Source organism: Manis pentadactyla, chromosome 14 (assembly GCF_030020395.1).
Source record: "Manis pentadactyla isolate mManPen7 chromosome 14, mManPen7.hap1, whole genome shotgun sequence".
NCBI classification, from domain to species: domain Eukaryota; kingdom Metazoa; phylum Chordata; class Mammalia; order Pholidota; family Manidae; genus Manis; species Manis pentadactyla.
In genome coordinates, this window is record NC_080032.1 from 64,431,706 (window position 1) to 64,558,575 (window position 126,870).

The window sequence follows — 126,870 nt, forward strand, 5'->3', positions numbered from 1 at the left end:
CATGAGGCTTTTTTCCTTTGATTTACCAATTGAAAAGAACTGAAGTTTTATAGAGGAAACCACCATCAGGCTCACAAGCATTTACCACCATGAAAATGTTTCCCTAGAGGAACTGAGTGACCCATTTGGCTGAGCCAGGTCAAGTGAGAGTGAGCATCTTCAGAAATTTGAGCGCCTCATGCCCTTCCAGTACTGCTCAGGTTCCAACTTAGTTTTCTCTGGTTGCCTTCCCTGAGCTCAATTTCTCAACAATGGGGTGGAGGGCTTGCAGAACGCTGCTGACCCCCAGCTCCTCCCCCTGAAGACCTGTGTAGGGTTATGCCCTTCTGGCTCCTCACATGTGTTCCCACTCACAGAGCAGGGAAGAAACTATGCCCAAGGGACCAGGGGCAGCAAATCCCTCAGGCCCCTATGATACATGCCCCACGTCCCCCAGTAAGTGAAGTTACAGCAGAGGTGAGGGTGGGCCAGCATACAGTGGCTCTTTACCCCCAACTGATCTCAACAGAGTCACACTGCTGCCCCGTGTCTGCCAGTGCTCTGCCAGCCCCACTGTCATGACCACCAAGGTACCAGGTGTGAATCCCAAGTAAGAAGGCCACCATGGAGACAGAGGCAAGGTAAGAAGGTGACTTGAAGGAGGTAAGAGGGTTGAAATTGAACAAGGAAAAGATCAAAAGGAAAACCAGAATTCTATTTGGTCTTTTTTCCATTCTCCTTTATTCCATAAACACCTAGTTACAAGTTGCACAAATCAAAAAATAAAGGCAGAGAAGGGTGTAGGGAGATTTTTGTGTGGGGGGGGGTGCCAGGAAGGAAAAAAGGGTTGGGAACCAGTCCTCTCCCTCCTACGCAGCCCTGCACAGGGGGGGCCCGAGGGGGAGGTGGGCAAAGACCCAGGGTAGCTGAGGGAGGGAGGAGGCCCCTAGACCCAGAACTCAATCCCAGAGCCCCTGGGATGCATGACAGGGGTATTACGGGGAAGGTGAGGTCAAAGATGGAGCAGCAAAAATGGAAAATCAAGTTAGCGGATACAGGAGACGTGGAGTCATCATGGTAAAGGGACTAAAGAAGGAGAAAGTAGGTAAACGGGGCAGTGACAGGCTCCCCCTGAGGCCCCCAGGGAGAGGTGGGGACCAGCTTGCCTGTTAATTTAATATTAAATCGGGAGTGGGAGTTGGAGAGGGAAAGTCATTTCAGGGGATGATTTCCCAGCCTCTCAGCCTGTACCTGGAGAAGAAAGACGAGCACAAGTCAGAGAGAAGACACAACATAAAAGTCAGGAGCTGGGGCTCAATCCCCTATTCCCGTGACAGCATTCCTCTGACACTCCCACCACCAAGGCAGTGCTGGCCGGGCACCCGGACGGCTGCCGCCTCATGGCAGGGCAATGCGCACCGTGCGCCCCATCCCCTCCCACGCTCCACGCCCGCCCAGTCCTCCCCCTCAGACACTTACAAGAGAGGCTGAGGGCCCAGGGCCCTCACCAGTCATAGCGGCGGGACTGTCGGGAGGGGGAGTCCTCAGGCCCCTGTATAGCAAGGCGGGGAGGCCCCTCAGCCCTCCGGCCCCCACCCCCTGAGGCCTCATGCCGTCGGAATTCCAGAGGGCGCTGCTGCCGGAACCGGGATGTCTCCCTCCGCCACTCGTCGTCAAATGCTGCGGCCTCACCTGAAGAGGACAGAGACCAGACTGATCACCTGTGTGCAGCCTGGCTTCTGCAGGCAGATGCAAAAGTGAGCCTCAGCCTTCTCAGACCAAAATCAGGGCAAAGGCTTCAACATGTGTGGGAAGTGTTGGGGAGAGCAGCTACTTCTTTATTTAGCAATTTTGGGTTTAGCATTGGTTCCTGGAAGCTTCTAACAGGCCTAAGGCTACTGGAGAAAAATAGCAGAATTGGGATAATCAGTTAAGGCGCACAGTTCATATACACAGTAAGTATTTAGTATTTTTTGATTTGAAAAATGAGGAGAAAGAAAAAAAGCTGACCCAGATGGCGAAGGAGGGAATACCATCAATATTTGACTTTGGTGACAAAAGTTTGCTCCTCCTCAGTGAGGACGCTGCCAGCACCTGACTCAGCCCTAAGCTGATAAGGCTCAAGTGAGGTAAGACTACGGGGCTCAGGCTCAACGCTGCCCAAGAAACATCTACAGAGGCAGGGAGAGAAAGCTGTTCTCTCCTAGCTCACAGGAACTGAACGAGGCACTAGTGGCCAGGAAGCAGGAAGGGCGCTGAGCTGGAAGGCTGGCTCACTCTCATCCAGGTTGATGTAGTCCTGCCGCTCCTCCTGGTCCCCTGTGCGGTGGTTGCGGGAACGCTGGAGGATGTGGGCCCGGTCCCGGATGTGATGCCCAATGGACATCTGCTCCAGTCCACTGTCCGAGTCCCGCACGGTCCTCCGAGTTTCCCGGATCTGAAAGAGACAACACAGCGCACTCAGCCGCTCCTTGCAAAGCCCTGGCTGTACCGGCCCAGGACAGACAGTCCACAGCCCAGCCCTGATAAAGCTAAGGTTTCTGCGCATGCCATTCAATCCTGACTCCGCTGGGAAGGAGGGACCCTCCACTCACCCCGCCTGGTGCTGAGCGCATCTCCGATGTCTCCTGGTAGACCTTGGGTGCCCCATCACCCGTGTTGGAGTAGGAGATGACAGTGGAAGATGAAAAGGTCTGGCAATTGCCTCCAGCTGTCATGTGTTCCTGAGGTGGGAAGGGGACAGCAGGACTGAGGGGGCCAGGTCACTTCTGCGGAAGGGACCCCACACTTCAGCTGCCCATTCTTGACCCTATCTTTCTGACAAAATGTGAGAACTGGGAAAACATCAGGACTCATCAATTCCCCCCCATTCCTCTGAGTCCAACAATAAACAGGAAGGACCTTAAGAGGCTGAGCCTCAACTGCGTATTTACTAGTGCTGCCGCTCCTTTGGGCACAAGGGTGGACACAGGAAGCCAGGGCTCTCTGGGTCCGCTCACTTCTCCAGCTTGAGCCCTTCCCCACACTCTCCCCCACTCCTGCCTCAGACTCAAGGTGTTGCCAGCTACCACCAAGAACAAGGCCACAAGAGGGGACGGGGCAAGAGTCTCACCATGTTCCCGATCATGTCGTTCATCATCCCAAACATGTCCATGAAGCCACCCGACTGGAGCAAAGAGATGGAAAATGGAGTCAGGGAAGCAAAGATGATCTTGCTTAGGTATCCAGCAGACACATGGCTACATATCCCCTTTCTTCTCTTCCTTCACACCCAGAAGCTGCTCTTTCTTGTTCGTCACCAGCATGATCAGAACATTGACTGTTCCTCTTTCTGTATACTGCTGCCTCTTCCTTGGGCTCTTTGACTGTCTGACCCAATGTTCCTTCCCCAGACTTCCCTATTTCCTCCTGTCTTTAGGAAGCATACCAAAGTTAGTGGACTCTAACCTATAAATGGTTTGGGCACAAAAATGTAAAAAAAACCCTAAAACCATCTCTGTGCCCCTTCCAGCTGCACCTCCCTCCTCAAAAGGACAAACTTTGCTAGGTAATTAATTATGTTTTCCTAATGGGGATGGCTTCTGGAAGTACAGGAGTCAGTAAATTAGCATCTTTAACGCACAGCACGCAATGGGCTTTGTAAACACTATAAAAAGATTCCAGGGTTACCATTAAGCTACTCAGAGAGGCACATCTGGTAATAAAATCTAAAGGTATGAAGTCCGCCTGAGAGGGAAGACACAAGGAAATGAGGACTCACCATTCCCAGCATCCCGAAGGGGGAGACGGCCCCAGCCTATATAAGGAACAGAAATCAGAGACCACATCCTATCTAGTTACAATCCCAAACCAAGCCAGCGGCCTCAGCTTTTTTTCCATCCTCCTCTCAAAAGGGGATCACAAAGCCCCTTTTCCAGATACCTTCAGCCCCCTAGATCATTCCACTTGCTCAGTTGGCTGTACTACAAGAAAACCCAAAGGCTCTAATAAACACCTTCCAACCTTTGGTTCTCAGGTACTTGCAGCAACATTACCTGCATCCTGCGGCTGGCAGGCCTGGTCCCTGGCATGTTGCCATCTGTGATGCTAAGGAAGGGGCTATATCCAAAGCCACCTGACAACATTCGGTTCATGTGCTGACGGTGAATAGCAAAGGGGTCCCTGTCGAGTGAGCATACAGTACAGATGTCAGAAGGACCAAGCAGTCAACAGCCCCCTCCCCACCAAAAAGAAAACTGAGAGGGAAACAGTGACACAGATGCTTGAATTCCCCTCTAAGTCCCAGCTGGAGCTGAGCACCCAACTAGTTCTATCCAGTGCCAGCAAGGGGAACCCAGATGAGTACCTCAAGCACTCAGGGGCCTGAAGTGGAGTGAGAGGGGTGCTCTAGAGCACGAGGAGGAGGGGATACTCACATCAGGAACATGGGATCCTCAGGCTCCACGTCCCTCATGAAGCGGAACATCCTGATTCTAGCTCCAGGGGGCTCCACACTGTAAAGATGTAGAGACTCAGATACTTAGAGGTGGCTAGGCTTTTGCACATCAAGCGCAGTGGAAATCTCGGAGCACTGTCTCTTCCAAATAATGTAACTGACCCCCCACCCCGAACTCCAGAGAGACCGACCCTTCTCCGGGCATTTCAACACCACCTTTTGGGGGAAAAAAAGACCTCATCGAACCTCTCTCTCAAGGTTGGCCAGGGAAAAATTTTCCAAGCCTCCCAGTTTTGTGCCTACCTCAACTCTGAGCCATCTTCTTCCCAAAGCCCTGGCCAGAAACATACTTCCCCTCCCCCCGGACGCCACTGTCCCGGATGCAAATCCCAAGTGCTGGTCCTCCGCCCCACTAATGACCCCAGCCACCCCGCCCCTCCTTACACCAGCCGCTGCCAGGCCTCCCCCAGGCGGGCCTCACTGTCCCCACCGCGCCGGTCGGCGGCTTCCCCGCCCCGGCCTCCCCGCCCGGAGACCAGGAGAGGCAAGCCCGACCCTCTCCCTTCCCTGCATCCCAGGCTCCCAGAACCTGCAGCTCGCGGGCCGCTCCCGCCCGGACCCGGCTGCCCGCTCTACTCTATCCTCACCGGTCCCCGATTCGGGCTCAGCGGCCCATCCGGCCGGTCTCGCCCCTCAAAGCGCTGCAGGATCAGCGATTGCGGTTCGGGACGCGAGATTGGTGCGAGCTTGAGCTCCTCGGCCTCCCGCGCCGCCTCCTCCCACAGCCGCCACCTCCGTACCCCCCCCGCGGCCCACGGAGCCAGATCCTCGGCCAGGCCTGGTCGGAAGTGACGTCACGGCGGGACGGCCCACTTCGGGAAGGGCCATCTTAGCCCCGCCCACTAGTGGGCGTGGGAGGACGGCTGGCTCGCGGGGCTTCGGGGCGCGGGGGCAGGGCGCGGGGCGGCCGAGCCTGGGCCCGCGGGGTCCCCTAGGGGCGAGGAGAGGGGGCCCTCATTCGTAACCTGGATTTGGGTTCTGTGGTCTGGAAGAGGCTCTCTGTAAGGCGCAGAGGGATACTTTCCTCGGGACGGACGGGGCGGAGGAGGTGGGAGAGACGGTAGCTCGCCTCGGGGGAAGGAAGAGGACTAGGGGCTGATTCCCCTCGGGGCGGGGCGGGCTCCCTGCAGGCGGCGAGGTGGGGCAGCTCCTTCGTGGGAGCATTATGCTGGTTTTCTGCTGAAGCCGCGTTCGGCCCGAGAGGGAGGAAGGGCGGCAGTTCTACGGGGGAGGTGCTAGTGCCAGGCGCTCCGAGAGGAGGCTCGTTCTAGGCAGGGGCGGGGTCCTCGGAGTGACGTAGAGGAGGAGGTGACAGTTCTCCAGTCCAGGTCTAGCTCTGGCTTCGAGAACTCAGGCTGGGGCAAGGAAAATGCAAATGAGGGGACAGGCCGGCAGATGGCGCCCTTTGGCCAAGCTGGAGCCCCTTAGAAGCTGGCGTTGGGGAGGCTCCTGGACCCCTCAGCCTGCTATGAAGGGTTGGACTGGGAAAAGGCTGTAGCTGTGAAGTCATTGAGTTTAGTGTCGTCTCCCCTTTCTTTTCTGTAACTCGAGAGCTCCCAGTCCTGCCCCGATCTTTCTTGTTAGGTAGGTGGGTCAAGGGTTTGCAGTTTGGGAGGAGAAAGAGGTAGAGAACTCCGTTAACCAGGATCGCCCGGAGGCGGAGCTGGAAACAGACCCAGGGGACGTGACTCCAAGGGCAAGACTGATCCTTTGACATATACAAAGTGTCTCACATAAAAGTCTGGCCCATCTCTCCAGATGGGCCCTCCCCCTGGATTTCAGGGGAATCTGGACTGTCTAGAATGGACTTTAAACCAGACCCATCCAAACTCCAGCTCTCCCTGGTTCCTTATTCTGGCTGCTAGCCACATTAGTGCTATGTAGAACCTGACAATGAGAAAGACTTGCTCCTAATACTTCCCTAGGGAAGAAGGAGGAGGTCCCTGGTGGCTCAGGAAAAGGTACTGGGAGCAGGGCTTCTCAGGTTTCTTAGGACTTGATCATTATTAAAAAGGAAAAAGAACAATAGTGGAGACAGAGGGGAACAGAGACAAATAATTCAGCAGCTGGTAGACTGGCAAAGCCAAAAGAGACAAAGACAAAAGAATTTGTTTTTCATTGATATTTCTGGGGAAGAGACTTAGTAAAATCTTCTAAATTTATCTTCCAGATGTTCTGTCTCTGGACATCCCACCATGCAACTGCCCCTTTTCCTCTTGCCCCAAACAAAAGCAGTTTGACATGTAATCAAGAGTCATCCCAGAGCTCTACAGCCCAGACTTAACTAATGTGGCCCCTCACCTTTCAGCTTCTCCTTTCTCATTCCATCATGTCCAACCTCCAACAGGATTGGGTACAACTTAGGAGATACAACTTGGGTTCAAGCCTTCTTTTTTCATTTTCCATTACCTGGTATCCTCTACCTACTGCCTTTAGGAGCCTACAGCCTTTCTCTTCTTCCTTCCCAAACTTAAGAATCTGATATAAGTCATTTTTACCTTTGCATTATTTTAAATCAATGTGTTACCTCTCCTAGGATTATTGACAGATGACAATTTAGTTTCTAATGTGGGACAAAGCTCCAACCCTGGGTTTTGTCTCAGGTTAAAAAGAAATCCTTGAACAAGTCAGGATGAAGGAGGAGATGCAAGAGCTCATTTTCAGAGTCCCCAGAGACATAATGCATAGGCAGCCGTCTACTCCAGGAACTGAGGGAATGTAATTTTAGGAGTAACTTTCCTGTCCCACACAACCAGAGTTTGTCTGTCTGCCTTCTCCATCATCCTCCCTTCCGTTTTCTTCCCATCCCTTCCCTGCCCTACCTACCTTCCTTCCTTCCTTCCCTCCCTCCATCTCTGTCCAATGAGCTCTAGTGAACACAGAAATTCTGCAGTGACTGGAGTGTCCTGTAGATGATACGACACAGGAGGGCCAGTGGGCCCTGCCAAGGGTGAGGCTTAACACAAGGAGGATAAGGGTTGTTGGGAAGGAAGAGAAACAAAGTGGTTCCTATATTCACTGCTCTATCTGATGGAGCCAAAGTCAGGAAGTTCTTGAGAGAGCAGAGCTGGGCCAGAGAAAGGGCCCTCATTAGATGTGAGGTCATGCATCTGGAGCAAGCCCAGGGCAGGTGGGTACTGTACTGAAACAGAGTGAGGACGGGGCAATGATGTGGGAGTTAGGGGAGACTGGGTTTCTTGCTTGAGCTGGAGTGAATGGGTGTAGCTGGGTGCATGTGTGTATGTATATATGAATTGTACTGGGGGAGGAGATACACCCTGAGAATTAGTATTAAAGTGCTCCAGGTAGAAAAAGTGAGTTGTATAGAAGACACCAGATCAGTGTGAGTTTAAAAAGTGATTCAGGGGCATTTTTAAAAAGTCAGCTTTTCAGTTTGTTTTTATATCCACATCCACTCAACAAATATTTATTGAATGCCTACTAGTGGCAGGTACTGTTCCTGACTCTCAGGATATAGTAATAATTTAGGGAAAAGCAAGGCAGAAGGGCAACAGAAGAACAGGCATGCAGCTGGGAGGTGGTGGGTTGCTTTTAAGGGTGACTAAGAAAGGCCTCAATGATAAGGTGATATTTAAGCAGAGACCTGAACAAGGTGAGGAATAGCTGAGGTGAGAGCATTCTGGACAGAGGAAATAGCATGTGCAAAGACCCTGAGGCAGTAGAAAGCTTAGTGTGTTCAAGGAACAACAGTGAAGCCAGTGTGCCTAGATGGATAAGAATGAAGGGAAGAGCAGCAGTAAGAGACAAAGTCACGAAGAGGGAAGCCAAATCACATGGGACTTTGTAAGACCTACAAAGGATCACTCTGGCTGTTATATGTACAATAGACTACTGCGGGGAGGAGGGAGCACACAGCAGAAACAGAAGGACCTATTAGCATGCTGTTGCCATAATCCAGATAAGATATGATGGTGGCTTAGAGTTGTTATAGGGAGGTGATGAGAAGTGGTCAGATTCTAGATATATTTTGAAGTTGGAGCAAAACAATTTGCTTTCAGTCTTTGGAAAGTGAAATGTGAAGGATCTGGCGGGAGAGGAAATGGTGGAGTCTCAGATGACCCCTTGGTGGGATGAATGGGTGAAGGACAGAATGGGTGAAGCTTTAACTGGTAACAAAATGGGGGAATTTCAGTTGGAACATGTGGGGTTTGAGAAGCTGTGGAGGATCCAGTGAGAGCTGAAGGGAGTTGGCTTCCTGACTCTGGAGCTCAGGAGTGAAAGGCAGCACTGGAGATACAGATTTGAGTGTCATCAGTGTTAGAGGTATGTGTTGGCAGTGGGACTTAAAACCACAGAAGTGCCTGATGGAGTGGCTTAGGGAACAGGACCCTCTGAGACTGGAGTCACCTGGAAGGTTTCAGTCAACACTGGCAATACTCTTCCTTGTTATTCAGTCCTCCCTCAATCTTTTACCTTCTGGTAAAAAGATTATTCTGGGCAGAATAAGTCTGGCTGTCACTCCTGGTCCCATTTTCCCTCGCCTTTTCAGTTCTATTCTCCTCTCCTCTGGTTCAGCCATAGTCTGTTTCATCTGTGAAAATGTGGAAACCCTGAACAAACATGCACCTCTGGTAATGTATTTGACAGCAGGGGCCCAGATAACCTTCAACACGGCAGCCAGACTTGCTCTTGACTTTCCCCATACGGAGCTCTGGGGATGGAGAAGGGAAAGCTGGAGAAAGAAGAGATGTTTTAGGGCCAAGGTCCAAAGTGGTACTGTCCAGTATGGCAGACACTAGCCACAAGTGGCTATTTAAATTTAATTACAATTAAATAAAAGATACAGTTCCTCAGCTGCACTAGCTACATTTCAAGAGTTCAGTAACCATAGGTGGTCAGCGGCCACCATATTGGAGAGTGCAGATCTAGAACATTTCCATTATCACAGAACATTTTATTGGAAAGAGCCACAAAGCATTTATAAATGTCATCTTTCTGGGCTTTTTTTGAAGGCCTGCAAAAGGCTTTCTGAAAAGAGCACACATGGCAGAGAAAATGAAAGGAGGGCAGTGGAGGGTTGGGCAATAGCAAACTATTCTAGGTGTAAAAGGACAGGTCATGAAGAGGGCATGGAAAATAAGAAAATCCAATCAGATAATACAAATGAGAGGTTTGGTAAAACCAAAGCTTCTTGCTGGGGACAGAGTTCACAGGCAAATTGGAAAGTCACAGTAACTTCATGATGTTGATTCCTCAAAAGACAGTGACCACCAGGACAGCAGTACTTAGTGAGATCCCAGGTGGGAGTGAGGCAAACCCGTGTTTTGGCAGCATGTCCTATGTTTTCCCAGCCTCCTCAAAGAAAGAAGCTCGAGAGGCTCTGAGATTCAGTCCAGAATGGTGTGTCAGGATTAGGCAGTCAGTGATTTATTGAGCTCTTCCTCTTTGGTGCCTCACACTGTGTGAGGTATTGTGCAAAAGAGGGAGATGGTAAGAGCAGAGGAACCAGGGAAGACTGATTGGAGTTGGGGACAGTGGATAAGGATTTGTGAAATCAGGAGACATCAGGGTTGTGGTCCTGAAAAGGGATACCCCTGGAGATGGGACAGGGTGCTGTCTATTCTGACTGGTAGAAATGTCCCCTTTCAAGTTGTACTTTGAGCTCTCTGCATCTACTTTGCAGGGCAGGGACCATGTTTCTTTCATTCACCTGTGGGTCTATCACATCGCACAATGCTTAACATTTAGTAGGTGGGCAATGAAAGTTTATTGAAGTGCAAGAGTTCAAGTGTAGTATAGAAGACATAAATAAAATGTAGGATTTTTTTGAGTGGAACTCTGCTTAAATGTGAGTGGGATATGATGATGGATACAGCCTAACTGGTAGCGTTCATGGTGAATAAGGTTAGTGGTGCTGTGAAGACTTCTTAAGTAACACTCCCGGGGGCAGTGTACTCAAAGCAAACAAAATCAGTTAGGCTTGTTTAGGTCTGTCTAGGAGTACATCTCATCTCCTTTCAACTGACTTGAGTTTTGAAAAGGTTAAGGAAAAGGAAAGAAAGAAAAATGAATTGGAAATGAGTCTACTGCAGTGGAATGGGGATGAAAAGTACAGTGAGGAGTGGGGAGGTCCCTCTTTCAGGTTGGGGTTCTCCAATACCTTGAGTGGTAACTAGGCCTGCCTCAGCACTTCACCTGTCAGATAAATAGGCAAACTGAAAAAAAACAGAAGCTGGAGGGGGAGAATAATTCCCCTAAGAAGGAGATAGAAATAATTAGAACTGAACACCTTCCCCATAGTAGTAAGGTGACTTCCTAGGACTTCAGGCCAGAAGTCTTAATTTTCAGGGGGTGCATGACTCCCTTGTTCTCACCTGGCCTCCTTTTTCCCACCTCCAGAAATGTGTTAAGAAGCACTGGCTTCCCCATTCAACTAATGGGAGAAATTCTCAGTTCTGTGGAGTTATAGAACTCGAGGAATAGGCAAGCCTCCACAAGGCCTCAGATACAAGAAAGAAAGAAAGAAAGTTGCTGGAAAGAAGCAAACTTAGGCTGTCATCTAACACGTGGCCCCGAAGGCCCAGAGAAAACCTCCGAGGACTATGGGGATAGGCTTTCAGCATCCCACCCCAAATTCATCCCAAGTCTCACTTCTAGCTTCTTTCGCATGAAGCCAAGACTAAAGGAAACTGGTCTGCTGTCCAACCAGACAGGGAAGATTAAGAGGTGCTTCTCTCCCAAAGGCAGGAATTAGATCCAGGCCTCCTGCTTCCTACATCTTTCTCCTGTGGTCCCTACGGACCCTAGTGTCCACACTCTTAGATTCTCAAGGCTCTCCCTTGGGCCTTGGGGCAGGATTCCCATTCTCTGCCTCTCCATCTCCCTGGAATTTTCCACTGCAGCTGCCTCTGCTCCCAGACACCCCTCCCTGGGCAAAATTCCCGGCTCCCTCCGCCTTCCTTCCCTAATCACACCTCATTCCCACCCCCGGCTATGAGGCCCAGCCCATAGTCCGGCCCACAACCCACCCTAACCCCGGTGGTCCCAGTTAGAGAAAAGGGAGTCCGAGCCCTCATAGAAGGGTGAGAGGGAGGGTCCCAGGCTCTCTCCTGGGCGGGGAGAAAGGACAGTGGAGGGGCTAGTCCCCAGTGGGGCTGGAGTGGGGGGAGTGGCCCGCCTCAAATCCCCATATAAGGCAGGGCAAGCATTTAGAGTCCTGGATTGGCTGATTCAAATGAGCATTCCACCTGGCAACAGGGTTTCTATTGGCTCTCAGGAAAAAATAGGAGGAAGGTGGATGGAGGTTGTTGGTGGCGGTGATTGGAGGGGGGAAGGGAGTGGAGGTGACCGGAGTGGGGGGTGGTTACCAGGGTAACAGGGTAAGAGCCCAGCAGGGTGTCCGGGACTGCGGGAGGGGCTGGGAGGTGGAGACGGGGGAAGAGGAATGGAGGGTGGGAGAGAGGGGAAAGAGACAGACGGGGAGGGAGCGAGACTTTGGGGGGGAGAGGTAAAAGAGAGGGGAGAGGGAGAGAAATTAAGCAAGAGAGTGCAGAGATGGAGAGGGTCAGAGATCGCTAAAGATATCAGAGAGTGAGTCAGAGAAACAGATTGAGATGGAAAGATCTCAGGGAAAAGATGGACAGAGTCCGGCAAGGAAAAACCTGGGTGGGGCTCCAGGATTTTGAGAAGGAAACTGAGAAACTGATAGAAAAGTCGGGAAGAGAAATTGGGAGATGTGTACACCAAAGAAGCAAAAGATGGTATATTTACACACTCAAATACCAAATGATGATGCTTGATTAGTGTGTCTTAAAAAGATTAAAGTGATAAAAAAAAATGAGTAATGGTAAAATAGACATATGGGAGTGCACACACAGCCAAGGTATAAACCCTAGCCTTCCACTCCATCCACCTTCCCGACCTTTCTGACATTCTTTAATACACACACCACAACTCCAGTCCCCTCCTCAAATCCCAAGCTTCCCCAAATTACCCAGAGATACTGAGACTGAGGACCAGGAACTGAGGCGGTTTGGAAAAGGGTGGGGCTGGAACTACAGACCCGGACCCCTTGCAAAGGGGGCAAATACAATCCAGAAAGGCTGGGGGTGATGGCAGCACAGGAAAGAGAAAAGCAGAGAGGGAAAATGTGGAAAACAAGGACCTGAAAGAGTTGTGGAAAATCAGCCAAGGATGTAGGGCCAGGTGGCAGACTCGGATGGCACAGAACAGTGTTGCCTGGGAGAGCAAGGGACAGATCGGAGATGGAAGGGCAGAAGAGGACACAGGAGACATGGAGAAGGGGTACCGAGAGTAAGACCCGTGGGATATACATGGTTGTGAGGGAGGGGTCTGGGTACAGAGGCATGAGGCTTGAGAAGAAATAGGACCAAGAAAAGAAGAGTGACGTGAGATGGGCGAACAAGAAAGGCCAAAGCTGGAAGAGAAAAGGGAGGCCCGGAGCCTCGCACTCCCCTCGGATCACCAGAGCCAGGAAGGGAGGAACCCGACAGGGGTCACAAACGTCCGCCACGGGCATGACGGAGGGTGGGCTGCCCTTTCCGCCTTCCCATCCCCTCTCAAGGCCACCCAGAGAATGGAGATGCAGGATGAGAGGGGAAATCCAGCGCGAGGTGGAAGTAGCTCCCCCACCCTCTTCCTCTTCTTCAGGCTTTGGGTTTCTCGAATACCTGCCTGGCCTTTCCATTTGCTCCCCCGACCCCATCCCTTGGCAAAATCTCAAGGCTTTGGGGGGGGATCGGTAGGATTCTAGCCATCCCTCCAGCCCGCCCCCAAAAGACAGACTCCATATTCGCAGGCAGGAGGTCTGGATTCGGAGAGGCCCCTCCCCCAGGAACCCCACCCCTTCCCACCTCCTCGCCCCACTCCTTTCTCCGAGACCGTCAATCGCTCGGTCTCCCCCCTCCCGGTCCGGTCCTCCCGCCCGCCCCTCGCTTTCATCTTCCTATCCCCACCTCTCCAACCTCCGCGTTCATCCCCTCCCCTCTCCTCCCTCCCTGCTCCCGCCTGCCCCACCCCTGGGAAGCCCCTCCCGTCGGGCAGCACCGCCTTTATAAGCGGGTTCCCTTCCCGGGGGCGGCAGCGGCTGGTCGCAGCTCTGCTAGTGCTGGGGCGGCGAGCCGAGGGCCAAGCGACCGTGGCCGGAGCGCGCCGGCCTCCGCCCGCACCGTCCGCACCGCCTTCCCGCCCGCCCTCCGGACGGCCGCAGCCCTGCGGGTCTCGGTTCCAGACCCACCCCCGCCCCACCCCGCGCGCCTCTGCCGCCTCTTCCAGAGACCCAGCTTGCTGAGCGGCCGCCGCTGCCGCTGTCGCCGCCGCCGCCGCCACCGCGCCAGGTTCCGGCCGCGGCCACCCTCCGCCGTCCAGGGCCCCTCCGTCCCAGCTCCGGGACCCCGGCTCCCCGCCAGCCTCGGCCCCGGCCCCGGCACCATGTCGGAGAAGAGCGTGGAGGCAGCGGCCGAGTTGAGCGCCAAGGTACGAGCGGGGACACCGGCGGCCCGGACCCCGCGCGATCCCCGGGTTCCGCGCGGTCTTGTGCCCTAGGCCGCCGCCGACGGCCCCGCGCTGCCCTGGCGCCGGGTCCCGACGGACCCCACTCCACCCCCCCCCACCACCGCTCCGCGCCCGGCGCTGCCTACCCCGCTCCGCCCGCCAGCGCCCTCTAGCTTCCCCCGGCGCCGCGCGCCGCGGCTCGGGCCTCTGTTCCGGCCCGGCCCAGCCGGGCCCGCGCCGCCGTCCCCACCCCTCTCCGGCCGAGCCTCTGCCCTGTCCGGCTTCCCGTTGGAGCCCTCCACGTCTCACCTTGGTTGAGCCCTCCCCCTTTCCTCCTCACCCCCTCTCTCCCTTACCCCCTCTGCTCCCTCTCCTCTCTCGTCTCTCCTTCCAGTCTGACCTCACTTTTCCTCTGCTAAGCGGTTTGAGATCCTCAAGTGTAAACAGGACTCTCCCGGGAGGCTGCTCCCGGGGCCCTCCCCTTGAGACCTGGCCATCTTTTGCTTCTCTCTTCGGACAGCTCCTGCCTCGGCCTGTTTTAATTCCTCCGTTTCTGCCATCTATAGCCATTCGTCCCTCCACTGGCCTTCGGCTTTCTTTTCTCTACATAGCACCTCCGCTCCCTAGCCTCTCCCCCCACACTTAAGGAGTCTCGAATTCCTAAAAATCAGAAGTGGGGCGGGACTAGCCTTGGCAGCAGTTGGAGCTCAGCATCGCAGGGCACTGCTCTCGGCAGCTCCTTCCCTGGCCCCATCTCCTTGCTCTTGCCTCTCTTCCAGCCTTCCTCTAATTTCCCTGGGGAACCTGCTGAGAGTCGCTTTGGGAAATTAATTCGGCCAGGGTTTGGGGGCTGGGAGCCCGACCTTGGGGGGGTGGGGGGTGCAGTTGCTGAGGCTGTCAGAGGTCTGGAGGCCCTGGAAGTAAAAGGCTGGAGCCAATGGGGTAAAGGTAGCAGAGAGAGGGGTCCTGTGTGAGGTCTGACAAGGTATGCCGTGTGGCCCTCCGGTGGGCTGTGCAGTGGCATGTGACTTCACTGAGTAGGTGTCTTTGTATGTCTGAAATCCAGTGAGTGTGTGGGACTGCCCGTGTCAGTTACATGTGTGCATGTGGAGACGTAGATTTCTGGAGCCATGTTGTCCTTTGTGCCAAGTGGCTCCACTGTGCTCTTGTGCTGTCCCAAGAGAGTGTGTCAGAATGTCCGAACACCGGGCCATGTGTCTCTGGAGTGCGTGGGCGCTTGCTCCTCTCTGTAGCTGTGTGTTTGAATTGGTGTCAGCCTGTGTCAGTGTGTGTGCCTGTGTTGAGTAAATGAGGCCAGAGTGCTGCTTAATACAAGACCTAGGTCATATATCCTGCTAGAAAAGGGATCATGGAAGGACAGTGACCAGAAGGACAGGACAGGGGAGGGGAGGGCTGAGGGCCCGGCCCCTTGGACTTTGGTCTTGGGTAATCTCCCTCTCTCCAGCAGCCAAGATGGGGAGCGCAGGCCAGGGCCGCACAGACTGGTGCAAGGGCCCTCAGAGAGAAGCTGACTAGCCCCTGGCTCTCTAGACCCAGGATGTAGGAGAAAGCCCACCGGGGAGTAGAAAGGCCACACCGACCAGGTGGCTAAGAAATGAGGACAGCCGAGTAGCTTGAAGAAACCCAGCTGGGATATGAGGGACAAGCCACTCTATGCTCCCCTTGCAGGGGAAAGGGGATTGAGTGTCCCTCCAGGCCAACCATTCCACAGCAACCTCTCCCAGTCCCAGGCCTGTTCCAGAAGGATCACACCCTCCCAGGGTGATCTACTCAAGAAAACTTCCACATGGAATCAGATACACAAGAGTTGTACACCAACCATAGATCAGATCACAGGGACACCCAGTGTTGTTCAGTGCCTGCCAAGGGGTGGGGAGGAGAGAGGACTGGATCTAAACTGGAAGGGTCAGTGTGGTGCCCAGACAGAACAGGCCATCAGGGGTGTGCCTACTGGGATGTTGGGGTGGAGGAGGTAAACTCTAGACTGTTGTCTTCCCACCGACAGACCCAGCCCACCGGAGACTGGGTGGTAGATGTTTGACTCTCTTCATCTACCATATTCGGTCCTCTTTCCCATCCTTGTTTCTTTATTCCACTTTACCTCCATTTCCCATGGAAATGGTTACTTCTCCCCTTCCACCCCACCGGTGCATACATCACAGGCCATAGGGAGGAGGGAACTACTTGAAATATATTTGGGTATGAGTAGCAAGTGAGGGGGTGCCAGATTCCTGCTGGGGTGCTTTCCCGGTTCCTGTAGCATTTGGCCAAGTAGGAGCCTGAGGGTTAGGGGGACACAGACGGAGAAACAAAGGGTGTTGAAGCTGAGGGGCAGCTGGGAGAGACGCCCAGGAGAAAGTACTCGGGAAAAGGCCCCAGAGGTAGACAAAAGGCACAGTGGGGCTTGCAGTGGGAGGGGGCAGGCCTGGAAGGCGGAGGGGGTGGGGCATCAGGCTGCTAGCAGATGGAAGGGATTTGCTTTGCTGAGCTGAACTCCAGCCTATGAGGTGTGGAAGAACCCGGTGAGGTGGTGAGCGGCTACCTTGGCCGCCTGGACCCTTCTCCATCACCTTTCCTCCTCCCTTAAGTCTTGGGGAGGAGCGTGTCTGGCCTCGGCCCTTGTGTGGCCTTAAGGACCCTGGAACGTCTGTTCTAAGCTGCTGTGTCCACCTTCTCCATTTCACACTTCCGTCAGCTATGCAGAGGGACTTGGCTGCCGAGCATTTATGGTGAGAGAAAGGTGACTGACTTCTCTCTTGCAGGACCTGAAGGAGAAGAAAGAGAAGGTGGAGGAGAAGGCAGGCCGGAAAGAGCGAAAGAAAGAAGTGGTGGAGGTGCGGAGGGGTCGGGGTGCCCACCACCGACCCACCGGGCTCCAGTGACGGGTGGGGGCGGAGCCTGCCTTTCCATTAGCCCCTCCCGCTAGGCGCCACCCCCCCCGGGCCCGCCCAGTGCCCGTTGCCATTGGTGGGGAGGGTGGGTGGAGGCTCGCAGCCAGCCTGACGCAGCTCCCTGTCCGGGTCCCGGCAGGAGGAGGAGAACGGGGCTGAAGAGGAGGAAGAAGAAACCGCGGAGGACGGAGAAGAGGAGGATGAAGGGGAAGAGGAAGGTGGGGAGGGGCCGGGGAGTCTGGGCTCAAAGGCACAGAGTCAGGGTGGTTTTGAAGACCCGAAGCCGGGCTAAGGGCGACCACAGGGGGTCCCTGCCGGAGCTTCCTGCCCTTCCCCAATGACCCATTTCTGGCTCCTCAGATGAGGAAGAAGAAGATGACGACGACGAAGGGCCCGCGCTGAAGAGAGCTGCTGAAGAGGAGGTTTGGGCTGGGTTGTGGGCCTGAGGGGCTGTCAGGGATGCAGCAGAGGCTGGGAGCCCTGTGGAGGTGCACTCAGGTCCCCGCAGTGCCCGGGCGGGGGCTGGAGCAGGCCCGGTACAGGGGGAGGCCCCTCCCGTCTTTCAGTAGCCCCAACTCTTTCCCTCCCCACAGGATGAAGCGGATCCCAAAAGGCAGAAGACAGAAAATGGGGCGTCGGCATGAGCCCCCTGCCAGCGGGCTGGGGATGGGAGGTTCCTCTGGGTCTGGAGGTGGGGGTGGAACCGACAGCAGCCACTCTCCACCTGGCTCCCTGCTCTGGGTCCCGCACAGTTGCTGCCACCCCCTTTCTCCCCAGCCTTCTCTTGTCCACCTCCCCGGACACCGCCCCCTCCATCCTCACTCTGCCGTCGTCCACCCCCTGACCTGCTCCATCTGAGCTCCCCAGCTGGCCCCCAAGTGCTCCTCTCCTGTCCTTGCCGTCTTCCTCCCCCCAGCCAGTCCCAGCCCCTTCCAGTAGCCTGTTCTTCCTAACCCCTGCATCCCAGCCTCCTGTCCTTCCCGCCCCTACCCTGCCTGATCCTTGGGTCGCCCTCAGATCCCCTTCTCTCAGACAGACAGCGCCAGGCCAGGGCGGGGCCAGGGCTGGGGCCAAGCCCCACAGCTGCTCCTCTCCCCTCCCCCTTTTGTATAATTTAATAAAGAAATGGTCGCGCTTCTGTTTTTAACCTGTCTCTGCTTTTCCCAGGCCAGAGGGAGGAGGGTGGCTGATGTCATGTTCTGGGGGTCCCTTCCCTCCTCTGAAAAGGCAGACACTTTGCTGTCAGCCAGCACTCAACACAAACCCAGGGCCCCAGGGGTGGACAGAGGCTCAGCTGCTTTGAGCACTGACTATGGTACTGTTTTTGGATTCTTGGGGATGCTCCTCCGAGCAGTACACACTTCCCTGCTAGCCCACGCCAGGTCTAGACCCTGCTGAGCCCAGTGGAAAGCTACCAGCTCTGTTGTGCTGAACCAGGCAAAGAAACAGCCTCAGAAACAGGAAGTCCCACCCCTGAAGTGGGACAGTGCCCCAAGGCCTCAGTCTTAATCTTAGGACCTGGAGTGAGAGTTGCCCAGCACTGAGGAAATGAGCTGGTCAAGAGGGAGAATTCCAAGGCCTTTTGGTTCCCAGGCTTACTGGAAGTTCTTGACAGCTGCCTGCCACTTTTCTTGGCTGGGCTCCTCAGGCTGAGCTCCCTTCTTTCAGTCTCAGGCTTCCTTCCCTAGTTCGATGTCTTGCAAAATTTCTGCGTGTTTCCATGTGCCCCTTGCCCTCACTTAGTTCAGAACCTCTGGATCCGAAAGCTGCTGACTACTCAGGGATCAGCTGGAGGCAGGTGTGACTCACTGAGACCACCATTCTTCCCAAAAGATGAGAAGATAAAACACCCAGGGTCAGGACAATACATGCATGCACACAAATACACAGCTTTGTCTTCACCCTATTTGATCTTGGCAAATTTAATGACCGAGCCTGCCTCGGTTTTCTTATCTGTGCAATAATATTAAGAGTTCATGAGTTACTGTAATGGAAAGTGCCTGGCACATAGTAAAAGCACAATGCAGTGTAGCTACTCTCTTCCCTGGGCTAGGGGTGCTCTTCCCTAGACCTCCCATTGTTAGGGTACAGTAAAGCTTCCTGTTCATCTTACTTGGATGGGTGGGGAGGCAGGTCTACAGGGGTAACAAAAGTTCTGGGAGGTTAAGGGAACAGGGAAAGGGATGCCAATAAGAAAGTTAGTGTTGGGACTGGGAAGACAGCATAGTGATGGGCAAGTGGTAGTTCTGGGCAGAAATGGTTTGGAGAGAAGATGCCTAGGAAAGGGCAGAGACAGGAGGGGAGGAGGTGGCGGGGACACCCAGGACTGAGGAAATAAACAAGGGGAGTGCCACCACAGGGGTGGAGGGTAATGCTGCTGGGAATCAACCCCCTCAGACTTTCCACTGCGAAGTGAAACTGTGAGCCCTGGGGTGTGAGGGGGGTGTAGGGGGAGGTTAACGGGGAGGGGAAGTGGGGAAGGTGTAGGAAAGGCTGAAGGACAGGGGCGAGGGCCCTGGGAGCCACAGACCTACCTCCCAGCTCAAGACAGCCGCTTTGCCTGCACTCTGCTCTCTGCCACTACTCTGTCCCGTTCCCTGGGATCCCCACTCCCCCACTCCCCCTCCATCTGCCTGTTCCAGCCAGCTCTCCTCTGGATTCCAGCCTCTGGTTCTTGGTCTCTCCCTCTTTCCCCAGGCCTTGTCCTTGTCCCTCTTCCTCCACATTCTTTCTCCACCTTCCTCTTTGCAGAACCTCTCTTTTGTCCATCCATTCATCCATCCGCCTCCCTTTCTGACTTCCCTTTGGAGAGTTCAGCGTGGCCCAGGCCCGAGGGGAGATGTGGGAGGCTTGCTTCCTGATCTTGCTCCTGCAACAGCAGTGGGTGACTCCAGGTAAGGTGGGGAGGACTCTCTGGGAGGGCTGACATCCAGACCCACAGGAGGGGCTCAGCAGGGGTCTCTCAATGACCACACAGAAGCCAGGGTCCTTAGCTCGGGTGGACTCTGCTAAAGTCTTGCTTGGGGCAGCCCTTCAGTCCCCAAGGCCTCTTCAGTCTCCTGCTCAGCAGGCAAGGGCAGAAACCCAAGGTCTTCCTCCACCTCAGGAACCTGAGGCTCCTTGTTTGCTCCTAAGTCTCTTGGCTCATGGCCCCTCCCCTTGGCCTCTCTTTTCCTCCCCAGTGGAGGTTCCAGGGTCTGGGGCAGAGGTCCCGGTGGTTTGGGCCCAGGAGGGGGCTCCTGCCCAGCTCCCCTGCAGCCTCACAATCCCCCTCCAGGATCTCAGCCTTCTGCGAACAGGAGGGGTCACTTGGCACCATCTACCAGACAGGTAGGCACCCTGAATTTGGGTTACAGAACCCCCAAATCCAGCAGTAATGGCATCCAGACTCAACAACCAAGGCCCAGGCCAACCCCATCACCTCATCTGAGCTATCAGTCCCTCTGAAACCAGTGGCTCAGCGCCCCCCTTCCTCCGCAGACTGGTCCCCTCACACCTGCGGCCTATAGTGAATGGATGGTTGCTGGCCCAACCGAAGGGGGGACACGGAGGGGCTGGTTGGTGGTCAAAAGACCTTCCTTTTGGGTGGGTTTCATCCTTAGGGTGAAACCCTATCTGCCCCAGGGCTTCCTTCCCCTGGAATTTCACAAGCCCATCTCTCCCACGCAGTGACCCGCTGGCTCTCGCCCCCAGCCTCTCTCCAGCCCCCGGCCCCAGACCCGTGGCGCGTGCCCCGCGGGGGTCGGGGCCGCACCGCTACGTGGTGCTGAGGCTGACTCCGGGGGGCCTGCGCCTCGGGAGGCCGCCGCTGCAGCCCCGCGTGCAGCTGGAAGAGCGCGGCCTCCAGCGCGGGGACTTCTCGCTGTGGCTGCGCCCGGCCCGACTCGCGGACGCCGGCGAGTACAGCGCCGCGGTGCAGCTCCGGGACCGCGCTCTCGCCTGCCGCCTCCGTCTGCGCGTGGGCCAGGCCTCGAGTACGTGGGGAGGGGACGCGGGAGCGGGGCTGGGAGCAGGGCGCCCGCCCGGAGGCAGGAAGGGCTGGGGCCGAGCCTGTGCTTCTAAGGATGCGCCCTAGGCCTTGCCACAGAGCTCCCAGAAGGGTGGTGGAAGCGGGTGGAAAGCCCAAAGGCAAGTGGAAGGTACCCCCAAAGAAGAGCGTGTGGGGGAGGAGGACCCTATGGAGAGATTGTATCATCCCTCAAGCTCCCCTTCCCCCGCCCACAGTGGGAGCGTCAGGGTGGAGGAGGGGAGGCACGTCTGGGAGGGAGAGAGTGCGGGGCTACAGTGACTCATTTCAGACTTCTGCAGCTCTTGGGGTGGGCTTAGTGGGGATCCTCAGACAAGGCCTGGAGAAAGGGGCAGGTAGACCAAGCCAAGTAAACTGGAGGCAGGAGGCAGGGAAGTAGGCAAGAGACTCCTGGGCATCAGTTTTAAGTACCACCAGGTGCCAGGCACTGTGCTACGGGGGATCAGGAGGAGGGCACGGGGGAGAAGACAGGCATCTACACCACGGTGCCTGTTCCTAGGAGCTGCCAGCCTCTTTGGCCTGCTGTGCTGGGGAAGTGTTTCTGGTTGGGCTGATCAAGCCTTCTCTCTCCTTGCCTAGTGATTGCCAGCCCCCCAGGGTCTCTCAGGACCTCCGACTGGCTCATCTTGAACTGCTCCTTCAGCCGCCCTGATCTCCCAGCCTCCGTGCACTGGTTCCGGGGCAGAGTCCCTGTCCAGGAGTCCCCCCATCACCACTTAGCCGGAAGCTTCCTCTTCCTGCCCCAAGTCAGCCCCTCTGATTCTGGGCCATGGGGCTGCATCCTCACCTACAGAGATGGCTTCAATGTCTCCATCACGTACAACCTCACTGTTCTGGGTAACTCCTCCAGTCTGCCTTTACTCTTGACACAACCCCTTCCTGCCCTCCTGTCACCTCCCCACGACTTAAGGGTCCTCAAACCAGGTCTTCAGCAGCTAACACCACCTTTGCTTGTTCTAGGCCTCCGTGCCTGATCCCTTTCTCCCCTCCTGTTGCAGCCTTTCAGCTGCCTTCTCGTCTTCTAGTTTTCCCCTGGCCATCTAGCCCAGCTTGCCAGGCTTTGGTCTTCTGCTGGCCCAGCCCACATCCTGGGTTTCTGAGCATCCTCAGTTCATCCATCTTATTCTGTTCCTTTGCACTCTTCAGAGCCAGGCCACCCCTGTCACTCTTCTGCTTCTCAAGTTCCAGTGCTCCAGCCCCTCTGTACCTTTCTCTCTATCTCAGCTTTGACTGTGGGTTCTCTTCTCTCTCCAGGTCTGGAACCCCCAGTCCCTCTGACTGTATATGCTGGAGCAGGTTCCACGGTGGAGCTACCCTGCCGCCTACCTCCTGGTGTGGGGACCCAGTCTCCCCTTACTGCCAAGTGGTCCCTTCCTGGGGGAGGCCCTGACCTCCTGGTGGCTGGAGACAATGGCAACTTTGTCCTTCAGCTAGAGTCTGTGAGCCAGGCCCAGGCAGGGACCTACACCTGCCACATCCATCTGCAGGGGCATCAGCTCATTGCCACTGTCACTTTGGCAGTCATCACAGGTCAGCCCCAGGTGGGAAAGGAGTAGCTCCCATACCAGGGGAGCTGGGACAGGGGGCGAAGGCTGGTTGCACAAAGACTGGGCAAATGCACCTCATGATGCCAGGCCACTAGGCCCAATGACAAAGGCATACCTGTGGCCTCTTCTTCTCACCCCCATATAAGGAAGTGAAACTGAAAACCTCCCCTGAGTCACTAGGTGAACATTCCACTCTCTTTTCTAAGGGACTCCCCTTTTCTGAGCTGGTGGGGAGGGTTTGAGAAATGAAAAGGAGAGGTGGCAAAAGTTTGAATGGTTCAAAAGAAGTAGAATATGTTTCTAGAATCCTTGTCCACTTTGGGGCCAGAGTTTGGGTTAAAGTTGCAGAAAGTGGCCTGAATTTGGGAGGAGTTAATGAATCAGCCCCTTGGTCAGGGGTCAGCAAATCTTTACTGAGCAAGGGCTTTTCAAGACAGTATAAAACAAATATACACACAAAAAAACCCCCAAACTCAGAAAGTACCTGTTGATTGATTGGTAGCTATCAGCCACTACAACTTGGCTGTGTGTGCAGTACTTACCTGTGGCCACGAACTAGTAGCACCGCGTATAGGTGCTTAATAATGGATACTGGTTGAATGAATAAAGGGATATGCTAATAAACAATACATCTCCTGAGGGCCAGTGTTAACTTTCCACCTGCTCCCTCTGACTTACCTCTAGCTGACTTAGTCTTTCTGTCAGTTGCTCCACTCTATCCCACTTACTCTGAAACCCGGCCTTTTCCCTCCCCTACATCCTGTCAGTTGCCCACCAGACTTTTCTGTCCAAGGTCTTCTCGAGGGTCAACTGACTTGTGTTAGTTTTTCACACTATCTGCATGATAACTCAATGGGAAAGATATTGTTACCTCTGTTTACAAAGTATATTGGGGGCCAGGGCACCTGACTGATATTGGAGTTCCGAGCATTTGAATAGAAAGTAATGTAAAAGAATCTAAATAGTATTTGTTATGTGAGCCTTCCAGGCCAGTTTGAGTTTGAACAGGACCCTGAAGGCAGTAGGGAGCCTGCAGAGTTTTTGAGCAGAGCTTTGTCTCGGGGAGATCAATTTGGCCATGACCCTGATTCCCCTCCCCTCAGCCTCACCCAGTCAGAGCCCAATGAGAGCAGGGTCATTGAGACTTGGGAGTTGAACCTATGGTTTCAAGTTAGGGAGTTCAGGCCCCAAAAGATCTCTTCCCTCTAATTTTTTAGTGACCTCCAAATCGTTTGGTTTACCTGGCAACCTGAGAAAACTGCTTTGTGAGGTGACTCCATCATCTGGACAGGAGCACTTTGTGTGGAGCTCTCTGGACAAGCGGTCTTCGAGGAGTTCCCCAGGACCCTGGCTGGAGATGCAGGAGGCCAGACTCCTTTCCCAACCCTGGCAGTGCCAGCTGTACCAGGGGGAAAGGCTTCTGGGAACAGCAGTATACCTCACTGAGCTGCCTGGCACAGGTTGGTCAGAGACCCCACAACACCGCAGCCCAAGTCCAGACCAATCACATCACTCCTGCTTCCAGACCCCCTCCTTGCCCCCTCCCAGCTCTTTCCTTTCCAACCAGAGATCTGACCTCCAGCTCTTGTCTACACCTGACCCAATTCTGCTACTAATTAGCTGAATGATCCTGGACAAGTCCCTTAATCTCTCTGGGACTCACTGTTGGCATTTGTAAACTGGAGGGTGTGGTAAGATGGTCTTTCAGCAGTGACCCTAGGCCTAATCCTCCACTTTCTCCACAGGTGCCCGACGCTCTGGGAGAGCCCCAGGTGCCCTGAAAATAGGTCATCTCCCTATCTTTCTCATCCTTGGCGTCCTCTTTCTGTTCCTTTCGGTGGCTGGAGCCTTTGGCTTTCACCTTTGGAGAAGACAGGTGAGCCTGGCACACCCCCAGCTTGCCACCAGCTTGCTCTCTGCCCAGATCTTGGGATGCCCATTCCTTGGTGAAGATGACCAAGGTCAACTCCTGAACTTGCATTCAGAGCCCCTTTTTCATAAGCATCTGCCCTCCAGGGACCCTTTGTGCCAGAAGGACCCAAGGGAGGCTTGAAGGGGCTGAGAAGAGGCCTGGACCAGCTGGGGAGGGCAGGGCCTGGAAAGGAATAAAAGGACTCAATATCCTTCCTGTCCCTTCACCCTTCTGCTCCTCCTACCCTTCGTGTCTTCCTGAAGTGGCGACCCAGAAGATTCTCGGCCTTAGAGCATGGGAGTCACCCACCTCAGGCTCAGAGCAAGATAGGGGAGCTGGTGCAAGAACTGGAACCGGAGCCGGATCCTGAAGTGGAGCCCGAGCCGGAGCTGGAGCCAGAGCAGCCCTGAACTGGAGCTGAGGCAGCCGGTGTGTCTCCACAGCTCAGTCCAAATAAACTCCCTGTCAGCAGCAAGCCCGAGTCCGGCTTTTTCTTGTCCAGAGAAGGTTCTTGTTTCTCCCCAGCCTCCGCAGGCTCCCTTCTCTGGCCTCCAGGCTTCCGACCTACTTTGCCAGCCAGGCGTTTTTCTCCCCTCTCTGTTCCTGGCCTCTGGGTGCTTCTTCCTTGGTCTCTCTCTTGCTCTCTCTCCTGGGAAGGCATTTTTCTGAAGCTGCCGAAAGCCTTCACCCCTTACCTCCACAGCCTCTCCTCTGTCTTCCCACTCAGATCACGCTGGCTGCCCTGGCCTCTGGCCCACCCCAACCGCGCGTGTGCGCGTGCACACACACCACACACACACACACACACACACACACACACACACACACACACACACACACACACACACACACACACACACACACACACACACACACACGAGCCCTGCCATACCCAGGCCTCCACGAGATAGGTCCTGCAGCCTCTCTGGGCAGCCAGCTGAGTCCTGCCCGTCTCCATCCCACCCTGACGTTCCTCAACTCCTAGTGACCTGTCTGGTCCCAGACATGAGAACACACTGCCACCCAGTGGTCACTGTGTGTCACACACCACCGAGGTCACCAAGCCGTCTGGGGCAGGCCTGCGAGTAACTGCAGAACAGGAGGCAGGCACCCAGCCTTGAGTGCAGGCACCGCCTTTGTGGGGTGCGCTCTTATGGTCTCACACCTGCTCTGGATACCCTCCAGGAGAGGGACTAAACAATATCTGCTTCAGGACACAGAGCCCTGGCCCTGCAAAGGTTATGGTTCCAGTCTGACAAAAAGGAGGACTATGCACAAAGGCCCTGTGTGGGGAGAACACCATAACAGCTGGCTGTTGCCAGAGCTTTGGGAGAAGCTCTGGCAGTCAGGAGACCCAGCTTCTGAATCTAGCTGTGCTGACATGACCAGCACTAACCTCCCTGAGCCTCGGTTTCCTCACTGTTAAGTGGGATTATGATAATTACCCACCAAAACGAGTTGTGACTATCAGATGATTAAAGGACTTTGGAAACTGTGTGCTCCATGCGTGTGATGCATTTGTCTATCCAGCTGTGCAGGAGGAAGCAGGCCTGCCCTGGTCATGACAATAGTGGCATAGAGGACCACAGGCCTGCAGCCCCCTTGCCCTGGCAGTATGTGCAGGCCCCAGGCAGCTCGATCAGGGAACTGTAACCTGGAAATAAAGTGTTGGAAGAGAGTGGGAGGGAGCCTGCAGGAGCCACATGGTGGCATATACACTTGCTGTGGCCAATGCCATACTGGTGTCCCCTTGAGCCTGTACACCATGTGCACAGTGACACAAAGACACAAACCATGAGGTTGAAGACCTGTCCCTATGGAGACACAATGGCCAGAGACTGGGAACAGAAGGACACCTTTGATCTGTGCAGAGCCTTAGGGGGAGGGGCACCCTCTGAAGCCTGAATAAAGAGCCATTTAAGGCAATGTGAGGTTTTGAGCCTTCGGATGATGGCAGCCCTTGCGCTGTCGCAGGTAGAGAGGCAGTGGCACAGAAAGAGGCTGTAGTGCTTATCAGAGACCCCATGCTGTAAGGCAAAGTCCTGAGGTTCCCGTGAGAAGCCTCCAAAGCATCATTCCCACCCTTTGCTGTGGGCTGGGGACCCCTGGGAGAAGACTCCCCAGCTCTGCCTCATGACCCTGCTCTCCACAATGAAAGCCCCACGTTTTAATGGAGCAGCGGTTTCCTGGAAAGTTCTGTGGGTGGCAAAGTTCCTTTCTACTGGGTAATAACATCCTATGCCCTCTGGGTTTATGAGAGTAGTCACTGAGGGTTCCCTGGTATCTGTTCAGGGACTTCCCCGAACTCCTGCACAAGCAGATGGGAGGGACAGAGGCCGAATGAAGAGATACCTTCTTCCTCCACCCACTATGAAAGAGAAGAGAAAAGGGTGGAAGGAAGAGGGAGCATGAAGATCAGGCCTATGGTGTTCCTTTTATTAATTCACCCCCTTCTCTCTGGGCCTGCTTCTCAAGGGTGACACAGTCCTACTCCTGCCCCTAAAGCCCCACTCTCCAGCCAGCAGGATAACCTCAGGTCCTTTTCAGGATAACCTCTTAGGGCCTTCCAGGGAGCTAGGCTAATTCCTCTTGCATGTCCAAGTTTAACTGCAAACCAGCGTCCTGCTGGGATCCTGGAGGGGAAGGGGATGGAGGACGCAGGGAGCTCAGAGACCTTCAGTAGGGCTTGGGGGTGACATTCATCTTAGGTCCTTGTTAAGAAGGAAGGAAGGTATATTAGTTACTTACTGCCACATAATAAGTCACCCTAAAACTTGGTAATTTAAAACAATAAACATTATCTCACAGGGGAAGGAATCCAGGAGCAGCTCAGCTGAGTTTCTGGTGCAGGGTCTCCAGCGAGGTCACTGCCAGGATGTGGGCCAGGGCCGGAGTCGTCTGAAGGAATGGCTGAGCTGGAGCATCTGCTTCCAGAAAGGCTCCCTCAGCTGGCTGCAGGCCAGAGGTTTTAGTTCCTCACTACAAAGCCTCTTCCTAGGGCCGCTGGTGACTTAGCAATTGGCTTTCCCCAGAGGGAAAGGGTGGCTAGACGAAGGCTATTAGAATCCAATCTGGAGAGTGACATACCATGACTTCTGCCCTATTCTACTGGTAACAGAGACCAAGGCTGATACAGTTTGGGACGGGACAACATAAGGGTTTGAATTGAAGGAGGGAGAAACCTCTGGGGGCCATCTCAGAGGCCCGCTATTACAGGGGGAACAGCTCCTGAGAGACAGAGATAGTCCAAGAGCACAGAAGGGGCATCTCAGAGCACCTCCACTGCCAGCCCTGCCATGGACCTGGCAGTCTCCTCCATCACCCACTTCAGAAGTGCTGGGAGCCAAATGAGAGCCAGGGCCTTGTCAAGTCACCTATGTTAGGCTAGAGGCCATTATGTGCTCATTCAGACCTGTGGTCACATTTGTCAGTGTGTCCCCACCCCTGACCTGTTCTTCTCATAGCCGTGGGGCCAGAAGGGCCCAGAAAGTTTCTTGCCCCATCTCTCCCACCAGGCAGAGGTATTAGGGTTCAAGCCTGCACCCCTCCACTAGCCCTCCTACAGGGAGGTGAGCAAGGGGCGTAGGTGTCCTGGCAGGGCTGCCCCAAGGTGGAGCTCACCCTTTGAAGGAATGGGGTCGTGGTGGGGATGGCCTCCATCTGTCCCACTTGTGGCTGACAGTTTCTCCAAGGGGCTGCAGGTGCCAGCTGGCTGAGGCCAGGCTGGGCTCTGAAATTTGCCTGCTGAAACCTCCCATGTGGCACAGGAGGCCCCGGAACCACCTTCTCAGAGTTGCAGAAAGTGGTCATGGAGCGAGGGAGAATGTGGCTGGGGTTGGGGGACTGGCAAGAGGCAGGTCAGCGCTCTAGGACTGCTTCCCAGAGAACAGCCTGTGTGACCCTTCCCCCACCTCCGGTACCTCCAGCCCTGCCCCCACCCCCTTTGCAGAGTGTGTCTGCACAGCTGCAGACGTTGCTGGTAAGAAGGCCACCACAGACTGCACCTGGGGCTTCTAACTTCCCTGCTCCACCGGATGCCCTTACTGCTTCCCAAACAGCCTGGCCTCCTAAATTGCTCTGTTGGCTGCCCAGGATGCTGGCCACCTTCTGCTTCCCATCTTTTTCCCTCTCCTTGGCCTCCTCCTCTCTTCCAGCCTGGAGATAGAAAACATGCAGCAAAAATAGCTGTCAGGAACCAGGAAACTTCTAGAAATCCTCATGCTCCCTGCTTACTATCATATGATGGGGCATTACCTTAACATCAGTTTCTTCTTGTGTAGAATAAGGATAATAGCATCTACCAAAAAGGTCTGGCATGTGCTAATGTATATGAAAGTGCTTTGAAAACAGAAAATCACTCTATAGATCATGGCGGTGCTAAGCCTCAGAAGCCCCAGGTGAAGATGTCAGCCCCATTACCCCCTCAGTCACCATGAGAGAGGCCTCTTGTTCATCAACCTGGCCTTGCTTGATGCAGAGGACTGGCAGTGTGGGAGGGAGACCACCCTGTGATAGATCCAAGCAGGTAAGTTCAAATCCCAGTTCCTCCAGTTACAGCTACTAGCTCTGTGACCACTGGCAATTTTCTTAAACCCTTTGAGCTTCAGTTTCTTCATCTGTGTGGTTTGGAGAGTAATATTTATGTCCTATCATTGTTGGGAGGACTAAATAAAATACACAACCACATATATAAAGCATACAGCAGTCCTAAATGTTCAAAATGAACATTCACTTCTCTTTCCTTTTTGTTTGGAAGCCCCAGAGGAGAACCAGGTTCTCGGGGCCTGCTGGGTCCTGGGAACCCAGTTTCACAGTAGTTGCAGGTCACAGACCTGAGAGTGGGATGGCATCACAGAGTTCATCTGGTCCATTGGTTGCAAACCATTGGGCCCTAAGCTAGATCCAGTCCGCAGAATGCTTTGTTTGGTTTATCCAGTGTTAGAGCAAAATAAACAATTAGTTGCCAACATTAAAATTAGGAGATATTAAATATATGTCTGCTCTTCCACCTTCTCTTGAAATTTTGACAGAACTGAGTTAACTTATGGATACAACCCCTACTGTAGGCCCATCTGGAGCTGTGTGGTTAGTGGCTGCCCTCATTATATGAGGCAGGTACCCCCTAGTTTACCTCAGTCCCCACCCCTCCTTATTGTTTACAGCTGGCCTGCTTTTCTCATTTGCATCACCTCGAAGGCTCCTGTAGGCATTTCAGTGTGTGACCCTTGCTCTAGCTCTCCATTCATTCTTCCAAAAATTATTCAGTAGCCAGGAGCCATAGGGAAGGGGGATGGGGAGTTAGTGTTTAACAGGTACAGAGTTTCCGTTGGAGGAGATGAGAAAGTTCTGGAAGTGGATACCGATGGTAGTTGCACAATAACATGAATGTACTTAGTGGCACAGAACAGTACACTTAAAAATGGTTAAAATGTTAAGTTTTGGGGTGTGTACACTTTACCACAGTAAAACATCAATATCAATAAAATTTAACATTTAAAAAAAGTATTCAAAATAAATATTAAAGGTCTACCAGGCCCAAGGCACCCTGCCAGATACTACGTAAGACAGACCCTAACAATAATTTCGTAATCGGACAAGTGCATCCAAGGCAGAAGAAGCCCATGGTATTTACCACAAGGGAACCATACGGAAGCCTTATTTCTACTGAGGAGTTTGAGAGTTTGAGTAGCTTTCTAACACTATGAGGAGGGGCCACGTGAGGAGGATGGTGGAACAGCAAGACAGAAACAACCAAGTCCTGCTGCAGAGTTCAGCGTGGCCCTCATCTCCCACACCTCCCTCAGCTCTCAGCCACCTGCCTCCAGACTTCTTTCAGGAGAGAAACCAAAGTCAGTTTCCTGTAAGCCTCTATTATGCTGACGATTCTTTCATTTGCAGCAGAGCCCAGTGCTTACTGATACACATTTCCCAGGGAAGCCTTTCTTGATCTCCCAGTTGCCATAAGGTTCCCTGTGATAAGATATCCCAGCCCTCTGTGCATCTCCCTTTGTAGCTTGTCCAACTGTAATGGCATTAACTGCTTAGTGTCTATGTCATAGGCTGGGGGAGTGACTGTGTCTAACATCACATCCCCAGCACCCAGCAGAGTGCCTTGGGCTTGGAAGACACTTAACACTTGAACATATGGATGAATGGAGAGGACTGGATTAGATCAGGGGTCATAAACTTAATTGCCTTCTGCAACCAGCTAGATAATGAAAATGAGAATAGCAGACTGGTTGTAAACAATTGGGAGGGTGTATTTGCGTGAGGAGGACACACACCCTCCCTGTAAGGACATTTCTTAGAGGTTGCACCTAACACTTTTACGTACATCCATTAACCAAAATTGAGTCCTTTGGCCACATCCAGGTGCAAGGGAGGCTGGAAAATATAACTTAAACCTGGGCACCATGAACTGAGGTAAAAATTGAGAGTTCTATTACTGAGAAAGAAAGAGAAAACAGATATGGGGGCCAACTAAAGGTCTGTGCAGAGATAGATAGCTAAGATCTAAAGAATGAAGAACACTTTTTCTAGATTAGTGGTTTTCAAAGTGTGGCCCACAGGGGTCCCTGTGACCCTTTCAGGGGATTTGAAAGATCAAGTATTTTCATAAAAATAGTAAGATGTCTTTTGCTTTTGCCACTATGTTGACTTTGCAATGATGTTGCAAAAGCAGTCTGGGTTGGACTGCTGCCTTAGCACAAATCAAGGCAGTGGTGTCATTGTATTCTTTACTGTCAGGCTCTTGCAGAAAAAAAAAAAAGAAAAAAATTAATGCCAGTTTCGCTTAAGAATACCCTTGATGAAGCAGAAAATATTAATTTTATTAAATCTCAAACCTTGAGTACACTGTGTTATGAAATGAGAAGTGGCATAAAGCACTCCTGCTAATGAAGCACAATGGTTGCCTCAAGTAAAAACACTTGTCTTAATTGTTGGAGTTGCAAGCTGAACTAGCCACTTTTTTCGTAGGAGGGAACAGCATGATCACACGGGCCCATTTAAATGATCCCTCAGGCTGTTGTGTGGAGGATGGCCTGAAGCAAGAGTGGGGAGACCAGGAACCCAGTGAGGAGGCAGGAGCTGTAGCCCAGACAAAGGACAGTGATGGCCCCTTGGGCTGGAAGGGTGGCCATGGGGCAGAAGGCAGTGGATAGACTCCAGGGCTATTAGCAAGTTAGATCCACAGGAATTGGCAAATAAATACATGGGAGAGGTTGGTCAAGGAGGGAGTCAGGGAGGACACATGCTTGATTTGGCTTGAGCAGCTGGTAGACGGCAAAGCCCTCATGAGTGGGAGATGTGGAAAAGAAGTAGGTTTGGAGGGTAGTCATATGCAAATGGAAAGTTTAGTTGTTAATGTGTTGCATTTGTATGTCTGTGAACATCCAGGTGGAGATGTCCAGTGGACAGATGGAGCTCCTGAGAGGCCTGGGCTAATATCTGAGGGTTGGCCAGAGATGAAGGCCCAGAGGAAAAGAGTCTGGCTGATGGTTGGTCTGGGTGTCTTAGGTATCTCCCTCTCAGCCCAGGGCCTTTCTGCCACACTGGACCACCCAAGATGCCTCTGGTGCCCACCCGCTGAGCAAATGCCCTCAGGGCCCTGGAGCCAGGCGCTGCTCTGCTGGGGCTTACCACAGCTGCTCTTGACACCTCCACTTTCCCAGAAGTCAGGACTGGGCTGCAGTGCCATCCAGGCAATCTTTGTTGCTTGAGAAAAAGCACAGGGGCGCCTTTTCTTGGTCACCCAAGAAGAAATTGCAGTGATGCTGGGCTTCAACCCGGTTCTGCTTAGCTTTTTTCCCTTGACTTGGGCATTTTCACTGTGACATCTTCCCTGAGAGGCAAGGGGTGGGGACCCCAGCCTCAGGTGGTGACGTTGGGGGCCAGCCCAGGCCCAGGGTGTGGAGGAGCCTATCTGGCTTCCTGTCTCTTCATTTAAGCACAAGTCACAAGCACTCTGTCCCGCGGGCTCCTGGTGGCATAGCTCCCAGCCCTCACACAGAAGCATCTGTGCCAGAAGCAGAGGGGAAGAAAGACACAGGCCCAGAGGTAAGGTGGGTAGACTCAGCTTCACTCCTTTCTGAGGGTCTGGGGAAGGGAGGAGAATGTGGCAACAGCTGTTCCAGAATGTGCTGGAATGTGCCGGGCTCCCAGTTCTCTGGCTACAGCTCTGGCCACCTTCCCTTGGCATTTCCCGAACAGCGATCACCCACTGGAGGCATGAGCTTCCAGTGGCTTGGGACTATGCCAAACTTCTCTCTGCTCCCCCCCAGCTAGTGCCCAGAGCAGAAGGTGCTCCTCAGAGGGGTGCTGACTCAGACTGCAGCATCAGAGAAGGAATGGGGGCTCAAGGCCCCGCCAGGCTGACAAAGGCAGTGGGAGGCAACTAGTCTTGGGGCAGCGGAGATGAAGCTAGTGAGAGCAGAAAGGAGGGAAAAGGAGGGAAGAATAGGTGGGAAAGAAATATAAAAATAAATGCCTATTAAGGATGAAGGAGGCCTATAAAAAGGGAATGAAAGGAAAAACAAAGTAAAATCAAGAAAAAGGGGAAGAGAAGCGGAATCTAGCCTAGAGGCGATTCTCCCACTATCCATTTTCCCAATGACACAATCAACCAAAAAGTCACACCAGAAATCATGTGTGCAGCATTTCCTAAGTTGGGTGACTGATGTAGCCTCCTTTAACTATCTTTCCTGTTTATGTGTATTTTGACATTTTTGTCTACTTTTGTGCCTTTTTAGGAATTTTGAACAATATGTCTGAAAGCACTTCAGCATTTATGAGCTTTAAAATGATTAATGAAATGGGAAAGGTAAATTTCTCAAAAAGGGTGGAAACCAAGCTCTTAGGTATGCAGTGCTATGAAAGGGGCAGATATGTATATTCAGGTCAACATGTCCTTAGAGAAACTGGTTCTAAGGAATTGGTTTTAGGTGTCTCAGCTGCTCTGGAAAAAAGGCTGGGAGGATAGAAAGGGATATGCAGACCCTCCCTGGGCTTACCCCGGGCGGGCGGAGGATGCAGGAGATGATAATGTTCAAGATGGGGTGCCCTGTACATCTCCACCTCCTGCCTCCACACCCTGGTCCTTCTCCTCTAAGACCTCCAAGTCCTCGCAGCTCTGTTCCCAGGCCCGGGCCTTTCCTTCTACGCAAGTTCTGCGAAAGGGGCCTCCTCCGTACAGCCAGATTCCTCAACACAGAAAGGCCCTGTTTCTGCTAATGCAGATTTCGCTTTGGGTGGGACAGTTTTTCCTGAATGTCTTGCTCTTGTGAGGCCGATTTTTAGGGAGCAAGGCTCAGAGTAGGACTGGGTGGGGAGATCACTGCATTTCATGTTTTGACAATAATTTCTTGTGCTTGTACAAAATGGCTGCCCTCTTAACCTCAGGTGGAAGAGCTCCCAGAGGACAGGCCAGAGATAACCCATGAAATGATTTCCCCTCTTCCAACCCAAGGCACCTACGGTTAGGAGGTCTCTAAAAACTCCCCCCACCCGCTGTGCCAGGCAGCAGCCTTGTAGCACCCAGACTGGACCCTGGCCATCCTGGTGGCGTAGCCACCCGTGCAGCTGGGTAGGCCGGGGGCCCTGGGCATTTTGAACTCTCAGTTTGTTGAATGGAGTAACTCTGATGAGGGCAGGTGCGGGGTCGGGGGAGCAGATGGAGGCCTGGGTTTGTGAGGCCCCAAGGTTGAGCTCTGTTTTGCATTTTTCAGGGAACAGGGAAAGGGGGGCCAGGCTCCCCTGACATGGGCGTCTGGGGCAAAGGAGAGGATGGTAGAGGTTGTAGCCACGGAACCACAAGGGTCCCTGAGAGCGGTCATGGTCTCTAGGAAGTTTACATGAAGCCAGTGAGCGGCGGAGAGGCTGTGCGTGTGGTGGGGGGCACATCCCACGGCGGGGCTTTGGGGGGCTGACGGGGGCTCTGGGGGAAGATAAAAGTGCCTGCGGGACCACAGATTGTTGCTGCGGTGGGGCTGTGCCCTCTTCCTCTCCCCAGCCTCAGCCCTCACCCCACCTCCGGGCCAGGGTGAGCAGCCGGACCCTCAGGGGCTCTGAGGGCGTGCAGGGTGTGCCCTTTCGGTCTCACACCCTCGTGGTCCTCCTGGTCTGTCTTCGGGGCCACGCTCTGTGCTTGCCTTGCCCTTCAGCTCTTTCCCTCCGCCTCTCCCTTGTCTGTACTGCCTTGGGCTTTCTCTGTGACCCTGGAGGCGTGAAGGTAGCTGTTGCTTTAACGAGCTGCTCTGGGTCTCCTCCTCCCTCCCGGCGCCCCCCCACCCCCACCCCGCTCCTCTGTGTGCTTCTAGGGGTCTGTCCTGCCCCTCCGTCCACCCGCGGCCATCTGCCTTGCAGCCATCCCTGGCTCCAGGCTGCACTCGGCAGGCTCCCTGATGTAAGGCTTGTTGAAAGCCTGCCTTCCTGCCAGAGGCCTGGACACCTGCTTACAGGCAAGAAAGGACCAGAGCTCAGTGGCAGCTGGAGAGTGGAGCGATGAAAATGGAGGAGAGGCAAGAACACCGCGGGCAGACCAGGAGAGCCAGGATTGCCTCCTGGCATGTGAGGCACAGAGAAAGACAGACAGACGCAGGGAGTTGAAGAATGAGTTACCAGCATGGGGAAGCAGACATGCAGAAACACACAGATGTGAGCAGAGAGAGTGGGAGGAGAGAGGAGAGAGGCGCCAGGACCTTGCGGGACCAGAGAACCCTCCCAGCCTCCCCAGGCAGCTGTGGTACACAGGATGCTACTGTACTGGGGCGCAGCGCCGCTGGGGAAGGCTGAGGATGTGGGGATCAAAGGCCAGCTCTCTGGGGCGGCAGCGGAAGCCCAAGTCACCAAAGCACGCAGCAGCTGGAAGCTCGGAGTCTGCTCTGCTGAGCTGAGCCAGGGCAGTGCTGGAAGCTGGAGGTGGGGAGGCGGCCCACACACAGACCGCAGGACCATGGAGTGGGGAAGAAAAGACGACCGCACAGCGGAAGGGTCAAGAATGTCCCTAGGCTTCCTCAGGCATCTAAGCTGAATTTGGAGCCCGGGGAAGGTGTATCCCCTATGGAGACTCCCTTAGTCTGCACACCAACGACCCAGCGAGCCCGGGAAGGGGCCTGTGGAGACCCCTCTCAACTGTAAGGGTGCACCTACCCGACTCTCAGTGAAGCCTTCCCTCAATGCTTTCCTGTCCCAGCTGTTAACAACTTCCCCACAGCAACCACCCTCCTCCTTTCCTGGAAACCTCCTTCCTTACCCCTTCTCTTCCTATTTCCCTGGTTACAAAAATTGTGCCAAGTCCCTACCCTGTGTTAGGCCCCAGGTAACTCTTCTTCCAGGCAGATGGGTGACTGCAGGGAACTTTCTTTTTTGTCTTTCCTAAAGGAGTACCAAGCTCCCAGCATCCATGATAGCGTTCCATCCCTGTCATGGATCAGTGCCCAGCAGCAAGCAGGCCCGCCTCAGGTGATTAAAGAGACTGTGGAAAAGGGGTTATCTCAGAGGTGTGGACAGCGAACCAGCCAGCCCTTTGAGGCACGCAGACACTAGAAACAGCAGGCAGAGGCCTGAGGGGCCAGGGCCGAGATGGTGTTTCTGGAAGCCATTGAGGCTTGAGCTATGGCTGAGGGGGCCACCTGACAGGAGCTGTGGTTGGCAAGAGAGAGGGGGAAATAAACCATTGCCAGAACACATGCCCAGAGAAGGGACAAAGGAAGGACAAATACCCAACCTCTCCTCTACCCCTGCTCATCTCTTGTAGGTACTTCCATTGGCCAACCCCAGTGAGTAGCTGCCTCCAGCAAGGGCACCTGGAGGTGTGGTCTGTCGCGCCAGCCTCCTGCGGAAAGCAGGGCAGAGAGGTTGGAGAGTGGCTGGTTGGGGAGGGAGCATAAGATGGGCAGCATGGATTGGCATGCCTTGGGCTTCTCCAGGCCAGTTTCGGCTGTGTGCTGACACTTACATGACCCATTTTTAGAAACAAAATTAATATGTTGAGTACAGAGAGAAGAAATCAGTGATTTCCCCTCCTCCGGTCAATTCAATTTGGTTTAAGTTTATCAAACATATTTTGGGTCCCTAGTCTATGCTCCTGCTGGTGCCAGGCCTGCAGTGGTGACAGCTGGCTAGACCATCCTCTCCATCCTGGAGGAGATCAAGCTGGTGGGGGAGAGGTGGGAACCCAAATCGTTGTACCCTAAAGTAGACATGCCCAAGACAGTGTCAACATGGGGTCACGGGAGTTCAGAGTGAGCAGATGGCTGCAGAGCTCAGACAGCAAAGGTGGCCTCTAGGGGAAAGAAAGACTGGGCTTAGGGGAGAGAAAACTAAGTCTGGATGCAGGATCTCCTGTTGCCAAGCTCTGGACCAGGTCCATGCTGACATCCCTCCCAAGGCAGTGCCTCTCTGAGGCCCACATAGTCTGGGTCTGGAGTTTAGACACTTGAGCCCTGCTCTCCCTCCCTCCAAGACACTGTGGGGTGGCCTTCCTCAGGTTTCTACTCCCTCCAAGTCTTCTGGTCCCCATTTACCATGTCAAGCTTCCTTAAACTTTACATAGACCATGTCACCTCTCTGCTGTGAAATCAGCAGTGGCTCCCAGTCACCTGCAGAGCAAAGCCTTAACTCACTAACCTGCCTGCCAAGAAGCACAGCCCCCAGCGCCTTTGCCTTCCTCCTGGCATTCCAGCTACTTCCCGCACTGCCTCTGGCCTCCCAGCCCTCCCCGCTGGGATGCCCCTGCCGTTTCCTTTGCATCTGATTGCATGGTTTTCAAATCTGAGCTAGCTCAGTCACCCCCAGGTATGAAGACACAGGCAGGTGGTCCCATCTCTAGTTTCTGAATTCAGCAGGTCTAGGGTGGGCCTGAGAATCTGCATTTCTAACAAGTTCCCAGGTGACTATGCTGCTGCTGTTTCGGGACCACACTTGGAGAACCAACTGCTCTAACCTAAGGTTGCCTGATCCCCTAGGTCCATCCTGAGCCTTCCTGCAACTGCCTCCCCCAGGCTCACAGAAACCACTCCTTCGTCTAACTCTGAAACAGTGCCTTTTTCTTATCCCCCTCAGAGGCTCATGGGGTTGGTATGATAGTGAGCAGGGAATTGCCCTCTGTTCTTCCTCTCTCTCACCCCTTACATTGCATCAGGCCCCGAGTCCTAGAAAACCACACAACTGTTCCTTAGGTCAGTCTCCTTTCCCACATCCCCACAGCTACTCTCTGAGTTCAGGCCTCCTCTTCTCTCACCACGATTGTCACAGTCCTGCCTCCTTTGATTGGCTTCCTCCAACCATCTTCCATGAGGCAGCTGACGGGATCCCTTTTGCAAATCAAAGCATGGCCAACATAAAATCCTTTACCCCTAGTGTCAGGGTCAGGTCCTAGCCTCCCAGCTTGGCATTCAAGGACCATCCTGACCTGGCCTGGATCCCTGGTCTCAATCCCCACCAGTTTACCACCTTCCCCATGAATTCTTTTCTGATTCCACCTGGCAGAAAACCCAGCCCTGGCCTGGACACAGCGTGGTGCAGCACCTGCCTGTGGGTGTCTGTACGTCTGGGTCCCTGGCCTGGCAGTACAGGTCATAAGGGAGAGATTGTATATCATCCTTGTATGTATGCCCCAGGCCCAGTCAATGCCTGCTGACTAATGGTTAATATCTTCCTCAGGCCCTGCCCTTTCTTGGGGGAAGGCTCAGGTCCCTGCCTGCCTCAGCAAGGTCACAATGAACAGGCGAACCTTGTTTAGGCACCTGTTCCTGGTGCTGCAACTAGGTGAGTGCTCAGACTTGCGGTCCAGGTGCAGAAGGCCTGGGAGGGGCTGATTGGGAAATGCAAAGGCCAGGGATGGGGCTGGGACAGCCTGGAGGCCTGACCCCCTTCTTTCGCACTTAGCGGTGCTCCCAGCCATCACTCAGGGAAAAGAATTGGTGCTGGCCAAGGCAGGGGACATCGTGGAGCTGCCCTGCAAAGCTTCCCTAAAGAAGATCATGCCCTTCCACTGGAAACACCCTTCCCAGGTCAAGATTCTGGGAAGTCAGGGCTCCTTCTGGGTTACAGGTAAGGTAGCCCAGTTTCCTGTCCAGGGAGAAAACACTAAAGATTGAACTTCCTGGGGTCAGAGCCCTGTTCCTAGCCAACTCTGGGATTCAGAAGGTTCAGGTTGACAGGGACTCAGCCACTCTCCAAGTTCAGAGTTTCCAACTGCTGGTAGCCTAAGGAATAGCTTTTGGTGATCTATTATAATTTCACTATTTTAATGTTCATGGATTTATTTTAATGAATATCAGGGAAATAACTACCATATAAAACCTATAATTTCATGAATACTATTGCTGCAGACCCATGATGATAGACCCACGATGATACTTTGTTTACTTTCATCAAAAGCAATAGAATGACTGTTTTCTAGCTCTTAAAGTGAAAAAAATTAAGATCTCAATACTTCTTAGGGACAAATTTTGCAATAAAGAAGATTTTTTTCCACATAAGATTCATCCTCATGTTCTTCTTTCAGTAACTCTTCTTTCTTCTGTGTGTGGCCTTTAATATTCAACACATTTTTGAATAGGAGCATCATATGAGTCAAAAGTACAAAAACCTTATCAGCATGAAATGTATTTTTATAAATATATTTTTTATTTTATAAGCTAATTAGATTTATCATTATTTGTAGTTCATTATTTTTAATATTTTCTTTTAGTTATAAAAAATTCAAACATACATAAAGTAGAACAATTGCATAATGAACTTCCATTTATCCCACACAGCTTCAATAATCATCTATTCATGGTCCATTTTGTTTCATCTGCATTCCCACCCTCATCCCCTATATTATTTTATAGCAAATACCAGATATTGTATCATATAATCTATAATTACTTCAGTATGTATCTCTAAAATGTAATGACCCTTTTAAAAAACATATCCACAGTATCATTATTACCCCTTAAAAATTAAAAATAATTCCTTAATGACAGTAAAAGTACAGTCAGTGTTCAAATTTTCCTAATCGCTTCATTATAGTAACATTTGGTTATCTGAATCAGAATCCAGATAAAAATTCATGTATGGTATTAATCAGTCCCTTATACCTCTCAGTTTATGCATTTATTCCCCTTTTTCCTTCCTCTTGCTGATTGAAGAAAGTAGGCAATTGTCATGTTAAGTTTTGCATGTTCTGAATAGGAGTTGGCTGCATTCCCATGGTGTCATATAACATGTTCCTCTGTCCCTTGGATCTTCTATAGATTGGTGGTTAAATCCAGAGACTGATCAAGTTCACATTCAAGTTTTTACAAGAACACCTCATAGGTGGTGTTTTGTACTACCAATTTAATTATATTAGGAGCTATGTGCTTGTTATCACTCTTTTTATGCTATTAAGATCTATCAGTGGGTTTGTTAGTTTTAAGTGATAATCGTAATAACATTAGTTTTAGTTTTTGTTTTTTTTATACAGTTGCCTTCTGTTTATGTCAAGTGATACTGGTTTTCTGTTTATTACAAGGATATAAAATTTCCTTTTAAAATAAATTTATTTAATTTTAAAAAGTGAATCCATTTAAATATGTTATATACATAGGACAGGTAGATTTGGCCCAAATCATGTATAAGGTATGCAAATGGTTAAAGTCTAGGAAATAAGGCTCTAGTCTAAGACTCTGATCTTACTAGTGAGGAAACTGAGTCCCAGGAAGAGAAGTCCCTTTCCTGAGCTTTTATGCCCAGTTACACAGAGCTGGGGCTAGAGCTCTGGTCTTCCAGTGTTCAGACCTAGGCTCTCCTGGGGAACTTATCCTCAGTGCAGCCAAGCCTGAATTGGCCACCGTGTATAGGAAACCACCTTTGTTGAAAATGGATGTCTCCCTTCCTGCCTCTGTCCAGTGGGCAAAAACTCCTTTATATTTGGTAAAGAAGTCCTTGCTTGCTCCCAGAGTCACAGCTAGGCACCCTTGTCCATTTTTCAGGTTTAGACATGAAGAAAAAGGGGACTTTCATTGATCCAAAGCCATTCCCTAAAATTAACAAAACCCCCAATTCTTGATCTCTTTCTGATAAAAATACAAAGCAGAAATCAGCAGATTAACTAGGATAAGTGCCCTTTACTTGTCTATGTTCTCACATCCTTCAAACAACTGTTTGAAGAAGGCCCTGTGATCAAACCAACCTGTATCCTCCCCTGGACTGGGGGCTCCTGGTTCCCATTCCATAACTTATGCTTTCTGGAAGAGCTCAGGTCAACTCCCACAAACTCTGCAAGTGATTTTCTTGTCCTAGAGTTTTATTCTGCTAAATTGCTTAAAATAGGTGGACTGTCAGATGGGATTTTATTATTTTTATTAATTTTAAATTTAAAATAACTCAAAAAAGTAATACAGGTACATGGTAAAAATGTAAAACCATACAAATGATATACAATGCTTTAAAAAATAAAATCCAAAAAAGTAAAAAACACAATTCAACTGATAAACTTGAAGATTTAGTTGGCTTTGTTCAACAATTCATGAATTGAGCAGCATCCCATTTAGCACACAGAAAGGAGCTCTGAAGAATAATAGAAAAGGAAAGGTTTTTTAAGGGCAGAAATGGGGTGTGAAAAAAGGAAGTTTATTAGCAAGCACTGTTTTAGGCAAGGTTGTTTTCCTAAGAGGAATGGAAGGAGTCTATTAGGCAGATTTCCTCACCAGTGCTGACCAGGTGATTCCAGATGGCGGGTTATAGGTTACATTCTTGGGAGAGGCTGAAACTGTGATTAGGTTAGCTATTAAGTCTTGGGTTGCTGACATGGGGCTTAGCATGAGTGACTCCACTTTGGGCCAGTTGTCTTTTTTTAACAACTCCCCTATTTTGATCAGACTCTCAGCTAAACAGAAAGATGGGATCAAAATTTAAGGAATTAGAACTGTTCCCAGCCAACGCTCTTAAGTTCTTGAAGTTTTGTTGATTTTTTGTGCGGTATTCTAAAGTCATGACGTTTTTTTTTCTTAATCCCTGAGATATTCACAGGCCATGACCTCAGGTTCACAATTTTTAAGTTGGTTATTTTCTTCATTCCTTTTCTGACATCTTAGTCTCAGGGAGATCATGCTTGGTGGTTAGTAGCTGTAAAGATGCATTTAAAACTATTGAGAGAATACAGTGCACAAGGGAGACTACTGTGATTATTATAAACAGGATAATTCCCAATGTCTGGAGTGCACTTCAGGGCCAAGGTCCCTAAGACCCAAACCAATCAAAATTAGGTAAGTCAAAGAAAGACCCCTGTTGAAGGAACTACCTTTTAAAGCCAAGTGGCTTGTTCAGTGATCTTATATAACTGAGTTTCAACTTCCCCAGGATTGCTAACCCAGGTATATCAGGTGGTATTAGCTACAATACAGACACCTCCTTGCTCAACTAGAAGATACTTAAGGACTGTCTTGTTATGAAGAAAAACTTTGTCCAGAGGGTCTAAGGACTTTTCTTGGGCTGCTATTGTTTTAGCAGTAGATTCCACAACAGTTTCAAGAGTTAAGGAGAGTTCCTGGGCATAGATTCACTTACATTTATTCCTAACCGGAGGAATGGTGCTCAACCAAGCTAATTTTGAATCATAGATGTCTCTTGGTAGTTCCTATTTGAGTCTGCAGGATACAAGGTTCCATGGGTTTGTGGTTGTTAACAGAGACAGGAAAATGGACTAGAGATCTCTAGAACTGTGGATAGATCAGAGCTTTTGATGACAAATCCTGTAGTCTGAAGGGTGACCCCCTTAGTAATGACCTGGAAGATACAGATAACAGCATTATCTTTCCAGGCCAGGGCCAAAGTAAAGGAAAGAAAGGGAAGAAGAAAGGGTTTCATGTTCAGTTAAAGTATGAAGTCCTGATCTGGCATCTTGGGTAGAAGCAATTTACCAATGCTGTCTACTTCCCTTCCTAGCCAATTTTATTTTGAAGTGTCCAGCTGGTGTATAGGACCAGATGTCAAGTCCTTCAGCAGCAAGATATGTACCTAAGGTTCAAGCCCCTGAAGTTTGACTGCCATCTGAGTAGTGAGGAGGACCTGGTACAGTCCCTTCCAAGGAGATTCAAGGACACTGTTCTTAGTGGTTCCAAATCAGAAAGGTGGGAGAACATTGGAAATGTTGGTATGGAGAGTTGTAGCAGATATTTGAGGAAACTAAGAGAATGCAGGACCCAGTCCAGTTTACAGGTATATGACAAAATCTCAAAGACAATTAACAAGATTAGAATCTAATATAGACAAAGATACAAACATAATTTTTCTCTGTCCAATCACCCTGACTTTTTTTTAACCAAAGATACAGTAAAACAAATTTGCATTAAACTTGGTCTGATTATTTATATAGGTGTAGTAAGAATAGTGATTGGCCATATGAGCATTCTTTTTAAAGACTGCTTTTTTTTTTTTTAAGCGAGGTACCAGGTCAATTTTTCCAAGGGTCTTTATTAGTTCTATAAAGTCATCCTTAGATCTTTAAAGCTGTCTGGTCATATCTGAGTCTATGCACATCTCTCAAATATGACATTCCAGTGAAAGCCTTGGTAATCTGTTAGGAGAATGGACTTTCACTGAACTTATGTAACAACTAACAATTTTGTCATAAAAAGAATAACCAAGAGTTTCCAAATTCTGAAGGGATCAGGTAGGGATGAAAAGTAAATGTTTCATCTTTGTTTACAAAGGTATACTTTACCAAACTATTGTCATAAATAGATTAAGACAAAAAGTTTGTTCAAATCTGAAAAAATAAAACATTAAAACAGCAATGTTTCAAATAAAAAGTCATAAAAATTATAATCCTCCTCCTCAGTTCATTCAGTCCTATGTTATTAATTCATTCAGTCCTATCTTGTTCTGCTTGAATCCAGTTCTTCCCATTTGTTCTGGAAATTCTTACGCAGGTCATCTTTACGATCTTGAAGTTAACAGAAGTCTGTGCTTGCCAGAGTACTTTCCATAAATCTCCTTGAAGATGAAGCACTTTTGTAGGAATACTTTTGCAAAAGCATCTGAGTAAAACATAAACTGTCTATAAATGACGAAGGCCTTTTAAAAATGCCCATTGTTAAATATCTGATGAAAGTTCATTATAATGGAATTGACGAGAAAATTCAGTATTTCTGAGAAACACAACATTTTCAAATAATAACTGGAGCTTCACTTTCAGAAAAAATTACTTTCTTTTCCCTCAACAAAAATACATACTTCCACTTCTCATACCTTCTTTTACCAAAACATATATCCTACTTTCCTTGCATACAAGGATGTTTCTCTTATTTCTAGTAATTTTAATTACATATGTTAGAATTTTTTAAACATTAGAAACCTGTAATTTCTAGTAAAACTAAGAGGTAAGCAGTTGTGAACTTTTACATTAGCATTTCGTTTCACAAATTTATAATGCGTTCTTATAATGTCTAGAAACATGTTTTCTCATAGTAAAATTTACACTGTAGTACAAAACATGTTTTACTAATCAATCCAAATATCTTTAGTTCCTCTGTGAGAGGGAGCTAAAAGTGGATAATTAACTAATCATTTATGTTTGATAATTAACATTTCAGTATTTTGTCTTATTTGAAAATGATTCAGATACTTAATGACCATCCATCACTTTACATAACTTAGCAAAATTTTAAGGTTTCAGGTTATCAGGAAAATTTGGGCAAACTTAAAATATTCACCTAAAAGCTTTTATCCTACTTACACCTGTTTAATTTACTTGTTCTCAACAATCATGTTTAGATTACTTATGAAAATTTCATCAAACCAAGTTATTTTTCTTGCTGAAAAGTTTTGTAACAGAGATAGCATCAACTTGTTTGATTAGTAAATCCAGGTAGAATAAAAACTGTATGTCTGCATTATTTTTAATATTGATAACTCTGAAGAAATGTCTATTTTAATTAAACCAATAAGCTTAAAGCAGCATTTAATTACTAAAAATTATCTGAGATCACATGAACCAGAGAAGCATTTGGGTTTGTTTTCATTATGTTTTTAAGAATTTCACATAAGCACTTAATTTTCTTTAGGTAAGTTAAATAAAGCTCTTCTACAAATTAATATTTTGTAATACTATCCAGGGATAGAAAATGGCACACATCTATGTAACACACATAAGCATGCAGACAGTTGTAAACAGGGACCTTATAGCTTCTGTTGTAAAATTATTACCATGAGACAGGTACAACATTGCAAAACTTACTAGCTCATAAAAGAAAAGTTGGAATAAGTTTACCTGCTTAGATGGCTAAACCTTTTTTCTTTTTTTATGGTATCATTGATATACAATCACATGAGCAACATTGTGGTTACTACATTGCCCTCGTTATCAAGTCCCCACCACATACCCCATTACAGTCACTGTACATCAGCGTAGTAAGATGCTATAGAGTCACTACTTGTCTTCTCTTTGCTATACTTCCTTCCCCGTGCCCCCCCTACATTATGTGTGCTAATCATAAATCCCCTTAATCCCCTTCTCCCTCCCTTTCCACTCATCCTCCCCAGTCCCTTTCCCTTTGGTAACTGTTAAGTCCATTCTTGGCTTCTGTGAGTCTGCTGCTATTTTGTTCCTTCAGTTTTTGCTTTGTTGTTATACTCCACAGATGAGTGAAATCATCTGGTATTTGTTTTTCTCCTTCTGGCTTATTTCACTGCTCATAATACCCTCTAGCTCCATTCATGTTGTTGCAAATGGTAGGATTTGTTTTCTCCTTATGGCTGAATAATATTCTATTGTGTGTATATACCACATTTTCTTTATCCATTCATCTACTGATGGACACTTAGGTTGCTTTCATTTCTTGGCTATTGTAAATAGTACTGTGATAAACATAAGGTGCATAATGTCTTTTTGAAACCGGGATATTGCATTCTTAGGGTAAATTCCTAGGAGTGGAATTCCTGGGTCAAGTGATATTTCTATTTTTAGGTTTTGAGGAACCTCCATACTGCTTTCCACAATGGTTGAACTACTTTACATTCCCACCAGCAGTGTATGAGGGCTGCCCTTCCTCCTCATCCTTGCCAGCATTTGTTGTTCCTAGTCTTTTCTATGTTGGCCATCCTAACTGGTGTGAGATGATATCTCATTGTGGTTTTAATTTGCAGTTCCCTGATAATTAGCAATGTGGAGCATTTTTTCATGTGCCTGTTGGCCATCTGAATTTCTTCTTTGGAGAAGTGTCTGTTCATATCCTCTGCCCACTTTTTAATAAGGTTATTTGCTTTTTGGGTGTTGAGGCATGTGAGTTATTTATATATTTTGGATGTTAACCCCTTGTTGGATATGTCATTTATAAATATATTCTCCCATACTTTAGGATGCTTTTTTGTTCTGCTGATGGTGTCCTTTGCTATACAGAAGCTTTTTAACATGATGTAGTTCCATTTGTTCATTTCTGATTTTGTTTCCCTTGTCCAAGGAGATGTAATCAGGAAAAAGTTGCTCATGTTTATATTCAAGAGATTTTTGCCTATGTTTTCTTCTAAGAGTTTTATGGTTTCATGACTTACATTCAGGTCTTTGATCCATTTTGAGTTTATTTTTGCATATGGGGTTAGACAATAATCCAGTTTCATTCTCTTGCATGTAGCTGTCCAGTTTTGCCAATACCGGTTGTTGAAGAGGCTGTCATTTTCCCATTGCATATCCATGGATCCTTTATCGTGTATTAATTGGCCATATATGCTTGGGTTTATATCTGGGCTCTCTAGTCTGTTCCATTGGTCCATGGGTCTGTTCTTGTGCCAGTACCAAATTGTCTTTGTAGTATAGCTTGAAGTTGGGGAATGTAATCCCTCCCACTTCATTCTTCCTTCTCAGGATTGTTTTGGCTATTCAGGGTCTTTTGTGGTTCCATGTGAATTTTAGAACTATTTGCTCTAGGTTGTTGAAGAAGGCTGTTGGTATTTTGATAGGAATTGCATTGAATCTATAGATTGCTTTAGGCAGGATGGCTATTTTGACAATATTAATTCTCCCTATCCATGAGCACAGGATGTGTTTCCATTTATTGGTATCTTCTTTAATTTCTCTCATGAGTGTCTTGTAGTTTCAGAGTATAGGTCTTTCACTTCCTTGCTTAGGTTTATTCCTAGGTATTTTATTCTTTTTGATGCAATTGTGGATAGAATTGTTTTTCCTGATTTCTTTTTCTGCTAGTTCATCATTAGTGTGTAAGAATGCAACAGATTTATGTGTATTAATTTTGTATCCTGAAACTTTGCTGAATTCAGATATTAGATCTAGTAGTTATGGAGTGGATTCCTTAGGGTTTTTTATGTACAATATCATGTCATCTGCAAACAGGGACAGTTTTAACTTCTTCCTTGCCAATAGGGATGCCTTTTATTTCTTTATGTTGTCTGATTGCCATGGCTAGGACCTCCAGAACTATGTTGAATAAAAGTGGGGAGAGTGGGCATCCTTGTCTTGTTCCCAATCTTAAAGAAAAAGCTTTCAGCTTCTCACTGTTAAGTATAGTGTTGGCTGTGGGTTTGTCTTATATGGCATTTATTATGCTGAGGTACTTGCCCTCTATACCCATTTTGTTGAGAGTTTTTATCATGAATGGATGTTGAATTTTGTCAAATGCTTTTTCAGCATCTATGGAAATGATCATGTGTTTTTTGTCCTTCTTCTTGCTGATGTGGTGGATGATGTTGATGGATTTTTGAATGTTGTACCATCCTTGCATTCCTGAAATAAATCCCACTTGATGATGATGGATGATCTTTTTGATGTATTTTTGAATTCAGTTTGCTAATATTTTGTTGAGTATTTTTGTATCTATATTCATCAGGGATATTGGTCTGTAATTTTCTTTTTTTGTGGTGTCTATGCCTGGTTTTGGTATTAGAGTGATGCTGGCCTCATAGAATGAGTTTGGAAGTATTACCTCCTCTTCTACTTTTTGGAAAACTTTAAGGAGGATGGGTATTAGGTTTTCACTAAATGTTTGATAAAATTCAGCAGTGAAACCATCTGGTACAGGGTTTTGTTCTTAGGTAGTTTTTTGATTACCAATTCAATTTCTTTTCTGGTATTCCTGGGTCAGCCTTGGAAGGTTGTATTTTTCTAGAAAGTTGTCCATTTCTTCTAGGTCATCCAGTTTATTAGCATATAATTTTTCATAGTATTATTTCATAATTATTTGTATTTCTGTGGTGTCCATAGTGATTTTTCCTTTCTCATTTCTGATTCTGTTCATATGTGTGGACTCTCTCTTTTTCTTGATAAGTCTGGCTACGGGTTTATCTATTTTGTTTATTTTCTCAAAGAACCAGCTCCTGCTTGCATTGATTCTTTCTATTGTTTTATTCTTCTCAATTTTATTTATTTCTGCTCTAATCTTTATTATGTCCCTCTTACTGAGTTGGGGCCTCATTTGTTCTTCTTTTTCTAGTTTCGTTAATTGTGAGTTTAGACTGTTCATTTGGGATTGTTCTTCTTTACTGAAGTAGGCCTGTATTGCAATATACTTCCCTCTTAGCACAGCCTTTGCTGCGTCCCAGAGATTTTATGGTGTTGAGTTATTGTTGGCATTTGGCTCCATATATTGCCTGATCTCTATTTTTATTTGATCATTGATCCATTGATTACTTAGGAGCATGTTATTAAGCCTCCATGTGTTTGTGGGCTTTTTTGTTTTCTTTGTGTAATTTATTTCTAGTTTCTTACCTTTGTGATCTGAGAAGCTGGTTGGCAAAATTTCTATCTTTTTGAATTTACTGAGGCTCTTTTTGTGGCCTTGTATATGATCTATTTTGAAAATGTTCCATGTGCACTTGAGAAGAATGTGTATCCTGTTACTATTGGATGCAGTGTTCTGTAGATGTCCTTTAGGGTCATCTGTTCTAATATGTTGTTCAGTGCCTCTGTCTCCTTACTTATTTTCTGTCTGGTTGATCTGTCCTTTGGAGTGACTGGTGTGTTGAAGTCTCCTAGAATGAATGCATTGCATTCTATTTCCCCCTTTAATTCTGTTAGTATTTGTTTCAATATGTAGGTGCTCCTGTGTTGGTTGCATAGATATTTATAATGGTTATATCCTCTTGTTGGACTGAGCCCTTTATCATTATGTAATGTTCTTCTTTGTCTCTTGTGACTTTCTTTGTTTTGAAGTTTATTTTGTCTGATACAAGTACTGCAACTACTGCTTTTTTCTCCCTATTAGTTGCATGAAATATCTTTTTCCATCCCTTTACTTTCAGTCTGTGTATGTCTTTGGGTTTGAAGTGAGTCTCTTGTAGGCAGAATATAGATGTCTTGTTTTGTTATCCATTCAGTGATTCTATGTCTTTTGATTGGTGCATTCAGACCATTTACATTTAGGGTGATTATCAATAAGTATGTACTTATTGCCATTGCAGGCTTTAGATTTGTGGTTACCAAAGGTTCAAGGGTAATTCCCTTACTATCTAACAGTTTAATTTAACTCACTTACTATGTTATTACAAACACAATCTAAAGGTTCTTTTTTTTTTCTCTTTTTTCTTCCTCCTCTATTCCTTATGTATTAGATATCATATTCTGTACTCTTTGTCTATCCCTTGATTGACTTTGGGGGTAGTTGACTTGATTTTGCACCCTCTTAGTAATTAATTGTTTTACTTTGCTGTGGTTTTATTTCCCCTGACAGCTATTTAGCCTTAGGAATACTTTAATCTATAGCACTCCCTCTAAAAGGCACTGTAGAGGTGGTTTCTGGGAGGTAAATTCTCTCAGCTTTTGCTTATCTGAAAATTGTTTAATCCCTCCTTCAAATTTAAATGATAATTTTGCCAGGTAGAGTATTCTTGGTTTGAGGCCCTTCTGCTTCACTGCATTAAATACATCGTGCCACTCCCTTCTGGCCTGTAAGGTTTCTGTTGAGAAGTCTGATGACAGCCTGATGGGTTTCCTTTGTATGTGACCTTTTATCTCTCTGTAGCTGCTTTTAAAAGTCTGTGCTTATCCATGATCTTTGCCATTTTAGTTATTATATGTCTTGGTGTTGTCTTCCTTGGGTCCCTTCTGTTGGGAGATCTGTACACCTTCATGACTTGAGAGACTATCTCCTTCCCCAGATTGGGGAAGTTTTCAGCAATTTTCTCCTCAAAGACACTTTCTATTTATTTTTCCTCTCTCTTCTTCTTCTATAATGTGAATATTGTTCCGTTTGGATTGGTCACACAGTTCTCTCAATATTCTTTCATTCTTAGAGATCCCTTTTTCTCTGTGTGCCTCAGCTTCTTTGTATTCCTCTTCTCTACTTGCTATTCCATTTACTGTCTCTCCTACTAATTGAATCTGCTTTTAAATTCCTCCATTGTATGTTTCATTTCCTGTATGAAATTTCTTAATGATTGAATTTTCATCCTAAATTTGTCCCTGAGTTCTCAAATATTTTTCTGTACCTCCATGAGCCTGTTTATGATTTTTATTTTGAACTCCCTTTCAGGAAGATTGGTGAGTTCAGTTTCATTTGACCCTTTTTCTAATGTTTGTGAGATTTTTGTTTGAACCAGATTCCTTTGACATTTCATATTTATATGTGGCTCCCTCTAGTGCCCAGAAGCTCTAGTCTCCAGAGCTGCTCAGCCCCTGGAGTGATGTCAGGGGTTTCAGGGGAGCAACGCTGGTGCCTGGGGTGAGGAAAGAGCTGTTTCCTGCTTCCCAGCTGCAGTGCCTGTCTCCATTGTCAGAACCAGTGAGCCAAGCACACAGGTATAAGCCTCTGTTCTTTGCGTCTGTAGCTGCTGTAAGCAGGGCCTCCCTCTGGATGGCCTGACGCCAGGGCAGGGACTGCCAGTTTGTGAGCCAGTGCCAGCAAGCCAGGAGGAAGGTGCAGCAGGCTGTGTATCATAGTGGGAGGTCTCGGAGCTGAGTAGCCAGCCAGGGGGATGGAGCACCTGAAGCTCCTGAAAGTTCCCAACCTGGTGGGCAGAGTGCACCCAGACAACCTTGTCCACTTATCTCTTCTCCCACACAGCAAGCTCAGTGCCAATCCATCCCTTCAGCAGCCCTCTCACTGCTAGGAAGCCTCTCAGACTGCCCGCCTTTCCTTTGTCCCAGAGCAGCCAGATGTGGATCCCTGTCCTCCACAGATGGCTGGAATCTGTCTTTCCAAGTATTCTGCCTGTCTTAGCTTTCCAACCCCACTAATCTCCAGAGCACCATGCAATGTAGGTTTGTGCTCTCGAAAGCAGATCTCCAGGCCTAGGTGTTCAGCAGTCCTAGGCTTCCACCCTCTCCCTGCTCTGTTTCTCTTCCTGCCGCTGGTGAGCTGGGGTGGGGGAAGGACTTGGGTCCTGCCAGATCAAGGCTTTGATACATTACCCTGTTTCATGAGGTCTGCTCTGTTCTTCAGGTGTATACAGTCTGTTGCAGCCTTCTTTCCTGTTGTTTTTTTAGGATTAGTTATATTAACTATATTTTCATAATATATGTGGTTTTAGGAGGAGTTCTCTGTCTCACCTCTCACACCGCCATCTTGAATTGCTTTCCCAGGTAGAGTATTCACATTTCAAAGACACAGGGAAAGAATGAAAGCTCCTCTAAGAAGGACTTTTGTTTCCTAAAGCCAAAAACTTTTACAATACTTATAAGTCTTTTCAGATAAATAGGGGAAGTTTGGGAACTGGTAAAAAGCCAGGCCAACTTTGAACTGTTTTCAGAGAAAATAAGGGCACTGCTTTCTGCAGCTAATTGTGTTGCAGCCTAAATATTACCAAGAAGCTGATCTGACCGTCTAACCATATAATTTTCACTTTGCTTCTCCCTTTTCCTAGTTTCATTTAGCTTAGGGGAGAAGGCCTAAAAACTTAAAAGTAATCCTATTAAATATCTCTTTATGGAAACTTCATGCAAAGAGAGCAGAGTTCAGAACTGACAGGAACTTAGCAATGGCCCTTGGAAATGGTGAGAAATAAAGAAAACTCAAAAGTGTTTGTGGATACCATGCCTGTGTTTCTAATTGTCCTGAATGCCATCAGAAGATTCTTTTGATCCCACCACTGCCAACAACTCTATTAAAAACAAAATTCAACAGTAAATTTGAAGATCTAATTGGCTTTATTCAATGACTCATGAATCAGGTAGCATTCTATCTAGCAAATGGAAAGAAACTCTGAAGACCTGTAGAAAGTAAAGGTTTTTAAAGGCAAAAATGGAGCAGGAAAAGGAAGTTAATTAGCAAGGAGAACATTATTTCAGGCAAGGCCTCCTTCAAGGTGGACAGTTTATAAAATGTGAGAAAGTATATGCAAAATACATATCCAAGAAAGGACCAGCATCTATAATATGCAAACAACAGTTGAAACTCAATACTGAAGAAACAAACAATCCCTTTAGAAAATGGGCAAAAGACATAAACAGGCAGTTCCCCAAAGAGGATAGAGAGATGGCAAATAAGTACATGAAAGGGTGTTCAACATCATTAGTCACTGGGGAAATATAAATTAAAATCACAATGCAATGTCCCTACACACCTACTAGAATGGCTAAAATAAAAAATGTGGAGAAAGGGGAACCCTCCTACACTGTTGGTGGGAATGTAAACTAGTTCAACTATTGTGAAAAGCAGTATGGAGGTTCCTCAAAAAAATCAAAATAGAAATACCATTTGACCCAGGAACTCCACTCCTAGGAATTTACCCTAAGAACACAGCAGCCCAGTTTGAAAAAGACAAATGCACCCCTATGTTTATCGCAGCACTATTCACAATAGCCAAGAAATGGAAGCAACCTAAGTGTCCATCAGTAGATGACTGGATAAAGAAGATGTGGTACATATACACAATCGAATATTATTCAGCCATAAAAAGAAAACAAATCCTACCATTTGCAACAACATAGATGGAGCTGGAGGGTATTATGCTCAGTGAAATAAGCTGGGCAGAGAAAGACAAGTATCAAATGATTTCACTCATCTGTGGAGTATAAAAACAAAGGAAAAACTGAAGGAACAAAACAGCAGCAGAATCACAGAACCCAAGATTGGTCTAACAGTTACCAAAGGGAAAAGGCCTGGGGAGGATGGGTGGGAAGGGAGGGAAAAGGGTGGGGGAAGAAAGGGGGCATTATAATTAGCATGTATAATGGGGGGGCACGGTGAAGCTGTACAACACAGAGAAGACAAGTAGTGATTCTACAACATCTTACTGATGGACAATGACTGCAATGACGAATGTGGGGGGAACTTGGTGATGGGGGGAGTCTAGTAACCATAATGTTCCTCATGTAATTGTAGAGTAATGACACCAAAAAAAAAAAATAGTGACAACGTCAAATGCTAGTGAGGATGCAGAGAAACAGGTTTACTCGTACACTGCTCGTGGGAGCATAAAATGGTACAGCCACTGTGGAAAATAGTTTGGCAATTTCTTAAATAACTAAATATGCAGCAATCCAGCAACTGCACTCCTAAGCATTTATCCCAGAGAAACGAAGATTTATGTTTACACAGAAATCTGTATGCAGTTTATAGCAGCTTTATTCATAATAACCAACAACTAGAAAAAAACCCACATCTTTCAATGGGGTGAATAGTTATATCCATTATCAATCTATCTATTTCTCTATATATGTATCTCCATGGAATACATTTCAGAAATAAATAAAATAAACTATAGATACATATAACAACCTGAATGAATCTCCAGAGGATTCTGCTGAGTGAAAGAGCCAATCCCAAAAGGTAACATGCTATATAATTCCATTCATAGAACATTCTTGAAATGACAAATTATAGAAATAGAGAACAGATTAGTGATTGCCAAGCGTTACATGGGGGAAGGGCCTTAGCTGGAAGTGGGTGTGGCTAGAAAAGGACAGTATCAATATGGTTCTGGAAATGTTCTGTATCTTGATGGCATCAATGCCAATATTCTGGTTGTGATATTGTACTATAGCTTCCCAGGTTGTTACCATTGGGATGTCCTGGGTAAAAGGTACTCAAGAACTCTCTGTATTATGTCTTACAATTATCTCAAAATAAAAGGTTTAATTTAAAAAATCACCAGAATAAAAATGTTAGCTTTCATAACCTCATAAAAAACAAACAAAAAGAATGAAGAAGCTCCGCATAAATATATGCCTAGAAGGATGTCAAAGCATATGTTGTTAGGTTGAAAGAGTAAGCTATATATGCAATCGAATCCAATTTTAATTTAAAAATTCAGTGTATGTGCATAGGTTTGCATGAGCAAAGAAAAAAGCATGGAGGAATCCACAACAAACTGTTTACAATGGTATTAGAAGGGTGAGCAAGGGAAAAGGGAGCTGCTGAATCTGTATAATTTTTGTGGTTCAAATAACACACTCAAAATGCAAAGAGTACCTTGACAAACTTTAAAAATGTATGTATACTTTCCATTTCATTAAAAAGTATTGGTAAATATCATTTTTGGCACCAACCTAATATTCCATCACATTAACATTACTCTACTACACGGCCATTAATTTTTTGTGTAACATTGTATCCTATTCACAACACTATTATTTTTATACCTACATCTTGGTTTGCATTTTTAAACTGCTGTTTTAAGGATAAAGTTTGAGAAATGCAGTGAAGGATATGAACTTTTAAAAATAGTTGGTATACACTGCGAGATTTCTTCCAGAAAGGTTTCATCCATTTACATTTAATCTAGTTCATGCAACCTTATGTGCCTTTTTCAATAGCACCCCTGCCAACACTGAGTAGTATTATTTTAAACTTTTTTTTTCTAATTTAATAGTCGAAAAACATATTATGGTTGTTTTAATTTGCATTTCTTTGATTCCCTGTGAGACTGAAACAATGTGCTCCTTTCTAAAAATTCTTGTCTTTTGTGTCAATGCTTTTGTTCTGTTTCTCTGATTTGATTTTCCTCCGGGAACAGCTCGCTGCCCAACATCTCAGTTCCTGACAGTGGCAGTGTCTCTCCCCTGACTCACCAGTTTTTGAACCACAGAGTCAATTATATTTCTCTACTTAATCCCTTGTTTCCCATTGGTCACCCAGTGTTTTTCTATTTCATAGTCTTTGTTCCCATGGAAATGCCACCACCATTAGCTAAGGCCACGTGCCTCTCACCTGGATTGTAGTGAAAGCTTGCTGGCATGTCTCTGCTTTGATTTCCCTTCCACCTGCTGCAGACTTTCAGAGCAATGCTGACTGCATGTCACTGCCTAGTCCATGAGACCATGAGACTAAGCCGAGAGGTCTCTGCTGGACATTCATCCCCTCGGCATCACTTCCCACAGCTTCCCAGCTGGAAAACCCTATGCCAGGTGGTTTCCATGCTGCTCAGATGTGATGGTTGTCTGTGCTGCTTTCCTGGAGCCTTCGCCCTTCCTGGATGTCCAAGCTGCTTCCCTTTCCTCTAGTCCACTGCCTATACCTCCTTTAGACTTGGTGCACTCCTGCTCTCCCCCCATGAATTTATCCCCCATACCCTTGGACCTTTCACACCACCTTGCAATTGCTTTTCCAAAGTATGGGCCAGCCTGGGCAAATGGGCCCAGAAAGGGAAAAGGGAAGCAAGGAGGAGGAATGATTCTAGGGAAACGTGGTACATTTCACTTTGAACCAATGAGTGTTGGGTGATGACAGGATATTCAGATAGAGTTTTCCCTTGGGCCACTGGGAATGTGGGTCCAGAAGTGAGGGGACAGGTTGGGGCTAGAAATATCAATTTGGGAGTCATCTGCAGAGCTGACAGGGGATGCGGAGGAATTTAGAATGTCTATAGAAATGGGGAAGAGGGTCCAAGGCAGAGTCCGGGGGAACACCTAAATGTGGATGTCAGAACAACAGCCCACGATGAAGAAAAGGGGATGGTGCTTAGAGACGGAGTGAATCAGAGGAGGTGAAAAAGGGCAGAAGCAGAGGAGGCTACTCTTTCAAGAAGTTTGATAAATTGTGTAAGGAATGTAGTAGGATTTCAGAAAAATGGGGAACTAAGCCAATGTGTAGATCCAGAGGAAAGAGCCAGTTGGGTAGGAACCAAAGGGACTGATAAAGGGGAGGTGGGTGAGTGCTGGCGTGCGGGGGTGGGGGGTGGACTACAGGATTTCCAGAAAGGTCCCTGAAGATGATGACAGTGAGCGGTGGGGGAGGGGACAGTGAGGTCTGGAAGGGGAGAGAAGGGGGAATGCCTGGCCAATGTGGCATCCAGTCTCCTGCACTGAGACGAAGATAGTGAGAGGACATACGGTAGCTCAGGAAGGCAGAGGTAGTGCCCAGGGGGTTGAGGGTAGGGGTTTTATCTCAGCCACCTTCACCCCATCCCTCATTCTAAGTAGAAAACTCTGTTTGCTAGCAATGTTAGCTTCTGAAGTCCTCCTCTTCAGGAATTCTGAAGCAGCTGCTACACCCAGAACACGGGTAGCTAAAGAGAACTTCTTCTTGGAGATGGTTGTAAGATAAATGAGAGGCTGGAGGGGACCACATGTCCATGTCTGAAGAACTTTCCAGAGGCAGTTCTCAGAGTGTACCCAACAGGCCTGAATTGAATTCTGGTTCCACCACTTAGGAGTCAAATTTCGAAAGGTAGACAAGGTTGTATAAGGAAAGCTCCCTCTCCCATACCTGTCTCATGGGTATTCATTTCCTCTCCCAGAGGCAAACGAGGTTACCATTTTCCTATGTTTACATCTAGAAATAATTGTTCATATTCAAGGCAAATAGACAGAAAAATAGATTTCCCTCTTCTTCTTAAAGAAATGGTAGCTGGTTAATATCTTGCTTTGTTCAGTTAATGGTGTTTCTTAGGCATTATTCCATCTCAGAATATAAAGGGTTTCCTCGTTCCACTGAACAGCACTGTAATTTACTTAACCTATCTTCTCGCAGTTAACCTGACATTTGGTTTTGTATGTGCATTTGTGATTCTAGTACCTATTACAAATTACTTTCCAAAGAAAGTGTACTGGTTTATGTTCCTGCCAACAATGTGTAAGTAAGAGTTTGGGCAACTAGTTAATCTCTCTGAGCTTCAGTTTCCTTATCTGCAAAATAAGCAAAGCAGTGCTGATTTATCGGAATTGTGAAGATGACTTGAGACGATGCGTATGAAGTATTTGGCATGTAGGAGTTGGTGATCTGTAAATAAGGATATTGTCTTATTTTGGATTAGTGAGGTAGGGTCCTAGCTAGGTACATGAATGCGATGGAATCTCATTACTGGTCTAGGTTCTCTGATCAGGGCGAGGAACAAATTCTGCAAGAGATTAGCAACTCAGATCAGAAGAGTGTGGGCACTGCTCTCGCTGGGGCTGCCATGTCTCCAGGGTACCCCAACTCCCCCATATGGCTTCTACTCCCAGGTCCCTCCAAGCTGAAAACTCGAGTTGACACAAAAAAAATCCTGTGGGACCAGGGATCATTTCCTCTGCTCATCAGGGACCTTGAAATAACAGACTCAGGGACTTACATCTGTGAAGTGGAAGACAGGAAGATCGAGGTGGAATTGCTGGTGTTCAGATGTGAGTGGGGTGGGCCTGGCATGAAGATACCGCCAGCGAACCTCCCTTTGTTCCAGCTCCCATCCCCACCCCAAAACCAGGGCCTGAGCTGGTCCAGACTCAGACCAGACTGGCCACCATGTCTCCTCACACCCTCCTCGGGCCCTGCAGGGGGAGGGGAAGGGCCAGAAGGAGGGAGGGAGACAGGGAGGAGAGGAGGGGGAGGAGGAGGGGAATGGGGCCCTGCCTGGGGCGGGGTCGGAGTAACGGAGAGATGCTCTTGGTTCCCAGCTTCCTCCCTTCTCCTTGGGGATGATGTGTGTGTGACATAGGTGACCTGGTCCCTCCACAGTGACCGCCAGCCCGAACACCGGCAGCAACATCCGCCTGCTGGCAGGGCAGAGCCTGACCCTGACCCTGGAGACCCCGTCTGGTAGTGACCCTTCAGTGCGATGGAAAGGTCCATGGAATAAAAGCAAAACGGGGATCAAGAGCCTCTCACTGTCCCAGCTGGGGCTGCAGGAGAGTGGCACCTGGACGTGCACCGTCTCCCAGAACCAGAAGACACTGGTGTTCAAAGTAAACATCTTGGTGCTGGGTAAGAGGAGCTCCTCCCCCTGCAGTATCCCCCAGCCTCAGTGGCCACAGACCTTCTCTGATGTCACTGCTCTGCCCCAGGGCTGGTGCTTGGGTTTGGGGGAGGCTTGGACCAGCCCCTGAGAGCTGAAGCCCATCCTGAGGGGTACACTGGGCCCTCTCTTCCTCAGGGTGCTGGGCATGGAGGAAGGAAGGGACAGGGGATGTAAGGATGTAGGGGGCCCCACAGGAGCAATGTCCAGGGCATCTATTTTCTTTGTTGCCTCAGTTCCCCACTCCCACCAAGCTGGCATCTCCACTGACTCAGGGAGTCTAACACCAGCAAGTCAGCCACAGTGAAATTCCCCATTGCACCTCTAGAAGCCTGAACTAGGACCTGGGAGGAACCAATAGCCTAGAATGCAGGACCTACTCCCACCCCCACCCCATCCTGTCCTCCAGTGCTTATGTGACACAAGGTAGGGTAGTGTGGTGGTTAGTACATGGACCAGATTTAAATCCTGGCTCTGACCTTGTGACCAGGCTCTGACCTGGCTCTGTGATTGTGACCACACAATCTTGAGCAAGTTACTGAACCTCTGTGCCTCGGTTTCTGCATCTGTAATATGGTGCTCATGGTGACAGTATCTACCTTGTAGGGTTTTAGTGAGAATTAATGCATATAACACATTAAGAATGGTGCCTGGCACATAGGGAGCCCAATGTAAGTATTTGCTCCTATCTTGGGAAGGGTGATAAATTATGCAACTAAATGGTGCTGGCCAAATGCCCGCTGCCCCCGGGACCCTGAGGAAGGTGAGGGCCCCTGTGACTGGGCTTTCCCAGGGGGATTTTCAGAGGAGCCATGAGAACATGTTGGAAAGACTACAGAGGTTTGGAGAAGATAGGAATTTAGGGGCCTGAGATGGCAGCCTAGGTGTTTTGACTCAGCTGGTCCCCCCACCTCTGCCACCCCCACTGCATGCCTACCCCACCCTGTACATCTTCTTCCCACCTTCTTCCGACCCAGGTTCTCCCCCTTCCCACATCCTTCCAACCGGGTTCTCTCCCTTCCCACCTTCAGCATTTTGGAAGCATTCTACTGCGGTCTATACAAAAGAGGGGGAGCCGGCAGCCTTCTCCTTCCCACTTACCTTCGAAGATGAGAGCCTGAGAGGGGAACTGAGGTGGCAGGCGGTGGGGGCTTCCACCCCTCAGTCCTGGGTCACCTTCTCCTTGGAGAACAAGAAGGTGTCTGTGAAAAAGGTTCGCCCAGACCTCAAGCTCCAGATCGGGGAGGCGCTCCCGCTCCGTCTCACTCTGCCCCAGGCTTCACATCACCATGCTGGTTCTGGAAACCTGACCCTGGTTCTCTCCGAGGGCCAGTTGCACCAGGAAGTGAACCTCGTGGTGATGAGAGGTGAGGAGCTGGGCTGGGGGGTACGCAGGGGCAAGTGGTGGAGGGGCCTGACCCAAGGCTCCCTGTAAGCAGGACAGGCCCCAAGAGGGATGCCTAGGCCCTGACTGCCTGCTGGGGCTGATTGAGGGCTCTCTGGTCTGGGGACTGATTTTGAACTGAGACTGGAATCCACTTGTCTTTCCCTAACATCCATGAGCCAGCCTAGGGCTCCTCTGAGAACCTCAGGAGGGCACCCACTGAGAATCAGAGTTCTGGTTCTGCCTGGGTCCACCCTTATGGGACCCAGCTAAGCCCCCATACTGTGGGTCTGCTTTCTCCTAATAGGATGACAAAATCCGCACTTCATAGGATGGTGATGATGGCATCAGGTGCTGCATTGAGTTCTTTACTTATCTCCTCAATCATCAGAGCAACTCCCCAAATAATAATGGCTAATTCTTGATGCTTACTTAGTACATGCCAGGCCCCATTCAAGAGCTTTTCATGTATTTGTGCATTTAGTTATTCTCTGGGGCTCAGGCTGTCAAGTAATTTACAGAACACGACATAAGCAGTGGGGCTGGGATTCAAATCCAAGACTGTCAGACCTCAAAAGCTGCACTTTCTGTATTATAACCACATGAAAATGTGCTCTGAAAGGCTCAAAGAGGGACATGCACGTAAAGCATCATTTTGATTGCCCTACTTAATGCCCTTAGAGCATTGAGTTGCAGGGAACCCAGAGGTCCAGGCTCCCAGCCTCAGGCTCTTGTCTCTCTGCAGTGACTAAGTCCCAGGACATTTTGGCCTGTGAGGTGCTGGGACCCACCTCCCCTGAGCTGACGCTTAGCTTGAGCCTGGAGAACCAGACTGCCAATGTAACCAATCAGCAGAAGCTGCTGCAGGTGTCCAACCCCGAGGTGGGGGCATGGCAGTGCGTACTGAGTGACAAGGACAAAGTCCTGCTGAAATCCCAGGTCGAGGGTGAGTGAGGATCCTGGTTCCATGGCCTAACCCCAAGCCCTGCCTCCTGAGCTCTCCCGGGGTTGGCAGAGAGCACCCAGAGTCCGCCCCCCTACACCACCACCATTCCTGAGATGGGAGGGTATCTGCATGGTGCCTCGACAGTCAGGGGTGATGAGGTGAGGTGGGAAGTGTTTCCCACCTACAGTCCCAGAAGTTTCCAGCTCCCTGAGGTCTACAACCCAGGAATTGGGTGGGTCTGGCCAAGAGACCCCGACCCCGGCCCCTCTCCAGACAGGTGTGCACGCATGCACACACACGGCACAGCAGCCTGGAGCACTGTCTCTAGCTCCCCAGAGTGCCCTGTGGACTCAAAACCTTAAAACCCCTTCCCTAGCCTTTCCCCTCCAGCCCCTGTGGTCTGTGAAGGCCCTGCCCACCCTGCCCCTCTCCCAGCCCACCGATCAGACCCAGATGTGGCTGGGCAGTGAGGCCTGAGCTGTCCCTGATGGAGGGTGGTGAGGCTGAACACACCTCTTTCTGTCAGTTTCATCCACAGCGCTCACCAGGGTCTCACTGAAGCTCCTGGCTACGGTGCTGGGTGGAATCACAGGCCTGCTTTTCACTGGGTTCTTCATCTTCTGCTGTGTTAAGTGCTGGCACCGCAGGGTGAGTGAGCCTCCCCAGACCCCCCTCCGCCCCCATAAGGCACTGGAGCACCCTGCATGGAGTCTGTACACCGGGGTGCCCTGTATATGTGACCTGCTCCTGTTGTGGCTCCTCTGCCCACCGTGGAGCTCCCTCACTGCAGGCTGGGCCCCGCCCCCGTCCCACATGGAAGGAGGGAGAGGAAGGAGCAGAGTTCATTCTGGGACCCATGGCTGCAGCCACAGGACTGCTTCTCCTCTCCCAGCCTTCCCCACTCCCCCCTCCAAGGGGAACTTCCCTTCTGGAGGCCTGGGACCCTCATGACTCCCTTCCTTCTTCCTGACAGCGCCAGGCAGAGCGGGTGTCTCAGATCAAGAGACTCCTCAGTGAGAAGAAGACCTGCCAGTGTCCCCAGTAAGGAACTGGGGGAGCCAGGGAAGGGGTGAGAGGAAGAGAGAGGAGGAAGTAGGCAAGGGGGGCAAGACAGGGAAGGGAGGAGGGGTGGCGGTGAGGAGATGGGGCTAAAGGAGGTGGGGAGGAGAGCAGGGCGAGAAGGAATGGCAGAGGAGGTGGGAAGCAGGAGAGAGCGGAGGCAGGAGGAAGAAGCAGCTGGCCTGTGATATTCCTGCATGTGGCACAGCAGCTGTGGCCCAGAGGCCATCACTGCACTGGAAGAGAAAAGTGGGGCGGCGGAGCCATGGAGAATGCACAGGAGCTGTGGAGGAACAGCTCCTCTTCTTTCTTTCTCCAGCCGCTTCCAGAAAACATGTAGTCTCATTTGAGGCACCGGGCAGGGAGCTTTCCACTTGCAGCCTCCCCAGCTGTCTTCCCTGCAGTTTCGTGTTGGGCTCCTGGGCGTGCGGACCAGATGAATGTAGCAGATCCCAGCGCCTCCGGTCATCTCCTGCTTTCCTGTCCACAGCTGGCTGTTGGTCCTCCTCTTCCAGAGGCTCACTCATACCACTTCCTCCCCATTTCTTTTTCACCCAAGCCCCAGCCCTTCTTTATTTCTTCTCAGCTTTTCCCCTTGCTGTCCTCTTGGCCCCAGGGGAGCCACAGGACCAGCCCCGCTTGGCCTGGGGGGTGAAGCTGGGTGTCTGAAGTACGGGACTGCCATTGTACGGGAGAGGAACTGGAGCCAGAGAGGGCAGGGACTACCCCAAGATCACACAGCCAGTCAAGGACAGATCCAGACCCAAAGCCTCCTGACTGCCAGTCCCCAGTGCTCCATTCTACCTGCTTCTCCTCCTGTTGGCAGGGCTGCAGGCTCACATCCTGACCTGTGCACACAGGCACCCCTGGACACACGCCCACATACACAGCCCACACTTGTGCAGACAGTTCCTTATCACTCCAGCAGCATGCCTCAATTTATAAACCAGTTTCACATCCTTTGTCTATTTTTTTGAACCTTATGAAAATCCTACAAGGCTGGTAGTAACAGGACCAAAATTAGAATCTCCACTTTATAGACCAGAAATGGAACTCAGGGAGGTCGGATGATTCCCAAAGCCATGCAGCTAGTAAATGCTGGAGTCAGGACTAGCCCAGGTCTCTTGACCCTTAGTTCCACTGTTGTTTCTGGAACACGGGGACAATGTCACACAGTCCTCTGTGGCTGGTTAGTCATAAATGCCCACTACATACCTCTGGATTCATAGAAGCACACCACCACAGGGAAGGCCTGCCTCAAAGAGCTCAGGAACATGAAGGGAGGCCTCCCTACCTGAAATCTTTCCTTCACCACCTGCTGGCAGCAGAATCCTGTTACCAGAGGACAGAGCCTTCAGTTCCCCTAATCAGAGCACAGGACCTGCGGGAGAGAGTGCCCAGGGACCAGCCACTCACCTTGTTGCAGAACCTTCTGGAAGGTGAGCTTTGCCAGGGGTGAACCCTCTGAGGGGACCTCCTGTGAAAGGTGATAGCCCTGGGCTTCAGTGTCCCTGCCCTGCCCCCTCCTTCATCCCGCACAAACCATTCAGGAACAGGAAGCTGGGGTTACAGTAGTCTTTTGCGTCTGGATCGACTTCTCTCAGATCCCCAGCCTCCTCTGCCTCTTCTTCCTGTGCTTTCTCACCACCTTCTTCAGTCCCTACCCCCTTTCCCTTTTCCTTTCCAGGGAGAACACCCAATTGCTGACAGGGCTCCCCATGGCTTGCTTTGTATTCCTGCCCATTCCCTACCCTGCCCCCTGAGGTGAAAGAAAAATACAATAAACTTACTATAAAGAAGATGCTCTTCCTCATTTGTGTGTGTGTGTGCGTGTGTGTGCGTGCGCTAAGAGAGAGAGGGAGAAGTGGACTCTTCTCTGGGGACCCGGAATCTTCTGGTCCTTGGGGTCTGACCCAGAGGAGAGGTTGCCAGCTAGTCCCTGGAAAGAAAGGAAGTTTCCCTGAGGAGGGAAAAAGTCTTTGGAGGCTGGTTACCCACCTACCCACCCCAAAGGGCCCTCCCTGTGTGTGCTTGTGGGAGGCTGACTAATCACAGGCGTTTGATCCACTGAGGGAGGGAGACTAGCGGCTGTGTGTGCTCTACACGTGTGTGTGTGTGTGTGTGTGTGTGTGTGTGTGTGTGTGTGTTGGGGAAAAGGGACTATGAGAAACTGCAGTGTGTGCGTGGCAGTTGTGTGCATCCCACAGAAGTGTGAGTTTGTGTTTCAGGGGGAGGTCGCCGTCTGTGAGGGGGGATTCTTTCAGACCCGAGTCCCCCAACCCCGAGACAGCCCCGGCTCCGGCACGACCGCCCCTCACTGGCAGCTCCAGCGCTGCCCCTCCGAGCTGCGCCCCAGGCTCTCACGGACACGCACAGTGACACATGCTTCCTCCTCCCCGAACAGCTCGCTCCTCGCTCCCGAAAACACCAGCTGCCTCTCGAAGCTTGTGTTCGTGGAGAGACACGGGGTGGGGTGGGGGCAGGACACGAATCTCTCGCAGTGAGCCGCCCCCCCCCCGCTCGCCCCCTCCGCCGCGGCGCCGGCCTCGCCCCTCCCCCTCCAAGGCGCCGCCGTCCCGCTGCCCGCCTCGCGCCCGTCCGCTCGCCCAGCCTGCGGTGCCCTCGCCCGGCTCCGGCGGGACTCCGCGACTGGGGAGCCTGAGCGCCCCGGGGGCAGGGCGGGGGGAGCCGCGGGCTGTGCCCGAGAGGCAGGGCCGAGGCGGGAGGGCGCTCGCGGGAGGAGGGGAGTAGGAGAGCGGGCGGGCGCCGGCGGCGGGCGGCGGGAGCCGCGGCGCGCGCGCCTCCCGGGCGGTGGTGGGCGCAGCCCGAGGTAAGACGACCCCCGCCCGGTCCCCTCCCTCTTGCCCCCGGCCGCCTCCTCTCCCCTCGGGCTGGCCCCTCCTCCCCAGCCACCTGCTGTTTCTGCCCCGGAGAACACGGTGGGAGGCAGGAGGGAGGAGCCGCCTGACCGTACCCCTTCGCCCCGAAGGCCCAGGGACCCCCATCTGCCACGGAGTCCCCCAGATCTCCTCCCACCTGCCTCCGATCTTTCTCTGTCCTTCACCTCCTTCCCTCTGTCCTTCACATCCTTCCAGCCTCCCTCCCTCTCAGAGTCCCGTTCTCTTCCCTCCGGAGCCCACCCGCTGAGCCTGGGGATCGGTGGGTGGGAAGTGGTCCAGGGTTGTCGGGAGGGTAGGGGGGGTGCTTCTGACCAATTCCCTCCACCTCCCTCTGGCCGGCCATTGCCATGGCAACTAGGGTGTACTGGGCTCCGGAGGGAAGACAAAGGTGGGGGGTGGACTAGCACCTCAGGAAGGGCAAGGGTCTGAGATTCTTCCACAGGAAATAGACCCTCAGACCGCTGTGCCCCATTTTTAACCCCGTTTACCCCAAAGCCATTATGCCCATCCTTCCTGCCTCTACTCTGTTCAGGGTTTCACCGGATTTCCTCTTAGCCCCCTCCACGGGCTCACTGAAGCTCAGCCACCCCAAATTCAGGACTACCCTCCTTCCCATCAGAGGGAAACTGAGGCTCAGTATAAGGGAAGAATCGAGGGCTACCAGTGGGAATCAGCGCCTTATTGAACACTGGGCTCTTCTTCTCAGCTTCCCTATTTCCAGCTTTCTCCGTGCAACCCCTCCTCCCTCTGAAACCTCCTCTCCAGGGGTCTCTGGGCTTCTCCTTCTATTTTCAGATACTATCACTTTGCCCCCTCTTTCTTTATCTTCTGCTCAAACTCTCCTCCTTCCCCCCAGTTCCCATCTTTCCATTTCTGGATGTTTCTGATGTCAGTGGTTTCCCTGCCTTCGGGTTCCCTAGCCCGCCCCCCACCTTGGTCCCAGTCTCCTTTCCCCCATCTTCCCAGATCCCTGGTGAGGTGGAGGGTGACCATGTATGCATGGGGCAATGCGGCTGAGCACCAAGACCACCAGACCCAGGAGCCTGGAAGGTTGGGGATGGGCTGCAATACCATATACCAGTCTACCAGAAACCCTCAAGAAGAAACTGATGCATCTGCCATCAGTAGCTCTGAAGAGAGATCCAGATAAGGGCCGAATAGCACTGAGCAGGAGACACCAGGAGGAGACCAGGAGCACCAGAGGGAGGAAAGAGGGCTAAAAAAGGAAGAGGGATAATCTCTTCTTTCCTGGAGATGTGGAAAGCAGGGTTCTTATCTGTGTGGGGTGTTTGAGTAGCCATCTGATTCAAGGCAAGAGAATGTTCTGAATGACCCCATGAACCCTAGTAATCAGTCATTTCTGTAGTTTCAGGAGAAAGGGGGCACAAGGAGCCAGTTGGAGAACAGCCTAGGCCCTCCCTTGGCCTTCTGCTTCCCATGGCTCATTTTTCCCTTGCAGTTTGTCCTGGTGGCTGAGCCTCACCCCCACACCTATTGGTGCATCCGGAAGATTCCCTGACTGGTCAAGAGCCGGAGGAAGAAGAGACCTGGAAGTCCCAACATGGGGACCAGAGCTCCCCAGCCAGCCTCATAGTGAGGAAAGCAGTCAGATCGCCTTCCCCATCAACCACAGGGATACTTCAGGCAGGGCCCCCACAGTATGGAGACTGAGGGCCTCTGCTGACCCTCAGTGCCCCCCGCTGCCCTCCACACCTGACCAAAGCTGGGTCAGTCATGCAATGCTGAGCAGTAGGATAGGCCTAGGGGCAGTTTGCCTCACTACAGGGCAAGGATTGTGGGCATCATGGAGGTGTGTGTGAGTGGAGCTCCTGGGTGAGACCTAGCCCCCACCCCCAGGAGCTCAAAGGGGGTGGGGGACCTAGGATAGCATGGCTCGGGGCGGAGTGGGGGCTGAGGAGGCCTCCCTGCGCTCAAACGCGCTGTCCTGGCTGGCCTGTGGGCTCCTGGCACTGCTGGCCAATGCCTGGATCATCCTCAGCATCTCGGCCAAGCAGCAGAAGCACAAGCCACTAGAGTTGCTGCTGTGCTTCCTGGCGGGCACACACATACTCATGGCGGCTGTGCCCCTCACCACCTTCGCTGTGGTGCAGCTACGGCGCCAGGCTTCCTCCGACTATGACTGGAACGAGAGCATCTGCAAGGTCTTTGTGTCCACCTACTACACACTGGCCCTAGCCACCTGTTTCACCGTCGCCTCACTCTCCTACCATCGCATGTGGATGGTGCGCTGGCCTGTCAACTACCGCCTCAGCAATGCCAAGAAGCAGGCGCTGCACGCTGTCATGGGCATCTGGATGGTCAGCTTCATCCTCTCCACGCTGCCCTCCATTGGCTGGCACAACAATGGCGAGCGTTACTACGCCCGTGGCTGCCAGTTCATAGTCTCCAAGATTGGCCTGGGCTTTGGTGTCTGCTTCAGCCTTTTGCTACTCGGGGGCATCGTCATGGGGCTGGTGTGTGTGGCCATCACCTTCTACCAGACACTGTGGGCCCGGCCCCGGAGGGCTCGGCAGGCCTGGAGAGCAGGGGGTGGAGTTGGGGCCAAGGGGGGTGGGCCAGGGGGCTTGGGTACTCGGCCAGCCTTTGAGGTGCCAGCCATTGTGGTGGAGGATGCCCGAGGGAAGCGGCGGTCCTCACTGGACGGCTCCGAGTCGGCCAAGACGTCCCTGCAGGTCACCAACTTGGTCAGCGCCATCGTCTTTCTCTATGACTCACTCACAGGGGTGCCTATCTTGGTGAGATTGGGGTCCCGCCAGCTGCTCTCCCCAGTGTGACCAGGCCCAAGCACAGTCACATGAACTCCAGCTGTATCAGCCCTACAGCAGTTTCATCCTTCTCCTTCCTCTCAACTACCCATTCCCACTCCACCTGTGAGCCTCATCTCTGTTGTCCAGCTCCTATTCCCATTACCCCCAACTCCATCATGTTTTCCAATTCCCACTACTCAACCCACTCATCCACCCTTAGCTACACTACGCACTCTCCAGCTCCATCATCTGTCCTGGGGCTCCATTATTCAGCCCCCTGGACCTATCATCCAGCTGTGGGGCTTCCCTCTCCCATTCCCTAATTCCCTTTGGATACCACAGGGTCTGTGATCACTCCTGGCTGGAACCCTCTGGAAAGCTCACCCTAACACCCCAGCTTTCTGCATCCCCATCTGGTCACTACCCTGGAATTTCTGTCTTCAAGTTTACTGCACCACCTCTGCTCCTCTTCCTCTGGGCCCCAGGGCTTTGTCTCCAGTACTCTTCCCTGACTTTCCTCCAAGTCGATCCCTTCCCCTCTGTTCATCTGTCTCCACCCCCAACCTTGCCTCCGTCATGATCCTGTGGGACCCTGGCCATCCGTTCCTGACTTCGTGCCCACCAGCTGTCCTAGGCTATCGGATCTGGGCTCAAGTGGGCCCTCTGACTCTGGCCCCTGACCCGGCGCCATTCCCCATCCTCCCGCCAGGTGGTGAGCTTTTTCTCCCTTAAGTCGGACTCGGCTCCCCCGTGGATGGTGCTGGCTGTGCTGTGGTGTTCGATGGCTCAGACACTGCTGCTGCCCTCCTTCATCTGGTCCTGTGAGCGCTACCGGGCTGATGTGCGCACCGTGTGGGAGCAGTGCGTGGCTATCATGTCCGAGGAGGATGGCGATGACGGTCAGAGGAGGGACTGGGCTTTTGCTTCCCTGGGCAGTGTGGCTCCCTTTCCTGCCGCTTTCTACCAGCCCTTCTCTGTGTGGGGACAGGCTTCCCTGGAGGGCCCCCTACTGGACAGAATCTGCGCCACCCCTGGTGGACTCTCAGGCTCCCCTTTCCCTGTCAGGCACCCTGATGCACACTCAGTGCTTCCTTCTGAACCGGGGGCTCCCTCCACTGTGAATCAGTTCCCCTCTGGAAACCCACACTGCCCAGCTCTGCTCTATCAGGCAGGGCGCTGGAGAAACAGCTGAGTCTTAAATATAAGGAAAGGCTGTGGAACTAAGAGGAGGCTAAGCTTCCTGAGAGATCCCCAGATACAGGGACAGCTCTTGGTGGGGGAGTAACTTCCAATAAATACGTCTGTCTGTACGTATGAGTACTAGGGAGTCAGCATTGAATGCAGCAGGCCCTAGACACTCTCACTTTCCTTTTGGAGCTTACAAACCAGTGAGAACAGAAGGATTTTTGGGGAGCTTAAAAAGGGGGCAGCAGCTTTTGAAGGGGGCTGGGAAGGGAAGTAGGTATTCCTTGCCTGTAACCACTCTGCCCCTGTTCTCTCCTAGATGGAGGCTATGATGATTATGCAGATGGCCGAGTGTGCAAAGTTCGCTTTGATGCTAATGGGGCCACAGGACCAGGGGCCAGGGACCCCACCCAGGTGAAGCTGCTACCTGGAAGGCACATGCTCTTTCCCCCTCTTGAGAGGGTCCACTACTTACAGGTATGGGAACCTCCTATTCTGGGTATCCCCTCACCACTTTCTCCAGTCTGTGATCCATCTGTACCCCCATTCCCTAGCCCTGACCTGCAGGGCACCCAAAGGGGAGGTGAAAGAAAGGTGTAGCAAGAGAGGCTCCTCTTCAGACCTCTCAAAACTAAGTTTGCCCATCAGAGGCTGTTCTGCGGAAGTTTAAGGGGATGGAATCATCTTGCTTAGTCCCCACTTTGGTTCCTGCCTCTACCCCCTTTGTCCCTGCAGCACCTCTGGGTCTACTTGCTCCTCTCCCCAGGTCCCTCTGTCCCGTCGTCTGTCCCATGACGATACCAACATCTTCTCTACTCCTCGGGCACCAGGCTCCTTCCTGCACAAGTGGTCATCTTCTGATGACATCCGGGTCCTCCCGGCCCAGAGCCGGGCCCTGGGAGGCCCTCCTGAGTACCTGGGACGAAGACAAAGGTTGGAGGATGAGGAGGACGAGGAGGAAGCTGAAGGTGGGGGGCTGGCCAGCCTTCGCCAGTTCCTTGAAGGTGGGATTCTGGGGTCAGCTGGGGGACCCCCAAGGGGTCCTGGCTTCTTCCGGGAGGAGATCACCACGTTCATTGATGAGACACCTCTGCCTTCTCCAACTGCCTCACCAGGGCCCTCTCCTCGCCGGCCCAGGCCGCTGGGCCCCTCACCCCGCCGACTCTCCCTTGGGTCCCCTGATAGCAGAGTCATTGGACTTTCTCTGGGGCTAAGTGCAGGGAGACGCTGCTCCCTGACTGGAGGTGAAGGGACTACAAGAGCTTGGGGAGGATCCTGGGGTCCAGGTAACCCCATCTTCCCCCAGATGACCCTGTGAGCCTAATCAGGCCTGTGGACTCAGACGGATGAGGGGGCCTGGGTGGGTAGCACCTTGCTCTGGCCCTGGGCCGAGGGCGCTGCCTCCAGACTCCGGGGAGATGGGCACTGGATCTGGGGCCCTGCAGCCTCTGCTGTCTCCCATCCAAGTGACCAGATGCCCTACTCACCTTCCATCATCCCTATCAAAATGTATTAAAATCTGAAGTGTTATCACTGAAACCTCTGTATCCAGTGTACTATGGTGGCAAAGGGTGTGGTCAGAGGCTTGGCGGGTGGAACGGCCCATAGAGGACAAAGTAGAGCAGGGGCAGACAATAGAGGCGTAGAAATACAGAGAAAGGCACTCAGATTCAGACGTGCAGACATATACAGAGATAGCTTCTAAGAACATGAGGGGCAGTCCCTGGAGACACCTGAGTTTGCTGGTTTGCTGTGCCAATGAGCTTTGTTCAGGTGTGTGGAGTGGTTTTAGAGTGTGACTATCTCACATGCCCAGCTCTCCTCCTCCCCTCAGGTCCATCTAGAGGCCCACTTTCCGGGCACGAAAGGATTTGGGCCTGACTTGGTGTCACAGGCCTGGAGTTTATCTCCTGTTTTCCAAAAGTGTGTGAGTGGTGGGGAGGGTGTGCAGGGAGGCATCCACACTCCTTTCCTGGGCCCGAGAGGGGAGGAGAACACAGCCGCAGTAGTCCCTCCCACCCCGTCGGCCTCGGCGGGGTGGGGTGGTGGGGGTTGGTCAAGGGTCCTTAGAGGCTCCTCACACTGTCGTCCAAAGCACCAGGCCCCCACCAGCTGCGGCCCTCCACCCTCCTCTCTCCACGGCCTGCTTCTTGTCCCTCAGCCCGCCTGTCTCAAAGAGCGCTTTCCCCACCTTCCGCCAGGCATCCTCCGACCTCTCGCTGCCGTCAGCCTCTGCCAGGGTTGGGTCTCTGGCCCGCTCGGCCGCGCTCACTCCTGTCCCTCTCCTCCCCCCCATCTCTCCTTCCTTTTCCCTCCCCCCCGGCTTCCCCCTTCTTCCGCTCCCGCATTCCCGTCGGCAGCCGGCCGGCGGCTGGGACACCATGCTCGGGCTTCTGCGACTGCTGCTACTGCTTCCGCACCCGGGGTCCCCCGAGCCCTCCGGCCTGGCCTCGCTGTCCCCGGGGGCGCCCCCCCAGGCCCCCGACTTGCTCTACGCCGACGGGCTGCGCGCCTACGCGGCCGGGGCTTGGGCGCCGGCCGTGGCGCTGTTGCGGGAGGCGCTGCGAAGCCAGGCGGCGCTGGGCCGCACGCGGCTGGACTGCGGGGAGCACTGTGCGGCCGAACCGGGGGCCGCGCTCCTGGACGCCCTGGCGCCTGACTCCGGGCCCGGAGGGGTACAGGGGGCCTGGGAGCGGCTGCTCCTCCGCGCCGCGCTCCGCCGCGCCGAGTGCCTGACCCAGTGCACCGCGCGGAGGCTGGGTCCCGGGGGCGCGGCGCGGCTGCGCGTAGGGAGCGCTCTCCGGGACACCTTCCGTCGCCGGGAGCCCTACAACTACCTGCAAAGGGCCTACTACCAGGTGCGGGAGCAGCCCGGCCGCTTCGTGGGTGCTACCTACCCGGCCCGCTTTGCTGTCCTACTCTGCGTTCGCCAGGAGAGGGCGGAATGCCAGCGCCCAGGACCCGGGGTGCGGCTGGGGTGGCGGGGTGGGGGACAACGACCTCTCCGTTTGAGTAGGTCTCATCGAAATCACGTCAACTACCCATGAGGTTGCAGAGGGACAGCCTAAGGGGGATTGTGGGAGCCAAGTTGGAAGGGGGTGGGTGTCACAAGGCGGAGATGGAGGGAAGGGGCCTGAAGTTTTAGTAGGTCTTACTGAGTCCTACGGGCGGCACCGCCTATCCCTAGGATGAAGCATAGGGGCTGTGGGCCAAACCCGCCGCTGGGCAGGAAGTCTTGGGAGCGGGGCGAGTGCAGGAAGGTCAGAGGAGGGGGCCCGAGGGCGCTTCGGGAAGGTTAGAGGAAGGGCAAGGCTGACGGCGGTGCCCAGGGGTGTCGAGGACCGCGGGCTCCGGGCAGCCTCTAGTTCGGTAGCTATTGCCTACGTGGCTGGGGTTTGTGGAGGTGCTGGTCACACACACCCCGCTCAGGGTCCTAGAGACCTGCGGGTTTTGCTGGTCGCTCAGGTCTCCCCACTTCCCCACCTCACTTAGCTATCACTTCCACCTCATCTCCAAAACTGAGCCCCTGAGGACTCTGCCCATATGTCAGCCACCCCAAACTCTTCAGAACCCCTTTCTTTGGCTACCAGACTTCTGGAAGTCCCAACATACTGGTTTCTTAGGGGATCTGGAGGTTGGGAGGTGGGCAGTTCTGACTGATAAGTCTTCCACAAGGCTCTCGGACAGTCCCAGGTGTGGGGGTGGGGCAGAGAGGGGGCAGAGTTCGGACACCCCCTATCGCAGGCAGTGACGCCCTCCTCCTTCCTGCTTCTCAGCTGAAGAAGCTGGACCTGGCAGCATCTGCAGCGCACACCTTCTTTGTAGCAAACCCCGCGCACCTGCAGATGCGGGAAGACATGGCTAAGTACAGACGGATGCCTGGGGTTCGGCCCCAGAGCTTCCGGGACCTGGAGACGCCCCCACACTGGGTGAGACCCCCAACATGACTCCTGTCCTGCCCCCAGCCTTTGACTGGCTGGACACACAGGCCTCCCCATGTAGCTTGGGCAACAGAATATCTGGGTACTGTCCTCAGTGACCCTGGATGGGGAGTCCCTCTCCGGGACTTAAGTTTTCTTCCCTGAAGATCACTGAAGGCCCATCTCCCAGCATTCTGATTCTGAGGACCACTTTTGTATTCCCCAAGTGAAATGGGACCTGGAGTCCATGGCCCAAATGTGACCAACACCCTTCCTCTTCTTCCTACCCCCAATCTTGTCTGGCAGCCTCTCCCCATGGATCTCAGGCTACTGACCACTCCCTCCCCAACAGGCAGCCTATGACACTGGCCTGGAGCTCCTGGCTCACCAGGAGGCAGGGCTGGCACTGCCCAGGCTAGAGGAGGCCCTGCAGGAGAGCCTGGCCCAGATGGAGAGCTGCCGGGCTGGCTGTGAGGGGCCTGAGGAGCAGCAGAGGGAGGGAGAAGAAGAGGGGCCGGGGAGCCAGGGCGGCCTCTATGAGGCCATTGCAGGTACGGAGCTGGGAGCCTGGGGTTCATGAGGCCTGGAGGACACCAGAAGCTGAATGACTCGAGTGTGTCCCCACAGGACACTGGATTCGGGTCTTGCAGTGCCGGCAGCGCTGTGTTGGGGACACGGCTACACGTCCTGGTCGCAGCTTCCCTGTCCCCGATTTTCTTCCTGGCCAGCTGAGACGGCTGTATGAGGCCCACGCTCAGGGTCAGTTGGGGAAGGTTGAGCGCTGGGGGTGACAGGTTGGAAAGGGAAAGTGAAGGTTTGTCCCTGGTGGTATCCTGAGCCCTCTCTCTCCATCCCTCCACAATGTCTCTGGATCTATAATTGGTCAGAGCTCCGTAGGGACCATCAGGACAACTCTAATTTGCTCTCCTTTGGTGCCATTGTGGAACACACACAAGGCTCTCTGCCCTTGCTGCTTCTCACGTTCCTTTCTTCTGTCCTCTTATTTCCCTTTGAACTCTGCCCATCCAGCTCAGGTAGGTCTGAGGAAGCTTAGAAAGCAGTGGCTGAGCATGGCTGCCAGGTGGGATGGAGGCTTTTGAGTTGGTTGGCCTTGGGACACCACGTTCTCCAGCTCTGCCTCTGTCCCTGTCTCCCTCTGCCTCTGCCTCTGCCCAAGATCCTTGCCATTCTTGGTCTCTGCCCCACCCACCCTATTGCTCTGTCTCCAGTGGGGAATCTGTCCCAGGCTGTGGAAAATATCCTGAGTGTCCTGCTCTTCTACCCGGAGGATGAGGCTGCCAAGAAGGCTCTGAATGAGTACCAGGTCCAGCTGGGAGAGCCAAGTTCTGGCCTTGGGCCAAGAGAGGTAACCCTCCCACCCAACTCACTTACCCTGTGAGGTAGCCCTGAAGCAAACAGATATCCCTGTGAAGTATATTTGAACTTGGCCCCCACCCCGCATGCTGGTGCTAGCACTCTGGTCACCAAAGGCAGCCAAGTCCAGCATCTGACTTGTCTGCCCTCCCTGCTCCCCACTTCGGACTCTACTTCTGAGCCAAGTGCCAACCTGCCCCTTTTCCCTTCCCTGCGCTCCTGCGTGCCTTACCGTATGTGCATGCAGGGCCCGTTAAGGACCACGCAGCCTATCCCCTAGAACCCGGGGATGCCCTGCTCTCCTCCAGCCTTAACTTCCCTGCCCCACTTACCTCTTTCTGGCTCACCCCTTCTCCCTGCTGTCTACGCACCTCAGGACATCCAGCGCTTCATCCTTCGGTCCCTGGGAGAGAAGAGACAGCTCTACTATGCCATGGAGCACCTGGGGGCCAGCTTCAAGGATCCTGTGAGTGACGCCCCTTCTCTCCACCTCACCCCTCAGCACTCCCTCAGGAGGGGAAGACAGCAATGCCCTGCATTTATGTGGCACTCCGGGCTGCAACAGGTTTCCCATTTTGCTGCAACCCTGACCAGCTTGGAGAGGAGCTGACCACCCCAGTGTCTCAGGGACAGAGCCAGGTGCCCGTAGGGCAGGGTGGCTTTGAGGTCACGCAAGCCAAAGTGTCGGTCTCTCCTCTGCCACAGACAAGCTCTGGACCTTCACTTGCCCAGTCTCAGTTTCCTCATACGTGAAATGGGAACAGCCACACCTCTCTTACAGAGCTAGTGAAGCCGTGTCATTTGCTGTGAAGTAGAGAAGGCTCTGTGCCTCTGCTTTTATTACTTTTTGTTGTAATTATGAGAGGAAACAAGAGGGCAGAAGTTATTCGTAGCTAGGACTGTAGCATAAAGCAGGATTGCTCAGCCTTCTTGGCACTATTGACGTTTTTGACTGGATAATTCTTTGCTGGGGAGAAGAAGGAGGATGTCTTAGGCCTGTAGGATGGTTAGTAGTTCCCTGACCTCTACCCAGTAGACGTCATAGCACTCTGTGCATCATGGCAATCAAAAATGTTTCTAGAAGTTGCCTGATTTCTCCTGGCAGGCAAAATAATCTCCTTGCTTGAGAACTGCTGCTTCAAAGTGTGGACTCTAAAGCTATCTTGAATCCCAACTCTATCATTTACTAGCTGTTTGGTCTCAGGCACATTACTTTGCCTCTCTAGTCTGGGTCCTTAATTGTAGAATGGGCACAGTAATACTATCTGTTTCATAAGATTATTGTGAATGTGAAATGATAAATCCCAATTCCATGTATAAAGCTCTTAGAATAGCACCTGGCAAATAGTCATTGTAGGTCGTTGTTGTGTTATTGTTATTATTATTATTACAGGGTTTGGCCTAGTACCCAGGGCTCCCTACAATGAGTCCAGGGCTCTTCACACCTCTACCTTCCCCTCCACTAATGTTGCTGTTCAGAGACTAACAGCAGGGATTAGACTGGGGCTGGACTGGGTGGGTGATGGTGCTTTTCCTGACTGTCCCAGGACCCTTGGACCCCAGCAGCTTTCATCCCTGAGGCACTTAGAGAAAAGCTCAGGTAGGTGGTGCCCTGTGATGGGAGGGGCCGGGCCTGAGCTGGCAGCGGGGAAAGGGTCCTGGAAGGCTGGGTCTGGGGAAAATGGGTTTGGACTAGCCTGCGCCTCCACTGAGCATGTCTCTCCCCCCTGAGAGAGGATCAAGAGAAGAGGCCTTGGGATCACGAGCCTCCACAGCCGAAGCCCTTAAGTCACTGGAAGGGTAAGTTCCTGGGAGAGCAAGAGGCAGGAGCCTGGAGGGTTTGGGGACTGCCAGCTGCTTCGGAACCTGCCCTCAGGCGAGCCTCGACCCCTCCTGCCCTGTCCCTCCCCTGCAGATGTCCTCCTACTGGAGGGAGTAACCCTGACCCAGGATGCAAGACAGCTGAATGGGTCGGAGCGCGCCGTGTTGGATGGGCTGCTCTCCCCAGCCGAGTGTGGCGCGCTGCTGCAGCTGGCCAGGGTAGGAAGTCCTGTTACTCGATGGTGCAGCTGGCCAGTCAGGGACCCTCAGGAATAGCCGTCTGCCCCCTTGCTCTTGGTCTGCCCCCTGCTCTGCCCACTCAGATTCTCCCACAGGGACTGTGCTTGCCATTGCCTCACTGCCATGGGCAAGGCCCTTTTCCTCCCAATGTAGCTGATGTTGGCTTTACGAGGGAATTTTGCTAGAGATTGATAGGAAGAACAGAACAAAAAACATAAAGGCATAAAAAGGGATGAGTATGCATGCAAGGGCAGACTGCTTGGTTAGACGAGAGTTTAGTGATTGGCTCAGGGGACACAGGCTTCTTTTCCCATTCATTATACCCCCTCCAGGCTTGGGCTGAATGACCCATGTTCACCAGGTTGAGCCTGCTGTTTTATGAAGCTTCAATCCTCATTCTAGGGTAGTGAGTCTTCAGTATACACTCATCGAGTACCTGCTGTGTACTTGAACTGACTAGGTTCCTGGGAGAGGTAGATGAACACAGACTGTGCATTCATATAGAGAAGGAATATACTGTATAGAGAAGGAATCAGATGCACAGACAAGTAATTAGAGTAGGTGGTTGAGTTTGATAAAAGAAGTATATGATCATCCAATTAGAAGTGCCAAAAAGCAAAGTCACAGAAGACTTCCCAGAGTAGGTGGCATCCGAGCTCCATCTTGAGGCTGAGCTGACCAGGCAGCTTAGAGGAGCAGAGTCAGGCTGCGAAGGAGAGGACCACGGGTATTCTGGGATGTGTAGTAAAGCCTAGGGGTTCGGAGAGCACGGGCCGGCCCCAACAACGGTTCCCTGTGTGACCTTGGGCAATGTATTTTAACATCTCTGAGTCTCGTCTCCCTGTGGATAAAATGGGGCTAAATACAGTGGTTTTGTCCTAGGGTTGTGAGTTAGCACATGGTAGAGCTTTGGAAGAATATAGAAAGTGCAGTCGTTATTATCTTCAGGCTATATGTTACCCAGAGGAGGTACAGGGGAGAGAATCCTGAAGTATAGGCACAGGGTTGATGGTGAAGGGCCTTCTGTACCCTGCCAGGTAGTTTGGACCTCATCTGCAGGTGGTAGACAGCATACTGAAGGATTTAAGAAGGCGCTGACTCACTTTCACGTAGAACCTCCAAGTGCAGGGTCTGGAGTTACCATCCTGTAGAGCTGGTACATCTGTCTACTGGCTGTGTGGAGAATGCACTGGGAGAGTACAGGAAGTGGGGGACTTCTGGGGTGATGTGGGAGTGCCACCACCTTAGGTTAGGGCCTCATTTCAAGGGAACAAAGAGGGGCAGATGACAAATATTTAGAAATCAAAAGTAGAAAAGATAAGGACTATATTTAAGTGGAAGATGATAGAATGGAGTCAAGGATAACACCCAAGTATTGGACCTTCTTTCTATTCCTTGATCAGTCTAAACTCATTCCAGCCTCAGGCCCTTTGCACTTGCTGTTTCTGCTGCCTGGAACATTTTCCTCTCTGACATTCAAATGGCTTCTTCATATCATTTGGTTTCAATTTAGATGTCACCTCATCATCAATTAGCTGTCTCCTGTCCACTGCCTAGGCACATTCAAGGTTGTAGCCCTGTTTTAATTTTTTTTTTTGGTATCATTAATCTACAATTACATGACGAACATTATGTTTACTAGGCTCCCCCCTTCACCAAGTCCCCACCACATACCCCTTCACAGTCACTGTCCATCAGCGTAGTAAGACGCTGTAAAATCACTGCTTGTCTTCTCTGTGTTGCACAGCCCTCCCCATGCCCCCACACACACTATACATGCCAATCGTAATGCCCCCTTTCTTTTTCCCCACCCTTGTCCCCTCCCTTCCCACCCATCCTCCCCAGTCCCTTGCCCTTTGGTAACTATTAGTCCATTCTTGGGTTCTGTGATTCTGCTGCTGTTTGTTCCTTCAGTTTTTCTTTGTTCTTATACTCCACATATGAGTGAAATCATTTGGTACTTGTCTTTCTCCGCCTGGCTTATTTCACTGAGCATAATACCCTCTAGCTCCATCCATGTTGTTGCGAATGGTAGGATCTGTTTTTTTCTTATGGCTGAGTAATATTCCATTGTGTATATGTCCCACATCTTCTTTATCCATTCATCTACTGATGGACATTTAGGTTGCTTCCATATCTTGGCTATTGTAAACAGTGCAGCGATAAACATAGGGGTGCATCTGTCTTTTTCAAACTGGGCTGCTGCATTCTTAGGGTAAATTCCTAGAAGTGGAATTCCTGGGTCAAATGGTATTTCTATTTTGAGCATTTTGAGGAACCTCCATACTGCTTTCCACAATGGTTGAACTAATTTACATTGCCACCAGCAGTGTAGGAGGGTTCCCCTTTCTCCACAAGCTCGCCAACATTTGTTGTTGTCTGTCTTTTCGATGATGGTGATCCTTACTGGTGTAAAGTGATATCTCATTGAGGTTTTAATTTGCATTTCTCTGATGACAAGCGATGTGGAGCATCTTTTCATGTGTCTGTTGGCCATCTGAATTTCTTCTTTAGAGAACTGTCTATTCAGCTCCTCTGCCCATTTTTTAATTGGATTATTGCTTTTTGTTTGTTGAGGTGTGTGAGCTCTTTATGTATTTTGGATGTCAACCCTTTATCGGATCTGTCATTTATGAATATATTCTCCCATACTGTAGGGTACCTTTTTGTTCTATTGATGGTGTCCTTTGCTGTACAGAAGCTTTTTAGCTTGATATAGTCCCACTTGTTCATTTTTGCTTTTGTTTCCCTTGCCCAGGGAGATATGTTCATGAAGAAGTCACTCATGTTTATGTCCATGAGATTTTTGCCTATGTTTTTTTCTAAGAGTTTTTTGCCTATGTTTTTTTCTAAGAGTTTTATGGTTTCATGACTTACATTCAGGTCTTTGATCCATTTCAAATTTACTTTTGTATATGGGGTTAGACAATGGTCCAGGTTCATTCTCCTACATGTAGCTGTCCAGTTTTGCCAGCACCATCTGTTGAAGAGACTGTCATTTCCCCATTCTATGTCCATGGCTCCTTTATCGTATATTAATTGGCCGTATATATTTGGGTTAATATCTGGGGTCTCTATTCTGTTCCACTGGTCTGTGGCTCTGTTCTTGTGCCAGTACCAAATTGTCTTGATTACTGTGGCTTTGTAGTAGAGCTTGAAGTTGGGGAGCGAGATCTCCCCCACTTTATTCTTCCTTCTCAGGATTGCTTTGGCTATTCGGGGTCTTTGGTGTTTCCATATGAATTTTTGAACTATTTGTTCCAGTTCATTGAAGAATGCTGTTGGTAATTTGATAGGGATTGCATCTAATCTGTATATTGCTTTGGGCAGGATGGCCATTTTGACGATATTAATTCTTCCTAGCCAGGAGCATGGGATGAGTTTCCATTTGTTAGTGTCCTCTTTAATTTCTCTTGAGAGTGTCTTGTAGTTTTCAGGGTATAGGTCTTTCACTTCCTTGGTTAGGTTTATTCCTAGGTATTTTATTCTTTTTGATGTTATTGTGAATGGAATTGTTTTCCTGATTTCTCTTTCTATTAGTTCATTGTTAGCCCTGTTTTAATTTTATCTGTAACACTTATCACCATCTGAATTGATCTGGCTAGTTGGCTAGTTTATTATCTCAAAAAATAGACCCCATGACTTTTTCGTGACAGTTGTGTTCCCAGTACCTTAGAACAGTGCCTGGCACATAGTAGGTGCTCAGTACAAATTCACTGAATGATTGAATACAAGAATAGAAGGTTAGATGGGTTGGATGACTAGGGGGCCTGTCAGAGATGAGGCTTCTCTATGGGGTAACTAGGTAGTGGTACTTCGAGTTTCAAAAAGCAGGCAAAAGAATAGGTATCAGGAAAGGAATGTCCAAATACTGGGAGATTCCCAGGTGATGAGAGTCATGTAGGTGGTCAGTTAATTGGGACCCAGCATCAAAGTGTCTCAGGTACTATAAGACCATGTCAAGTGGGGAGAGGTCAGAGGGGCTGTATCCTGGGGCTGGGGGTTGGTGCCATCTCCCCAGCTCTAGTCAGCCAGAACCTGGCCTGACTATTGGACTTGATTCCAGAGAGACTCCCCTGTTCTTGGCTCATCAGGAATGAGCCATGGGGACTTGCCTGCCCCCCTTCCCCAGCTGTCAGAGGCCCCCTCCCCACTCTGGGAAGCTCTCCAGCCATCTGTGCACAGTCACTCTGTGAGTGAGATCCCAGATCTTTACCAAACAGTGACTATACAGACATGAATCTGGCCATTCTCTGGGAAAGGGCAGCCACTCAGGAAAAGGGGCCACTGGAGAAGGCTGGGAGTTAATAGCTTCTCTCGGGGAGTGGGAGGGGCAGGGGGAAGGTCTTGTAGCCCCTTGGGAAGTGAGGTGGGTGATAGCTCAGGCCAAGGAGAGTGACCCCACAGTCAACCCCTCCCTATTCAGGACGCAGCTGAAGCTGGAGCCAGGTCTGGCTACCGTGGCCGCCGCTCCCCTCACACCCCCCATGAACGCTTCGAGGGGCTCACGGTACTTAAGGCCGCACAGGTGAGAGGAGGCACCCATGCCCTGGTGTGATGCCCGGAGGTGGAGAAGAGAGTGTGCAGGAGACCGGGCACCAGCTCCTCAGCCTCTCCTGAGGAGGGGCTCTCCCAGGACTGAGGGTGCCTGAGTGCCCTGCCAGGGATGAGGAGGGGGTGCCCTGAGACCTAGGGGCTGGGCTGCAGTCATGGAGTGGAAGGAGCCGTGGGGCCGATGGGCGGAGCTGGCTGATGAGACTCCGAACCCACAGTGGACAGCAGTGGAAGCAGGGCCGGGCCGCGGCTGGGCCACCCTTCCAATGCTCCTTCCTGTCCCGTCCCTGTTTTTACGGCCTGCAGCTGGCCCAGGCTGGGGCTGTGAGCCGGCAGAGCGCTAAGCTGCTTCTGGAGGTGAGCGAGCGTGTGCGGGCCTTGACGCAGGCCTACTTCTCCCCGGATCAGCCCCTTCATCTTTCCTTCACCCACTTGGTGTGCCGAAGTGCCATAGAAGGTAACCACCAGGGACCCCAGCTGCTTCTCCCCGACTTCAGGCCCCTGATGGGCACTGTACACTTCAATGTTCAAACTGTGTGGGTTTCAGTCTTCACTCCAGAAAGACTCTGACTCCCTGCCCATCTGTGGGCCCCCAGCTGCAGGGCGGATGTGGGTGGTAGATGGACACAGGAGTGCAAAGGCATTCACCAAGTCCCTTTGCTTCTTAGGAGAGCAAGGGCAGCGCATGGACTTGAGTCACCCGGTGCATGCAGACAACTGCGTCCTGGACCCCGACACCGGAGAGTGCTGGCGGGAGCCCCCCGCCTACACCTATCGAGACTACAGGTGGGTGGCCCCTCTCAGTGTCAGGCAGGCGGGCCTGGGCAGGGGTCTCACTGCCCCCTGTCTGCCTCCCTCCCCAGTGGACTTCTCTACCTCAACGATGACTTCCAGGGCGGGGACCTGTTCTTCACGGAGTCCAATGCCCTCACTGTCACGGTAAGTGGGGCCAGGTTGTAGGGGTGTGACAGGGAGCCCAGCTGTGGACTCCAGATTCAAAGCAGAAGGTTCCCAGAGGCAAATGCAGGGAAATGGCTGGGCCCACCTTAACCCTTTCCTTTCCTGGCCCCCAGCCCTCCCCACCACTTGTCTGTGTTCAGGGGTTCTCCTAGCAGAGGCTGACCACGCCTCCCTGGGGCATCTCAGAGTGGGCCCCCCCGGGTCCTGCCTTCAGTATCTGCCTTACCTCCTAAAGGAGGGTGGGTGAAGCACAGGACCTTGGGTCCCTATTCCAGGTAGACGCTAGGGGCTAGAACTGGCTGGAAGGAGAGGGGCAGGGGTTTTTCCTTGCCTACTGCTCCGTCTTACCAAATGACCTTCTCCATTTACCACCACCAGCTATCCAAGTCCTCCTGGGGTGGAAAAATGTCCCCAAGAGCCTTATCCTCAGTACCCAGAGTCTTTACTTCACTCGTGCCCTCAGACTGCTTCACGCCCTGGGTTCAAAGGGTCCAGCAGGAAAAGTCAGAGCACCAGGGGATGGCGGGCCCTTCTCTCTCTGGCTCCAACTCCTCTAGCTCCAGTCTGGCACTTGTGCTGGCCATGTTGACCCCCATATCCCATTTGCCCCAGGCAGTCCCTGAATGAAGGAGTAGAAGTGCTGGGCAAGATGGCCGACTTCTCTGTGCGTGCCCCATCCTGCTCTAGGGAGCTAGGGCCTAGGTCTCCGAGGGGACCTATCCCTGGGGCTGAACCTGCCCTCACCCCCCAAGGCTCAGGTCCGTCCTCGCTGTGGACGCCTCGTGGCCTTCAGCTCTGGGGTGGAGAATCCCCATGGCGTGTGGGCTGTCACATGGGGACGGCGCTGCACCCTGGCCCTGTGGCACACGTGGGCACCTGAGCACAGGGAGCAGGTGAGGAGGAGCTGGAGTAAGTAGGAAGGGCAGTCTGTCCTGGTGGGTAAAAGGTGGGCAGGCTGACTGGTGAGAGGCAGGGGCTGATATGACCCAGGGGGTGTCCTTGGGACAGGGTGGGTGCAGGGCATTGGGCCAGACTCTCCTTCCCATAACCAGGAGTGGACAGAAGCCAAAGAGCTGCTGCAGGAGCCAGAGGAAGAAAAAGAGGAGGAAATGCCCAGCAGAGACCCTTCCCCAGAACCTCCCAGCCTCAGGCTTCAGCGGGTCCAGGACAAGGCTGCAAAACCACCTCGGGTCCGAGAAGAGCTGTAAGGGGCTGAGGCAGCCCCTTGGGAATGTGCCCACTTGACCTGTGAAGAGCCTCTTTGATGCCAGGACCCATGGGAAGCCCCCAGGTGACAGGGGCAGAGCAGTGACCTTTCCATCCCTGCACCCCCACCACCTTGGGAATTGTAAGGGCCAGCCAGCCCTGGACTCAGAGGTCACTGCACAGACCAGCCTAGTGCTCCCCAGGCCTGCTCCCAGCTGATGGGCCTCCAGCCCTTGGACAGAGAGAGGACACCGTGCCTCCCTGGAAAGAAATGGTGGGGTTGGGCCTAGCTGCTTCAGATGAGGGGGGCCAAGGGGAGGAGAACCCCACTGCCCTTTCCCCAGCCTGTAATAAAGAACTTGAAGGTCCCTCAGCAAGGGCCCAGTCAAGTGTATTGCGGCTGTTTGTGTGGCTGCTGGAGGTGGGCATGGCCATGGCTGGCCTGGGAGGAGACAGGTGTCTTCAGGCCTCCCAGAGGCTGGGCCACTCAGGCCTGTATTTTGTCAGGGAAATCTCGTCCACCTGCTCCCCTCATGCAAATGGATACAAACCCCCGACAGCTGCTCCTTGGGCCTCTAACCCGAAGCCCTGTCTTCCCTCTGAGCTTCCGGGAGACTTAGGGCTGCCTGATCCCTCTGGCCTCTCCCCTTAGAGCCCCAGTGAGCCCCTGTGAGTCATGGGGGCAAGGGGTAGGCCAGACCCCACATGGGAGCAGGGACAGGGTTGCCCTCCCCTTGTAATCCTTTTCCACCCAAAGTAGGGGCAGGCCTGTCATCCTTCCTGGATCCCCTGTACCTCCCCAGCTCCCAGGATCAAACCCAGGGGCAGCTGGTTGGGTTTGTTGAGAAGAAGGATTATCCAGATCAGTCCTTCCTAATCGCAGCTCCTATCCACGCCCCCACATAGTTACTGTAACCCTCTTCCCCCACTACCCTGAGCTAAGGAACAAAATTGTGGGTGTTGACAGTGGGCCATCTCTCACCCTCATATTCTGGCTCCTGGAGTGGTTGCTAGGTAGGCCCTGACTGCCAAGGTCACCGCCAGGGGGGGGGGGGGTCACAGCCTGAGGGCCCCTGGAGCTGTGGTTGGTACTGCTCCTTTGCACCCCTCCCAAACCCCAACCTTTAAATCCTCACAGCTTTGTTCTAATCCCATGGGGCCTGATGCTCTTATCTCTGCCTGCAGAGACTGGTCAGGGAAGCACCCCTTCAACCCCTCCTCCCCCCAGGGCCTGTGGGGGTCTGCTCCTCTCTGCAGCCCCACACTCCCCCCTCCCTTCCCCTAGGCTGGGCCCAAAGAGGCAAGGAAGCTGCCGCCTCCCTGTCCTCTCCCCTCACCCCTGCCAGTGATTTCATTTGCCTGACATCGTTGGCCCTACCCTTCCCTACCAGTGCCCCCCCACACTCAGAGTCAGGGCCAGGCCAAGTGGGCTCCCCTGGCAGCAGAGCCCGGGGCAGGTGACGGGCAGGCGTGGCAGCCAAGGGAGTGAGGAGGCGCCTGGGAACTGGAGCTGGAAACCTGGGAGAGGTCCACGCAGAGCCCAAGTAAGAAGGAGGTAGCCTGGCTCTGCTCTCTGGGGCTGGGGGCCGCGGGGACTCCAGCAGGCTGCGGCCGGCTGCACAGGCCTCCAGACCTGGGGGGGCGAGCGGGGAGGTGGTGCAGGCCACCCAGTCATTTCCCTACTTCTTAGAGTGGGCTCTAGCTCTCATGAGGAGTCTGGTGTGGGGTGTGAGGGACCGAAACATGGCCTGGCGGGGATCCCCCTATGCCTACCCCATGTCCCTGGCAGGAGCCGGAGCTACCCCTCAACCTGTCAGCCATGGGGGAGATGGAGCAGCTGCGGCAGGAAGCGGAGCAGCTCAAGAAGCAGATAGCCGTAACCCCAGAACCCTCCCACTGGGGGACCCCAAAAAACATGGAACCAGGCTCATGAGGGAGTGTGGCCTGGGGGCAAGGGGGCTAGATTCACTCTTGGGTGACACCTTAGAGCCCCTTGACCTGGAAGTGACCAGAGCCTTTCTGAACTTGGATGACCTCCCAGCCCTAGGGCCCTGTAGCCCACCTACCTCAGAGGCCCATGCACCCACCAGCCCCACCCTGCCCTTACCCTCCCTTGACATCTGCTTCCTCCCGCCAGGATGCCAGGATAGCCTGTGCCGACATTACTCTGGCAGAGGTGAGACCTCCTGTGCGTATGGCAGGGCCCAAGGGGAGGGGTGGGGCTGGGAGCTCCCTGACCAGCAGCGCCCGGGTGCCCAAGCTTTAGAACAGCATGTCCTTGGAATGAGGAATGACATTAATGAATTCATTCAACAGCTGTATAGTGGCATCTGCTCTGGGCTAGGCACAGTATTGGAAACTAAGGATGCAGATGCTGTCTCCGTCTTTGTCCATAAAATGAGTGACTACACCCCTTTACATGGTGGTAAGGAGGAGGAGAGACAGCACCCTGTAAATCAAAAGCCCATGTAGGCCCTAGTTACTAGTTGTCTTACTGCTCTTCATCGATTCTAAGATGCACATTTTGACATCTCTGAAATCAAGATACATCCAGCAATAGATGATGCCTTCCAGTTATAACTGGCAGCATTTTTTCTTTCTTACATAAGAATAGTGCTTCTTAGAGTCAGTGGCATCTTAAATTGGGTTAAATGTTAATAATAAAATTTGCTGAACACTTACCATGAGCCAGACACTGGACTAAACTACTTAAATATATAATTTCATTGAATTTTCATGACAACGCTGTAAGGCAGATGCTATAGACCTCATTTTACAGATTAGGAAAAGGCTTAGAGAGGTTAAGTAATTTGCCTGAGATAATAAAGCAAGTAAATGGCAAGTCAAGTCTATTGATGCTGGAGCCCCAGTATAAGTCTAGACGCTGATAGAGTTTCATGGGCAGAGGACCACAGATTCCAGGAGGTGCAGTTCAGGGTCACAGTGATGCCCTGGGTACCCAGTTAGAGGTGGCTGTGCCACTGTGGTGTGAGAGCAGGCTGCTAGAGGCTTGGGTCAGTGGATGTGTACATCCCTTCCTAAGTTTGTATTCAGTGGCTTCATGTTGGCAGCTTGAATTTGGTCAAGGGGGGAGTATTTATGTGATGAGAATCACCCTCCCTCCTCCTGTCATTCTCCCCCATTCCACACTGAAGAGGCAGTAAACACTGGCCGTGCATCTTGTGGCTTGTCTAGATATCAGTCTACGCCACTCCAGGACAAGGGCTTCTTTCTCTAAGGCTGGGGGCCTGACCAAGAACCACCCACAAATGAACTTGGACAGATCAGCAGCTGTCCCTGCTCTGGGCATGTACCCTGCTCACCCTGGTTTCTCATGCCCCCTTTTCTGCAGCTGGTGTCTGGCCTAGAGGTTGTGGGACAAGTCCAGATGCGGACACGGCGCACATTAAGGGGACACCTGGCCAAGATCTATGCCATGCACTGGGCCACCGACTCCAAGTGAGGCTTGAGATGCACCCAAAGGGGAGCAGGAGGGGGAGGCAGGAGGGAGAGGCTTGGGTGACATGGTGGCCTCTCTCCAGACTGCTGGTCAGTGCCTCACAAGATGGGAAGCTGATTGTGTGGGACACCTACACCACCAACAAGGTACCAGCCCTGCCTCCCTGCCCTCCGTCACCCTGCCCTTCCTTGGGGATATTGTGCCTGCCCTCCTCTGCCCTCCCCATCTGGGAGCTCAGATGCTCTTGCCTCTGCCCACACCCGCCCTCCTGCAGGTACACGCCATCCCACTGCGCTCCTCCTGGGTCATGACCTGTGCCTATGCCCCATCGGGGAACTTTGTAGCATGTGGGGGACTGGACAACATGTGCTCCATCTACAACCTCAAGTCCCGTGAGGGCAATGTCAAGGTCAGCCGGGAACTCTCTGCACATACAGGTGAGCCAGAGTCCCTCTAGTCGCGCCAGAGAGGTCTAGGGAAGCCTGGCCCTGGCAGCTAGTGCCTCTGCAGCCAGGCATTGTCCTAACCACCTCCAGGTTATCTGTCCTGCTGCCGCTTCCTGGACGACAACAACATTGTGACCAGCTCAGGAGACACCACGTGGTGAGGACCAGGCGCTGTGTATGTTGGGCTTGGGAGGCAGTTCTGCTCTAGCCTTTCTCTGTGACAGCCTCCCTCCTCCCGGCAGTGCTCTGTGGGATATTGAGACTGGGCAGCAGAAGACCGTGTTTGTGGGACACACAGGGGACTGCATGAGCCTGGCTGTATCTCCCGACTTCAAGCTCTTCATTTCGGGTGCCTGTGATGCCAGTGCCAAGCTCTGGGACGTGCGGGAGGGGACCTGCCGGCAGACTTTCACTGGCCATGAGTCGGACATCAATGCTATCTGCGTGAGCCCCCACTTGCTCCGGCTCCAGGGTGCCTCATTCCCACCACACACAGCCTTCAGTGGCCCCAGAGCCCTCGGCCCCTCCTTTTTAACTTTCCTCTTTGAAGTAATTTCACCTTATAGACAAGTTGCAAGTAATAAAAAGAGCTCCCCTGTGCCTTTCACCCATATTCACTGTTAACATGTTACCACATCTTTATTATTCTCTCGATAGAGGGAGGATAGGTAGACAGAGAGACAGACAGACATATACACCCGGTTGTAGATACAGACATATTTTGTTGGGTCTTTGAGAGTTAAGTTACAGACATGTCTCTTATCCCTTAAATATCTTCCTAAAAACAAGGCTGTTCTTATACACCCACGGTATAATTCTTCAAATCAAGAAATTTAACAGTGACACAATACTATGGTCTATAGCCTATGCTCAAATTTCACCAGTTATCTAAAAAATGTCCTTAGTAGCAGTGTTCTTTTCTGTCCAGGAATCTGCATTGCATTTCCTTGCAATGCATCTTTTTAATTTCCTTTAAACTGGAACTGTTTTTCTGCCTTTGTCTTCCATGACACTGACGTTTTTGAAGAGTACAAACCAATTGTCTGTAGACTTCCCCTCCATGTGAGTTTATCTGACGTTTCGTCATGAGATTCAGGCCATGCATTTGTGCTTGGCCTGCTCCTGCATGCTCTGATCTGGCAGACCAGCCTGCGCACAGGAGCCTGGGGCAACCTCCACCCTTCGGGCCATGTGACCTTGGGCAAGTTGCCCACCCTCCCTCTGCCTCATGTTTGCACCTGCATTGGGGAAATAGCATCTTAATGAGGAGCAAGTGAAGGGTGTAGGGGAGCCACAGGTATGCAGCTTGCAAGGGATAAATGTTAGCAATGAAGAGCACAGGGGTAAGGACAGACAGAGGCTGAGGGAAACAGCTTGCCCTTGAGCCACCAGGGCAGAAGCCTGGGAGGGGGCAGGAGAGGCCGTGAGCTGCCAGGGTCTGAATCCTGACCTTCAGGCCATCTGTGCCCTCAGTTCTTCCCCAGTGGAGAAGCCATCTGCACAGGCTCGGATGACGCCTCCTGCCGCCTGTTTGACCTGCGGGCAGACCAGGAGCTGACTGCCTACTCCCACGAGAGCATCATCTGTGGTATCACGTCCGTGGCCTTCTCCCTCAGCGGCCGCCTGCTCTTGGCAGGCTACGATGACTTCAACTGCAACGTGTGGGACTCCATCAAGTGTGAGCGTGTGGGTAAGGGCCAGCCCCCTACTACAACCTTGGCCAAACACCTTCCCCAGCTCCCCTTGTTGGGACTCTCTTACTGCTGGCTCCGAATTGCTGGGTCACTGAGCTCTACCCGGGAATCCAGTCCCCTTGATTCCCAACCTAGGGCCATCTTCCCTCAAAAGTCACTCTGAGCAGCCCTTCTGCACTGCCCCATGCCAACAGCTGCTCCCTGAACGAGCTCCTCCGGTCACCCTGGACCTGTGGGCCTTCAATGTCTAGTCAGTTCTGGCTTCGGGAGGGTCCACTGAAAGAAAGAGCAATCTCAGGGAACTATGTAATGAGCAGAATCAAGAGCTAGGGTGGCCTGGGGGCCCTGACCCCAACCTAGGGGCTTATCTAGGCCCAGCCTGGTCTGAGGTTGAATCAGATAGTGTGGCCTCTTCCCTTGGGAGAGGCCAGGTACTGAATGAAAATAACACTGGCCAGAGAGTCAGGATCCAAATCTTCATTCTGTTGCTCACTTTCTGAGTGCCCTTGGGCAACTCACTTCTCTCAGCCTCAGTCTCTTCATTTGGAAACAAAGGAGGAAGATGAAAGGGTTATCTTCTCCATTGGTCTAGTGCCCATCAAGGTGCCCCTTGCTTTTCTCACAGTGCTGCCATGTCCAACCTTTCCCTGTCCCCGCCGACCCCTCCCTCAGAGAGAGTCAGGAGAGATTGCCTCTAGAGCAACCCTACCTCAGAGCTAATCCTCTTTTAGTCTGCCCCCATCCTAGGATTCCTGCATGTGCATACATTCCCCCTGCCAAATCAGCACAGCAAATGGGCTGACACCTCTCCCTTTTACTCAGGCATCCTCTCTGGCCATGACAACAGGGTCAGCTGCCTGGGAGTCACAGCCAATGGGATGGCTGTGGCAACCGGCTCCTGGGACAGCTTCCTCAAAATCTGGAACTGAGGAGGCTGGTGGAGGGAGGTAACAAGCCATGAAGATACTCAGCTGCCCCTCCCCTGCCCAGTTCCTTGAAGGTTTCTTTCAGGTTTTCTCTTCTATACCCCAGCTGCCATTCCCACGGGGCTGTCTCCTTTGAAGGCAGAGGGAGTATGGGGAGTGTGCCTCTGGGAGGCAGCATCAAGGACACAGGGACAAGGAACGGCCCCAGCACCTCCCATGGCCTCCCCTCTCCATGGTCCTGACAGCTTCTTCCTTGATGAACAAGGACAACTGGTCCTCCCTGGCCCTTGGAAGGCCGGGCAGGCTCCCAGTCTGAGTCCTCAGGCCCTAGGAGTCCTCCCCCAGGTCACTACCTCTGCCCAGACCCGGGAGGCACAGGGTGCTCAGTCCCGCGGCCATGGCTCTGGCCTCCTTCTCCTCCAGGCTTTCTCCTTCTTCTACCTTCTTTTTCTCTGCTAAAGCACCTATAATAAAGTGTAGCACCCTGGTATAGCTGTGATTTTTGGCTTCCACCCTACTTTTGTTCCAAAAAGATACAGGTCCCACTTAAGTAATAAAATATTACAGGTGCAGTGATAAAGGCTGGGTACAACAGTGTGTACACAGAAGGTAGGGTAGAGGCAGAAGCCCAAGCCTCATGGGGGAAGGCCTGAGATGGATCAGGAGAGGGTATTCACCAGGTGGCAGGGAGAGTGTGTGTACAACGCTTCACTATAGCCTGTGTATGGTGTGTATGTATGTGTTTATATGAGAGGCTTCTGTGGAGAAGGAATCAGATTATAAAAGGCTTTGAATGCCAGGCTAAGAGTACAGACTTTATCCTGAGGACAGTGGGAACCACCGTAGAGTTTGGGACAGTGTAGTAACATGATCTGTTTGCTCCTCAGGAAGGCAGCCCTAGCAGCAGTGAGGCTGCTCAAGGGAAGGCAGGGAAGACTGCGTGGAATGGAGGGAGACAAGATAGGAGGCTGGGGGCAAGAAATGCACAAATGATAGGTTGGGGGAGGGAAGGGATGCAGAAGAGATAAAAGACAAAGAATCACCCGGACTTAGGAACCAATAGCCAGGATATGGGACATTAAGAGAGAAGAATTCAAGATTCTTCTGGCCAAGGTTCAGGTTTGAGCAACTGGGTGGATAATGCTGTTAGTCACAGGCACAGAGAATAAAGATGAGCAATAGCTTTTAAAGGAAGATCACCATTTCAACTTTAGACTGCCTGACTCTGAAGTACCTGTGGGGAGCTGGATAAAGGTCAGGGTTAGAACAAGAGACCTGGAAGTTACCAGAATATAAGTTAAGTGATAGTTAAAACCCTAGAAGTGAACACCTAGCAAGAGGAAAAGGCCAAGGCTAGAGCCCTGGGGCACACCAGGATTTAAGGGAGGTGTGTAAACAAGGTGTGGAGTATCAGTGGGGGGACACTCAGGCCAGGGAACGCAAGCTCCCCAGGCCACCGTTCTACATCCAGAAGACCCGTCCAAGGTTTAGGTATAACATTTAAAAACATTATTTAAAATCACTTCCTTTAATATAAAAAAGAAAAAACACACAAAACACAAAGCCGAAGGAAGTTTTCAGTCCCAGATTTGGTAGTTTAGGGGAGTCAAGCAAGCGACCCTTTCCAGTCTCTTGGGGAAAGAAGTGGTGAGAGGGCACAGCATATCCTGTGTAACCCCTGGTGAGCCCCGCCAGGCCAGCCCAGCCTAGTTCTCTACCAAGCTGGGTAACTGCTGATTCTCCTTGTCATGGTCCTGGCCTGGCTCCCATGCCCATCCTCCAGTTCTCAGCAGTCGTCCAGTTCCCAGAGTGGCTCCTTCTTTTAGTTCCCTAACATTTTCACTCAGGGAAGAAGGCCACTTACCCTGCAAAAGGCAGTGTGTGATGTGGGGAAGGAGTTTCAGAGAGGGCCCCTCAGGTGGGAGGGCCTCCCACCCTTCACATTGGCTTTCCTAGCTTTCAGCTTCTCTCCTTTACCTGTCGTGGTGCCAGAGTCCCTGGAGAATTGTCATCCTGCAGGATGGTGAGGGGAGATCTCCCTGGTACCTTGCCATTTGGCTTCCGTCTATTATGCTTAGAACCTAGGGAGGGTAAGGGGTTAAAGCAAGGAGCCACAATTAGAGGATTACAGTTTATTATGTTCATCCATGGACATCATCCCAGAATATTATCACAATGTCTCTTCCCTATACCTTGCCCTTAAATTCTGTACCTGAAGATCGGGGAGTCTCAGGGTCTCTCAAGGACGTATCTGAGCCCTGGCTGGCCATGGGGTTTTCTGCGGGCTGTCCTGTTTCCTCCCTGGAAAATGCCTGATTGGTGGGGAGCTCAGTCTGGCTCCAAGGTGGCATCTGGTCCTCAAGGGAAAACTGGGTGCCCAGAGGCAAGTCCAATTCAGAAGATGAAGGTGCCTCTAGTGGCAGAACAGGCTCTGGGGGAAGATTCGATCTGGGGGCTTCGGTCTCAAGTACTTCACTCAGCTGTTTCACCAATGGGCTTGGGGGTTCTAGAGGGGAGAAGTGAGGTAAGACAGTGACCCTCTGAAACAAGGCATTCAGAAAGGAAGAAAAAATAGAGGAGCCTTAAGATTCATGCCCTCCTGGGTCTTTAAAGGATTGGGAAGAGAGAAATCAAGGTGAAAAGGAGCAAAATGTTGAGAAAAGAGTGAGATGGGTTCAAAGCAGGAGTGCGGAGGCCCCTTTAAGGAGCCCTGAAAGAATGGCTTCATTTGACCCACCCAAGGATGCTAGGTGACAGCCTGATCAGAATTCCCTGGGCCCAACACTTACCTCCACTGCTGGTCTTCATAGGTGTCCGTGCAATGCCAAGGGTAGGGGAGCGGGGATCTGAGTCCTGAGCCTGATTAGGACTCTCCAGCTGCTTCTCTGCTGGTAGGTTTGGCTGTGGAGAGCTCTCCACCTATCAGGACCAAAGGCTAGAACAAGTCTGGATCCTGACTCTACTACCCTCCCAGGTCTCTAGCCTCAGGCTGATATTCCAGGCAGGAATTACCAAGGCTCTCAGATACTGAGCCTACTCCACCCGGATTGAGAATGTGGACAACAAGGCCTCAACGTAGAAGAGGGAGGAGGGCGTGAGGGCTCTCCCACAATCAGGTTAGGCAGAGGCCCAAGAATTCAGACAGTTAGCTTCTCTGCCTCCTCCACCGTGGATCAGAGTACCTGGATAGGAGTGCGCAGGATACCAGCACTAGGTGAACGGGGGTCCGCCACTCGAGCCAGATGCTTGTTGTGCGGCGGAGGCCGCGCTGGAGTGACTGGGACGCTCTTGGCTGAGCCCATCTCAATCAGGAGGAATAGGGTGGGGCAGGGCCCGGCCCGGGTGAGGAAGGGATGCCTGTGAGAATCGACTCAGGTCTCAGACTCTCCCGCGACCGTGTCCGACCTTTGACGCCAGACCACCCGATCTTCCCAGCTCCCAGCTGAGAAACCTCCTGACCTCCGGGCCAGAGGCCTCTGCGGGGATAATGACTGATGCAGCTGGCAAGGTGGTTCATTCCGAGCCTGCCGGGCCTTCTAATCTATTCACTAGCTTATTCAAATCACTTACCGGGCCCCAATGCCGCCTTTGGGTGCACAGCCGCTCGAACCTCAACTCCCAAAGCTGAGTTTCAAACCTCCCGCCACGCCCCCGTCTTGATCCTATTGGTTGAGTCAACGCAGGCCCCTATAGGTCCGCTATGTGAGACCCGCCTCCATTGAAGGTAGCCATTGGGCTGGGAGGACGTCTATCATAGGGACTAAAGGGCAAGGGGCAGCGGTTTGGCTTGGCTTGTCCGGGAGTGACGCCGCCTTGGTGAAGGAACTTTTGTTCCGTATCGGGCTGCAAGTTGTCCATCGTGAGACTTTGAGGAGTGCCAGTCTTCGTTTTTGAGACCTTCAGTTTCCAAACCAAGTTATTTTATTTAAAAAAGAATCTTGAATTTTTACACTATTATGATCACGATCCAGCTGGAGACGGACAAGATTTTTCTGAGGCGAGAGGGATGGTGATCCTTATTGGTTGATAGAGTTATCAATCACTCGGCACCTTCTCAAGCTCCGCCTCACTGGATGGCCCTTTTCAAATACCAAGAATACAACTGCCCTTCTATTTTCCGATTGGACAGACCCAGGGTTTCTGGGATTGATTGGTTTAAACAACCGTCAGTTTCTGCTCTTCAATAGAAAGCACGCGAAGGGACTGTAGGGGTCCGAGAGTTTGAGCAACCAAAACTCCGGGGCCCACTTCGCGGCTCCACCTGCGCTCTGCCCTGGGAGAGTGGGATTGGTTCTTTCGACCGTCGACTGCATTTGGAGAGCTTTTCATTGGTGTTAACCAAGAGTAGGGCACAGGGCGGAGCGCTAGTAGGCAGGCTCGGTCCGACTGCCGTTCTCGCGCGTCTTCCCTTCGGCGCATGCCCCCAATGAGTAGTGCTCATTGGCCGGCAAGAGAAGAGGGGGGTGGGGGACTAGGACCGGTGTGAGCCGCTGTGTGTGGAGGAGCTGTTGCCGGTGTCATGGCGGAGCTGAGTGAGGAGGCGCTGCTCTCAGTGTTGCCGACGATCCGGGTCCCTAAGGCTGGAGACCGGGTCCACAAAGACGAGTGCGCCTTCTCCTTCGATACGCCGGTAAGCCCGTCCCCTACGCCCGCAGCGAGCACGACTTCCTTCCATCGCCCTGGTCATTCTGCCGGGGCCTGCAAGGCTTGGGCTACCGCCTCCCTGCGTTGCACCATGGGTCTTGTAGTCTCCCACGTTTACTCCCTGCCGTTGCTTTTAATTAGCTGGAACTGTAGTGTGACTACCGCCCCCGGAAGCCACCGCGACCGTCTTACTCGTTCCCCGTCTCAAGGAGCACTGTGGGGATTGTAGTCTCTTACCGCGCTCACTGCCGTTCTAATGTAGAGGCTCAACCCAGTTGCCAGACTACATCTCCCAAGTAGTCCCCTGCGAAAGCCTGGGAGTTGGCCTTGTCTGTAGCGCGTGGCTCTCCGGGTTTTGTAGTCTCGTGTGGGAGGGATGGGGCGACCCCCCACTGTTCTGGGCCGGGGCTGGTCTTGGAGGGTGGGGACTGCTGTATTTCCTAGGCTCCTAGTAGTCTCGAAGTGACCACGAAGAATGCCCGTTCTGAGACAGGCCGGGTTAGAGAGACTCCACCTATTGTCAGTATGGACTGGGGGCGAAGAGGTGGGTCATTCGTGGTGCGGGGTAGGGGGAGAAGGGGAGAGGAAAGCCCTAGTCTTCCCCTTTGAGTTAAACTATGGCTGAAGCACCCCCCTTTTATCGTGCCCATCACAGAGTGCTAAGGGGACCCTTTTTAAAGGGTTCCCAGAGGTGTGGTTTCTAAAGTGGAAGATGCTAAGGCCCTTTTCCCATCCCGCTCCCATTCTTGACTAGTTAGACAAAGCCTCCACTCACACCATGCTTCACGTTTTGCAGGCTCCACTAGGTACCTCCCTTCGTGCAGTTCTGCCTTCCTGTGTCAACTTCTTAGCAGAAACCAGCCTGCAGCCAGGCCAGAGCCTGAACGGAGAGGGCAGCAGCTTAGTTGGGATCCACCCCCTTCACCAGACCTCCCCTCCAGCCGCTACTGGGCCCTGCCCAGGGTGTTCAGCCAGACCAGCTCCTGGCTGGGAAAACTGCAAGTCAGAGTGGAAAGGCTTCACTAATGCATCGCTGGTGCTGAGGATATAAGCAGGATCTAAGACCTAGTTCAGGATCATCACTGTGATTTGTGGTTTGCTTCATTTGCTGAGCTTTGATCTGGGCCTCAGACGACATGCTGCTTCTCTGAAGCCTGGCTTCGGCAGAGCTCAAAGAGGACAGCCTGGAGCAGAGCTCCAGGTTCCCCATCCTTGGTGAAACCAGCATCTTTTATTTTCAACAGTGGATTTAATCACTGCAGAGCTCCCACCTGCCTCCCAGTTTATCAAGTGCATGGTTTGGTGAAGCACCATTTTTATCAGGAGGGAAGGTGTTTCTTAATTACCAACAGATGGTAGTCAGTGGCTCCCTCTTTACACTCCTGTCTCTCTCTTTAGTAACTGCTTTGAATAATCCAAAAGGGGTTTTTGTAATCTTTACACTTTCTGTCTCTCACCCCAAGTCAGGATCTCCAGTGTGGCCTAGTTGCTTGGCTGACCAACTTCTGGCATGTTTGGTTATCTCCAAATTGGGTCCATGGTAGAAAGAGAGCTTATTTGTCCTCCCTGATGAGAGATGCTCTTTGCTCATGAACATTGTAATTCATGCTGTTCTAGGGAGTGGTACAGAGCAATCTGTGGGATCAAGAACTGCCTTAGCTAGTGCCCTATTTTTAGTATCATTAGAGAATTTTTCAAGGCCACTGAGGCTTTTATTCCAGGAAGAAGATGCCTGTGGTTGCTTATATCTGAGTGAGGACTCTCTTGTTGTCTCCAGTTTCCTCCTCCACCTTCTCCATCACTCAGTTTACGAAGACACTGGTAGATTTGCTCAGTTTGGGAGAAGCCCATCCTCCCTCCCCAGCTGTGATTTAGGTGGACACTTGTCTTTCCCTGTTGTCTTCTTGGGGTATATGTGTCCCATCTATCTCCGCAGGGACTGCTAGATTGTTCTAGAAAGAGGATGGTATTGAGGTTCAAGGTTGATTGGCTTTATTGGAGCTTCCGTTATTCGTCAGAGGAGGTGGCAGGATAGGGGCTGGAGAACGCTGGACTTCATAACCCAGCCAGACTGGGTCTAGGTTTGGCTTTGAGTCCCAAACAAGGCATTGTTCCCCTGGGGCCAGAGTGCAGCAGGAGTGGCGGAAGAAGAGCCAGTGTGGACTAGTTTGACTACCTAGTGGAGTATGATAAAATCAAAATCAGGGTTAGATGTACTGTTCCAGTGCTGGAATCTCAGCTCCTTCAGTCTGGAAGGCTTTCTGAATCCTGGAGATCAGGTAGATTGTCATGGTGTCCTGGTTTAGGGTCAGTGTCTGGCACACAGGTCTTCCCTAGCGAAGGATCCTTTTTCCTTCTGAATGTAGTCTCTGGCACTGGAAGCCCTCGGTATTTGATCCCCGCTTACTTCTGGATCTCTTGGCTCCAGGAGAGAGGAAAAGGGAGTTCTATGCCATTGGTTGGAGGGCTCCAAAGCCCAGAGAAAGAATGAGAACAAAGAGGAATGGTGACCAATAGGTGTTGCCCAGCCCCTCGTGTCCTTATGGTTGACTAAAATCATAGGAGGTTGGGGAGAATCTTAGCCACAGACCAGGTCCCAAAAGGCTACATCTGTGACTTGCCAAGCAGCCGTGCAAAGGTAGAGAACAGAACCTTGCTTCTGGAAACTAGCAGTCTCCGACCCCAGGTACTGGTTTCCCCACTGGCCTGGCTTCATCCTCCCTGAGTTTCATCCCCTGCGTCCTGTCCTGCAGGAGTCTGAGGGTGGCCTCTACATCTGTATGAACACATTCCTGGGCTTCGGAAAACAGTACGTGGAGAGACATTTCAACAAGACGGGCCAGCGAGTCTACCTGCACCTCCGGCGAACCCGGCGCCCGGTAGGACTGGTCTGGGGACATTCAGGCACATCCCACAGGGCCCCCATATGAGTCTGTTTCATTCTGAACGTCTGTGGGCCTCAGTTCCCCTCTGTAACCTATTTCTGTTGGTGTCATTAAAACTTGGCACATGTTTTTTGGCTCCAGTCTCTTCCGAGGTTAACCCACTCCATCCTGCCCATTCTCTCCATGTGTCCCTTCCCTGGTGCTTATTGCTGACCCTGCCCATCTGGCCTTATTGAAGAAAGAGGAGGACACCACTTCAGGCACTGGAGACCCCCCGCGGAAGAAGCCCACCCGGCTGGCCATTGGTGAGCATTTCTGCAGCCCTCTTCTTCCTGAGTGGTCTTCTCATTTCCCCAAAGGGTCGGGCCTGACCAGTGGCCCCAGAGCCCTGCAGGGGACTAGGTGGAGTGCTATATCAGAGGAGGGACATTGACTGGTGGTGGTTGTCCTACTCTCCCTCTTATTCCCTGTCCCACCAGGTGTCGAGGGTGGCTTTGACCTCAGCGAGGAGAAGTTTGAATACGATGAGGATGTGAAGATTGTCATTTTGCCAGATTACTTGGAAATTGCCCGGGATGGGTTGGGGGGACTGCCGGACATTGTCAGAGATCGGGTATGAATACCTTCCCACCCCTGCCAAAGATTCTAGGCAGGTGGGGCCAGAGCAATGATGTATTGGGCAAGCACTGAGAAGGCTGAAGACCCAGAGGCCAGAGCGGCGTTTGGGGCTGGGCTTCGGGTACCATCTCTGACCCTCTGCTTCCCCCAGGTGACCTGTGTGGTGGAGGCGCTACTGTCGGCCGACTCGGCCTCCCGCAAGCTGGAGGTGCAGGCCTGGGATGGGGAAGTACGGCAGGTGTCTAAGCATGCCTTCAACCTCAAACAGCTGGACAGCCCTGCTCGAATCCCTCCCTGGTGAGGCCTGGCCCCTCCACCTCGAGGTGCAGCCCCCAAAGCAGGGGCAAAGAGGCCACACCCCCCTGGGGGATCTGGGGAGAGCAAGGTGGGAGCAGGCCCATGAGGGAGACTTGGGGGAAGTGAACTGAGCAAGGGGACGTCCAGAGGAGAGGAGATGAGATGAGAAAGGTCTTGGATGGCAGGGGACCCACAGAGGCCCCTCTCTCTGCCACTCCCATATACCCCTGACTCGTGTTTCAGCTAATTTCCTTCTTCCTGGGTTAGTGGCTGGAAGTGTTCCAAGTGTGACATGAGAGAGAACCTGTGGCTCAACCTGACAGATGGCTCCATCCTCTGTGGCCGGCGCTATTTTGACGGTAGTGGGGGCAACAACCATGCCGTGGAGCACTACAGGGAGACAGGCTACCCGCTGGCTGTCAAACTGGGCACCATCACCCCTGACGGAGCCGGTACGCCCCTCCTCCCACCCACCCCCCTGCCAGAGTGTGCCCTTGTTACGCATTTTATGTGACATGAATAACACGTGAATACGTTTTCTTGAGAAGCAATGAAAATGTTAGAAATTAGACTAAAGCCTTGCTAACCCCCCAAATCCCACTCCCTTTCCTAGAGTTTGCCATCCTTATCTGTGTAGTGAGTATCCTTCCTAACCCATCTGACTCTGGCACCTTATGCTGCTGGAGTCACAATTACTTCCAACCCCACCTTTCACCCATCTTCCCTGACAACCCCCAAAAGGCTTGTGACCTCACTGACACTCAAGGGAGCCAATATCAAGGTTCCCCATACAGGCTTGCCTTTCTGTCTGACCAAGGCCCCCCAGGGTAGGGGGTTAGATTGGTGGTCAGGCCAGTCCTGAGCTACCCCTTCTGACACTACTCCTGCCCTTGCCTAGATGTGTATTCATATGATGAGGACGACATGGTCCTGGACCCCAGCCTGGCCGAGCACCTGTCCCACTTTGGCATAGACATGCTGAAGATGCAGAAGGTGAGAATCCTCATTCCTGCCCCATCAGGCCCTTCTTCCTTGCAGAGGCAGCACATTTGAGAGGAAAGTTGCCACAATTATCCCAGTCTTCAAGACACATGGGCTCCCTTTGGAAAACTGCCTCGCATCATTCATTGGTCCACTGAATATTACTGAGTACCTTCCATGTGCTTGTCGCCATGTGAATAGACAGCTGTGGTCCTTGCTTCCGTAGACTTATGTTCTAGATGGAAAAGCAGGTGTTAATCATATGCTCACACAAATGGGCGCTGTGCGAAAGACAGGGTATGGTGGCAGTTTACAGCAGGGGCACCTGGCCCCATCCAGAAGCTTCGCTGGGGAAACTGCTTGAGTGGGGACCTAAGGGGTGAAAAGGGCTAACTTTGGAATAAGAAAAACCCTTCAGGAAGGGGGAATTGCATTCATTTCATTCTCTCATTCAGGCAGAGGCTGATGATATAACAGGCCTGTGGGGCAATTGCTTGTGGCCTTCTAGAACTTGAACTAGATGATGGCCTGTGTGCCTCCCATGTAGAGTCCATAATTCTACAAATACTGGGCTCCAGCTGGGTATCGTCTAGATGCTGTGAAGGATCAGTGTGAAAAATAGAGGGCTGAGTGTCTCACCCCGTCTGAAGTGCCCCTTCCCCGGCAGACGGACAAGACGATGACTGAGTTGGAGATAGACATGAACCAGCGGATTGGCGAGTGGGAGCTGATCCAGGAGTCGGGGGTGCCCCTGAAGCCCCTGTTCGGGCCTGGCTACACAGGCATCCGGAACTTGGGTAACAGCTGCTACCTCAACTCGGTGGTCCAGGTGCTCTTTAGCATCCCCGACTTTCAGAGGAAGTGAGTGGTGCCCTCTCCCCATGACCCTGTACCCCAGACACCCCAGCTCCCCCCTGGTTGCCAGCCTCTCGGCACAGCCCTCCTTCAGCCTCCCTCAGTGCCTCTGTTCTACCTCAGTCCTTGTTCCTGTTGCACCACAGCTGGCGTCCTGAGAGGGAACAAGTCAAAGAACTGCCCCACTGCCACCCGGCAGCCACACAAATCCCTCTGCTAGAGCAGAACCCCAAATCCCAGGGCTCTCCGTGGCCTCCTGCCTGACCCAAGGGCAAGCTGGTGGGCTTTATTTTAGGCCAGTGACATCAGATGGGCACCTCACATGGACGTGTAGAACTAGAGAGGGGAGGGCCTGGGACACCGGGACAGGCAAATTCTGAGCATCAAGGAGTTTCCGTTTCATTGGGAAGGAACCTGATGCATATGTGGAAACAGTGTATCAACAAGTTCTGCTCAGTAAAATGCCGCTGTATTTATCCTCCTCCCAGGCTGTCTTCTCCCTTCCCCTGGTTCTCCCAGCAAGCGGGGAAAGGAACCCTCACAGTACCCTGCACGCTGATAGAAATGAGACAGGGGGAAGGGCAGTTGCTGGAAAGAAAGGGACCCAAGGTTCAACTATGGAACTCCCCACGCCGGAGGGAGTCTGTTTCCTGAGCTAGTAGACAATTACTCCTCCCCTTTTCCTCCAAGCCTAGGCCAAAGCCCTGCGATGATCCTTCCCTTGACTTTTAGGTATGTGGATAAACTGGAGAAGATCTTCCAGAATGCCCCGGCGGACCCCACCCAGGACTTCAGCACGCAGGTGTATGTAGCCAGGGCCTGTGTACAGAGGCTGCTGACAGCCTTGCAGCCTGTATATGCCTTCCTCCTCCTCCATGACCACCTGGAGAGGGCAGCAGTGTCGTCTCTGGCCAGTTAGAAACTTTGAGATGGTTGCCTCTGGGCTTGCTGTCTGCCTTGAGTTGTATTCCTGTGGCATCTTAAGTTTTTTCACAGTTTAGAGAGTTGTCTAAGGAGGGCTATGAGGGGAGGAAAAGGTAGAGATAGATGTCTGATAATCATTAGCTGACTGAAGTCAAACGGTTCTCTCGGATGTTAACGCAGGGCCAAGCTGGGCCATGGCCTTCTCTCGGGGGAGTATTCCAAGCCAGCACCAGAGTCAGGCGATGGGGAGCAGGTGCCAGAACAAAAGGTGAGCCTGGGACTCTGTTCCTTTCAGGCTCTGGAATTAGGGGGAAACTGAGGTCTGGGAGATGTCTAAAAAAGGCCACTCGGTGGCCTCTTGAGCCCCGGCTGAGTCTCTGCCCTGGCTCTGCCTAGGAAGTTCAAGATGGCATTGCCCCTCGGATGTTCAAGGCCCTCATTGGCAAGGGCCACCCTGAGTTCTCCACCAACCGGCAGCAGGATGCCCAGGAGTTCTTCCTTCACCTTATCAACATGGTGGAGGTAAGGGCTGGAGGGTGGCAAGGAAGGGCCCTCTGCACAGCCCTTGCACCTGCCCGCAGTTCACCCCCTTCTCCCTCTTGCCCATTCCTCCCTTGTCAGCCCCACTCCTGTAGCCTGACATTTGCGTGCACTGAGCCTTTCCTGAGTAGCAGTTGCACGTGAGAAGAGTAAAGCCAGGCAGTGGTCCTGACCCTTGGCAGGCTTGCAGCCAGTGAAGGGTACACCCAGAGAAAGTGACATGAGGATACTCACTGCCTGCAAAGAAAAATACACGCCTATTCGAGCCCCGGCCCACAGCACTGAGATGGGGTGTTAACTAGGGAAGGCTTCTGCTCTGCTCTTGCATCCCATGCCTCTTAGCGGTAGTCTCCCTTGCACTCCCCTCTCCTTGGCTCTCAGTGAACTTTTTTGGCCCCTGCCTCATTTCCTGGCTGCCCAGATCTCCTCACTCTGCCTTTTTGCCCACAGAGGAATTGCCGGAGCTCTGAAAATCCTAATGAAGTGTTCCGCTTCTTGGTGGAGGAAAAGATCAAGTGCCTGGCCACAGAGAAGGTGAAGTACACTCAGCGAGTGGACTACATCATGCAGCTGCCTGTGCCCATGGATGCAGCCCTCAACAAAGGTCAGTTGTGCACTCAGCAGGGCCTGGGTGTGGTTGGAGTCTGAGGTTGAGGAGTGTGTGGGTACCATGTAGGGAGCAGAGCCCACAGTCTGCTCTGCCCCCCAGCCAGAGGTCTGATGCCAGGCCATCGGGGGCAGGTAGGGTTAGCCCTGCCCACAGCTTTTGGGCAGACCTGTGTTGAGAGAGGCAAGACCACATACAGACCTGTGTCAGGTGGTTGGGGAGCGCGGAGGAGCTGAAGTAGCGGAGGACACAGCCAGTAGGGCGAGGCTAAGTGGGGAAAGGGGCTGCACCCGCTCAAGGCTCCACCCGCCCCTTCTGTCTCCAGGCGAGCTTCTGGAGTATGAGGAGAAGAAGCGGCAGGCCGAAGAGGAGAAGCTGCCACTGCCAGAACTGGTCCGGGCCCAGGTGCCCTTCAGCTCCTGCCTGGAGGCCTACGGGGCCCCTGAGCAGGTGGATGATTTCTGGAGCACAGCCCTGCAAGCCAAGTCGGTTGCTGTCAAGTGAGTAGTCCTGTTGGCCGGGGCCTCCGCTTCTGGGGCTGGGACGGGGTGGCACCAGAGACACTCTGCCTCTCTCACTGGCTCGTCCCTCTGTGGTTGGCATCTTGGGGTTGCATCAGCTGGGGCTGGTAATCGGGCCCTGACGGTGCCAAGGGGCCCCAGCAGCAGTGGGTGCGGATGATTCTAGTTAGCTTGTCCTGCCCCCAGCTCCCTCGGCTTCCTTGTGGTCAGGGTCACTTTTTGGTACAGCTTCTCTCCACTCACTCCCTCAGTCCTGGCAGAGCACAGGTACCTAGTACCAGCTGTGGGCAGAATTTGGATTTCCAGCAAACAGCCCCACTTTTTGCCTAACTCTTCTGTTGGCATGTGCTTGAGATCTGAAAGGGTACTTTGGGGTCAAGGGATTTCAGCCCCTTTGCTCCTGCCCCCCGAGACAGCCTCCTGGCTTCTGCTCTTTGTCTGCAGATGCTCTGAGGCCTGCTCAGGGCAAGATAAGAATATGGAGTATCTTCTGGGTTATTAGATCTTCTGCCTGTGAGAGGCTGAACCCCAGGGTAGGGGTTTCAGGAGTGGAGAGCCTTGGGATTCTCTGGGTACCAGGACATTCTCTCTTCCATAGGACTACACGATTTGCCTCATTCCCTGACTACCTGGTCATCCAGATCAAGAAGTTCACGTTCGGCTTAGACTGGGTGCCCAAGAAACTGGGTATGGTGGCTGGGACAAGGGAGGCAGGTGAAGCAGGAAATGCTAGAAATATAAGGAGCCTGACAGGGAGTCAGATGCCAGAACGTAAACTAGTGTTTAGCTTTCCTCCGAAAGGGGAAAACATTACCTTAGATGTTTCAAAACGTGTCTAGTTTGGAAAGCACTTTATTTTATAGTTACGATTTACAACCAAAAATGATTTTCATAGTTTTATTTCTACAATTGGCAAGATTCTGTTGAGATCCACAGAGGTATAAAATCATTCTGTTGTGCAAGTTGGAAGCCCTCTTCCTTGTCCATGGCTCATTCGTGGTAGATCTAGGGCTGCAGGTCTCCTGGCCCCCAGGCCCACAGTTGCTCTTGTTACCTTGGGACCCCTAAGGTTGGTACTGCCCTGAGCAGCTCCTCCTCATGGAGCAGTGCCAAGACACGGGGCAGGGGCTTGGGGTTCCCAAAGTGCTCTCCCAGGAAGGGCCTCAGGGAGCTGCTAGGCGACCTTGCCATTCCGATTCCAGATGTGTCCATTGAGATGCCAGAGGAGCTAGACATCTCCCAGTTGAGGGGCACAGGGCTGCAGCCTGGGGAGGAGGAACTGCCTGACATTGCCCCACCCCTGGTCACTCCGGATGAGCCCAAAGGTAGCCTTGGTTTCTATGGCAACGAAGACGAAGACTCCTTCTGCTCCCCTCACTTCTCCTCTCCGACATGTTAGTGACTCTTCTTCCTGCCTGTCTCTCTCCTTGGCTGGTGGGGGTCCTCTCTGTCTGCTCCCTTTGCCCCTGTGCTTTTTATTTCTCCTGTCCTCCCTTTCAAATCCCTTCTGCCCCCTCTGTGAGGACCAGCTAAGTGCTCCCAGCCACCTCTCTGTGGGCATGGCAGCAGCACTGGCCGGTGGCCTCTCTGCCCTTGTTCTCTCATGGTTGGGGCAGGAGCAGGATTCACGCTCCAGAAATGGGGCCCGTCCTGTTGAGGATGGGCCAGGCAGGGGACCCATGGGGGACCTTTGGCTTCAGTCTGTATCTGTAGGATAACAGCTGGACCCACATTATGTTGTGCTTCACTTTAGTTCTGGAATAAGGTCTGCATGGTATGGGGGGTGGGGGCTGGACTTTGTGAGGGAGGAGCAGCAGATGGTGACCTAAGGACCCAAGTCACAGCACCCACCTGCTCCTACCGCAGCACCCATGTTGGATGAATCGGTCATCGTCCAGCTGGTGGAGATGGGCTTCCCTATGGACGCCTGCCGCAAAGCTGTCTACTACACGGGCAACAGTGGGGCCGAGGCTGCCATGAATTGGGTCATGTCACACATGGACGATCCAGGTAGGCAGCGGTGGTGAGCAGGGCGGGCAGGGCCACTGCCCTCCCCTAAACGCTTCAACCCCTTCACACCCACAGATTTTGCAAACCCCCTCATCCTGCCTGGCGCCAGTGGGCCTGGCTCCACAAGTGCAGCCACTGACCCCCCACCAGAGGACTGTGTGACCACCATCGTCTCCATGGGCTTCTCCCGGGACCAGGCTCTGAAAGCTCTGCGGGCCACGGTACGGGTTGCCCCCAGCTCAGGGCATGGGCCTGGGGGGGAAGAAGGGGGCGGGAGTGAGCACCATCCTTTGTGAGCAAGGCCAGAAACAGCCAGTGTGGTCTGGCCAAGGCTGGGGCACCACCATTTTGTGGCAGTGAAGAAGGAGTTGGGGCTTCCACTGTTGGTGTTCTTGCCCTTCAACTTGGAAAAAGTAACAATGCTTCCCTCCTCTCCAAGAACAATAGTTTAGAACGGGCTGTGGACTGGATCTTCAGTCATATTGATGACCTAGATGCAGAAGCTGCCATGGACATCTCAGAGGGCCGCTCAGCTGCTGACTCAATCTCTGAGTCTGTGCCAGTGGGACCTAAAGTCCGGGATGGCCCTGGAAGTGAGTGTCCCTGGGAAACAGAGCAGTCCACTACACTAGATCCTCACTCCGAGGCAGCTCTCTTTCCCTCAAGGGAGTGCATGGGCTTCTTTCCACTGATGTCACTTCTGAAGGGGGGGTTCTAGGAGCCTGAGACAAACTTTTGGCCCAATATGTGCCTGATTCCCTGAAACTCATGTCCTGACTTTGAGTTGTTAGGTCTGTCTCTGGGCTGTCACTCCAGGATTCCTCTCATCTTCTCCGCCCTCTCTCTCCTTCCCTAGAATATCAACTCTTTGCCTTCATTAGTCACATGGGCACCTCTACCATGTGTGGTCACTACGTCTGCCACATCAAGAAGGAAGGCAGGTGAGGGGCTGGCTGTGTGCATTTTAAATGGGGGAGTGGTGGGAATGAGCAGGGGCATCCTGGAAGTCCTCAATACTATGGAAGAAGGTGAAGGGGCTGCTGATGGCAGGGCACAGATACACCAGGAAGTGACAGAAAACCTGACAGCAGGGATCTGCAAACTGCAGCCCAAGGTCTTACTCTGGCTACCTGTTTTATAAACAAAAAATAAAGTGTTAATGAACATAACTACACTTAACTCATTTATGTATCATGTGTAGCTGTTTTTACCCTGTAATGGAAGTTGAGCAGTCAGAGACTAGATGGCCTGTAAAGCCTGCAATATTTACTGTCTGGCCCTTTACAGAAAAAGTTTGCTGATCCCTGCCTACCAGGAACAGGGTTGAGGGGTCGCTGTAGAGGTACCAGAGGATCTGGAGACACCAAGCAGGGGACATGATATTGGGAGGCTCCCGTCAGACATGTAGCAGTGGGACTGTAGGTTTGGGGGCTGAACCGAGAATGGAGGGAGCCTCTGCCCCAGAATCACTAGGACCAATCCCAGGAGCTGTCAGACTGGCTGCACTGTGCAGCACCCAGTTTGCTCATCCTTTTCCACTTTCCCCCCACTTCCCCAGGTGGGTGATCTACAATGACCAGAAAGTGTGTGCCTCTGAGAAGCCACCCAAGGACCTGGGCTACATCTACTTCTACCAGAGAGTGGCCAGCTAAGAGCCTGCCCTGACCCCTTACCACTGGGGGCAGGGGACAGACCACTTGGCATGAGGGATAGCGGCTGCAGGATGGATGTCAGCTCCCTGCTCTGTACCCTTTTTCTTTCTGTCTCCAGCAGCAGGGAAGAAGCTAGAGGCCACAGGAGAATGGCCAAGCAAAGCAGGGAACGGGGTGCACTCAGAGACTTTGGGGACAGGGCCGGAAGGGAGTGGGGGGGGCTGGCCACCTGTCTATGAGGAGACTTTGTTGCTTTCCCACCCACTGACCCCACAGTGCTCTGCTTCTCTGTAATCCTGCCAGCCCCTGGTGTGGAGGGGGCCCGTCTGTGTGTGTGTGTGTGGGCGCAGCTCCATGCAGCCTCTTCCCGAGGAGAGGCACCCATGCCTCCAGTCCCCCTTTGTGTTTGCTCCTTGCGTGTGTAGTCAGACAAGGAGGCATGTGAGGGATGGGGATCCCCGTCACCCTCCTGCCTCAGTCCTTCTCCCACCCCGTCTCTTCCCTGTTCTCTGGAAAATGCCAAAATACACGATGTGAATAAAAGTACAGTGGCTAGATTGTGTCTCGTTTAGTACCCTGGACTGACCTTCACTGGGGACAGCATGGGGACCAGCTTCTGAGGATGCCCAGCCCCGCCCCCATTTTCCCTCCCTGCCAGCCTCCCATTCCTCCACCTGGCAGTTCCTTACTTTTCCCGAGTTCTAGAGCTCTTGGGAAATTAAGTGGAGATGAGTCAAAGAGCACTGGGGCAGTAGAGGAAAGTTGAGGGCTGGGGGATGTCAGGTCAGGGTGGGTAGAGTGGATGACAGCTGGGGGTGAAGAGCCCTTCCAAACAGCAGTCACCAAAAAGGGGCCCAGTGGGTCCTTGCCAAATTTCCGTAAGACTAGAGAGCCCGAGCCCCAGGCCCTGCACGCAGCCTGTCATTTGGCCAGCTGGGGCGAAGTGTAGGGTACTTCGGGCTTTCTTAGCTCCCCATTTCCAGGCCAATGTGGGCTGTCCCTTCTGCTCAGCGATCAAGATGCAGCTACTCCAGTGGGGGCCGGGGGCTCCTTTTCCCAGAGTTAGAGAGAAGTCCCCCAGAGTTCCCTCAGCCCAGGCGAGCAATGTGGGGTTAAGGCCGAGCAGTGGGAGTGGCCAGGCCTGGCAGCGAGCTCCCCCGGGACCACCTCTGGCCTCGTGGGGGCTGGATCGTGACGTGGGGGTTCGTCTAAGCGAGGGGGGGCACAGTTTTCGCCTCCCGAAAGTCAGGCAGGCAACTGAGGCTGGAACGTTGCTAAGAGAAAGGGGGAAACGTCAGAGCGCGGCAGCGCGGCGGGCGGGCGGGGCCGGGGGCAGGACTTGCCGGCAGGGGCCGGGCTAACGGTGGTCGACGACGAGCGGGAGGCGGAGTTCCGCCTCACCGCGCTCTATATAAGCGGGCAGTGGCAGCGACTGCGCGGCGGTTCTGACCTTCAGTGTGTCGGCGGCAGCGCCATGGCGCCCTCCAGGAAGTTCTTCGTCGGGGGCAACTGGAAGATGAACGGGCGGAAGAAGGGTCTGGGGGAGCTCATCAGCACCCTGAACGCGGCCAAGGTTCCGGCCGACACGGGTGAGCCCTCGCCGGGGAGGGACCGAGGTGGGGTGGTCGGGCGTGGCTGCGCCCTCCCCCGAGCTCTCGCGGCGGGTGTCCGCGTGCACCTGGATGCCGGGCTCCGGACGAGGGCAATTGGGGTCCGCATGATGGCCCTGGGCACCGTGGCTCCGCAGCCGCAGTGCCGGGGGTGTGTCGAGGGAGAAAGGCGGAGCCTTCTGACTCTGGGGCGGGAAAAGACTCCATGGGTCACTCGGAGGAAGTGAGCTGCGCCCGCCGGGAGCCGAGATGGGAGCGGAGCAGAATCCCCGGGGGCGATCGGGAGGCCGGCGACAGCCCGGGAGTGTGGGGGAGGAAGCCGAGCGTGCGGACTCCAGCTGCCTACCCCCCTCGGTCCCCGGCTCCGTGAGCAGCCGCACGTAGCACGAGACTCCTCCCTGCGTCCTGCCCGCCCGCCGAGCGCCCCGCTTGGGCCTGGAGCTACCCGCCCTGATCCTTTCCCCTCCTCAGGCTGCGTGGCTCCTGCCTTCCCCTGAAGGGGCTGAGCAGGTGCCAAACAGGCTGAGCCATTTGAGAATGAGGAGCAATCCCGCAGCTTCTCCACCTGGAAACCGAAAAGACCAAGGCCTCCAGGAGCTAACTAGTCCACCCCTGCCACCCACGGGCAGAGGGCAGTTCTTACCCTCCCGCCCACCTAAATCACGGAACCACAGGCCTGGTCGAAAGAGGCATTCCCTTCTTGTTTACTCCTCAGAGCCCCCAAAACAAACCCCGGGAGTCGGCCCCTTCTGCTTTTACTAAAAATCCTTGCCTTGCCTGGGGGAGGTAGGGATGGGCTATTTTAGTAGAGAGGCGGAGTTGGCCCCAAGAGAATGCTGAGACTAGGAGGTGCCCAGGCCCAGAATAGCCCCGGGAAATCGGAACCACAGCTGTTAAAAGGCAGAGGGCAGGGTGAGGGCCGAGGCCTCACCAGGAAGGCTTAAGGAGTTGGGTATAGACCCAGCCTGGGCTGGGAAGTGGACAAGGATTACCTTGCTGGGACGAAAAGGGATAGAAGGCCAGTGAGGGCCGGGGGCCCCAGAGCACCGGGTAGAGGCTGGAGAATGAAGGCTTCCTGTGCTTTCACCCTCAGAGGTGGTTTGTGCGCCCCCCACCGCCTACATTGACTTCGCACGGCAGAAGCTGGATCCCAAGATTGCTGTGGCTGCACAGAACTGCTACAAAGTGACTAATGGAGCCTTTACTGGGGAGATCAGGTGAGATGCAGGCCAGAGATGGCTGTGTAGGGACCCTGCTCTCACTGTCCACAGTGAGGGGAAAGCCACAGGGTGTGCATCCTGCTGAACCATGGCTCACTCTGTCCCTTCAGCCCTGGCATGATCAAAGACTGTGGCGCCACGTGGGTCGTCCTGGGACACTCAGAGAGAAGGCATGTCTTTGGGGAATCAGATGAGGTTAGTAACCAGAAGAGGAGCTAAGAGATGCTTATTCCAAGAAGGGTGTTTCACCAAGTCTCTTCCTCAACAGCTGATTGGGCAGAAAGTGGCCCACGCCCTGGCAGAGGGACTTGGAGTAATTGCCTGCATTGGGGAGAAACTGGATGAGAGAGAAGCTGGCATCACCGAGAAGGTTGTTTTCGAACAAACCAAGGTCATCGCAGGTATCTCTGGAGAAAGGGACCTTTGAGCCTAGCCAGGGCCACAGAGACACAAGGGTGGGGTCTGATTCCCTGCAGCCTGACTTGACCCCCATGCTAACACAGGAAAGGAAAGGGAAGGGTAAGAAAATTGCATCCTCCCTGTCATTTCTGCCCCAGTATAGATGCCACTTGGAGTTCCTCCAACAGCCACCAGGAGGCAGTAAGCCACCATTGGTCATTCCCTGGGGAGCACACTGGCTAGCTCCTTCCTATTCACCCTTCCATCCGATCTCTGTTCCACAGATAATGTGAAGGACTGGAGCAAGGTTGTCCTAGCCTATGAACCTGTGTGGGCCATTGGTACTGGCAAGACTGCAACACCCCAACAAGTAAGCAAGCCCAGGAACCCAGCCCTTATCCTACCCTGCCTTGGTAGAACTGGACAGCCACAGAGAGCACCTGGGCCACCACCCATACCCCATTTTAAAGACAGGAGCCCCCAAGCCCAGAGGAGAATGACATGTCCAAGGACATCCATTCCAGGGCCTGGGTGGGATCAGAGCCCTAGTGTTCTGTCTCAGATCCCAGGGTTCTTGCCCTAGAACCATACTACCTTGCTCTACTGGCACCCAGGATTTCTTCCCCTTGAACTGAAGGCAGACAGTCTCGAGTTTGGCTTCTTGTTCTAGGCCCAGGAAGTACATGAAAAGCTCCGGGGATGGCTTAAGTCCAACATCTCTGATACAGTAGCTCAGAACACCCGCATCATTTATGGAGGTGAGTGGGTTTGCCTCCAGCCTGAGGTGGGGGTGGGCCGAGAACCAGACTGGGTGCTTCTTAGACATGGAGGTAGGGATACCATCCTTGACTTTTACCTCTCCTCCTTTCCCAGGTTCTGTGACTGGGGCAACGTGCAAGGAGCTAGCAAGCCAACCTGATGTGGATGGCTTCCTCGTGGGTGGTGCTTCCCTCAAGCCTGAATTTGTGGACATCATCAATGCTAAACAATAAGCCCTGCCTGTCTCCCCAGCCTTCCTGCTGAGCCAGGGATTAGGTAGCTCAGAAGCCCAGTACCTGCTCACCTACCCCCGACCCCCACCTCACATGCTTCTGATGGTGTCACCTGCCCCCTCTTGTGGCCTAATCCAAAGTGTACCTCCCCTTACCGTTTACACCTTACCCTGTAATGGTTGGGACCAGGCCAATCCCTTCTCCACTTACTGTAATGGTTGGAAATTAAAATACCACGTATAGCTTGTCCTTGGCTGAGAGGAAGGAGGGGTAGAGTTTGCTCATGGGTCCCCTCGGTCCCCAGTGAGAGCAGGAGAGAGAAGCCGCCTTCCTCTCCCATCGCATGCCATGAAGCCCAGGGCCGAGACAGCACTGTCCTGCCCCATGCTCCCCGGGTGCTGACACCTGTGTGTTGTGTATGCCAGCGGTCCCGTGTGTGGGAGGAATAAACACCTGGCACTAAGCCTTGCATTTGTCCTCTTTCACTGTACTTGCCCACATCATCTTTTTCCTTTTTGAGTCAGATGCAGGACGCTGTGCAAAAAAAAAAAAACCACAAACAGGTTTCTACAACAGCACATCTCTTACCATTTTTACTTGAAAAAACATCTTGCCTGCCAGGCTGCCACAACCTTGAGTTACAGCTCCTTTCCACCCCTCCAGGTGGCTTTGCGGCTGTTGAGCTCCCCAGAGCTCGGGCTGGGGTAAGGGCCCAGCTCTGCCTCACCAGCTTTAAGTAGCTGGTCTAGGCCAGCAGTGCCTCCTCCCGCCCGACCAGCGGAGGGGTGGTGGCAAGGCGCCAGCACATGCTGTGGTACCACAGGGTCACTGGTAGAGCAGGTAGCGCTTCACGGCAGGGGGCAAGGGCAGAGCAGATACCTGGCGGAGCCGGGTATTCCCCAGGACATGGCGGACACACAGTCGGCTGAGGTGCAGAAGGGAGTGTGGCTCCGCTGGGGGAGAGAAGGAAGGGAAAGTAAGTAGGGGTGCAGCCAACAGCCAGAAATCCTCTACAGGGTCCTGCCCAGCTTTCCTGCTCCAAGTCTGCCCCACCTAGGTTGAGAGGGGGATCTAAAGCCCTCCGATCCTCTGCTCATTTGCTTCTGGGGTGAGAAGCATCAGATTACAGCCATCCCATCAGAGCTGCGGGTGATGCTGTAGCCAAGGCCCTCTAAGCTATAGGCCAAGGTGGCCCTGACTGTGGCAGCAAGCCCAGGCTTAAGATTCCAGAGAGGACTTAGAAGATATGAGATGGAGGGATGGCTTGCATGGGCGGGTCATCGGAGGACTCTGCAACTGCAGAGAACAGTGAAGTTCAATCAGCCCCAAGCCCTGACCCCAGTGGTTCCCAAGGAGGCCCCTCCCCTGCAGCCCTACTGCCACCCTCACTGCTGCTTCCAGGTGCTCAGGGCCTCAATGGCTTCTTCCTGGAGTTTGACTGAAGCAGGAAATACGTGTGTGTCACAGGTCAAAGCCCAGGGAAACTGGTTCACACCCTGAGTGGCACTGCCAGTCCTCTTCCTTTAGGACTTACACCCCTAGCCCAGTACCCTCTTAACCCTTTGCACTTCTTGCTCCAGGGGCTGCTATCTCTCCTGTACAAGCTCCGATCCCTGGAGTGCCTCACTCCATTCTGGAGCTCACTACTCACAAGTTTCTTTCCCAAGTCTTAACTATTTACCTCTGTTGCTGATGGGAAGATTAAATTAGGTAACACCTGTGAAGGCTCTTAGCCCTTCCTGGCACAGAGTAGGGGTAGGAGGCAGGTCAGATGAAGGCCCTTTCCCAGTGCTCTTGTAAGGTGTTGTGCTACCATCCCAAACCACAGCCACCGGTAACAGAACACTCTTCCCCCACCTGCCCCGGGCCTCACCTCTCCTCTCGCCCAGGTAGCTGATGCGGACCTGGCACTGGCCCCAGACAGCGCTTACTGCCGGATAGAGGGTCCTGCCCTTCAGTCCATGGAAGGCTGGCCCCAGGTAGTTGCCCCCAATAGCGTAGCCCAAAGTTCCCTCCTCCATATCCAGAACCACCAGCAGCCTCTCTGGCACCTCCAGCTGCTCACCCTGAGGTCCGGCTGGATACTGGGGGGCCCCGGACCCCTTGCTGTGATGGTACAGCTTCCCACGCCCAATGTCCCAGCCCCACGACTCGCTGTTGCTGCCCAGCAGCGCCGAATAGTGGTCAGCCTGCAGCGGAGCTAGGGCCGTGGCCACGCCCACCACGGCGTGGGTGCCCCTCTGCTCAGGGGGCCAGCTGATCTCCCAGGCGTGCAGGCCCCTCGAGTAGCCTGTCTTGCCCCGGGCCCCATCAGTACTCTGGGCCACGGGCCGCCGCTCAAAGCACAACCCCCCCTCCTTGACCACGATGTTCTCTGAGCAGTCCTTGGGGTTCCAGCCGTGGCGCCGCTGGGCACCCAGGTCAGGATGGGGCGCAGAGAGCAGCTCGTCCAAGCCCTCAGGACAAGAGAGGTCAGGGTACGGGGCCTGTGAGGTGGGGGTGCTGCCGCCCCCCGCCAGGGCCGTCTGGCCCATGGAGGTGAGGGGCTGAAGAACTCCCCGAAAGAGTCGTGCGGGGAGTCTTCTTTTGAAAGTTGAGCTCCGGATCGAGATGGACCTGGAGAGGAGTTTGGGGAGAGAAGACGGTGGGCAGTGAGGGATCCTGGCAGGGGCTCCTCCCCCAGCGCCCCGTCCTTTCACCCACGTTTGCCCACTGCCCCTCTCTCCCTCTTGGCTCCCCCAGTCCCCCTAGGCCCATTACCTTGCCCTCACCCATCTGTCCCGCTCTCCCGAGGTTCTAGCGAGTTCACCCATTTTGGGACTCTCCCAGGGCCGTCCCCCTAGCCCGCCCCGTGCCCGTGTCCCCGCCCCCGAACCTCTCTAGGCTGCCAGGCCGGGAGGTCGCCGGGCCAGAGGAGGAGCCCACCCGAAAGTAGGCGAAGCGCGCCGGGCGCAGCCAGCCGGCCGCTTCCGCCTCCCGCACCTCCCCTCGCCTGGCCCCACCCCCACGGGCCCTACGCAACCGTTAACCCTCTCGTCGCCGTCCCAGCTCGCACTCCGCCCCGAGGCCCCGCCCCCGCGGGCCGGGGCGGTTACTACCCTCAGCGCCCTGCGGAGGGCACGCCCCGCCCCGCCCCGAGGCCCCGCCCCGCCTCGAGGTTCCGGCCCAGTAGGGCCCTTTCCGGGATGGTTAACTCGGGTCTCCTCCCGAGGCTGCGACCCGCCCCTCGGCCCCTCGGAGGACCTTCCGGGCGGCTAACCCTGTTTCGTCGCCGTGGTGTCTGCTCCGGGCAGTCCGGGCTCTGCATTAACTCTAATGGGATCACGCTTTGGGATCCCCGGAGGTCTGTTTTCCACTGTCCAAATCTTTCACCTGCCTCGACGACTAGAGTCCCTAGAGATGAGGGGCGGATCAGACTAACCTTGTGCTGACACCTCTTTCCGTGTCCCTGTGCTTTTGGGTCGGTGTTCTGAGCTGGTCCCCCACCCCCACCCTGGGCTGTGAGTCGGTCTGTTCTGTGCCTGAGGTTCTGAACTCTGTTGCGGGCGTTGAGCGGTAGGTGTGTTAGGTCTCCCTGCTGTTCCGGTGTTCACCCTGCATGTCAGTCCGTTCTGGCTGTTAGTCGCATTTGGTAGAGTGTAGTGGTGAAGACCTTAATTGCTAGTGAAGCTATGCCACTGACTAGCTCTGTGACCATGGGAAGTTGCTGAACTCTCCTAGACCTGTTTTCTCTTCTGTAAAATGAGGATAATGGTGCACTAATCTCACAGGGTTGTTGTGGAGTTTGAATAATCCAGGTAAAGCACAGCGCAGAGCCTAGTACACAGTGTGCACTCACTAAGCATAGCTGTTACTGCTCACTTACATATACTAAGAGCCCACTCTATATAGGCAGTTTAATATAATGGGGAAGAGTGTCTGTGGTGGAGCCAGGCTGCCATGTGAAACCTAAAGGCCAGTGTTCATGTCCTTGGGTAAATTACTGAAGTTGCCTGGTGCCTGTTTCTTCCTCTGCAAAATGGAGATATTGCTGGTATCTCCCTGCATGAGAGGTACTGAGGGTTCAGGAAGGTTTTCATACCTAAAGCATTTAGAACAGTTTCTGGTTCAAATTTTATCATTTGTGCTAAGCACTGAAGATAAAGCAGTGAATCCTCAAGAAAGTTACAAGAACATTTGCAAAACAGTTTATCATATAGTAGATGAGCTTATGAGCATATAAAGAAAGTATTAGGGGAGTAAAAAGGATGGCACTCCTAACCAGGAATCAAGCTGTTAGGAAAAGAAAGTGTCCTGGAGGAGATGACACTGGGTTGAATCTTGAATGACTAGGAATTGGCCTGAAAGCTGGTTCAGCAGAAAGGGGGTTGGGTTGGGTTTGCGGCCTTTAGTAGGTACTCCACACCAAAAGGCTGGCATGAAAAAAGCCAGAAGTGTGGTAGATGGGCTTGAGAAAGTTGGAAGACTTAGGTTGCTGAAGCAAGAAAGAAAACATGAATGACAAGCCTAGAGAAGTCAGTGCCATATCACAAAGGCCTTGTAGGCCAAGTAGGGAATGCAAAAGTTAAAGTGTAGGACAGGCTGGCAATGGGGAGCCAAACATGAGAGAAGCAGCAGAGAAACATGGTCAGATCCTCATGGTAGAAAAACTGCCCTGGAAGCAATATAGAGGCAGCTTGGAGGGAAATAGGATTGGAAGCAAGGAGACTGGTTCCAGTAGCCCAGGTGACAAATGTCAAGAGCCTGAAATAGGTCTGTAGGAATATGGATGAAAATAATTCAAGAAACGCTGATGAAATTGCAAGATTGGTGATTGATTAGATGCTGAGGCAAGACAAAGGAAAGAGAGAAAGGGGGGTTTTTAGCCTGGAGGAATTTGTTGGAAGGTGGTGACAATGGAGATGACAGAAAGAGGAGCAGCTCTGGGGCAGGGGCAGGAAGGTGGGAGAAAGAGATGGTGAGTTCTGTTTAGGACATGTTTTTGAGGTGCCTGTGCAACAACCAGATGGAACCATCCAGAACACACTTGCAAATGGCTGGCTTGGAGGGGGAGTGAGAGGCCTGGGCTGGAGATATAAATCTGGGAGTTGTGTCAGCCTTTAGTCAGGAGCTGAACTATGAGAATCAACAACGGGACCTGGAGAGAGTGTATAGAGTGAGGGGAGGGTCAAGGAGGATACATTGCAGCAGAAAATTCTAATTTGATTACTTACAAGACTTCTTCGGTCATTGGCAACTTTAGTGAATCAGCACATGTGGGTTGTGGGAGGTGGGAGTCCAGGCTGAAAGGGCTGAACTGGTACTTCCTGTATGTCAGGCACTGTGTTAGACACCTCACATTTTGGGGGGATAGAGAGGAGAGGTAAAATCTCAGAATCAAAATTTCCCTTGAAAATCTCTTACTTGCCCCATCTGTTAGGTACAGCATGTTTGTTCTGTGTAAAATGCATATGTGGCGGTATATATACATAATGATATACATAATACAAATTTTAAATATTTTAAAGATGAACATTTTAAAAAGAAAGTTGTGATTCTGAATGCTTGTCATCCACCCAACCTGAATATTCTTGCCAGTGTGACAACAAAAATTACATCAAGACTATGGATAGTGGCCTAGGATGAATATTACCACAGGACCGGTGTGATAACCAAGTGGATGAAGGGTTAGGGAACAGAGCGAGCCTAAGCCACGGCTGACTAACCCAGCTGGAGAAGTTGACCACACCTGCTCAGCTGCTGATTGTTGAAAACATGACATTCACAATTGCTGCCACTTAATTTTGAACTGCTCAAACATTTGTTGATAAAAGCTCAAATATTCCATAATGTTACAAGTCATTTTTAAAATTTTTTATTTTTTATTATAGTTGATATACAATATTACATTGGCTTTAGGTATACAGTATAGTGGTTCAACAATTATATATATTACAAAATGGTCATCGTGATAAGTGTAGTTGCTGTCTACATACAAATTACTACAACATTATTGATTATATTCCCTATGATATACTTTTCATCACCATGACTTACTTCTTGTTTTAATTGGAAGTTTGTACCTCTATATCTCCTTCAGCTATTTTGCCTGTCCCCCCTACCCCCTTCTCCTATGGCAACCACCAATTAGTTCTCTGTATTTATGAGTCTATTTCTGGTTGGTTTGTTTCATTGTAACTGAAATCATATGATATTTGTTTCACTCGTCTAACTTATTTCACTTAGCATAATACCCTCAGGTCCAATGATGTTGTCACAAATGGCAAGATTTAATTCTTTTTTTATGGTTGAATAATATTCCATTGTATATATGTACAGCCTCTTCTTTATCCATTCATCTATCAGTGGACACTTAGGTGGCTTCCATTTCTTGGCTATTGTAAAGAATGCTGCAGTAAACATAGGTGTGCATATATTTTTTCAAATTAGGAATTTTGTTTCCTTTGGGTAAATTCCCAAAAGTGAAATTTCTGGTTGTATTTCTCCTTTTAGATTTTTGAGAAACCTCCATAATGCTTTCCATAGTGGTTGCACCAATTTACAGTCCCACCAGCAATGCATGAAGGTTCCTTTTCTCCACATCCACACCAACACTTGTTATTTATTGTCTTTTTTATATTAGCCATTCTGACTGGTCATATCTCATTGTGATTTTGATTTGCATTTCCCTGATAATAGTGCTGTTCAACATCTTTTCATGTGTCTGTTGTGAGACAACAATTTTTAAAAAGAACCAAGCAGATTTTTAAAATATAATCATTGACACTAAAGGCTCAGTAGGTGAGTAAATGGCGGATTAGACATAGTTAAAAAGAGAATTGGCAAATATGAGGACAGGTTAGAAGAGATACCACAGATTGCTGAAAAGAGGAAAATAAAGAATGTGCAATGTACCAAGTGTCATGAATGAAAATAAATCCAATTCCAGACACATTTGTTGCAAGTCATTTTAACTTTTTTTTATTGATATGTATCAAAGTACACAAATCTTAAATTACTCAGTTAATTTTTACATAACTACATGCTGTGTGACCACCACCAAAAAGATCGTGATCAGGAAACTTCCAGCATCATAGAAGGCTCCTTCTTACTCTTTCCCTGATACTACACCCTAAAGGTAACTCTTTTTTTTTGTGTGTGTGTGTGTGTGTGTGTGTATATAATCTTAGGTATATTTATTTTTCTATTTATAAAAGTAGTTTTAAACAAAGTCTTACAAATACACAAATCAAATAGATGAAAATTAATTTTCTTCATATATTCTTCTGTGCCACCCCTAAAGGTAACTCTTATTTGACATCTACCAGCATGGTTTAGCTTTGACTCTTCTTCCATTTCATATAAATTAAACCATATAGTATGTATTATTTTGTGTCTGACTTATTTTTCTCAACATGTCTGTGAGAGTCAGTCTTGCTGCAAGAAATAGTAGCTCATTATCTTCATTGTTTTACAGATTCCGTTGTGTGGATGTACCACAATTGATCTATTCTGCTGTTAATGGACATTTGACTTTTTTCGTTTTTAGCTATTACAGAGAAAGGTACTATGTACAGTACTGTCCAGGTCTTTTGCTGGACCTAGGCACTCATTTTTGTTGGGTGCATACTTATGTGCAGAATTGCTGGGTTATAAGAAATTACAATGTATAGATTTAACCATATGTAATTTTCAGGCTTCTCTCCATAGAATGACTTTATTCACAAATTAAATCATTCAGATATTTTGCAGCATGGAACACTTCAACATATTTATGAAGATTTAAACTGTTACTCTCTTCCTGTTCATCATATCTTTGTCTTCTGAGGATGATTTTAAAGCTTTTTATTAGTGTTTCCCTATGACTCTCAAGAAATTCTTCAGTATCTTGCACAAAGCCAACATGATCCACTTGCTAGGGCACTTGAACACGAGTTTCACTTCTTTGTCAACAGAAAACCCTTAAAATCCTGAAAACTTTCTTCCCAACATGCATAGACTATTTCAAGCTTGACTGTTTCCATGCCTTTATTTAAAATAAATGATGCAACTGAAAATAGTGAAGAACCTCCAACTCTTCTGGTTCATTACCACGTTAAGATTAAGATCAGTATTCATGGGTCTGAGAGTAAAGAAGGAATCTCACCCAGCATCATACATGTGGCTTTGAAACGGAAAATAATACTTAGATCAGCAGAGTGAACGACAGGGGTGATGTCGGGGGCTGGAAGACTTCCATGTTTTTATGAGCATGTTCCTGAAATGTGTGGTACCTCCAAATGGTACCAATGTGATCAGCAACAGTAAAGCCAAGGCCTTTCTCAATGAGGTCCTCTGTTAATTCTAGAATGTAGAACTGTAAAACCAAATCAGGATAAGTGCTGCAGTCTCCCAGGACTTTGCATCTGAATGCTAGAGAAAAAAATAGGGGTTTTTTTTGTTTTGTTTTTAGGATACTGTGATCTGTATACTAGCAGAACGTGTCAGTTTTAATAATCACAACCACCATCAGAGGGAGAGAGTAGCAGTCATAAGGTCATTAACTACTCTCAAACCAGGGCATGTTTCTAGTTTGGAAATATAAGTGCAGTTTGGCATATTTCCCCCCAAAAGGTATCAGCCTCATTATATTCCAGAAGATTGTCCATTGGCCAATAACTCTTTAGCAACTCTGAGTGGGTTTTGCTGCTTGTTCCTCCTCAGATAACATCCTCACCAACAGGTTGCACGTTTTTGAGGTTGAAGTGGTTTCTAAAACTCTTACGCCATCCTTGGCTGGTTTTGAAATCCTTCCATCTGAAGCTGTCTTCTCTGGAAGGAGGTTCGAACTATGACTGGAAACCAAGAGCTTTCTTTTTCCTTTTCTTGCCATTGTTAGGCACATATTTCTGGTTTATTTCTTCGGGGCTTAAGTTTAGTGTCCTTTCAGTCTTCATTAAAGAGTCACCACATCACACATACTCTGTTGTCATTAAAGCAGTTATAAGAGAACTTGATGACCTGGCTTCAGACTTGAGTCAGTGGCACATGTGGATTTCTTGAGGTACTATTTACGTGCCACGTTGGAGAGGGACATACCACACCTCTGTAAGCAAGCTAGTTTTTCTTCCAGCATGGAAAGGGACTTTTTGGTTGGGTGCCAAATGAAATGGCTGGATTGTCTACAGATGGGTCATGTTATATGGACAAGAGGCATCTTAAAACATTATAATCTAGTTTTAAAAAAAACATAACCACTACAATCGCAGTCAGCCTCATAAAATACATACACTGAGAGACTCAGATCTGGGGCTAAGAGTACATAGTCCAGTCTTCCATCTCACATTCGCGTGGAATGGTGGATGGCAACCTCCTGATACACTTAATCCGAGCTTTTTTGAGTTCACGTTCAGCGTGGCTATGACGAATTAAACATCACAGATCATTTAATCCTTACGGCAAAGATATCCCCACTTTTACAGACTGGTAAACTGTGACTCGGAAAGGTTAAATGGCTTGTCCAACACTAGAGAGCGGTAAACGGCAGGGTCAGGACTCAAAAGCGAGAAGACACTCCGCCAAACCAAGAGCAGTGACGAAATGACGACTGTTAAAAACGTGAGCTTAAGCGAGGTGGCCTGCCCCACGCTGCCGCCGGGAGTACGAGTTACGTAACCGCGGCGGAACCCGGCCAGGGCGGGGACGCTGACCCACGCAGGCCGGCGGTCACGTGAGCGCTCACGTGAGCAGGCACGCACGGGCCGGTGTGGGGTAGCCTGCCGGCCGACGCTCGCGCGCCCCCGAGCGGCCGCACCTGTTGCTGACGTCTCTTCCCAGCCCGGATGGAGGCAGGCGCTCTAAACCTAAGGCCCTCCCCTGGAGGGCAGCTCGCGCCGCCGCCAACCTCCTTCCGGCGACCGCGGTCGCGTCTGGAACATTCTGTGCCGGAACAAAGACCCAGGGGCGGAAGCGAGGGCCTGGAGCTGATTTTTGGAGGCAAGGGCTTTTAAGCCGGACACCGAAAGGCTGCTGTAATCCCGGGCCCCAGAGTGGGGTAGAAGAGACTAGTGCTTCTGCAGATCTAATCGAGCCCTACGTCCCGAGTTCTATGCTCTTTAAGGGCCTCCTTCCTCCATCCCTGAAAAAAATTGTCATTGTTCCCCCGTCTCTCGCGCGTCCTCTCCTTATCAGGACAGTTACATCTGGGGACCCTCCACAGGAGAGCCTCTCGTTCTCCTTGGAGGGAGGCCAGAAGTGGAGACACCCAGTTTACGTTAGGAAGTGTGCAGTATAAAGGAGCACACCTTTAACAATGACTGCACCCTCTTAAACTATGTCAGCCAGATTATTTAGTCATCCAAAGTCTTACTTGCCAAATCTAATATACCTTTTTGTTAATCCTTGCTAATTTTTAAAATACTGATTAAACTTTTTCTTGTTTTCCTTCCACCTTTATATCTTTCCTAGCCTCTGCTTCCTTCTGTGACTCCTAGCTGGAAATATCTCCTTGGCTTGTCCTTTGTTCACTCCTCTCAGTGATTCTCAAAGTGGGGGATGGTGGTAACGGTATTTTATCTATTAAGAGCAAATCTGAATTGAGGGGAAGGTGTCCTTGATTATTCTTTAAAAGCACATTTAACGTTCGTTCAGTGAGTATCTACTGTGCATTTACTACGTGGCATGTGCTGTCAGTCAGACACAGGGAAATTCAAGGTCTGTTGGACTTAGAACTACCCAACATAGAAGTCATTGGTAACATGTAAAAGGGAGCAAACCCACAAGTTCTTATATAAACACAAATTGTGTCTATTAATACCAAAGAAAAGCAGGGAACTGTAATGTTGGGGGAGGGGTAAATTAATTTTCCTTGGCTCTTGTCCCCACTTGAATGAAGAACTAAAGGGCAGAGACAGTAGTGAAACAGAATAAAAGTTTTATTTGCACTCCCAAAACAGGAGCGGGCAAGAGTCAAGGTAAAGGCAGGTTTATTTGATTAAGCTCCAAGGGAGAAGTGGGCTACAATCAGATAGACAAAGCACGTTTAATTAAAGCAGAGAGGAAAGAAAAATGGAGGAAAGAGAAGCTCATTGAACTGCTCAGCATAAGGGCATAATCCCTTGCCAACTCCTGAAACCAGTGTCACCTGGCACCCAGTGTTCACTTGGATCTGCACAGCATAGGAACTAAGTCCCTTACCAACCCAGAATTTTGGGAAGCCCCAGAGCACTGTATGGCATGAGATTATGTTCTGTGAACTTCCCAAAGGCAAAGAAAAGAGATTTTCAGGCAGGCTACTAAGGAGCAAGGTCATATAGATGCAGTCCCGTCTGGGTCAACCAGGTGATGGGGACTTGCAAGCCCAAAACAGAGCTCTCAGTAGCCCCTCACTATTTAGCTGAAGTAGGACAGAGAGAGTGACACACTCAGTGAAAGATAAATGTGGGCAACCTCAGAGAGAAGGAGCGCTTAAGGGTGTAGGGTCTGGGGTTTATAGGGCTTTTTTGGGTAAGGGTCATCATGAGGCATGATGTATGATAGAATCCGGATCTGAGTACCACCTTTCGAATAAGCTCACCCACCATCTCAGAGAGACCTAGGTATCATCTTACCTAGGCTACAAGCATTCTCCAGAAGACACATCAGGAAGCCACAAGCCCACCTTTCCCCTGACCCCTCCCCTCAAAGAGCCCACCCAAAACCCTGGCCATAAAAAGCCTCTTGACCTGTTAAAGACCCCTTGTTCTGCTGGCCGGAACAGAGGAGTCCCCCTCAGGTTTAGCAGTAAATTTGCTTGGACTGTTGAGGTTGCATCCCCTCTTTCTTTTAATCCCCTCTTTCCCTTTCAATGTATACAGGTGATTCATAACTCCTTTGAAGTTTTGTCTTAAGAATAGGTTATTTAGATGACTGTTGGTTTGGGACTTCAGCATTCTTTGTCCATATAGGTTGATTTACATTTCCGAGGTCTGTCTCCTGCCCTGGTTACAAAGTCAACTTGATTAAGGGCTGGAAGAAGAGGAAAAAACATCATATAAGTTAAGTTAAAGAATAAACTGTGCCTTTTATCAGGCTAAAGTAAATCTTACAATGGCATGATCTAATTAATGCCATGAAGACACGGTCTGTGCTCACTTTTCTTTATCTGGGGAATATTTAGACATCCCAAGTTACTCCTGGCCTTTGGAACTTCAACTAATTAATTTATTAACTCTCTGAGTCCTTTCTGGCTCTCTAGTTTCATCTGGTTAACTCTTTGAGTCTCTTTAGTGGACTTTACTGGCCTATTCTTTCTCCATCGGCTCATATCTATTTTTCTGCCTAACATTAAGAGGGAATCCTATTTAGACTAGAGGTCAAGAAAGGCCATTCTGAGGAAGTCCTTAAGCTGAGGCCTAGAGGATGAGCAGGAGGTAAAGTTTGAAGTGTTGCACACAGAGGAAAAGTTTAAAAGTGAAAGCCCTGAAGAAGGAGAGAGCTTGGTGGTAGAAGGAACTGAAAAGAGAGCTCTGTGGCCCAAGTATAGCTGGAGCCCAAAAGCAAAGGTCCTGACAGACCTTGATGGGTTTTTATTTATGCGCCATGGTGTTGAATAAACATTTTATAAGAGCAATGGAAAAAGCCTGAGGATATTTAAATAGATGGTTCTCTTTACATTTGAAAAAGCTTACCATGACTGCTCATGGAAGATAGTTGGGTGACAGAGTGGACAGAGTGGAGTCCAAGGGCAGCCCAGCTAAGCCCCTTGGATTCCTGATCCACAGAAACTGAGATGATAAATGTTGTTTCAAGCTACGTCTGAGGCTACTGTGGTTGTTGCAGGGAGTGATGGTAGTCTGGGCCAGAGAGGTGCCACAGAGATGGAGAGAAGTAGATGGATTTGAGATATATTTTGAAATTGAACAGATGACACTTGGTTATAGATTCAGTGTGGGCCAGGGGGGAAAGGTGTCACTGAGGGGGACAAACTGACAAGGGTGACCCAAGGTTTCTGGTTTGAACATCTGTATGGTTGCTACAGGGAGTACTAAAGCAGAGTTAGGGGAAAAGATACAGAATTTGGTTGTGGATATGTTAAGTTTGAGATGTTTGAGAGTCATATAAAGGGAGAAGTAGGAGGTTAGCTATATAATAAGCCTGGGACTGAGAAAAAAGTTCTTGGTTGGAAATAGAAATTTGGGGCTCACTGGAATATGCAATGGTGTGCTGGAGCTGGCTGGAACAGACTTGGGAGAGCTGACTTAATTTTTCATAAATTCTGTGAGGTGGTGTTGAACCCAGCCATTTATCAAAAAATTGCATAAACATACTTCAAATAAATTATATTAAAAAAGAAAGGTTAAAAAGTATGCACAACACATCACTTTCTACTTAGTCTCTATATGTATTTACATATACATACAAATATGGTCACTCTGCATTTTCTATTCTAAGAACTTAAGAATTTAGCACCTTAAAATGTATTGCATTAATCCACTTCTATCTAATAGAATATCTATTCTATTAGAACTAATAAGGTAGGATACATGAGATATATATAGAAAAATGAATAGTTACGACAGCGTGACTAGGACAGAAATAGCCATATATATAAATCAATGGTTCAAATCAGTAGGGAAATTTGGCATTAATCAACAAATGGTGCTGAAAAAATCAGTTCCCCTTAGATCCCTACCTCACACTATACACAAAAATTATGCCAGATGAATTAAAGACAAAAAAAATTTAAAAATCAGAAGAAGATGCAAGAGAATATTTATCATAACTTTAAGGGTGAAAAAGGTTTTTCTAAGCTAGACACACAACTCAGAAGTCTTACAGAAGAGACTGACAGTTTGGACAACATATGAATGTCAAATTTCTGTAAGGAGACACTATAAACAAAGTGAGAAGACAAACTAGGAAAATATTTTCAGCAGGTGTAAAAGACAGAAAGTTAATGTATCTGTGGTGGTTTTAAAAATATGCCCACAAATTATTTAATACTCCTCACCTGAAGAGGTGGAGCCTACTTCCCCTCCACTTGAGGGTGGGCTGGACTAGGTGACTAGTGTCTATAGAACAAAGTGGGAGTGATGACATGTAACTTTGGAGACTAAATCATAAAGGGTACAGTGGCTTCCATCTTGGTCTCCTTCTTGGATCACCTGCTCTGGGGGAGCCAGGTGTCATATTGTGAGGACACTCAGTAAACCCTATGGAGAAGCCCATATGGCAAGGAACTGTTTTGCCAACAGCCATGTGAGTAAGCCATCTTGGAGGCAAGTCCTCCAACCCCAGTCAAGTCTTCAGATAACTGTAGCCCCAACCAACAATTTGACTGCAACCCAGCTAAGCCACTCATAGATTCCCGATCCACAGAAACCAACATGATAAATGTTGTTTTAAGCTACTAAGCTTTGAGATAATTTATCACATCAGTTAGGACCTATATTTGGCTACAACACAGACACCCAAAACCCAGTGGCTCGACCCCCTTTCCTCTCATATGAAACAAGCCTGGAGATAGGCAGTTCAGGGTTGGCATGACAGCTTCATGATATTTTCAGTATTGTAGGCTGCTGCCACTTTTGTGCTGGCATCTTAACATGTGGCTTATACTCTCTGGGTCATCTCATGGTCCCATGCAGTTGCTGGAACTCCAACCATAACATTTCTGTTTTAGACAGGAAGCGGAGGAGGAAGAAGAAACTTTCTAGAAGTTTCACCCAATGACTTTCACTAACAGGTCACTGATCTATCAGCAGTTGAGGCCGAGAAACATTTTTTAGCTGGGCACAGTGCTGCCCAATAACATAAAAGTTCTGTTAATTAGCTCAGTAATGACAGGACAAAAAACCCAATTAAAAGATAAGCAGAGTCTGAATATACAGTTCTCTAAAGAAGGTGTATAAATTGCCAATAAACACATAAAAATAGATGCTCAATATCTTTAGCCATCAGGGAAATACAAATCAAAACCACAATGAAATAGCACTTAACACCCACTAGTATGGCTATAATCAGAAACACAGACATTAACAAATGTTGGCCATGATATTAAGAAATTAGAACCCTCAAACACTGCTGGTGGGAATGCAAAATGGTGCAGCCACTTTGGGAAACCATTCGGCAGTTCCTCAAAAAGTTGACTATATCCAGCAATTCCACTCCTTACAATTCCACTTGTAAGAAAAAACTGCCAATAAACTAAGTTGAAATATCTGAGGTCAAGTTTTTCAAATAAAAATATTTTCCTTCTGGGGATTTGAATATAATATTTTATTTCAGGCTCCTAGCAAAATGCTTGGTACAGAGTAAGCACTCAATATCTGTAGTTGAATACATGAATGAGTATATTAATGCTGTAAGAATTAAATCTTCTGGTGGCAAAGAATTGCATCCTCATTTTGGAGTCCATTCATTATAGCATAGAATTCAATATTTTGATACTAAAAGTATCCATTTTTGTATTGATACTAACTGGGTATATAAACCAAGAGGAATGAAAACAATGCAGCCATACAAAAATCTGTACATGAAGGTTCATAGCACCAGTATTCCTAATAGTCCCCAAATGGAAACAACCCAAATGTCCATTGACTGATGAATGAATAAATAAAATGTATAAACCACACAATGGAATATTGTTCTGCAATTGAAAGGGATGAAGTCCTAATACATGCAACAACATGGATGAACCTTGAAAACACAGTGCAAAGTGAAAGAAGCCAATCACAAAGGACTACATGTTAAATGATTTCATTTATATAAAATGTACAAAACAGGTGAATCTATAGAGACAGAAATAGATTAGTGGTTGCCATAGGTGAGGGTGGATGTGGAGGTGGGACATGGTGGCTAAGGGGTACAAGGTTTCTTTTAGGGGTAATGAAAATGTTCTAAAGTTGATTGTGGTGATGGTTGTACAAGTCCAAATATACTAAAAGCCATTGAATTATACATCTTAATGGGTGAATTTTATGGTATGTGACTGATATGGTAAAAAAGCTGTCTTAGAACAGTTCTGTTAGTAAGGAAGAAGGGAAGAATGACTATCGGGTAGACCACTGGCAGTTTCAGCCACAGTTAATATCCAAATCATGAAGAGCTCCTACAAATTAATTTAAAAAATTAATGACTTAGCAGGAACATGAAAAAGGATATGAAAAGGCATTTCATAAAACAAATATGAAGAAACACAAATACATGGACATATAAAAAGAAACCTCACCGAAAATAAAAAGATGCAACTTAAAAAAATAATGAAGTATCCATTTTTCAACCTATTAAGATTGGCAAAGTTAAGGATATACCCTTTGAACCAGAAATTGCACCCTCTAAGAATATATCCACAGAGCCATGTTACTCAAATTGTGGTCCACGGACAGACGAGCAGCATAGGCATCCGCCTGAGGGGTCAGGATCTACATTTTAATGAGCTCCTCAGGCAATTCCTGTACAAATTAAACTTTGAGAAGTAACTGCTACAGAGTACTCCTGCAGAAGAGTAAAGATCTATTTAGGAGGATTTTCACTGCAGCCTTATTTATAATGCTGACATTTTTTTAAAGTTAATATCCCTCAATAGGCAACAGTTAAAAAATTACTGTATACCCATCCATATAATGGAAAAGTAGACAACTATAAAAAAGAAAGAGGTAGATCTGTGTTTAGTGATGTGATCGATGTCTAAAACATATTATTAAGTGAAAATAATCCAGTTGATGAACAGTATGTATGATGTTTTTTAAAAATCTGTATCTTTATTAAAAAATGAGAGTGTACTGATGGAGGTCATGGACTTTCACTTCCACTATACACACTTATCTGATATTTACGTTTTAACTTTAACTAAATACTACTTTTATAACGGAAAGATTCTATCGAGACAAGCCACTGGGGGAAGGATGCCATCCAGGAGAACATCAGGTATCTAGCTCTTACTACACAATGCAGATTCCGTCTTGTGAACAAAACACAAAATAAGTAAAACCTCCAATGGCTCCTTACTGCTTTCAGGATACAGTCCAGATTCCTTGGCGTGATCAGCTGTTTGTTGGTCCTACCTCATCCCCCTATGTGCACCCACTGTCCCAGCCCGCACAACTCCGGCTTCCCTTCCACAGGCACCCAGCTCTTTCTCCTCCATGCCTTACCGAAGGTGCTTCCTCTGTCTGGAATCTCTGCCCTGAATATATGATACTATGTACACCTCTGTACTATAAAATTATCCCCAGGCACTTAGTAAAAGCTTTTAAATGTTGGGTGTCATCATTGTAACATGCCTCATTATACTGAATTGTTTACTTAACCCTATCACTGAACTGCAAGCAGTCGATGACAGAGACTGTGTTTAACTGTCCTTGAGTGCCCAGCATGAACAGCCTTGCAAGAGTGTTTAACAAAAGCATGCCTGCCACATGACACCTCCCTAATCCGCATGTCACATCTTTTCTTCCTTCATGTGAAAATAATCCAGTTGATGAAGTGTATGTATGACTTGTTTTTTTAAAAATCTGTATTTTTACTGCTTTCTTCTGGGCCAAGGAAAACCACATCCTTCCCTTTGGCTACATCAAACCACATGGTCTCTTCTCCCACCTCTAAGAATACAGTAACTTGCATTTGCATAGCACTTCTCACCCTGCAGAGTGCCTTCATACTTAGTCTTCTTCCTTACAGCACTCCCAGGACGGAGGAAACAGGCGGGGTACAGGTGGTGGTGGTGGTAAGAACTTTAGAGACCCTGCTTGTTCCATGATACCAAGTGTGGGTAAAATTGCAGTATTTCCAGAATCTCCCGCCTGGCCTTAGTGCATCTCCATATCAATAGGCATTTCCAAGGGGTGGAGAGAAGTAACCATCTCCATATCAGTAGGTGATTACAAGGGTGGGGGGAGCAACGGTGTATCTGGACCAG

At 51.0% G+C, this 126,870-nt stretch overlaps 11 protein-coding genes across 25 annotated transcripts; 8 read left to right on the forward strand and 3 right to left on the reverse strand.

Moving 5' to 3' along the window:
- Positions 1–696: 696 nt before the first annotated feature.
- On the reverse strand, positions 697–5,254 carry MLF2 (myeloid leukemia factor 2). Its single transcript, XM_036910013.2, has 9 exons — positions 5,062–5,254; positions 4,395–4,472; positions 4,014–4,140; positions 3,740–3,775; positions 3,092–3,145; positions 2,574–2,702; positions 2,257–2,416; positions 1,459–1,671; positions 697–1,230 (listed from the first exon to the last, which is right to left on the reverse strand). The coding sequence occupies exons 2-8, from the start codon at positions 4,442–4,444 to the stop codon at positions 1,484–1,486; spliced, it is 744 nt and encodes a 247-aa protein (XP_036765908.1). The 5' UTR covers positions 4,445–4,472; positions 5,062–5,254; the 3' UTR covers positions 697–1,230; positions 1,459–1,483.
- Positions 5,255–13,348: 8,094 nt separating this feature from the next.
- On the forward strand, positions 13,349–17,262 carry PTMS (parathymosin). The gene is given in 5 exon segments (XM_036910011.2): positions 13,349–13,930; positions 16,732–16,803; positions 16,922–16,951; positions 16,953–17,078; positions 17,221–17,262. Coding segments are annotated over 5 exon segments (315 nt in total). The 5' UTR covers positions 13,349–13,885.
- A 2,046-nt stretch (positions 17,263–19,308) lies between these two features.
- Positions 19,309–24,821, forward strand: LAG3 (lymphocyte activating 3). Its single transcript, XM_036910010.2, has 8 exons — positions 19,309–19,754; positions 20,043–20,190; positions 20,530–20,834; positions 21,467–21,724; positions 22,142–22,417; positions 23,652–23,894; positions 24,180–24,310; positions 24,610–24,821. Exons 1-8 carry the CDS (start codon positions 19,700–19,702, stop codon positions 24,754–24,756), a joined length of 1,563 nt encoding a protein of 520 aa, XP_036765905.2. The 5' UTR covers positions 19,309–19,699; the 3' UTR covers positions 24,757–24,821.
- A 7,482-nt stretch (positions 24,822–32,303) lies between these two features.
- Positions 32,304–62,492, forward strand: CD4 (CD4 molecule). 3 transcript variants are annotated; one of them, XM_036909998.2, is made up of 10 exons: positions 32,304–32,404; positions 38,009–38,113; positions 38,234–38,398; positions 56,649–56,807; positions 57,139–57,384; positions 58,447–58,782; positions 59,545–59,745; positions 60,272–60,393; positions 60,719–60,786; positions 61,124–62,492. In XM_036909998.2, exons 2-10 carry the CDS (start codon positions 38,065–38,067, stop codon positions 61,152–61,154), a joined length of 1,377 nt encoding a protein of 458 aa, XP_036765893.1. In that variant the 5' UTR covers positions 32,304–32,404; positions 38,009–38,064; the 3' UTR covers positions 61,155–62,492. The 3 variants fall into 3 exon arrangements, with proteins under 3 accessions (XP_036765893.1, XP_036765894.1, XP_057347712.1); XM_036909999.2 differs by having other exon boundaries at positions 32,309–32,409; XM_057491729.1 differs by lacking the exon at positions 60,272–60,393 and having other exon boundaries at positions 32,309–32,409.
- Positions 62,493–63,290: 798 nt separating this feature from the next.
- Positions 63,291–69,196, forward strand: GPR162 (G protein-coupled receptor 162). The gene is made up of 5 exons (XM_036909996.2): positions 63,291–63,634; positions 65,164–66,460; positions 67,182–67,371; positions 67,977–68,134; positions 68,424–69,196. Exons 2-5 carry the CDS (start codon positions 65,594–65,596, stop codon positions 68,973–68,975), a joined length of 1,767 nt encoding a protein of 588 aa, XP_036765891.1. The 5' UTR covers positions 63,291–63,634; positions 65,164–65,593; the 3' UTR covers positions 68,976–69,196.
- A 744-nt stretch (positions 69,197–69,940) lies between these two features.
- On the forward strand, positions 69,941–82,126 carry P3H3 (prolyl 3-hydroxylase 3). 2 transcript variants are annotated; one of them, XM_036909991.2, is made up of 15 exons: positions 69,941–70,515; positions 71,434–71,586; positions 71,930–72,128; positions 72,205–72,336; positions 72,807–72,943; positions 73,328–73,417; positions 74,499–74,551; positions 74,684–74,751; positions 74,867–74,991; positions 79,439–79,540; positions 79,873–80,023; positions 80,235–80,352; positions 80,430–80,505; positions 81,279–81,419; positions 81,579–82,126. In XM_036909991.2, the coding sequence occupies exons 1-15, from the start codon at positions 70,039–70,041 to the stop codon at positions 81,732–81,734; spliced, it is 2,178 nt and encodes a 725-aa protein (XP_036765886.2). In that variant the 5' UTR covers positions 69,941–70,038; the 3' UTR covers positions 81,735–82,126. The 2 variants fall into 2 exon arrangements, with proteins under 2 accessions (XP_036765886.2, XP_036765888.2); XM_036909993.2 differs by lacking the exon at positions 80,430–80,505.
- Positions 82,127–82,260: 134 nt separating this feature from the next.
- On the forward strand, positions 82,261–88,746 carry GNB3 (G protein subunit beta 3). 6 transcript variants are annotated; one of them, XM_057492483.1, is made up of 9 exons: positions 82,261–83,287; positions 83,522–83,608; positions 83,870–83,908; positions 85,085–85,191; positions 85,275–85,338; positions 85,467–85,629; positions 85,729–85,795; positions 85,881–86,082; positions 87,112–88,231. In XM_057492483.1, exons 2-9 carry the CDS (start codon positions 83,552–83,554, stop codon positions 87,493–87,495), a joined length of 1,083 nt encoding a protein of 360 aa, XP_057348466.1. In that variant the 5' UTR covers positions 82,261–83,287; positions 83,522–83,551; the 3' UTR covers positions 87,496–88,231. The 6 variants fall into 6 exon arrangements, with proteins under 6 accessions (XP_057348466.1, XP_036765898.2, XP_036765901.2 ...); XM_036910003.2 differs by having other exon boundaries at positions 82,261–83,276; XM_036910004.2 differs by lacking the exon at positions 82,261–83,287 and having other exon boundaries at positions 83,297–83,608; positions 87,112–87,328; positions 88,155–88,746.
- Positions 88,747–89,767: 1,021 nt separating this feature from the next.
- On the reverse strand, positions 89,768–92,512 carry CDCA3 (cell division cycle associated 3). Of its 2 annotated transcripts, none has more exons than XM_057492485.1 (6): positions 91,829–92,512; positions 91,441–91,550; positions 91,048–91,177; positions 90,471–90,764; positions 90,236–90,339; positions 89,768–90,123 (listed from the first exon to the last, which is right to left on the reverse strand). In XM_057492485.1, the coding sequence occupies exons 3-6, from the start codon at positions 91,064–91,066 to the stop codon at positions 89,965–89,967; spliced, it is 576 nt and encodes a 191-aa protein (XP_057348468.1). In that variant the 5' UTR covers positions 91,067–91,177; positions 91,441–91,550; positions 91,829–92,512; the 3' UTR covers positions 89,768–89,964. The 2 variants fall into 2 exon arrangements, with proteins under 2 accessions (XP_057348468.1, XP_036765902.2); XM_036910007.2 differs by having other exon boundaries at positions 91,441–91,615.
- A 112-nt stretch (positions 92,513–92,624) lies between these two features.
- USP5 (ubiquitin specific peptidase 5) lies at positions 92,625–105,347 on the forward strand. 2 transcript variants are annotated; one of them, XM_036909989.2, is made up of 20 exons: positions 92,625–92,888; positions 95,656–95,781; positions 96,026–96,092; positions 96,267–96,400; positions 96,557–96,702; positions 96,970–97,154; positions 97,601–97,695; positions 98,351–98,544; positions 99,271–99,342; positions 99,643–99,730; positions 99,859–99,984; positions 100,453–100,606; positions 100,935–101,109; positions 101,729–101,817; positions 102,333–102,524; positions 102,997–103,140; positions 103,216–103,361; positions 103,580–103,733; positions 103,997–104,081; positions 104,699–105,347. In XM_036909989.2, the coding sequence occupies exons 1-20, from the start codon at positions 92,778–92,780 to the stop codon at positions 104,790–104,792; spliced, it is 2,577 nt and encodes an 858-aa protein (XP_036765884.1). In that variant the 5' UTR covers positions 92,625–92,777; the 3' UTR covers positions 104,793–105,347. The 2 variants fall into 2 exon arrangements, with proteins under 2 accessions (XP_036765884.1, XP_036765885.1); XM_036909990.2 differs by having other exon boundaries at positions 102,333–102,455.
- An 866-nt stretch (positions 105,348–106,213) lies between these two features.
- On the forward strand, positions 106,214–109,477 carry TPI1 (triosephosphate isomerase 1). The gene is made up of 7 exons (XM_036909988.2): positions 106,214–106,381; positions 107,496–107,619; positions 107,733–107,817; positions 107,891–108,023; positions 108,306–108,391; positions 108,692–108,779; positions 108,895–109,477. The coding sequence occupies exons 1-7, from the start codon at positions 106,267–106,269 to the stop codon at positions 109,011–109,013; spliced, it is 750 nt and encodes a 249-aa protein (XP_036765883.1). The 5' UTR covers positions 106,214–106,266; the 3' UTR covers positions 109,014–109,477.
- A 114-nt stretch (positions 109,478–109,591) lies between these two features.
- On the reverse strand, positions 109,592–112,411 carry SPSB2 (splA/ryanodine receptor domain and SOCS box containing 2). Of its 5 annotated transcripts, none has more exons than XM_036909986.2 (3): positions 112,273–112,411; positions 110,887–111,629; positions 109,592–109,966 (listed from the first exon to the last, which is right to left on the reverse strand). In XM_036909986.2, the coding sequence occupies exons 2-3, from the start codon at positions 111,545–111,547 to the stop codon at positions 109,839–109,841; spliced, it is 789 nt and encodes a 262-aa protein (XP_036765881.1). In that variant the 5' UTR covers positions 111,548–111,629; positions 112,273–112,411; the 3' UTR covers positions 109,592–109,838. The 5 variants fall into 5 exon arrangements, with proteins under 5 accessions (XP_036765881.1, XP_036765880.1, XP_057347452.1 ...); XM_036909985.2 differs by lacking the exon at positions 112,273–112,411 and adding an exon at positions 111,889–112,032; XM_057491469.1 differs by lacking the exon at positions 112,273–112,411 and adding an exon at positions 111,774–111,874 and having other exon boundaries at positions 111,079–111,629.
- Between the last annotated feature and the right edge of the window lie 14,459 nt (positions 112,412–126,870).

Bases quoted from the DNA above. Each gene is read 5' to 3' on its own strand.
- CDCA3 (XM_036910007.2), bottom strand. From the start codon at position 91,560: ATGGGCTCAGCCAAGAGCGTCCCAGTCACTCCAGCGCGGCCTCCGCCG. The intron at 91,178-91,440 runs GTACTCTGATCC...TGGTCCTGATAG, and splicing joins TCCTGCGCACTCCTATCCAG to GTGGAGAGCTCTCCACAGCC. The intron at 90,765-91,047 runs GTAAGTGTTGGG...TCTCCCCTCTAG, and splicing joins TATGAAGACCAGCAGTGGAG to AACCCCCAAGCCCATTGGTG.
- GNB3 (XM_036910002.2), top strand. From the start codon at position 83,498: ATGCCTACCCCATGTCCCTGGCAGGAGCCGGAGCTACCCCTCAACCTG. The intron at 83,909-85,084 runs GTGAGACCTCCT...CCTTTTCTGCAG, and splicing joins CCGACATTACTCTGGCAGAG to CTGGTGTCTGGCCTAGAGGT. The intron at 86,083-87,111 runs GTGAGCCCCCAC...CTGTGCCCTCAG, and splicing joins CGGACATCAATGCTATCTGC to TTCTTCCCCAGTGGAGAAGC.
- GPR162 (XM_036909996.2), top strand. From the start codon at position 65,594: ATGGCTCGGGGCGGAGTGGGGGCTGAGGAGGCCTCCCTGCGCTCAAAC. The intron at 66,461-67,181 runs GTGAGATTGGGG...TCCTCCCGCCAG, and splicing joins TCACAGGGGTGCCTATCTTG to GTGGTGAGCTTTTTCTCCCT. The intron at 68,135-68,423 runs GTATGGGAACCT...TCCTCTCCCCAG, and splicing joins AGAGGGTCCACTACTTACAG to GTCCCTCTGTCCCGTCGTCT.
- TPI1 (XM_036909988.2), top strand. From the start codon at position 106,267: ATGGCGCCCTCCAGGAAGTTCTTCGTCGGGGGCAACTGGAAGATGAAC. The intron at 107,818-107,890 runs GTTAGTAACCAG...CTTCCTCAACAG, and splicing joins TCTTTGGGGAATCAGATGAG to CTGATTGGGCAGAAAGTGGC. The intron at 108,392-108,691 runs GTAAGCAAGCCC...TTCTTGTTCTAG, and splicing joins AGACTGCAACACCCCAACAA to GCCCAGGAAGTACATGAAAA.
- LAG3 (XM_036910010.2), top strand. From the start codon at position 19,700: ATGTGGGAGGCTTGCTTCCTGATCTTGCTCCTGCAACAGCAGTGGGTG. The intron at 19,755-20,042 runs GTAAGGTGGGGA...TTTCCTCCCCAG, and splicing joins ACAGCAGTGGGTGACTCCAG to TGGAGGTTCCAGGGTCTGGG. The intron at 20,835-21,466 runs GTACGTGGGGAG...CTCCTTGCCTAG, and splicing joins GCGCGTGGGCCAGGCCTCGA to TGATTGCCAGCCCCCCAGGG.
- SPSB2 (XM_057491468.1), bottom strand. From the start codon at position 111,826: ATGGGTGAACTCGCTAGAACCTCGGGAGAGCGGGACAGATGGGTGAGG. The intron at 111,630-111,773 runs GTAATGGGCCTA...ACTCCTCTCCAG, and splicing joins GACAGATGGGTGAGGGCAAG to GTCCATCTCGATCCGGAGCT. The intron at 109,967-110,886 runs GTGAGGCCCGGG...TCTCTCCCCCAG, and splicing joins CTACCTGGGCGAGAGGAGAG to CGGAGCCACACTCCCTTCTG.
- USP5 (XM_036909989.2), top strand. From the start codon at position 92,778: ATGGCGGAGCTGAGTGAGGAGGCGCTGCTCTCAGTGTTGCCGACGATC. The intron at 103,141-103,215 runs GTAGGCAGCGGT...TCACACCCACAG, and splicing joins GTCACACATGGACGATCCAG to ATTTTGCAAACCCCCTCATC. The intron at 103,362-103,579 runs GTACGGGTTGCC...CTCCTCTCCAAG, and splicing joins TGAAAGCTCTGCGGGCCACG to AACAATAGTTTAGAACGGGC.
- MLF2 (XM_036910013.2), bottom strand. From the start codon at position 4,444: ATGTTCCGCTTCATGAGGGACGTGGAGCCTGAGGATCCCATGTTCCTG. The intron at 4,141-4,394 runs GTGAGTATCCCC...CTCACTCGACAG, and splicing joins GAGGATCCCATGTTCCTGAT to GGACCCCTTTGCTATTCACC. The intron at 2,417-2,573 runs GTGAGTGGAGGG...TGTCTCTTTCAG, and splicing joins TGCGCTCAGCACCAGGCGGG to ATCCGGGAAACTCGGAGGAC.
- P3H3 (XM_036909991.2), top strand. From the start codon at position 70,039: ATGCTCGGGCTTCTGCGACTGCTGCTACTGCTTCCGCACCCGGGGTCC. The intron at 71,587-71,929 runs GTGAGACCCCCA...CCTCCCCAACAG, and splicing joins TGGAGACGCCCCCACACTGG to GCAGCCTATGACACTGGCCT. The intron at 72,944-73,327 runs GTAACCCTCCCA...TACGCACCTCAG, and splicing joins CTGGCCTTGGGCCAAGAGAG to GACATCCAGCGCTTCATCCT.
- CD4 (XM_036909998.2), top strand. From the start codon at position 38,065: ATGAACAGGCGAACCTTGTTTAGGCACCTGTTCCTGGTGCTGCAACTA. The intron at 38,114-38,233 runs GTGAGTGCTCAG...TTTCGCACTTAG, and splicing joins GTTCCTGGTGCTGCAACTAG to CGGTGCTCCCAGCCATCACT. The intron at 59,746-60,271 runs GTGAGTGAGGAT...TCTTTCTGTCAG, and splicing joins GCTGAAATCCCAGGTCGAGG to TTTCATCCACAGCGCTCACC.